We start from the raw sequence: 144,179 nt of genomic DNA on the forward strand, positions 1-144,179 counted from the left end.
TTTCTTTGAAAGAAAGTTTTATTTATTTTTTTAAAGATTTTATTTATTTATTTGACAGACAGTGAGAGCACAAGCCGGGGAAGAGGCAGAGGGAGAAGCAGGCTCCCCCAGAGCAGGGAGCCCAGTGTGGGACTCTATTCCGGGATACTGAGGTCAGGGCCCAAGCCCAAGGCAGTCGCTTAACTAACTGAGCCACCCAGGTGCCCCTTAAAGAAGGTTTTAAAGTAATGTAAGTAAAGGTGGAAAACAAAACAAGAGAAAGAGATATAAATCCACGTACATATCACCTATGATCCTGTTCACTGCTCCGGTAACAAGTTTGTGTATTTTTTTTCTATCTTGTTTTTACATCCATTGATAGAAAATTAAAGGAGAGAGAAAAGAGTCCCCATAATATATTATGACAGCAATTTATCACTTATTTCTTAAAAGAAATAAAAAGGAAAGAGGTAGGGAACCGAGGACCTAGAAGGAATCAATGGCGTCACCTGCTTGCTCATCCCGGTATTTGTGTGCTCTCCAGCTCAGGGCGGGTCTTCTCACGGGATTACCCCAGGGCGTGGGTATTGGGAGGTGTGCGATATTAGACTTAGCTAAGATGTAGTCAGTAATTTTGCCATAAGGAACTCCCTTCTTTCCTTGGTGTTCGTCAAGAAGCTAGAGGTCCGGATTTCAATGCATGCCTGTGATCAGCGAGCTGAGCGCGACAGCAGTACTGTTTCAGGAAGGGCTCGCTTTCCACGTGGCATCATGGGAAGGGGGAGGGGGGCTTTTCTCCAGCCTAGGTCCCCAGGTAAGGACATCAGAAGGTGAGACTGGCTTCATTACTTCTAAAATCTGCTTATCAAAACCAGGACATAGTGATTATGGTCTCAAAAGCTTGTCTTGTTTGGTGAGACAAAGCTTAGTAACACTAAGAACCAAAACATTCTCATATTTGGAACTTGCTGACCACACTGAGCTTATTAGGTTTGCTTTCTTATTCTAGTATATACTGTGCATGGAAAACTTGACATTTGTTCTCTTTATCTCTCAAAGGGAAGTTGTTATGCATATGTATGAAAAACTTTCAAAAAGAATTAATATAGATTTATATCACATTTTAAAAAGTTATTATACCATAAGCCCTTTTCATGTTTTTACTTACACACACTCGTACACATATACGCACACAGAGTCAGATGGTTATATATTATCTTATAATTTATTTATTGTTCTCCACTATATGATCTTTATCTGGCTTCTGGTTTTTCACTATTGTAAATTAAACTCTGTAGGCAAGTAGCTTTGTCCATAGTTTATTTTCTTCACTTTGAGTCCAAGGAAATGAATAAAATGAACCTAAGTAGGTACTGGTTAGGAGCATAGGTCTCAGAGCCAAATAGACCAGACACAATATCTCAACTTCGACATTTACCTATGACACAATTTGTTCTGTTGTTGTTCTTGACATTTTCTTCTGAAATGTTGTGACAATATTACCTAACATACAAATTTGGTTGTAATAAATAAATAAAATAACCTTTATATATGGCAATTTAAACACTGTCTTGAGTACTTAAATGCTTTGTTATTGTCTACATTTTAATTTTACTAGATTACAGAAGTGCTTCTCAAATGTGATTTAACAACACAGAATGGCACTAAAAAGTGTGAGAGCACAACCGGCTTCAGATATCACCCTTTCTGGAAATTCTATAGGATAAAATTTTTTTTAACTGCCTTATTTTTTAGCTTCAGTTTACAAATTTTAAAAATGAAGATACCAGAAGCCTAATTAATCCTTTTATATGGAGCATCTCTATTTGCAGTGGCTACAACAAGTTACATATAAATGTATTAATGACACGAAGACTCTCCATCAGACCATCTCTCTTCAGCTGTAGAGATGAAGACATATTCTCACTTTAGTTTTCATTTAAATATAAATATATTTGTGAGGAATGAAGCAGCATAGAAATACTGACCATCTTTGAACATTGCGGTGTATGTGCCAGAGATTGCACTTGACGTGTTACACATATTATTCCTAATACCACAGCTAGTACTGTTACAGGATTTTTGTCGTTTTAGTGACCAAGGTTCTTGGTCACACCACTTCGAAGAATGAAGAGGTAGACCAGACGAAGAGTGGTGGGCAACAAAGCAAAGCTTACTGAGCAAGAGTACAAAACTCTCAGAGAGGGAGGGGGACCCGAGTGGGTTACCCCTAGAGTTTCTAAGTTTAGGGGTTTTAATGAGCTCTTCTGTGAAACTTTCTTAGGCAATCAGGGTGTGCTGAGTTGTGCCAATCAGGTCTTTGATCACTATTAGGTTAATGTCAACATGCTGATGGTCTTTTTTTGCTGACATCTGGGGGTTTAGGTCTTAACTGCCCCTTGCCCGTGATATTGACAAAAGCTTTTGTGGTTAATTTTCTTATTTTAGGACATTTTGCAGAAGTCATTTCTGCAAAGGTTGCAAAGCAGAATGTCAGTGTGTCCTATCTAAGCTACAGAACAGGATGTCCGTGCTGTTTTATCTTAGCTGTCCCTACTCCATATTTTCTTGTTGGGGACCCTGGCCCTGACTACCTACCTGTCCAACTAACTCCTACCACACCCCCTCTGAAGAAGTGACTCTGCCAGTAGGGAAGGGGGCAATGACAGATCAAGCTGCTTCCTGCTGTCAAAGAATGGCAGTAGGGTTTCATCCCCAGAAGTCTGTCTAAGTGTCCCCGGCAGAACTTAGTAGGGGCTCTCTCCATCTGTGGCTGCATAGACAGGCCTGTCTGTAGCTTGATGAACTCTAAATGAGACCAGACAAATTGGAGAAAGGCATTTAGAACACAAGAACTGAAAAAAAGCAGGAGGAAGATGACTAATAGCAGGGCCATTAATGGCCACAGCCAGAGTAACAGCTGTGTCCTGACGGGCGTCCATCAAGAGGCAAGGTCCTCTATTTGGGCCAGCAGATTATCTGAGGAATCCAAATGAGAGACCATCTGAGCTGTGGTGTTGATAGAGAAGCCTCATTCTTCCTGGGGGGAAGGTGCAGGAGTTGAAGTGGAGCAGATTTTTATTGGCATGACTGGCCCCTCCAGCGGGAGTGCCTGGTATGGCAGAAGGTGGCTATCTGTGAGCCGGTGACTGTGATTAGTTGACAGGAGGATTTGAATATTATGGGGGCTGCATACAGTAAGATCTTGTCCCAGAGTGAGTTTTGTAGCCTCAGGGATCAAGAGAGCAGGGGCGGCCACTGCTCTAAGACATGCTGGCCAGCCATAGGCCACCAAGTTAAGTGTTTTGCTCAGATCCCACTGGGTATTGAGCTGGCCCTCTGACCTGGGTTAGGACACCCAAGGCCATTCCTTTTCTTTCTGTCACGTATAGGCTGTAATCCTTCCCAGTAGGAGGCTTAAAGTGGTGGCATTCAGTAATGCCTTCTTGAGATCCTTAAAGGCTTTTTCTGAGTCTGAGTCCCATATTATTAGGTGAGTATTGGCTGCTTAAGTGTCTCTGATCAACCAATACAGGGGTGTGTTATCTCCCCGTATCCTGGTATCCAGAAGCAGCAACACCCTGGTATGCCCAGGAAACCTCTCAATTGTCTTAGAGTCTTAGGGAGAGGGTAGGAAGCAATAGGCTGGATTCTATCCTATCCTAGTTTCCTCATTCCTTCAGAAAGTATCAGCCCAGCTACTTGACAGAGGTCTTACATAACTGTACCTTGGGCTGAGAGACCTTCTACCTCTTACATCCAGGAAGTTGAGAAGGTTTTGAGTACTAATCTGAATGTTCTGCACATCAGGAGATCATCCACATATTGTAATAGGACACAGTTCTCTGTGGAGAAGTCTGTGAGATCTCAAGATAGGGCTTGTCCAAATAGGTGAGGACTGTCTCAGAGTCCCTGGGGCAAGACTGTCCATGTTAATTGAGTGACTGGGTTAATAGGATCTTCAAATGCAAACAGGGACTGAGAGTCTGGGTGCACTGGATTACAAAAGAAGGCATCCTTTAAGTCTAAGACTGTGAACCAACTGGCATCAGCAGGGATTTGAGCCAGTAGTGTGTAAGGGTTAGGAGCTATGGGATGAAGCTGGACCGCAGAGCTCCTGAACCAATCTCCATTCTCCATTAGGTTTCTGCACCCCCAAGATCAGGGTGCTGCAGGGACTGGTACATTCTTTTAGGAGTCCCTGCTGTCTGAGGTTATTTATGATTTTATTAGGCCCTCCCTTGCTTCTGGTTTTAGAGGATGTTGCTTCCAACAAGGGAAGGTTGTGGGGTCTTTAAGGTGTAGGTGAACGGGCACTGCAGTTAAGGCCTGACCCTTCTCCCTGAGTTACCCAGACTTGGGGATTAACATCGGCATTACCAAGGGAAGGTAGTTGCCAGTCTGTTCAGGGGCTATTAATATAAAGTTCCTAATTTGGCCATGATATCTCTTCCCAAGAGAGGAGTGGGGCTCTTAGGCATTATTAAGAAGGAGTGGGAGAGGGGCGCCTGGGTGGCTCAGTCGTTAAGCGTCTGCCTTCAGCTCAGGGCATGATCTCAGGGTCCTGAGATCGATCCCCGCATCAGGCTCCCTGCCCCCCTGGGAGCCTGCTTCTTCCTCTCCCACTCCCCCCGCTTGTGTTCCCTCTTTCGCTGGCTGTCTCTCTCTGTCAAATAAATAAATAAAATCTTTAAAAAAAAAAAAGAAGTGGGAGAAAATTAGATTTCCCCAAGTGTATCCCAGTGGGCAACAAAAATCTGGTTATGGGCTGTCCAGTGACACACCTAACAATGCTGCAGTTGGACAGTTGGCCTGAGGTGGAGAGTAGAACAGAAAAGGCGGTTCCAGTATCTAAAAGGAAATTGATTGACTCTCCCTCTATTTCCAGAATACCCAAGGCTCTGGATTTTCAATGGCAAGGTGTTTTGGAAGAGCCACTGTAAAGAGCCCCGGGCCCTATCAATCCTTGTTGGGGGTGCTGGTTGTCTGAGGCCTCTCGGATTGAGATCCCTGATGGCATTCTGATTTCCAGTGCCCTCCTCCACATACAGGACAGGGGTTGTGGGGCTTTGACTCTCTCCCGTGAGGGCAATTTTACCTCCAGTGCCCTGGGTGGCCACAGAGGTGGCATCTGGTAAACGAGCCTCTGGTGGCCAGGTGGCCAACAGCTTGTAGGGTGGCAACGAGAGCCTCAGATTTCTTTTTTAGCCTGTTTTCCTGTTGCTTACTCTCCTCTTGGGCCTGGTTGTAAAAGACCTGATTAGCAGCTCCTGAAAGCTCTTCTAAGGTCCCCTCGGGGCCAATGGCTAAATTCTGAAGATTTTTCGAATATATGGGGCCCTTTGGGTGATGAATTTTGTCTTTAAGAATACCCTCGGCCTCAGGGGAACTGGGGGAGATAGCTGTGTATTTAATGACAGCCTCTCGCAACCTTTTTAAGAAAACTGTTGGGTTTTCTTCCCAAGTTTGGGTGACAGTTATTAGTAACTTAGCATCATGTTTATCAACACACCAAAAAATCCTTAAGTTTCTTTGCAATAAGAAGTCAAAAACACAAAACTACGTCCAGTAATTAAGGCTTTAGCATTTTAACCTACTTGGAAAAGACCAAGCTGTCCGATGAATTCAATCCTATTTATCATCCAAGCAAAACTTTAAAGTTTCAGGTCACCTGTGACTTCGAAAGCTATCTTAACCATTACTCATGAAAACTTTGAGATGGACAAGATCATCTTTTTGCTAGCAAATTGCAACAAAAATAGCAATTTGACCTTCAGCAAACATAGAATAAAAGTTTTATATTTAATAATGATAACTTTAAAGACATTTATCTTAATTAAACCAACAAAATTAAAGTAGTTTAAATACCACATTATATTTCACCTGGATTCTCTTTTAGAAGTCAATCAGTTTGTTCTCCATGGTCAATTTTTACCTGAGACTCTGGTGGGGCAACCTGAAGTGAGCAGTGTATGCAGGCGGCACCCAAGGTGGTGCAGAAACAGGAGGAGGGGGAGACAGAAGAGGCAGAGAGCTGCCAGAAGGTAGAGGAGGAAGGTTCCTGGTTCTAAACCTCATCAGCTCTGACAGATGAGCAGATTTTTGTCCATGTGTTTTCACCAAAGTGGAATTAGGCAGTCCATGTCTGGCCAGAGAGGACAGGGAACTTCCCCGAAACGAAGGGAGTTTCGGCAGCTGCTTGGGACTATTCCTTAAAGTCCCCGTCCTGAGGGAGACTAACCAGAGACAGCTGGCTCCAATTCTAGCCACTAAAGCAGGAAATGAAGGAGAGAGAAGTCCCCATGCACAGTAGGGGTTCCAGGATAGGCAGACAAGTAGAGGGAACTGGTCCAAGACCCAGACAAGCAGGTTGAGGCCCTGGAGACGGAGAAAGTAGGGGAGAAGGATTTTTTGTGGACCCCATTTGCCTGTCTACTTTGGTGTGGTATTCCTTTGTTTTTCTCTTTCTGATGGTGGGTCATGAGAGAAAGCAGCCAGGAGGCTGGGATTAATCTTCCACTGCTGGCACAGGCCTTTATTTTCCATAAGGTCCAGAAACATTGTACATAAGGTACTTCCTCCCATCTTCCCTCACTTCTGCAAAACAAGTCTAGCTAGAAATTGTATTATAATTGATAGTTCCCTCCGACGGCCAGGGTTTTCCGATTTGCACTGTGGCCATGCCTTGATACAAAAGAATGTGAGTTGGGGCATCTGGGTGGCTCAGTCTGTTAAGCATCTGCTTTAGGCTCAGGTTATTATTCCAGGGTCCTGGGATCGAGCCCCGTGTCGGGCTCTCTGCAGGGAGTCTCCTTCTCCCTCTTCCATCTGCTCCCCCTGCTTGTGCTCTCTCTCTCTCTCCCTCTTTCTCTCTCTGTCAAATAAATAAATAAATTCTTAAAAAGGAAAAGAAAAATGAATGAGTCATTTTTTTCTTCAAGTAGTGAGGGCCAGATTGGTTCCAGTTGTTCAAGATGCATCCCAGAGGCATATTGCCTTTAGCCAGGCAGTTACAGTTGCCCTTCTATAGAAAGAGAGGAGAAAGGCATCCCTTTGGTCCCTGTCTATAGGCTGCCAGGGAGGCGTGTTCCTGATTATCAGCTTAGCTGCTAAGTGACTGGCAGCCAACATCCAGGTCATTTCTGCTCTTACCCAGGTTTGGCCTTACCTCCAGAAAGCAACCCCTGTTTCCCCAGCCCTTTCCTTGTCTGTCTGCTTGTTTCCCACCCACGGGACTCGAGGGGTACTGATTATGACCAAGCAAGACTCCTCTAGTGGTAGATGGATGCGAAGACTCCTTTTAGCCCATTGAAAGTTAGCATGACGGTCACAGTAAAAATGTTCTGTGTGGCATAATCATAGTAGGAAATTGAAAAAGGCCAGCTGTTGGAGGGATAAGACGGGGCGCCCGGGGAGAGGGATGTAACATGGAAAGACCCTTATCCCTGGGCCTTGTCTTGCAATTCTTTCATAGATATGACACAGCCAATGGGGAGTCCATTGTAATTCCCGTGGCAAGGGGCAATAGGCAAAGTGGAGCAGGATGGCGCCAGTGAGGTGAGGAAGTTGACTTAATGGTACATCACAGAGATCAAAACTAAGGGATGTTGCATTGTACCCTCTGTTTAAGCAGAAACAACAGTTGTGCCTTTTTCTATGTGTGTGCAGACAAGGCAGTGCTGGCACTTTCCTAATATAGGAATCGAAGGGTGGGCTTCCTGAAGTACTGCCTGGGCCAGGACCCTGAGGAGGTCTTGATGGCCTGCCCTTCTGGTTAATATGAAGATTCTTCCATCTGACTGGGTAACCACCACGGTAAGCGAATATGAGTCAAAGATATCACCCTAGGCAGGATAGCAGAGACAGAAGGTTGTTCCTCACTATGACAGGGAACTGTGAGTGTGATGCCTTGAAGGCCACCTGATCCATCCACAGGAGAATGTCCAGGGGGACCATCCCAGGTTTTTCCCACTCATTCTCCTTGGGGAGGAATCAGTGGAGGCAAGAGCAGTGGAGGGTTTCTCTCTGAATGCCCAGGTGGGCTTGTAAGGAGCCAGGTTCCTCTGAGCCTTTGGATGTCCACCAAAGAGTAGCCTTGGTCAGGACCCCTCAACTACTTGGTTTTCCAGGTTCCCCACACCCGGTGATCTGTTGCAAAAGGAATTTTGAGTCCTCACCAAACTGACATTCCCAACTGACATTGGGGGATGAGTCTGAAAGGAGCCAAGAAAACCTGTCACCCAAGACTTGAGAATGGCAACCACGCTAATCGCTCTTACATGGCTGTTGGGTGTCCATTATTTTGACAAGCAGAGGGAGAGAGAGAGGGAAAGAGAGAGAGAGAGGGAGAGAGACTTGCTGTCCACTGACTCATGGTTAGATGTCCTTGATGATGGTGGAGATCCAGGGCGAGTCCCCAGAAAATGCTACAGGATTTTTGTCCCCTTAGTGTCAGGGTTCTTGGTCGCACTGCTTTGAAGAATGAAGAGATAAACCAGATAAAGAGTTGTGGGCAGCAAAGCAAAGTTTATTGAGCAAGAGTATAAAGCTCCCGGACAGGGAGGGGGACCCAAGTGGGGGTTGCCCCAGAGTTTCTAAGTTTGGGGGTTTTTATGAGCTCTTTTGCGGAACTGTCTTAAGCAATCAGAGTGCGCCGAGTCATGCCAATCAGGCCAACTGGTCATGTATCTGTCTACATATTAGGTTAATGTCGACGAGCTGATGGTCTTTTTTTTTTTTTTTTTTTTTTTTGCTGACATCTGGGGTCTTAGGTCTTAACCGCCCCTTGCCCGTGATATTGACAAAAGCTTTTGTGGTTAATTTTCTTATTTTAGGACATTTTGCAGAAGTCATTTCTGCAAAGGCTGCAAAGCAGAATGTCAGTGCAGTCCTGTCTAAGCTGCAGAACAGGATGTCAGTGCTGTTTTATCTTAGCTGTTCCGACTCTGTATTTTCTTGTTGGGGACCCTGGCCCTGACTACCTACCTGTCCAACTAACTCCTAACACTGCTACCTCCTGTCTTACCTCCATTTTTCAGATCCCCATGTTCATTTGCCACGTTCCCACTCTAGGACAGCTGCATGGCAGAATGAGGGACTGGGAGAAGGGACCGGAGAGAATGGAAGGGGTGGAGAAGCTGCCGGTGATAACCTGTCTCCATCAGTTTTGTCCTGCAGTGGTCTGATCCTGAATCCACATAGCTTCTTGGTCTGATTGTGCCCCTTAGGCAAGGTGGACTGCACTGCTTCACCTCTTAGAGACCGTGGGCAGGAAACCTGCCTCTAAGACTACACGGTTTGTCAGTGGAAAAGCTACCGACAGTCCTTTCCACTCAGTCTACAGGAACCCCTTCCTACCATTGAAACAGACCTGTAATGTAAGGTATCTGATTCTGCAGTAAGAAGTTGGCTACTTTCAGTCTGATGAATGTTACAGACAGACTCTGAAGCCCACTTCCTCTGGCTCAAGTATGTTAATGCTGTAACCAAACTAACGTGAGCTCACTTCTGGGTCACAGACAGAGACTACACCAGGTGGAGTTGTCACACAAAGGAAACTTTACTTGCATCAAATAAGGAGATCACCGGGTGTGACTTTCAAAGCCATGACTCCTGGAGCAGGGTGAGTGGGTTCCTTTAATTTAGGATTAGGATAAATATTCAGAAAGGGGAGCTTTAGTCATCACGTAAAAAGGCGGGAATAAGGTTGCAGAGGCACTTGGAAAACAAGCCTCCACCTGAATCCCGTGTTATGTTGATGAGCCTATGCTCCTCCTCCTTGGGCGGAGCCTTTAAGGTTACAAGGAAGCAGAGGGGACTGTCAGACCAGGGGAGCGGGCTCTGGGTGTGCTCCCAGAGAGGGTGTAAACTGCAGGGGGTCCTGGGCTCCTGATCTCCGGTAAGGAAGCAGGGTCTTGCTTACTTTTTTTTTTTTTTTTTTTTTACCACTGATTTGTTGTCTCTGATACAGTGAGGCTGTTTCCTGGCCTGCTAGAGACTGTTTTTGCATTCTCTTTGTTCCCTTAAGATCTTTAACTACTGAGGTTTTTGCATTTCTTTGTAATTCTAACACCTTCTAGGAAGTTCTACCTGAAGTGTGTTTGGGCAAGTAGGACAGGGAGATCAGGAAAAATAGCTGGGGGCTCAAAATGACTTGTCGTCTGTCCTGAAAGCTGGATCCTGTCTCTCTTTGTGCTTGCAATTCCAGAACACAAGCTAATTAATGTTGTGCCAATATTGCTTTGTCTCGCCATAGAAGTGACTGATCTGCCCTGTCACCTGTTTTTTTAAGCGGTACGCCTTTCCCCTTCACAGCCCTGGGGCCAAGTAATCACTGTGGCCAATCCAAAGACCTCCAGCAAGACAGACTGTGGGTGCGGATTTGGATCTACCACTACTATTCAGCGAGTGGCCTGGGCTCCTCCTTTTCTTGACTGGCCCTCACATTCCTCCTTTAAGAAAATGAAGGCATTGGTTTGTTGCTTTCCTTGGTCCTTTTCAGCCTCAGCATTCCACCGGCTTAAGTGTTTAGTAACAGGCCACAGGCAAACATAGGTTTTATGAGGTTCCACCTAGTGGCCGTGCTCCGTATTGCAGCTCTAAGTTCTACCAGGTTTTCCTAGGCCTTCTTTGGGGGGCGCCCTGGACGGGTTTTGGTCTGTGCATCACGGGGTCCATTCATAATTCATAAACAAGGGAGTGTGGTGGAGAGAAGAAGGGGAACAGGACAAATATTTATTCGGAGTCTCACATTTAGTAAAAGCTTCAAATTTAGATCAAATTTAGACTTCGATGTCGTCTCTCATTGAGATAATACAATTAAGTCTGTGACGGTGTGTTTAAACATTAACGAGTTAAAGGTAAACATTTGAAAGATGCGTCAGTTTTTGTAGCCAGGTATCAGCATTTCTTCATTTAAAATAATTACGTTTGGAGCTTTGAATGATGAAAGTAGTTTAGACCATTTTTTCCTTTTGAGAAAGTCCATAGGTAGATGCACGCTTAGTACATGCCAAGCAGTGTTGTGTTGTGGTCGATTCCTTGAGGGCAAAAGGTCTAGGGGAGCTCAGAAGACTGTAAAAATAATTAGCCCTATAAAATCGTGATCATATTTTCACCGTGCACCTCCTTTATGATTATGTTCAACACTGGGGATAGCAAAATGCAGGAGACGTCGTGCCTCTTACCCTCGAGAGACTGATAATTCAGTGGGAGAGCAGATGTTTATAAACATGGTCACAATGCTGTGTGTCAATATAGGAGCTATAATAGAGGTTTTTAAAAGAATAACTAAAGCGGTAATATTACAGATCTGTTTTGTTGGGAGAGTTAAGGAATTCTTGGACTTGAAGACCCAGAATAGAACAGAATAGAAGGAAGCCTTCACAGAATAGAAGCTGGTAGTTAAAGGACAATTTAAAGTTTTCTAACAGGCTGAGGAAGTGCTCTTCAGAGAAACTGAGTAGCACATAAAAGCACATGGTAAGTGGAAAATGAGTCAAACAGTACTGATGTCAAATGTGTGTTGAGAGACTGAGGAAAGTTCATTTATCTTGTTCCTAGTCTATTTTCTCTTTCTCTTGGACAAAATCCCTGCTCCCTTATGGTCCCCACCCCCGAAAGGACTAAAATCAGCATATAGCTATGACTACCATGTATGTTTGGAGCGAGTATGATGTGGTTGTAAAAAATATAGGCTTTTGAGGCGACAGACCTCGTTTTGAGTCCTGGCTCTGTGCTACGTGAATTTGGACAGCTTCTTAGCTCTTTCAGATTCATTACCCCCTATGTAAAAGTGAGAAAATTATAATACCTGCTTCTTAGCGTTGTTATGAAGAGTAAATGTGAGCACAAATAATGCCAGGAATGAAAATGAGGGCATTATTATTAGAGTCTAAAGAAATTAAAATAGAGATAATGAAAAACATTTGCCACCAAATTAGACAATTTTGATAAAACAAGCAAATTGCTTTAAAATGCAATTTATTAAAAACATAGACAAGGTGTATTATAAAAATTGCATGGTCCTTTATCTAGTAAAGAAATGTGACAGAAAATAAAAACCTTCCCACAAAGGAAACTCCAAGCACAGATGAGTTTAGTGGTGAATTATTCCAAACATTAAAGGAAAAAAATAACACCAATCTTATCTAAACTTGATCAGAAAATAGGAAAAGAGGGAACACTTCTAATTTTATTAAGCCAGTATAATCTTGTTAACAAAACCTGATAAGAACACACTAAGAAAGAAATATTACAGGTTAACATCTGTTATAAACATAGATGCGAAAATCCCAAATTATTTTGGCTGATAACGGAATCGAGTGAGATCAGGATGGGTCTATTTCAGATTGTTTCAATATTCAAAATCAATATAATCTGCTACATTAAGAAAATGAAGTAGAAAATCATATGATTATGTCAGTTGTTGCAGAAAAAAGCATTTGATACCACTCAACATGAATTCTCATGATAAAATCCTAGCATACTAGAAAGAAACCTCTTTAATCTTACAAAGAACATCTATAAACCCCTCACCTACTAATGGTAAAATCTTTGAAGTTTGCACCATAAGATCAAGAATGAGAGTAAGAAGCCCACTTACACCTTTTCTATTTAACATTATACTGGAGCTCCTGGTTAGAAAAAAATGGCCTGAGTTTTGGAAAGGAAGAAAAAATAAACTGCCATTATTTGTGGATAACATGATTGTAGATGTGGAAATTCCAAAGAATCTCCAGATAAGCTGTAAGAATTAGCAAGTGAATTTAATAAATTCAGCATACAAATATCAATTTGCCTTTTATATAACAGCAAAAAGTCATCAGAAAAAATTTAAAAACTACATAGCTAATGAATGAGGTGCAAGGTTTCCCTCTACACAGAACACTACAAAATTTTGAGAGATTGGAAACATTCAGTCAGATAGAATCCAGATCAAAAGCAAAAATATTCAGAGATACCCCTTAGTACTAATTGCACCCAAGCCCTAGTAAGAAGGAGACACCCTATTAACTACTCGTCTTAGAACTGCTGTTGGAAAAATTCCATGAAAAGCGTTATTGACTTCAAAGCTTTGGTCACGTGTGGCAGGAAAGGTTGTGGTGGGTCTTGTGAATGTCTGCAACATCAGAGGAGCTAAAGAAGATAATGTTAATAATGATCTTCAAACTACAGATGAGGGAAGGTCAGGAAAATGGACAGGGCTGGTAGAATAAATTAATTTATGTGTATAAAGTTATCATCAGGATCTGAAGACAAAAAGTAGGTCACCTGACTTGATTTTTCAGGTATAACCAAGGCATTATATATCTATTTTTTAAGATCTTATTTATTTGACAGAGAGAGAGGTAGAGAGCACAAGCAGGGGGAGCAGCAGAGGGAGATGAGCATGGCTTGACCCCAGGACCCTGAGATCATGACCTGAGCTGAAGGCAGATGCTTAACCGACTGAGCCACCCAGGCGCCCCCAAGGCATTGTGGTAACAATAGTTTCGGCTTTTTGATTGAACATTAATGTGTACCCAAATCTAGCTTTTTGTATACCAAAAGTCATTTATAGTTACTGCTCTGCCTAATTCGATTTACTGGTGAAACACTAAGGCCATGTGGCCAGAAACACCAGGACAATGTTATTCAAAGCATGGACAAATTTTCTGTGCCTACTGTTAGGCTTGTGAATTTATCGAGTATGTATTATGTACCAAGGGCTATAGAAGAAGTTTTACGTATGTAATATTTGTTAGATATTATTGTCCCTTTCTTAAAGATAAGGGAATGAGATTCAAAAAGCGTACGCAACTTGTTCAAGGTACCCAGGTAGTTAAGAGTCGATTTTGAGCTCAAACCTACCTGACTCTAAAATATTAGCTCTTTTCACTATACCATGATGCCTACAAGCTTGAGGTTTGTGATAAACCTTTTAGCTCAGTATCTGATACATCACAAGTTCTATTATTACTATTTAAATATGACTGAGCCTCAAGGGGAGGTTACTCTTTTTTCAATAATGTAGAGCCTGCATCTCTTATCCAATAAATGATTGTTTCTTGTTCACAACACATATTCTGAAAATCTATAGGAATGAAAATGCGAAACATGGTAGAGAGAAATTTCTTTAGACTTTCCTGTTAAGAAGTGGAAGTTATGGTACTATGCTGATACCTCATGAAGGAAGTTTCAGCTAGGATTTAGCAAATTCTGGATTGCGGCCTGTTTTTCCTCTACTACATTCCCTTCCTAATAAACTTTTAAAAATCCATGACACTTTTCAAAAAGAAGGGTGTTTTGCTCTAAAACAAAGGACAGTTCTGTCTGTACATTGTATTAATCTTTTGATGAAATCTTAATTTATTTAATAGATAGTAATCCTGAAAGCACCGTAAATATACTAGGCACTAAATTAGTTCTTCCATCTTGATTGGGTTATATTCAGGTGGTCAGTAGATTTGCAGTAAAGGGCTCTTTTCTTTCCTTCTGAATAGGTGGCAGATTGGGCAGATCAAAGATAATTTCCTTCTCCTATTGTGTGAACTTTAGAATTACACCTGAGTAGGTATATTCCCAACAGTAGGATGATTGTGGAAAATTCCTGCTTGTCTTAAAATTTTTATATAAGGTAGTGTGCTGAATATGGCTAAATAAAAAATGTTTCACGTCAACTGGACGAGGAACTATGTAAGTTGTTAGTGCAGCACGTCAATGTTGTATATTAGCTTTGCATAAGCAAGATAAATAAAATCTTGAAATTTAATTCTTTATAATTACATTTTCTGGGAGTGCTCCCTTTCCTCACATTGCCACCTATCCCGATCCTGTGTCTCTACATTGCTTAGCTCTGCGTCCTCAGCCCCTATGAAGACTTTTTTTTTTCCGTCACATGAACATTAAGCCCTGTTTTGTGGTAATTTTTACAGTTTCCCTATAAATACCTTTTTTTCCTCTCTGAAATACACAGTCCTTTAAGACAGTTGACTATTTTTAGATGTACTGTTTGTAATCCGCAGGGAGCCTCGTGCGGTGCATTGCATGCGGTCAGTGCTCCACAAATGCTTGGTTGTGGAATCAAGGGCAGAAAGATTACTTTGAGAAAAGTGTAATCTAGATTAGGAATTGAAGCAATTAGAAGGACTCGAACTGTCCGTGGGAAAGGACCGTTTTTCTTTTTGTAATTTTGAAAATGACAGTACAGTGGAAATGGAAGCTGTTTAAGATGCATTCATGATAACATGTAAGAATAAATAAGAAGGCTTCTAATTTACCAATTATTTTCAGGGAAATAGGAAGGCATTTATTGAAATTTAAAAAATACAATTAAAAAATGCTATCCATATGTGAATACACATTGTAGATTGTGACAAATACATCATCTTCAGCAATCATTTCATCCATGACCCTTAGACATTCCAAGTAAGAGAGAATTCTGTCAGTCAGCCACTTTAGGATGGGTAAGCTCCTTTTTAGTTAAGCTTAACAAAACACAGTTACTATTTCATTCCTTCCTGGATTCATTTCATCTCCCACAACCTAACAGCCACGGTTCCCACTTCACACTTCTTTCTTCACAAATCTCATTCACTGTTAGGATCTCAATTAGCACATTATACACGGGGCTATTGTTTCGAAGCTCACATTTACCCCAAGCTCCGGTCCTGTATCTGTAAATGTCATCAGGCGGTGCTGCTTGAATGCCAACTATCTCCTGGGCACTTTCTAGCCAGGCCAATCTCTATCATCTAAGTGCAAAATAAAAATATCTAGAGTTTAAATAATCTTCTCCCCACTGCATACAATGTTGCACCATTATAAGAGCAACTATGTACTGAGCCATTTAACTGTGCTCTACATATTGGGCAAGTTACCCCTTACACTGGACATCTTTTTAATTAAAAATAAATGAATGGATGAATGAATGTAGGTAGGTGGTATTATCTTCATTTTTCCAAAAAAAAAAAAAAAAGATATTTACACTCAGAAAGTTTCATGTGTCCAAGATTTCATATGACAGAGAGAGGATTCAAGTCAAGTTGATTATGATTTCGAAGTTAGAGGTCTTTCCACTTCTCACTGCCTCCAACCTTCATTCTCTTATGAAATACAATATGTAGTTAAGAGCATTTATGAGAGTCAGACTCCTAGAGTCTGAATTCTGATATTACACTTACTGTGCTTATGACCTGAGGTCAAGTTCTTTCCCTATGCTTCTGTGTTCTCATCTATAAAATGGGACTATAAAATACATACCTCACTGGATTGTAAGAATTAAATGAAATATCAAGCTCCTAGTACAGTAACTGGCACATGGTAAATTTCTTAATATATTATCCCTGGGAATCATCTAATAGTTATGCTATGTTACCAACCCATTATTTAAAATTCTCCTTTACCCCGTTCATCTTTTCAGTCCTTTTTTGTTTTTTTTAAAGATCTTATTTATTTATTTTTTGAGACAAAGTGCATGGGAAGGGGTAGAGGGGGGAGGGAGAAAGAATCTCAAGCAGACTCCCTGCTGAGCACAGAGCCCAATGCAGGGCTCATCCCACAATCCCGAGGTCATAACCTGAGCAGATATCAAGAGTCAAACGCTTGGGGCGCCTGTGTGGCACAGCGGTTAAGCGTCTGCCTTCGGCTCAGGGCGTGATCCCGGCGTTATGGGATCAAGCCCCACATCAGGCTCCTCCGCTATGAGCCTGCTTCTTCCTCTCCCACTCCCCCTGCTTGTTTCCCTCTCTCACTGGCTGTCTCTATCTCTGTCCAATAAATAAATAAAATCTTTAAAAAAAAAAAAAAAAAAGAGTCAAACGCTTAACTGACTGCCCGACCCAGGTGCCCCTGCACCCTTTTTTGTGCTGCCCTTCCCTCCACAGACACCTTCTCTGTTCTTTTCTGTCTGATTATATCCTACCTGCCTCTCCAGGCCAAGCTCAAATTTGTGTATAACCAAATTTTTCTCTGACTAATCCAACCAAAAGTCTTAATTTCATCTTCCCACTAAGAAACCAGGAGTTGACCTTGTTTAAATTTGGATAGGGTTTAAATTCCCAACTGGCCTTCACCATTCCTATGGACCTCAAATACACATACCCTACTCTTCTCTCCACACCACAGCCTTGTGATGTAGTCGTGGTCGCCTGTCCACTAAAGGATAGATTTCTGTGATTCTGTGTTCTCATCAGGCTTTAGGAGGAGATCTCTGGATCTCCAAGGAAATCACTCTCTACTTAGTGTTACCACTCACTGATTAATCACAATTGGTTGTGGGTATGATGCATATAATTGCTAACATTGTCAGAAAGAGAGTTAGGCTATGTATTCATCAGTGTAATTAACTCTAGCTGCTGGGGAAAACAAATTGCAATAGATTAAAACAATAAAGGTTTATTTTTTGCTCATGTAACAGTCTACATAGGGGTCAGGTGATTTGCTGGGGATTTTGGGGTAGTACTGCCTTCCAAACAATACTTGGGGATATTGATTTCCCATCTTGCAGCATGATTTCCATCATCTGTGGTCCCAGACCTTTCACTTCGAGGCATAAGGTCAGAGAAAATTAGATAAGGATCTTTGGGGTAGTTAATAGCCAGGGTTTCTGTAAGGAAAGAACAAAGTGGTCAGGTTTCTACATAGTGGAAATCTCCAGTCCCTTTTTACTGGGCACTTACTGCCCAGATTTCAGTCATATGATCCCAACCCAAATACAATGAAAGCTCAGAGATTACTTTTCTGGTGTTTTCCTGAAAGAGGAAATGGAATTGATCTGCATCTGGCTACTCTGTGAAAAGTGCTGACAGAAACAACCGTCTCCTTACAACCAGTACCAATTCACGTACCTACCATGAAGCCTTTTCTTCCTTTGCTACCTGTGAAAAATAGATCAGGTATTAAGACAATTCCAGTCACTCCCAGATAATTAAATATCACTTTAATTCCAGGAAAAAACTCAGTCAAATGATTGACATGTCCAATCTGAAAAAATAAAACTATGAAATCCCTTTGAAACCAAAGGTTCCCTTTCCTTCAACTTGCATGAACACTGTGTCTCGGGAAATCAGTTTTGGAGTAGGAAGCCATGATAAGCTTCTTTTCACTAGATGAGATTCTTGAATTCTCTAGGATTCATGTAAGGAAAGAACAAAGTGGTCAGATTCAGGAAATGCCATGCTTCAACTGTATGCTTGTGATCTGGAGCTAGTGGTCTCTGGGTGTGGTGGATGGTCAGTGATTTTCTTTTCTCCCTGTCCCGAGGCACATTTGTGGCTTCCTTAAAGATTTCTCAGTTGGAAACATCTGATTTTCACCCCCTTGATGTTGTCAGTGTCTTCCTCTTGGCTGTCCACTCATGACTTCTACCCTTTTCTTTATGAATCTAATAAACACATTTACAATGAGGCTGACTCTTAGACAGAGTCTATTTCAAAGCACTCTCCAAAGTGGCTCCCTACTACACAGTCCCCGTTGGGTTCTTGACAAATAGGCATCTTCCGCCTATCATCACTGGAAACTCAGCTGCTTCCCGCCATGGATACCACTTTTCACTCTAGTCACAGCCTACCTGGTTCAGATTTCTTTGGCATTAGTTCCCAAACTCCAAGGGATGTATATCAAGTTGCCTGAGTGGTCTTCTTGCAACCTTTCTCAATAGGCCCAAAACAAGGGGAACACACCTTTTCTTTTGTCTGGGAGCGAGTGGTGGGGAGAAAGTATCTTTACACCCTCAACTGCTTTCCTTCCAAATTTCTGTCATCTTTAACCTCACCTCAGGAGATGGCTCTTTAGTCATGTTCTTTGAAGGATCTGCCTAGATGGTCTAGCATCCCTGCAGAATTTTGGGGGAACAGGTACTGGCTTACACTGTTTGGTTGCAGCTACAAGTTTGCCATCAACCAAGACTGAGAAAATTACCAATTTAGCATGCATTTAGGTTAACAATAAGTAAAATTTTCAAGGAATGACGTACTTTGAAAAATAAGTTAGAATGGATTGGCTAAATGTCATGTCACACGCCTTTGCATTCTGACTGGGAAGAAACAGAAAGAATTAGAACTAAGCGCACTGAGAATTTCTGGGCGTCCTCTTGAGTATGCTTGAGAGATCGCTGTGAGTGTGGGAAGCTCATTGCTCATATGTGTCTCTGCAAAGTGTGTGTTGAGAGGATATGTGGAAGGGACATGAAAGTCACACCCTACTTCATGTCTTCATGGCATGGCCAGCATGCATAACCATGTGGGATATTCAGCATGCAATGCGAAATCTTTCTGACCACTTTAGAAACTGAAGGTACCCTATTATCAAAATATGAGAGAAACTGCCTTGGGAGAAGGAGATGTGTACATTTGTACCTAAAACTAATCAGAAGAACTAGTGTGACAATAGTAATGTCAGACAAAGTAGACTTTAGAAGGTGGAATATTATTACAGAGAGAGAGAGTGACATCATGTAGTAATAAAGAGGACAATTCACCAAGAACATGTAACAATCCTAAATCTTGGGGTTTACACTGAGATATTGGCAAGCCTTTGTCTCTTTGGTGAAAACTGAAAAACTGTGGGGGATCCAACTATGTGCTTCAGAGGTTTCCACATAGCTTTTGGGCCTCCTATTTCATACAACTTCACAATCTGGTAAAATATCTCTATGGAGAGGTTGGCTATGTGCTTGAGGCCAACATTTTCCCACCAGTCTTTATGTTCTCATCACCCTGAGACTAAGGGCGTTTTAACATCCCCTTCTAGAATATTTTGCATAACTCCCAGCCTCAGTGCAGCCCCAGAATTTAGGAACTATTTTATAAGGGCTTTTGTTATATTGTGTTTCATAAGAGATATATATTTGGTCTTTGTCCCAGTTTCAGGCACAAGAGCTCCTAGAATCCTTAAAATTTCCTAAATGTTCAGAGAGATAATGATATCTTTTGTTATGCTATAAAGTGACTTAGAAAGCACCTAAAGATGAGGGTGGGGAAGAGGGGCTGGTTGCCTGTGATTTGAGGGTTGAAACTTTAAGTCCCACCCCAACTTCTGGGTGAGGAGAGAGGGGTTGGAGATTGAGTTAAGTCACCAGTGGCCAATGATTTAGCCTCCATAAAAACCCAAAAGGATGGGGTTTGGAGAGGTTCCATTGGTAGACCTGTGGAGATGTGGAAAGAGTGGTGTAGTTGGAGGGGGCATGGAAGCTGTGTCCTTTCCCCATACCTTGTCCTGTGTATCCATTCTATCTGGCTGTCCTGAGTTACATCCTTTTATAATAAACTAATGATCTGATAAGTAAAATGTTTCTCTGAGTTCTGTGAGCCATCCTAGCAAATTAATTGAACCCACGGAGGGAGTGGTGGGAACCTCTACTGTTTATCTAGCCAGTTGGTCAGAGGCATAGGTGACAACGGGGCTTTCAACTGGTATCTGAAGTAGGGTGGGGAGTCTTGTAGAAACAAACTCTTATTCTGTGGAATCTGATGCTGTCTCCCAGTAGATAGTGTCAGAGTAGAGTTGAACAATAGGACACCCAACTAGTGCTAAAGAATTGGTGGTGGTGTGGAAATCTGCCCCTCCCCCACTGCCAAAACACTGGAGGTTGGGAAGCAGAATCATTGTAGACTTTGAGGTCCCTCAAGTTTTCAACTTGTTTTACACCAGCCTGGCCTGGTGGCTAACAGCTTTCGATTTTTCCTTCCCCAACAGAGGTCCTGGGCCTGAGCCACACCTAATCCTCAGCCTGAGGTCAGAATGGGGAATGACCTTAGTGGGGAACCAAGACTGGAGATCATCAGCTTACTTACCTAGGACATAAGCTTCTCTGAAATTTTAGTATACTCCATGTTCCCACGGCATCTTGATGTCTTCAAAATTAGGATTTGTGTAATTTATCTGACTTTTTCTAGGCCTAATGTTTTAAACCCAGTGGGAGTGTATGTGTGACCCAGCCTACTATATTTGAAAATAGAGATCCTTTGCTCTATTAATTTTTGGAAGTTAAACTACCTTTTATTATATTAAATCTTCCCTAATTTTATGAATAATCTCTTGAATTTGGGAATTTCTTGTATTTAGAGATACAATCACCAAGCATAGTTTATCGAAATAGATCATTTTCATTGAGGAGCAATGTAAAAGATTTCTTTGAAATCTAGTCTCCATCTGGAAACATGAATTAATATTTGCAGAGTTGCGACAATAGTATGTATGAAAAGGCTTTGGATAATGAAAAAGAATATACAAATGTGAAGTTTTTTTATTATAATGTGGAACACTCTGAAAAGTAGGATGATTTCCCTTTATATTATTTATTTTTATAAGAGCTATCAAGATATTATACCCAAAGTTAAAGTTATGGACATTCTTCTAAACAAATCTTCTCAGACATATAAATTCAAAAGAGAATAAGTGCCATTTTTGAGCATATAGTTTTTATTCAGTTATTCTCATGTACATTTTCTCATTGAATTTTTAGGCTCTCAAAGATATTATCTTCTACATTATAAAAATAAGACAATTCAGGTTGCAAAGGGTTAGGAATCTTACATAGAATCACACAAGTAGGAGACTAAAGGGCCAGCATTCAAAGTCTGAAAGTAAGTATAAACCTAGACTCTTTGGACCATACCAAAGATCCCCTTTCTTAATCACAGAGAAATGTGAAATGAGATTATAACTCAAGGATTCTCTGTAGTCTGTTCTGTTACATTGCAGCATAAAATACATAGGAAAGTTAGATAGTGTCTCCTACGATAATTATAGGGTCACCAAAGCTCATTTACCTGGAGGTTGAAGGAAACCATTTTGGAAGTCTCCCTATAGACTGATCTTTTCTCTCAACTACTAACCATGTGTTAATATCTTATGATAATGCTGGTATGTTCAAACAGCCATGGGGAAGACAGGATCCTTAGCAAAAGTCAGTTTCCAGAAGGTGGAGAGACTGTTGAGAGACACTGTTGTGAAATAGAGGACTTTGCGGATGATATAATGGATGAGTTCCTGAGGACACGGTGGAAGGATTTCGAATGCTGAGGCCTAATTAAGAAGGAGGATCACAGTAGGTGATGCAGGGCTGCAAGCAGGAGACAGGAAATGATCTGGGAGTCCTGAACATCAGGAGTTGACTCATGGGACGGAATAAAGACACAATGGAATTAGTTCTGAAGGGCTTCAGGGCTGATGACACAAGTAGGGCTGTGAATGTTGGGTCAAGAGAAGATTGAGTAGTAGGTGAGAACTGGAACTAAGACAAACAGAGTGAGTCTTCCTATGGGGAAGCCATCAGGGTGAGATATGAACCATAGAAGAGTGGGAAGACGCCCCCGTGAGGGCAAGGAACTCATGTTGACTCATGGAAGAAGGTGAATAAGCAAAGCCCTGCTCTTCAGCCATGATCTCTTTTAACTATCACTTGCAAGTCTTTACACTTGCAAATTTTCAGGGTCATAGTTCCAGTTTTTAGAGCTAGAAGAATATCACTGACTGCCATGATTAATAAAACCTAGTATTTCCCAGGTATTACTTCTTAGTAAGATGGTTTTTTTCTTACTAGGTGTCTATTAAAATATATTTATCTCTGTTTCAAAGCAGTCAGTTTAAAGCTTTGCTAAGTAATTCAAGGACACGTAATTAATGAGTCAATGATTGGAAAGTTAGTTTGGCTCCAATCACTAACAGTATGTTTTACACCATCAGTGTCCCTGGTTGTCAGACCTTCAGACTCAGACTGAATTATACAACCAACTTTCCTGGGTCTCCAGCTTGCAGACAGCAGACTGTGGGACTTCTCAGCCTCCATAATCATGTGAGCCAATTCCTATAGTATCTGTCTGTCTATCTATCTATCTATCTATCTATCTATCTATCTATCTATCTATCTATCATCTATCAATCATCTATCTATTTATTTATCTTTCTATCTGTTTGTCTATCATTTCTCTGTGTGTCTCCTACTGGTTCTCTGGAGAACCCTGACTAATACCCCAGATGAAGTATAAAATCTTAATGTCCATAGTTTATATACAAACATTTTAAAATATAATTTTGTCTTCTTTGGTTTCAGGAAGAAATTAAATAAGTTACTATATTCGCTAGGTAAATTCAAATATGGTGTTTAGTCTGAGTAAACATAACATATTACTTTTCTAGGAAGTTTATTCTGTCACAGAATTCAACCATCCCTTACAATTAAATTAAAAAAAAATATGACCCTTGTTTTCACAGGGCATGTACTCTCCTTCTGCCTAGAATGATCTTCATACTCTATATGATTTAAGAAAGTCCTTTTAGCTTTTAAAATTGAATCTAACCATCTCCTCTGTACATACTTCCCTGACCCTCCTCCCTCTACTGCTACCATTCTGAAGTGAATTATTCCATCCTCTGAACAATTTTTGTATATATATATACACATAATTTAATATATAATACATATTTTATATAAAAATAAATATGTAAATTATAATATGTCTTATTTTTACCATACTGCTTTACAGTTTCTATGTCTGTCTCTCAGTGATTATTCATGGGGACATATTACATCATTTTCACTTGTACATCCACAGCACCTAGCATAGTAACTATTCTCAGCACATAATCAATAAATTTTGTTGAACTGCAATATGTGTGGTCATGGACTGGCTTGCCACTTCCTTAATTTTGACCAATTTTGGAATGCATTTACTTAATAAACACATATTGAATAAGATAGAGTGTAGGATAGTGGTGAATCAGGTACGAAAATTTCCTTCGGCATTTAAAGTCTAGGGTAGAACTAAAGGCATAGTGTCTTCATTTGTGGAGGGTTTTTAAAAATTAATTGTCTGAGTTGTGAGGAATTTCTAGGTAGTATATTTCTATCCCATAACCCTCTCCTGGCTTTGTCTCCTTGATTTCATTTCTTCTGGTACTTTTCCTATCCAGCTTGAGAATTTCAGAACTGTAGAGCATGCCCTCTACATGTTTAATTAAGAAAAAGTTTTATATAAGATTGTTTCACAAACTTGAGTAAAATATAGACCTCCTTTAAAATGAAAACATTTCCATGGATTCCTAGTGTTGGTTTAACTTATTTTTATCATGATGTTACTAAAATTTGTGTAAGGATAAGACTGGGTATAAACTCACTAGCTCTTTTTGAACTGGAAAATCAAAGCACACTTATAGATTAGATACATAAATCTAGGACTTATTTAATTAGTGATAGAATATTAATTAAATGTGATAGATGAGGGGCACCTGGGTGGCTCAGTCAGTTAAGCATCCGACTCTTGATTTTGGCTCAGGTCATGATCTCAAGGTCGTGGGATGGAGCCCCACATTGGGCTCTGCGCTTAGCATGCAGTTTGCTTCAGGTTCTTTCTGCCTCTCTCTATCCCTCCCCTCTGCTCCACCCCCCCCCCCCCCCCCCGTTGTGAGCTCTCTCTCTCTCTCTCTAAAAAAAAAATAAAATCTTAAAAAAAAATAATTGTGATAGATGATATCACTGCAATTTAAATACCAGTTTTGAATTTAATAGTACAAACATGCATTGGCTTGTTTTATGCTTTACTTTTGTGTACCTGATTTTGTTCTTTTGGAATGCCCGGACTATTCTTTGGTTAGTTTTCACTATCACTATCACTATCACTATCATTTTAATTTCATTTTTATAGAAACATTTTTGTCACTACCAAAACATTATTTTAGTAGGCCAATGTGATTAATGTGGTGCATTATAAATTACAATATTGAAACATTTAAAAGACCATTTAATAAAAGTTCCTTCACTGTATATTTACCACCATACATACTGCGAGTGAACTTGTACAAGTTGGTGAGTGCGAACAAGTGACCCTCTCAGTGTATTTGCTTGCAGCCTGAACTGACTGTTCTGCCAGCTCAGTAGGAGTTCACCATGACCTGCTAACATGACGTTATGACAACTTTCAGCCATCACATAGCACCCAACTGATAGAAACCCCAAAGTAAACCTGGGCAGTGGAATTAGTGGCAGAATTGGTGTTTAATTTGGTTCTCTAGATGATTCATTTACTCCTATGTTTGCTCTCCCAGATGTCATGGGACTTCACTGCTGCATCTTGAAAGTTCCAAGGAAATTTTCCTCCTTGGGTACTGCATTCATCAGAACATTTTCTCTCTCTTGGTCATTGTTGGACATAATACACCGTATGCTTAAGAATTCATGTTATTTCTTGTCTTGAGAAAAGGAGAGGTGGCATAGTAACATTTTGTACCTAAGTACTTTCCACTCAAAATAGAGATATTGCTGGAACTCCTTGTAAATAGACCAGCTTTTCCTTTGTTGACCAAAAAGTTCTGTCTCCATTCAGTCCTATAGGAGTTTTGATACACAGTCTTCCAATCCTTGGCTGTCTCCGTGGTTGTATTCCTAACTTCCATCCATGTAATCAATTATAATTTAAGGTAGAAAGCTGCAATCACTGTAAGAGATTTTTTTTTTTTTAAGATTTTATTTGTTTACTTAGAGAGAGTGTGAACATGTCAGTGGGGGGAGGGGCAGAAGGAGAGGGAGAGAGAGAATCTTAAGCAGACTGTACTCTGAGCACGGAGCCTGATGTGGGCCTTGATCTCATGACCTTGAGATCATGACCTGAGCTGAAATCAAGTGTCAGATGCTCAATCAGCTGAGCCACCCAGGAGCCCCTGTAAGAGATTTTTTTATAAGATAAAAATGTATAAGATTTCAGATAAATGAGATTGCTTTCATCTAGGATATCAGAAAAGATATATAGAAATAAAGTAAACACATGAGAGCCATACCAACAATCATAACACCATGGTCATTTTCTGGTTCACTTCCCCCTTAGCTAGCACTCAGTTCCCTTCCCTTTTCCTACTAGAGTCTATCTGCCTGACCACCAGGATTGGGGCCCGCACAAGGTTGTATGTCAGCTCTGTGCAATTACAGAAAGGTGCACCTTTCTTCTAGGTGAATGCAGCGAGCATCAGATTGTATAGTTTGGTAAGCAGGGCACATGCTGGGTTTGAGTCCCCATTTTTTTCCCCTTGGTTGGATGCCCCTGTTCAAGGCATCACCTACACAGTTGTCTATGGTGTTGACCATCATTCCCTCAGATGTTGTAGCATATATCAATTTAGACTAATAAGATACAAGGATACATAAATAGAGGCTTTCGGAAGTTAAAGTTCTTTCTTCTGTGGAAGCTACTTAAAAAGACACTCTGTCCCACTGAACATGAATAAGAAAGCAGTCTTAGTTACTGCAAGTTAGTATCATGGGACCAGGTTAGTATCTTGGGACAAGCCCTAATAAGAAGCAATATTGGTTAGGATATGACATACAAGCAGGCAGAAACGGCTCAAATACAATACAGGTTTGTTTATAACTTACATCAAGACTAAGTTTTTTAACTGCTTTCCATACTTTCAGGGATTAGGATCTTTAATATCTTTTTAACAGCTTTACGGAGGAATAATTGACATGCAATCAAATGCGTGTATTTGAAATATACAATTAGATAGGTTTGATATGTAGACACTTGTAAAACTATCACTACAGACAAGAAAATAAACGTATTCATCACCCCTAAAAGATTCACTGGGCTCTTTTGTAATTCTTCTGGGCAGGAAAGCCAGTCTTACTCTCATATTCTCCCCAGGCAACCACTATTCTGCTTTTGGTTACTATGCATTAGTTTGTATTTTCTAGAAATATATATATCATACAATATGTACTCTTAATTTTTCTGGCTTTTTTCACCCAGCATAATAATTTTGAGATTCATCCATGTTATTACATGTATCCATACTTAATTCCTTCTTATTGCTAGGGAATATGCTGTTATAGGGATAAATGCCACAGTTGACCTATTCAATGGTTGATGGACATTTGGGTTGTTTCCAGTTTTGAGCTACTACAAATCTGATATGTACACCTACGTACAGGTCTTTGATGGACATATGCTTTCATTTCTCATGGGCAAAGATCTAGGAGCAGCTGGATCATATGGTTGGTGTACGTTTAACATTTTAAGAAGCTGCTTAACTATTTCCAAAGAAGTTGCTCTATTTTACCTTCCCACTTTTTTCCCCTTCCTCTCTGTGTTTATTTAGGTTAGTTTCTACTGCTATGGCCTCCAATTCACTAATAATTCTCCTGAAATTGGTTGTTAATATCATCTACTGTGGTGTTCATTTCAAAGATTGTGGCTTTCACCTAGAAGCTCTGATCTTTTTATTATCTTCTCCCCCAGTTTTATTGAGATATAATTGACATGTAACACTGTAGTTTAAGGTGTACAACATAATGGTGTGAGATATATATCTCTACCACAATAAGTTAACACCTATCACTTCCTGTAGTTAAAATATCTTTTTCTTGTGGTAAGAACTTTCAACATCCAGTCTTTTAGCTTTCCAAATATACAACATAGTATTGTTAACTATAGTTACCATGCAATAAATTATATGCCCAGAACTTATTTATCTTATAACTGGTTTTATTAATAAATTTAATAAATTTCTGAACATATGGAATGCTGTTAGTACAGTTACTGTTTAATGCCTTTGTCTGTTAATTATTTTATCTGTGTCAGTTTTGGGTTGATTTTCAATTGATTGGTTTTCATCTTCATTGTGGATAGTATTTTCCTGCTTTTTTGCATGCCTAGCAATTTTTGATTGGATGTCAGGCAATGCAGATTTTACCTCATTGGCGGCTGGTTTTTGTATTCCTATAAACATTCTTGAACTTTGTTCTGGAATACTGTTATACTAGTTAGAAACAGTTTTATCCTTTTAGGACTCGCTTTTAATATTTGTTAAGCAGGACTAAAGAAGCATTTAGTCTTAGGCTAATTTTGTCCCGCTACTGAGACAAGACCCTTCTAAAAACTTTCCCCAGTATTGCATAAATTATGAGATTTTCCAGTTTAGCTGATAAGAAGAACTTTCTAGCCCTGTGTGATCTCCAGATACTGTTTCCTCACATTCTTTTTCCAGCCTTAGTTTCCTCACACACATTTGCTGATGAGTATTTTGCTGAACACTAAAGGGGTACCTTCTGCATGTCTCTTATGTTCTCTCTCTCTCTCTCTGGGCAGCTGTTTCCTTTATAGTACTCTATCCTGTGAACTCTGGCTGCCTGGCTCCCCCAGACTCCCATCTCTGACTTCTCAATTCAGACAAGTATGCTGGGTCCTCTCAGGTTTCCCTCTCTCTGAGTGATATCCTGGAAACTCTTGAGGTAGTTGTAGAACTTACCTTGTTTACTGTCTCTCAGGGATCACTACCCTTCATTGCCTGATATCCAATGCCTTGTAAACCATTGTTTTAAATATATTTTCCAGTTTATTGATTATTTCAGGAAGGAAGGTAAGTCTGATCCTTTTACTCCATTATAGTTAGAAGTTGAAGTGCCTGAGCTCCTTTCATCCTGTGGCTCCTCCATTTTCAACATACAGCTTGCAAGATCTCTGTGCTCCTTACCATCAAGCTGTGGAAAGAGAAAGAACATGAAGGATTATGTGTAGGTAATTTTATGAGTCAAGTCTAAAAGTTGTTGCTCATGTCTTTTGACATTACCGTGACCAGACATGGGTCACATGCTTATATCTGACTGAAAGTCCAGTGGGAAATAGTCAAGCTATAATCTCAGGGAAAAACAGGAAATGGTTTTGGTGAATGGCTGGCCAATTTCTGCCACATTGTACCTTTATGAGCACCAAATGCCTGTAGTACTTCCTCCCACATAACAGAAGACAGTTATTCCATGTCATTTTCTATTTTCATTCCTTCCTTTCCAGCTTCCTAATTTCATAAGTTCCTTTCCAGGTAAACATGCTAATGGCTAAATTGTCATTCTCCAAGATTACATTGAAATTCTAATGGACACTTCTTAGCACAAATGCTCCAGATTATATACTCTTTGAACAATCTAATCAATGATATAAATAAAAATATTCTTTATGAGACCCATATGTTCTTCCCTCCTAGACACCTGCATAGATAGTTTCTTTTTCTGACTCTAGAAGTACCTATCGTGGGCGCCTGGGTGGCTCAGTCATTAAGCGTCTGCCTTTGGCCCAGGGTGTGATCCCAGGGTCCTGGGATCAAGCCCTGCATCGGGGTCCCTGCTCCACTGGGAGCCTGCTTCTTCCTCTCCCACTCCCCCTGCTTGTGTTCTGTCTCTCAAAAAAAAAAAAAGTACCTATCGCTGTCCGGTTGGGATGACGGCCATTGCCACTTTCCAGGTGTATCTTCCAGATGTTGCTGAGAAAGAGCAATTAGATATTCAAACTAGTAACCACAGAGGGTGAAAACTATTTTTAAAAAATGACAGGGGAGAAGATTTTGTTTGTTTGTTCATTCATTTCTTTATCTATTACTAGGCAAAGAACTTTATTAACTTTGTTTCAAACTTTATTTCCTTTGGGCACCTGGGTGGCTCAGTTGGCTAAGTATCTGCCTTTGGCTCAGGTCATGATCCCAGAGTCCTGGGATCGAGCCCGGCATTGGGCTCCCTGTTCTGTGGGGAGATTTCTTCTCCCTCTTCCTCTGCATGCTGCTCACTCTGCTCATGTTCTCTCTCTCTGTCAAATAAATAAATAAAATCTCTAAAACAAAACAAAACAAAATAAACCTTTATTCCCAGGCTTCTTCAGCTTAATTAGCTGCAAAGAATTAATTGCATATAAGCCAAAACTGGAAAGAGCTACAGTGTCCAAAGGGCTAGGGCTCAAAAATATTAGAAATCTAGATTTTATCAGATTCATGAACAAAATTTTAAAAAGCAGTCATACTATAAAATAGCAGCTCCCAGTAACTTCTTCAAGTTTTACTTTCTTCAGAAGTTGACTCAATTCAGTTTGCTCCATTCTTGGCAGCTTCGTCAAAATTCTCCACAAGATCTGGAACTTCATCCTCCTCCTTCTCCTCTCTGGTAGCAAGTGGTGCTTTTCCAAACAGCCCACAGATTGTTTGGGCAGAGCTTCAGCCAGTCTTCTTAAACTAGCCAGACTGCCCCAAGTCGGTTGAAGACACTGGGTAGCATTTGTCAGCTGCTCTGTCTCAGCATGGCCCAGAATTGTGAAAGCCTTCCTGCCAGGGATGCCTGAACTTTAGGGTTGTGAAAGTGGATCCTGTTCCTTGGTTTGGGAACATATTCATCCTTTCAATACCAAGAGGTGTTGTTTATCCCTAACTTCTTTAAGAAGAACTGAAATTTTTTATTATCTGCTGTAGCCGGTCTATGAACCAACTTCTTTGGGTGAGTGGTTCCTTTCCGACTATGGCGCACCTGTGTTTGGGGTTTGGCGAGTATCTCCTGGTTCATGATAGCTCCTTTCATCTTGTTGGAGTGGAAATGGGACCTCACAGGGGGACTAGGGTTGGCACTCTGCGAGCTTGGGAGGACCAGCTGGGATTAGGTGCACGCCTGTGGTGATGCAAGATTGGTAGCTCGACAGCCGAAAATATTTTAAATGCAAGACAGAGAAGCATGAGCTTTTTAAAATTTTTAAAGCTATCTATTTATCTAATCGGCTATGCTTGATAAATAGTTACTATTTGAATCTATTTCATTTTAATAGTAATTATAGGTAAAAAATGAGAATAAATGGATTTGTTTGATTCTATTTGCTATAGTATTCATCTTGAAATAGATCCATTATTTTGGTGCTCTAGAAATTGAATCTAACCATATATTACATGTAGCATCATATAAAGGATATTTTTATAGATTTTCTTTGTTGAATATCACGCCAGATTAAATCTTTAATTAAAAAAAAGTTGAGTCTTTATTAAGATGTGTGAAATGCTTTGATGCTCTTAAGATAAGAAGTGTTAAGTGCTAAGTATAATTAGATATAACAAATTTGCGCATGCTAAAAATTATGTTCAAAGACCACATTGATTTTTTTGTGAAATTTGCATTTTGGATGAACTCCCAAAATATATGAAAGATAATTTATATAGCTCAAGAAGACTATTTTTATAACCCCCTATTTCACTTTGGGAAAAAAAAACAAACCCACAGATGTTTTATTATCTTTTGAAAAAGGAAATGATATTTTCTTAACATGCCATTTCCTGTGATATATCAGTTCATACATATGGGGTTAAAAATAGGAAAATCTCATTAATTGTAGTGATGTTATAACTAAAAAGCTCTATTTGGGTTCAAAGCTGATAATTTGCTGAATGTTATCTTAAATATGTTTTAAGGGACAATGGATGATGACTGTTAGGAAAAAATGCTTGAATAATGTTTGAAACAAAGGAAATCCCCATTATGTAAACAATTAGAATTAAGAAATCAAGGTGCCTGTATGATATTGTTATAACTATATTTACATATCTACACATAAATATGTTCCAGAGAAATAAACGTAGAAATAAGTAACAAAATACAATGCAGTAAAATGTTGGCAGTGATGATTAGCTGGTGAGATTATGAATGATTTATCTTTTCTACTTTCTGTATTTTCCACACTTCTTGAAAATGTACTTGTATGAATGTATAATTTAAAAAATGAAAAATAATCCCTATTTGTCTCAGTGTGGTAAATGAAAGAAAGAAAATAAATTATTTCTTTTTAGTGACTACATTTTGCTCCTTCATAGAGTGGACAATAATACATGTATAGTACAGATTGGTGAGAAGAAGTTCGGAAAATTATTGCTATTAAGCAATGATTATATCATTTTTTAAAGATTTATTTATTTGAGAGAGTGTGCATATGGGTAGTGGGAGGGACAGAGGGAGAAGGAGGGAGAGAATTCTCAAGCAGACTCCCTGCTGAGTTCAGAGCCCCAGTGGGGCTCAACACTGGGCTGGGAGTGGAGCTGGTCATGGGGCTCCACTCAGGGCTTGATGTGGGGCCGGATGCGGGGCCCCACCTGGGACTGGATCCCAGGACCTTGAGATTGTGACCAGAGCCGAAATCAAGAGTCAGAGGCTTAACCGACTGAGCCACCCAGGTGCCCCAAGCAATGATCATCTTTTTTAAGCACTTAACATTTATATGCATTATCTCCATACTCAGAACGACCTGACAAAGTCACACTACTTTTATCTCCATTTCACAGGAGAAGAAACTGAGGCACAGAGAGATTAAGTATCCTGCTGTTGGTCACAGAGCAGATAAATGGCAGAACCAGAATGAACCCAGGCAGTTTGGCTCCCGGGCCGACACTCTTAACCAGCATATTATGCCTGCACTTAGCAAATATCTATTATGTGCTCTGAAATTTTGATTATGCACCATTGCTTCATGGTAAGCATGAATATGTCAGACCTGGACAGTTTAAATCCCAATTCAAGTATTCACATGTAGTGTGGCTTTGGAGAAGGAACTTAGCCTGTCAGCCTGAGTTCCTTCATAAATAAAAGGGATAATGGTATGATTCAGCCATAAAAAAGAATGGGCTTGCATTACATAGTGGATACAGACATGAAAACTCCAAGACCCATGGCTAAGTGATTTCCCCAAGATCATACAGATAGTGAGTGGAAGAGCTGCATTTCGAACTCAGGTCTGCTCGAAGCAAAAGCAGCATGTGTCACAGACTTTTAGAGGGGCTAGAGAATCACTCTGATTGGCCAAGTTCAGTGATGCTTTCTTAGAGGCGGTTGAATTCTTTTGGTCTTTTAGTTTTATAGCCTGGGCAATGAAGTTCTTTTAGCCCTATCATAAAGGTCTTAGAGTAGAGTATTAGTATTTAGTCTTACAGCAGAGTTCCTTTGGTTTTATAGTGTGGGCAACAGGAATACTGAGAAATCATAACTCACCTTTGTATAGTAATCTCTTTAATTTCCTAAATAATTGCTCAGTCATTTATCCAATTTGATTTTTACAGCGAGGGAGGGCAGATAATATTCATCATGTTTTACTGCTAAAGAATCTGAGGCTCAGAGAGATCCAAGGACTGCCCAAGGTCACACTGCAAGTGAGTTGTAGAGCTGAGATTAGACCAAATAATTTGTCTTTTTAAGTGGAATCTGGAGAGCCACGAATGCAGAGTTAAGATTTCCCATTGGCCTTCCTGCTTGTGTGCCCCAGGGATTCACTACATATATGTTTCCTTCTCTCAGCTAAGATGGCTGTCACTTCACCTGGGACCCATAATTACAGGCTTTTCAGTAATGCCTCTCAGTCCAGTGTCCCACATCTTGTTTTCCCTAGTTCTGCTAACTTCGCTGCATCATAAATGCCAGGCAGCACTCGCTAATTAGCAAACAGCAGACAATGCACATTGATACATAACTTGCTCTTCCAAGGCCCCTATTTACTGCCAGTGACTTGTGACCTCACCGTGAACCCTGGTGGCAATAAAGCTACCACTGTGATTAGGGTTAGAATACATGTAATCTTCTTAGCCTTAGTTGAAACTGTGAAAATCCCTTTCATCTTCAATTATTATTTATTTGGCCCTTTTCTCTGGAGGGCAAGGGGCTGTCTAATCCCCCAGGCTGAGCCTCAGGAGTCTGTATCAGTAGGAAAGAATGCCAACCTTGCATACCAGGAGCTGGAAGACCAACGGGCCATGGATTGGAGAGGCCGTGACCCTGATGGGGGTGGAGACGGGCAGCATCGGGAGCTTGCTTGCTCATGGTTATTCTCCAAGCGGACGGCTTTCAAAAGGGCCCAAGGCAAGTTCCTCACCATGTAAAGTTTTCCTAAGTGGAAGAGAATTAACAAACTGTAAAACCTTTTATTAAAACAAAACAACAATATGTAACCTTGAGTAAACGGAGGTACTATGGAGTGACTCAGCAGTAATTCAGCTGATTGAACTGTTGCCTTCCAGAAGGCTCTCATGTCAGCACAGCCAAGAGGTGCTCATTGGAGATGCACAGATTTTATTCCAGAACAGCTGAGAGTGTTGGAAGATGCGACATCAAGCTCAGATGCCTGGATTGGATTACCTTGGAGTACCTTAACTTCAGTGAGCCAGTAGTACAGGCTTGGTTAAAGAATTAGTTCATTGAAAGAAGGAAGCAGCAGCAAAAACCACTCAGCAGTGGCTGTCACCAGGAGCTCTGAACTCAGTGGAGGAGGCGCTCTTCCCTCTCTATAGCTGTTGTAGACACTAGTCCCCTGGGTCCTGGAGTTGTGAGTACCTGTAGTCTGGATCTTCCTGAGCCTTCTGGTACCCAACAACCTAGGAAGCTGATGCTTTTTTTTTTTCTTTTTCTTTTTTAAAACTTATCATGAAATTACCAGCCTCACGAAACCCAACAGACACATCTGGGAGGCGTCTGGTCCTCCTTGAAGCTCTATTCCCTGTAATATAGGCCAGTCTGTGTAACAGTAGGCCTTACCTGGGGGAGGTGATCCCAGCTGTCTAGCTAAGTATCTCTTCTCCAGGGGAACTGGCTGAGAGAAGCCGGCTTCTGACCCAGGTACCCAGCTGCTGACAAATCTGGGATCCAAACCCTTATCAACAGAAAGCTATTTCCAAACCCTATTAAAATGGGTAGACTGGAGTCTAAACAGACCAGAGCCAAGAGGGTTTTTTTTAAGAACAACAACAAAAACACACTCCCATCCTTCCTCTTTGCCCATGTTTTCTCTTTCCTTTGAGTTCTTCCTAACCCAAGCTTCTGAACTAAAGAGGGCCATTAGATAACTGCGGAGAAAGCAGCAAAAACTAGTCGTTTTCCCTACCCCCTAGCTTGCCCTGAAGTGAGTTTAGTTCACTGAAAGGGTCCTCCAGTATTGATCAAGGCAATTTAAGAATTCCTGCTCCCCAGTGGTCATCTTTTACCTCTTTCACAAAACTCCTAGGTATTGCTGAGGCTGGGGATTGTCAGAGCTTGCAAATCTATAGGCATCATACAATTACAGTGCTAAAGACTTTCAAGTGCAGTGGGGTCGGGGTGGGGAGAGCTGGTGAAGTTTCTAATAATGTTTAGGAAGCTGCTATGAAATTGTTTGCAAAAATCAATGAAGAATACTTATCGATCAAGGTATATATTTATGTTTTTGGAAGCTGTCACATTTTTAAAAAGTTGTGGCTAACAAAGAAACTTTCAGTGGAACACTTGGAAAAGCAAGTCAAGCAAGTCTTCCAGAAAGTAAGATAAAGAAACAAAAAGAATGAAACACTAAAAAAAAAAAAAAAAAGTCTTAATAATGACAGTTTAGAATTAGATTTAAAAAAATTCAAAGTACTGCAAATAGATAAAAAAGATCAAGTTATCAAAGAAATAATGCAAGAACACTGCTGCCAAAAAAAAAAAAAAAAGGCATGGGATTACTTAGTTACTTCAACAAAGGTGTATTACTGTAAAATTTCAAAATACCAAGAGTAAATAAAAATAAATAGTATTTCGGTAAGGTTCCTGACAGCTATACGTATAATCATGCACATATGTTTGCAAGGTTGGGATGATGTTGGGGGAACGTCACTGGCCACTCAGAGCCCCCACCCCCCACCCCAGCCTGAGAATATGGGTTCTGCTTGCCTCTCCTGCTTTCAGAGGCTGCTCCAGAGGCATAGCCTTGAGATAGTTATTATATAGCGTTGAGGATAACTGCACAGTATACCTGACCGAGCCCAGTTACGACCTCTTCATAAACTCCTAAGATTTGGAGGGCAGGTGTGGGGATTCATTCATCCTGCTGCCACGCAAGACCAGCCTTCTATATAAGTTCCCTTTGCTTATTAGAACAGCCACCTACCAGCCTGGAGTGGCCTGCCTCTATTCCTCTCTTCCTGCCCTCCAAGGATGGGGGCTGGCTTCAGATTACACCTGGGAAGCTCCCAGGAGGGTTGTGAACAGACAGATGATAACATAGATGTGTTTCATGTGAAATTTCAAAGTTTGCTTTTTTCCAAATAATATCCTAAACATTACATGGCACTAAGTATTTTTTTTCTTACAAATGTGATATTTAATAGCGATCAACTATTAAATTTTCTGGATATGACATTGTCTTTTTAATCAATTTTCTATTGATCGGTACTCGGGTGGCTACTAAAACTATTGTGCACAAATCTTTGAAAGACTGATTACTTTTTAGGCTGGATTCTTAAAAGAGGAAGAGCTGGTTAAAGGCATCTACTGTTTGTTGCATAATTACGCCTATTTTCAAGACTCTTCATGTATATGGCCCGATTGTCTTTGAGATGGTCTTACCTGTTTAGAGAAGGTATTCAAAAGGGGTCTGATAGTGTGGGGTGAAGCGACCAGGCCGACCTGGGAGTTAGTGGCAGAGTCAAAAATGGAACACAGCCCTTAAAACTTCTAGTCTAGCAGTCATGGGACTGCCCCCCCCCCCTTCCCTTTGCTCTCTGTGGATCCCAGCAGCAATGCTCAAGTTCCTTGTAGAAAAAAGCAAGCAGCTTATTGCATCCAGGGCTCAAAGTGGTTGGCAGTAAGACATGGCCTCACATAGTTCGTATTTTCCATTGTCATTCAAACCTTTACTGTCTGCCCAAGCCAGGACAGTAAATGCAGCCGGGTCTGAAAGAAGACAGACCTCGTCTAGAGCCCGTGGGTGTGACACGGCAGGGACTGTGCCAGGTGCTGGTAAGATATATGATCAATAGGATGGATTGGGAGGAAATCTCCAAAAGTAGTTCTGGCAGGATGCAGAGCCGGAACGGTGTACATAAACGCTGCTGTGATGTAGGTGTGCCGGAAGGAGAGGACCTTGTTGGACGTCAAGAGGTTTATCCTTTAGGATTTGGTTTGGTTGCATAGAACAGAAAACCACTCAGGAAGGGTTAAATAAGACCAAATTTGTTACTCTCAAACATAAAATCAGTTCAGAGGTTGTGAGTAGAGACGTGCCCTACTGGAAAAAATTATTTCTGAAGAAGATTGATCTCAGAGTGGTAACAGACAGGTCTAAGAAGGGGAAAGAGACCCAAGGGAGATTTCCTGAGGAAGCAGCCACTTGATGAGATGTCAAGAGGGACCGAAATGGAAAGCACAGGGTGAGTGGGAGGTATATCGGAAGGAAGAATCAGCAAATTGGTGTCCGAGTGGAAAAGCAGGACATGAGCAGGAAGGAGACGAGGAGGATACGAAGGTTTGGGAGAGGGCCATCTCTTTAGGGGAAAGACGATACCTCCTTTCAGGCAGCTGAGCCTGGGCTGCTGGGGCAGGAGCTCCAGGACAGCATGGGGAACCGTCTGACATTCTGGAGCGTGGGCCTCATTATGCCACCCATGAAATGGTGCCATGGTTCCCCTGGGAGGGCAAACATCTCAGCACTGATAAGATCAGTGGAATCAGGAGAAAGGTTGGCTGGAAAAAGACTGAAACCTAAAGCACCAATTCTGAGCACCTGGAGGAGAGGCCTAGAAAACACTGTTACACAATGATGGCTGAAGCCTGGAATGGGGCTGCTGGCCAACCTGCTCCAAGATCCGTTTGCTGTCCATTCATTTAAAAAAAATTTTTTTTCTTACTTTGAAATCAATAATGTTCCCTGTAAAAAAATATATAGAAAAGTAAAAAAAAAAAAAAAAAAAAAAAGTAATACAGCAAAGCAGTAACCTCATCATCCAGAGACAATCTCTGATAACAAATAGATTTTCCATACCTTTTTTTGGTGGGTATTTATGTATATATGTAAAATGGAAACTAGATAGATATGCCAAATCGGGTATTATATTTTATTTTTTTTCCAATTTTAAAATATTGTGAAAAATATGATGAACACCTTTCCAAGTCATTTGGTATTTTTCTTTTACCTCATTTTTATAAAGCTTGTATAATGTGCCATTGCGTATTTATGTCATTATGATATTTAACCTGATGCACATTTAGGAAGTTCCCATTCTGTTCTATGACAAGTAACACTGTAATATGCATTCGTGAAGTTAAATATGTACAAACCTCTAATGAATTTGTTACCATAAATTCATATCAATGGCATCATTCGGTCAAAGGACACATAACATTTTTAAGGTTCCTGATACATATAACCACATTTCCCTCCAATGGCTTTTTCTCAAATTATAGACCCACCACGATCATATGATCATATCCATTTCTTTGCAACTTTGTCAGTAATGGGCATTTTTAGTATTAAAATATATTTGCTTGAAAAGTGGAGGATGGTATCTCATTGTTTAATTTTCCTACTTCTTTTTTTTTTTTTTTTTTTAAAGATTTTATTTATTTATTTAACAGAGAGACAGCCAGCGAGAGAGGGAACACAGCAGGGGGAGTGGGAGAGGAAGAAGCAGGCTCATAGCGGAGGAGCCCGATGTGGGACTCGATCCCGGTATGCCGGGATCACGCCCTGAGCCGAAGGCAGACGCTTTAACGACTGCGCTACCCAGGCGCCCCTAATTTTCCTACTTCTATTATTCCTGGCTTTTCATTTTTCTTGTGTGGTGGTTTATTTATATTCCTGTCCGTTTATCTATTTGGATGTTTTAAAATAATTTACAAGAGCTTTTTATATATAAACTCTATTCCCTTTTTGTCTGTCTTAAAAGTTGCAAATTTTTCCTCAGTTTGCATTTACCATTTGTCTTGCCTCTGGTAATTTTTAATATATATACATTTAAAATGTTTTTCCTTTATGAATTCGGCCTTTTGCATAATGCTTAAAAATCCTTCGCCCTCAATAATATTGAATAGATGTTCACCTCTGTGTTCTAACAGAGTGGAGTAGAAGAAATGCACTTAGGAATTTGTCCAAGATAGAATCAGAGGACTCAGATGAGGGGAGGTGTGGGTAATTCAGAGGGAGGAGTCGAGTGTGACTGAGTTTTCAGGCTTGGTAGACTTTGGTGAGGGTGGAACCACGGACCAAAACCGGGAATACAGGAAAAGGAACAAGTCTGTTAGGGTAGATAATGTGCTCAGTTTTGCATAAGCTGGACTTGACACATCTGCCAGAGAGCCTGGCAGAAGTGCCCCAAAGGCCGTATGGGATGCAGGAGAGGGTTGGAGTCTCAAACACAGATCTAGAAATCATCAGCAGACATTTGATAGTTTAGCAACATTTGCTTTTCAGTACATATCCTGGGCCAAACACAAGGTGAGGTACTTCACTGCCTAATTTCATGCAGGTGTCCTAAAAACTGCAGGAGGTGGAAATGATTATCCTCATTTTACACCTGAAGAGACAGTTTTACAGAAGCTACATTTCTTTATGGAAGTCCTACAGCTGGTTGGTGGTGAAGTTCAAATGGGAAACCAAGGTAAGTGGGCCTGATTCCAGAGTTGAATCCATAGTCTTGTTTGCTCCATTGCCACAGAAGTGGATGAGCTCAGGCAGGGAAAGGCAGAGCCCCACAGATGGAGACTAGCACACTTGAGTGGTGGGCAGCAGAGAAAGGAAGGAGCCAGTGAAGGGATCTGGGAAGGGGGCAGAAGGGGAGGTAGAGGCTATGTGTGTACTTGCTGACCAATGCTCTAACCAGAGTGCAAACATGTCGATGGTTGGGACTTTTTTTTTTTTTTCATTCAATTAGCCAACATATAGTACATCATTAGTTCCAGATGTAGAGTTCAATAATTCATAAGTTGCATATAACACCCAGTACGCATCACATCACAGGCCCTCTTTAATGCCCGTCACCCAGTAACCCCATCCTCCACACCTCCCCTCCAGCAACCCTCAGTTTCTTTCCCATAGTTAAGAGTCTCTCATGGTTTGTCTCCCTCTCTGATTTCTCCCCTTTCCGTTTTCCCTCCCTTCCCCTATGATCCTCTGTGCTATATTCTTATATTCCTCATATGAGTGAAACTATAATTGTCTTTCTTTTATTGACTTATTTTGCTCAGCATAACACCCTCCAGTTCCATCTACCTCAGTGTAAATGGTAAGATTTCATGGTAGGGACATTCTTGTGGATAAATCTGAGACCCCACTCCTGACCCTGACCCTCAAAAAAATTCTGTCATGGTGCTTTGCAGATAAATATTCTTGGATCAACACTCTGTCAGTAATTTTCTCTAGTTATCCTCTGAGCGAGATTATACCAGTCCCCTTGTCCCCACTTGTTCTGGGCTGGGGGCTCACTCCCAGGAGATCCTGACTATTATTAAACCGCTGCCTTCTCTGAGAGCATCAGAAGTAGACTCCTTGTCTTATGTGCTCTATGTTTGCTGACTCAGATCACTCCCACAAATGGATAGCATGCCATCCAAGTGGAGTGCTGCCTTTTTGCCTGTGTTGTTGAGGGAGGGTGCCATGTACCCTTTCATGTTTGAATCATGCATCTTTCTTTTTCTCCTTTATTGGATGTTTCCCTCCATACTTAGGACTTTGTAAAACAGAAATAGAATCACCCCCCCCCCTTTTTACAGCCATGCTATCTGGGATAATAGCAGAAACAAAGCTGGAGAAGTCTGGATCTTGATTTTACCGCATGGCCACAGGAGTGTATAGAGTAGGAAAAGCAGGGATTTAGGAATCATGAGTTACAATTTTCATTCTGTCACTTTGGACAAATTATTTAAATTCTCCGATCCCCATTTCCCTCGTTACAAAGTGGGGATACCTACCAACAGTCTGGTTGGAAGGTTAAATAAGTGCATGGTAGGTACTCAATACAAGGAAGTTGAAACTCTGAGTCATATCGAGTCATTTTGCTCCGTGTTCTCAGATGCTTGTCTTTTGGCCATTCCATAGCCTATTTGTACTCGTCCATATTGGGTGGGTTAGGAGGAAAATAAATCCCAGCTCAGCCCCATCTGTTGAAAGCAAGTCAAATGTGTGCAGCTTTAGCATATAAGTTTAGCTGGTAATAAATCTGCTGAAAATGGTTTAGGGCATAATCTGCTTTTCTTGGTCCAAACTAAATGGTGGGTTCAAAAACTCACCTGCAATCAATTTCTGATGATAACCACTAAATATTCCATTATAGTTTTTCTTTCTGGGTAAAAAGTCCAACATCAAAATTCTCATAGACCAAAGTGTATTCATTTCAAGCACTTTCCATATAGAATCCATCTTGGCCTCTCTCCAAATAGTGTGAAAAGAGTTGCCTACTTCCAGATACCTGCTCAGTCCGGAGTCGATACTGGATATAACTCTCATTGCAAGTCAGTACAGGCTTCTGACAAGCTAGCAGATAAAAGGGGGACACTTTGAAGAGAACAAGAAATTCGTTCAGCCTTAACTTGGCAGAACTATTTATTAAAATGATGATTTAAGAGATTTTTTCAAATGTCACTCTTGGTTGTGGATCTCACTTGAGAGCTCTAGCCCTCTGCTTCAGGAATAAACATTCTTTTGGACAGCCCTGGCTTGTTTCTGTGGTTTGGTGTGATTATTAATAGGTCTCCCTTTCACTCTCAAGAGTCCCTGTTTGGATGATAAATTCTATGGTAATCTCTTAGAGGCCTTTTTCAGAAGATATATTGCTTGCATTAATCTATGAAATATTACCTTACCTTTCCTCCAACAGAGTCTTTGGTACCCTATCTTGAAGTCATTTAAGTAATTCTTCAGAGCAATCGTGAAGAGCCATATGAACTAATGAATAACTCCCTACTGCTCTGTTATTGGTGAAGGCAAATAAAGTAACTTTGTAGGGACTCACTTAGTGCAACAGCCCTGGGAGGGAAACATGCGGGCCTTACGTTTATGTTCGTAAAGCAATTTCCAATCTTTTAAATTAGTTTTACCACTGAATACATGCAAGAATACGCACCCACGTTGGATAGCAAGGGAATGGAGACCTAGAGAAATCTAACTCGGTGCTTTCTGGAATGGCCTTCCATGCTTGAATTCTGATCACTTTGTGGTCTCATACAGCTTTTACAGCCTTGAGTCATCTCCCTTCCTGTTATTCAGGAGAGGGCATGCTGTGGTGTAGCAATTTGAGGGTAGTAAGATTATCAAAGCATCACCAGAGATGCTGTAAGGGTTTTTGTGGGAAACAGGTCTCCATGGTGCAGTGTGGCTGCTGGGAGGAGCCACATGGCACAACCCCAGCTATTCTCTCTGGAGGGAAGGAGAGCCGGCTTGTCAGGATAAAGCCAGGCATTCTCCCGAATAGTCCCAAGGTATCTGAGGTAGATGGATTCTCAGGTTGGGACCGATAGGTTCTTATGGCATCCCATAATCTGGGGGTAGAGGGAGGATAGGAGGCAAGGATGGTCGACCTATTGGCTAATGTCCTTTTCATTTAGAACTACTCTAGCCTGAATCTAGTGGATATTCTGTCCTCAACTTCCTGGCTCCCTGCTTGCAGCCTAGTTCTGAGGGAAGAAAAGTTCAAAGAGAAGGAAGGGGACACAGAAAGATATGCCATGCAAAAAATGTGCTTGGAGAGCCCTTATCTCTGGGGCAAATGTGGAGCAGCTGAGGAGAGAACGGAGCCATGAAACCGGAAGAGAACTGTGGCATGATGTTTGTTTTGAAATGGCCCTTCCACAGCCTTCTCCCAAATGTCCTAATTGGGTGGGGGGAGCAGATGGAATGCAGGATAGACAACGCCACAGCTCGGGCGGAAGGTGTCTAAAAGGCCCAGAGCTCTGACATGTGAGTCAGCAGTAAGCTCCAGAGATCTTGCAACCCAATTCCCGCATTTTACTTGGGGTCTTTCCTGATTTCACTAGCTGCTAGCCTGGCAAGCTCACCGAGCCGCTTTAGTCTAAAAGATTTAAAAAATATCAACCAAGAGTAATTTCTTCCCACTGTGAAGAATTGTCATGAGACCTAAATGAATGACTCTGGAAACAAATTGCAATACTTCCTGTCTAGCCAGGGAGCTCGCTGTCTCTGGTTACCCACTGCCCCCGACAGAGGGATAGCCTTCCCCCTGGAGATGCAGGGAGGCTAAAGCTTCAGGACCTGTTCCTTAATTTCTTCTTTTTGTTTGTTTGTTTTTTTTTTGCTTAAAGACCACTCCCCCCACCCACCCAATTTTATAAGCTTCCGGTTTTGGAAAACCTGGGTCTGGGTCTGTCTGTCCGTCACAATGAATCTCACTGCCTGGTGCTCCAACATGCTCCTGATCAGCACAGGAGACCAGGTGAGGGTGGGGATGACTCAGCTGGGACGAGGCTGGGAAAACAGGCTGGGGCCTGTGAAGCAGTTGGGTCAGGCATAATAGTGAGGGCTGGCTCATGTAATGTCTCAAACTTCAACCCCCTCCTTGTTTCCACCACTGGCTCCTTGCCCAGATCAAACTTGTCTTCAGATCTACAGAGTCAGATTTTAGGTCTGGCGAGGGTCTTTGCCATTAAAGCTCATTTTTCAAGCTCTAAGAAGGGCCTAGGGCCCCTCAGGTTTGTGAACTCCCCTCCCTGCAAAATGAAGCCACAGTGTTGGCCAATACCTTACGCAGGTAGAATACTTGGTTCACTCCTTAGATATAATCTGCCTGGTGTGTCCTTGCGTGGGCAGAAACCAAAGAAGGATGTCTACCAATCTAAGTATTGACTAAGACACAAACCAGAGCAATTCCGCACACCTTCACTTCATGCCCATTATGAGCAAAGCTTCTGAGTTACCCCCGAGGGGCTAGAAAGCTGACAAGACATGATGCTGGTCCCCAGTATTTATATCAGAGAACATGGTGTGAAAAGCTCGTCCCTCATTTGCTATTCCTAGCTGCCATTCAGCACCTACGACAGGCTGGGCACTTTGTTACATAGCCTCTACTTCTACCACCAACCCTAGAAGGTAGATGTCCTTACTCTCTTTTGTGGATGTGGAAACTGAGGTTATGGGACTTATCCGGGTCAGGCAGCTGGGGTATCCGTCTGCTTGTGAGGCCTGTGGAGGCTGAGGGACAGCATGTGCAGCGTCGGATGAAAACAGAAAGACAGTGGGCTGCCAAACGTTCTCTTCTCTGTTTCACACAAGCCTGTATTGGAATCTCGGTTTTATCACAGTGTGGGCTTGAGAAAGCTGCTCTCTGTCTTGCTTTTCTCATCTGTAAACTGGACAAAATACTTCCTGATACAGTTGGAAAGTTGAAATGAGATGGTGGGGACGTTGCTCAGTTCCTGGCACATTCGGGTACAAAATGACTCACTTTGGTACAGGGTGCTCATCCGCTCATTGCTTAGATCTGCAAGCCACTTCCTCAGAAATGGATGTTCCTACTGAATTGTTCCCTTCTCGGTGAGGCCTTCCCTGGCCACCCTATCTAGAAGGCCAACCCCAGTCCAACTCTTAATACCTGTTCCCCTACCTTATTTTATCACTGACTAATATGTTACAAATCGTACGCATTTATTTTTGTTTGTCTTGTCTGCCCCCATCCACAAGAAGGTAAAGTTCTTGAGACCAGGAATCTTGTGTTATTTCTGTATCATCCCAAGCACAAATATATATATTGGTTAAAAGAATACATTAAAAAACAAACAAAAAAACCCTCTTTGGCTCAGAAAATTGGCTTCTAATTTGGCTTTTTCCTAATTAGTGGTTGACACTGGGTGCATTACTTAAAATATCTAGGCCTCAGTTTCCTCCTTTGTAAAATGGGAAGAATAATGGTATCAATTTTAAGACTGCTCAGGTAATAAAGTGATATGTATATAAAAACTGGCATATAGCAAGTGGTGGATAAATATTTGCTATTGTTATCACTTAAAATAATCTGACTAGTTATTGAAATTGTCTTTCAATGTTGCCCAGAGCTTTTAGGATAGGAGAGGAGGAGGCTAAAAGCCAAGGATGCCCCCTGCATTTTCAGCCCCCTGGTTGCCCTTGTTAGGCTGCTGACAGTTGAATAGGTGTGAAAGTGCTGGATGTTCTCCCTGCAAGGCAGGTGACAGGTCTGGGTTACCATTATCACGTCACCGAGGAAGAAAGGTCAAATGACTTGCCCAGGGCCACTCACTTCAAAAAACCAGGGCAGAAGGAACCCAAACCTGGATCTTGTCTCCTGAAATTGTATTGTCAGCTGCCTCTCTTCCAAGCTCTCTCTACAGTGCGGGCTGGGGGCGGGGCTGTGAGCTCAGGTGCTCTGGGTTCGCCAGGCTTGTCACTTTCATCTGCGGCAATGCACTGAACTTTTCCACACGCAGTTTTCCCGCACGGAAAACATGGAAAATAAAGCCCACACCTCAAAGCTTTGTCTTCGGGATCACAGGCAAGGAGGGGTCTTTGGAAACTGTAAAGTGCTGCACAAATAACCTTTGCAACAGGCATTAAGACTGGAGCCCCCTACGTGCCTTTTCCTGGAGACGCTCCACCCCCCTCCAAGGCGGCGCGGGGAAGGAAGGAGGATTAACCCCCTGGGCGCCTGTCTGGGCGTTTCTCCAGGCGGCCGGGGAGGAGTTCCGCCCCTCGCCCCCGCCCCGCCGCTCCTCTCCCTGGCGCCCGCACTCGTGCTCCCGGAGTCCGTCTCCCGCCCAGGCCCCGGCTGCGCTCCCCAGTCCGGCACGGCACGCGGGCGGCCCGCCAGGATGCAGGCCCCGCACAAGGAGCACCTGTACAAGCTGCTGGTGATCGGCGACCTGGGCGTGGGCAAGACCAGCATCATCAAGCGCTATGTGCACCAGAACTTTTCCTCGCACTACCGGGCCACCATAGGCGTGGACTTCGCGCTCAAGGTGCTCCACTGGGACCCGGAGACGGTGGTGCGCCTGCAGCTCTGGGACATCGCAGGTGAGCACCCCTCCTCGAGGGCAGGAGGGCCTCGCAGCGGGTCTGCAGTGCCCGGGCAGGGGGGCTGCGGTCCAGTCCCGGGTGCCGCACCGCACAAGACTTTTCCTGGTGGGTTGGAGACTTGGTTTCAAAGAAAACAAAAGTTTCTCTCTTGCTAAACTTCAAGTGCATTCCCTGGCGCGTTGGGGCTGTTGCTTGAACTCCCTCGCACACCCTCCCCTGGGATCTCTCTACCCAGTGCGGGCCTCCCCAGGGACGCAGAGAGAGAGAGAGAGAGAGAGAGAGAGAGAGACTGTTGGGAGTTCTCCGTCTCCAGCTCTTTTTCCGGGCGTGGGCGACGCTGCTGGTGACGCGGCCCTTAGTGTCATGCCCGCCACCAAGGGGGAAGCCCTTAGATTGGTTAACAGCGGGAACCAGGAGCGTTCCAGGCAGAGGGGCTTTCTTTACCCATTGCTCTTTTTAATCTCTTAGTTTATTCCAACTCTTGCCCCCCTCTCAGTCAAGCGAGTTTGAGGTTCTCAGCTTTGAGGAACCCAAGGATCTTTGTGTGTATGTATTGGGGGTATTGTGTGTATGTATTATTTCTGTGTTTCTCTCTGGCCTCTGTAATCTATGAAAAGGAGCCTGTGGGGGCGCCTGGGTGGCTCAGTTGGTGGAGTGTCTGCCTTTGACTCAGGTCATGATCCCGGGACCCTGGGATGGAGCCTGGCATGGGGCTCCCTGCTCAGTGGGGAGCCTGCTTCTCCCTCTCCCTCTGCCTGCCACTCCCCCTGCATGTGCTCCCTCTCTCTCTGTGTCAAATAAATAAATAAATAAAATCTTAAAAAAAAAAAAAAAAGGAGCCTGTGTACCTACCTTAGGGGCACTTTTGTCAGAGTTTGACATTAGCCATAAGATTTCTTGATTTGCCTTTAAAATTTTCACTGAGAGATCTGGGAAGTGAGAAGCTTCATTACAATGTTTGAAACCAGAATTTGCTTCTGAGGGTTTGTCCCCCCCCTTCCCCCCCACCGCCCACTTGGGCGGGGGGAGTCAGGCAAATGTGCGTCTACTCCAGGAGTGAGTCCTTGGACTGGAGCTGTTTGCAACCTGGGCATGTCCAACCCTTCATTACAGATCCTGGCTCTGCCGCTCAGGAACCTGCTCCGTGGCTTCAGACAAGTCCCTTCGGCTCACTTGCATCCCTGTTAAGTTGAAAGGGGTTGGACATGGCAGCTCAGAAATCTTCCTGCTCCGAAGTTTTCAGGTCCTTTGGGATTCTCTGTGAACAGTGCCACTTCACCTTGGACTGTTTCATGGCTTGTGGTACCAGGAACCTTTATAAGTGCTGGACCCAAACTGGCCACTTCTCTTTCAGAAAATAGGTTCCTTTTTAGCTGGTGTATTTGACTGGAAACACTTTATCATGGCTCGAAGCAAGAACAAATGTGGAAAATTTCTGAAAGGGCATTTCTGTTTCTGGGGACTTCAGTGCCTCTTTAATCATGAGCTGCCTAGTCTTATGATAAAACTTTTGGCATTTGAACAGATTCCTACATCTGGAGTCATCTTCAGCAGCTCCAGTGGCATAAGGGTTATCAGAGACTGGACGATGTCATCAGCCACTATCCGATTTGGCTTTTCATCTAGAAAAGCCACTGTGAGTCTCTGCACTTTGGTTGTTGAATGTTTTAGCGTCTGAAAACTCTTCTGGTGCACTGATGTATCCAGAACTCAAGTTTAGAAGGAGCTTACCGTTTCAAAGGGGATGTAGCTATCATTCAGACTTTTGTGTCAAATGCAAGTAAGGATGTGACCTCAGGCATGTTAGAGAATGTCCATGAGTCTCAGTGTCCTCACCTAACAGAGAAGATAGAAAAGAATGGTAATTAAGAGCCTAAATTCCAGAGTCGAACCACTTTTGACTGTATCCCTGTTTTACCCCACATGTCTTGGATGATTTTAGGCAAGTTCCTTAACCTCCTGATCTCAGTTGCTTTATCCATAAATTAGGCAGAATGCTTTCTCCCAATAAGTGAGAAACGAGCAACCAACAAATGCCAGCTAAAGGTGATAATGCCTACTGTCTAGGAGAACTGCAAGGATTATTATCACACTAACATGTATAAATGCTAGGCAAGACGGACATGATATGAACGTGCTGACCAAGTTGTAATAAATGATGAGTCCTATATTATACCTGTGATATGTTCCAAAATACCCATTTTACAGCTTTATCCATAGTACAACATGCTGTCATGAGCAGTTTAAGTCCCAAGTTTAGAAATCCCTCCTGAGGCGCACCCAGGTATCTTAGTTGGTTAAGCATCTGCCTTCAGCTCAGGTCATGATCCTGGGGTCCTGGGATGGAGCCCTGCATTAGGCTCCCTGCTCAGCGGGGAGTCTGCTTCTCCCTTTCACTCTGTGCTTTCTCTCTCTCTAAAGTAAATAAATAAAATCTTAAAGAAACCCTACAACAACAACAAAAGAAATGCCTCCCAAGCCATGGTTCTGGACTGAAGTTGCTGTGGAGGCTATAGCGATGGAAGTCTGTGGAAGTAAGATATCCAACGAGCTTTGGGAAGTCAGTTGGATGGATACAGTGGCACCTCCGTAGGGGAACTTCTTTTTCCCAGAGCTCTGATGTTCAGTGGTAACCTGTCTTTGGCAGCCTCCAGCCCAAAGACCCTGGGAGCTGATTTAGAAGCTGGGATCAGGCACCGCTCGTTGTGGGGAATTTGGGCCCTTGTGGGAAGGATGATTGGAGCATCATGGTGACATGTTTCAAGCTACAGAGGTAGCCCTGTGAGGAGTGAATTCATATGAAATCCAACCTCAAGTGCCCACTCAGACTCTAGTCAGTTAAGTGTACCTTACAGCACCTTCAGATCAGCCTGTCTGTGCAGACATAGGAATGCTTCTCTCCCTTCTTTGGGCTCAACTCTGCTGTGTGTATGGAAAGAACAGGTGAGACTAAAAGGTGAACAGATGAACCTCACTTTGACATGGTTGGGAGTATGGATGAGATAGAGGGGACAGGCCCTGTCTTGATAGAATATCAGATCCATCTGCCATGGAGGGAATTTTGCTCATTAGATTTTTGATATTCATTCGATTCAATGCCAACTCAGGGCCTATTTGTCCAACTAAATTCCATAATATATCTCCTGTAGCCACTTTGGCCAGTCTGTTCCTGAAAGACTCCAAAAAATACCTCTCAGGGGGCGGCTGGCTGCCTCAGCCTGTAGAGCATGCGACTCTTGATCTCCTGGTCATGAGTTCCAGCCCCACATTGGGTTTAGAGATTACTTAATAAAAACAAAACAAAACAAAACAAAACACTTTTTTTTTTTCCTTTTTTTAGATACCTGTCAGGGCTTGTGAAGTAGGCCTGAAAACCAAAATGGTAAATACCACAAACCTCACTAGGAATGGCAATTGTCCTGAATCCCAAAGATTCCATCATAGAAGAGCAGCTGGGTCAGCTCTGGGTTCCCATGCTCTTGATAGCGTCAAGAGAAATTAAGTCACTCCACCCAAGGCCACCTACCTATTAAGTGGAAGAGCCAGATTAATATAGTTCTGTGTGACTTGGAATCATGCCATAGCTCTTCAAGACCACAGGCCTGTGAGTGCCTGGGGCACAGTTGGCCCACTGGGCTTATACCCTCCTCCCCTTTAAAGGTGTTGCTTCTTTAGATTTACTTACGGTTATCCTTGCCTTCTTCCTATTTCTAACATGTTTTTGGTTATTAATCAGAATGACTGTGCAGGTAGTGGGAGGAAATAGAATGAAAATCTATTTCTGAAAATTTGATTCTTGGCTATAGGGTTTTTAAAATAGATTTATCAGGAAAAAAGTAAATAAAAGGTTCACATTTGAGACTCTCCTATTCCTCTTCAAATCTGATACTATAATTACTCCATTAACATTTTCAAAGAGAACTCTACAATTTTGTCTAGAACTCTCAGTGTGCTTTGGGACCCCAGCTGCAGGAATTGGGGCAGTCACAGTAATAGTAGCTAATATTTCTTAAGCATTTATTCTTACAGTTGTCCACACATACTTAATTTTGAATTCCCCAGTAACATAGCTGGGTAAGTGGTAGTGCTGGAATTTAAAATTTGGCCATGGAATCCAGTACCCAGTTTCCTAACAGCTTTGCTCATTCCCACAATTTAAAAATAAAATACTTTTGGGGTGCATGGGGGGCTCTCTCAATTAAGCATCTGACTCTTGATTTTGCCTCAGGTCATGATCTCAGGATTGCGAGACTGAGCCCTGCATCAGGTTCCATGCTGGGCATGAAGCCTGCTTAAGATTCTCTCTCTCCCTCCCCCACTCTTGCTCTCTCTCACTCTCTCTCTCAAATAAATAAATATTTAAAAAATTTTTAAAAATTTTAAAAATACTTTATTTTTTAAAGATTTTAATTTATTTATTTGAGAGAGAGAGCAGGAATGGGGTGAAGGGCAGAGGAAGAAGCAGACTCGCTGAGCAGCCACCGCAGAGAGCCCAATGTGAGGCTAGATCCGGGGACTCCGGGATCAGGACCCAAGCTGAAAGGCAGACACTTAACTGACTGAGCCACCTAGGTGCCCTGAAAATAAAATACTTTAGATATATTCTTTTTTTTAAAAAGATATATTTATTTATTTGAGAGAGAGAGTGCGTGAGAGCAGGGGGGAGGGGCAGCGAGGGGGGGCGTAGAGAATCTCAAGCGGACTCCCTGCTGAGCTCAAGCCAGGCATGGAGCTCAATCTCAGGACGCTGAGATCAGGACCTGAACTGAAATCAAGAGTCGGATGCTTAACTGACTGAGCCATCCAGGCGCCCCTAGACATATTCTAAATATATCTTAAAAATATACTACTTGATGTTGGACAAGCCGTGGGAGATTGCTAGACCTCAGTTGCCTCATCTATAAAAAGGCTCTTGTGTCATTCTCCTGTGATAGCACATATTTGTATTATGTAATCTCTTGCAGTTTCTGGCAGTTCTAATATATTTGCAGTGTGCCCAGGTAGTATGGGGCAGCTTATTCCAACTTCTTCCCTTGTCAGCTTTGGGTCTGGTGGGAGTCACGTAAACGTCTGTGCCTTGTTTTCCTGTCTGTAAACTTGGGACAGTCGCAGAACATGCTGCTTAGAATTGTTAAAAGAATGAAATGAGGTAATTCATTTGAAGTTGGGCCTGCCTGACACAGAAAACATGCTGAATAAATGTTAGCTATTACTCTTGTTCTTAATTGTTATTACAAACTACCTGCACATTCATTTTCCTGCTAGGTCTGCCCAGCATCGCTAAGGATACAGACAGATCAGGTAGTATTGCATCTATTTTATATTAGAGAAGAACAAGAATCAGAGAGGTAAGGGACTTGCCCATTGTTGCAAGAGTTAGCAAGTGGCAGAGGAGCAAAGTGGCCGAGGAAAAATACTGTCCTCAGGGCACATCGATGCTAACTTTCCCTGCCTAAACTGTGCGACAAAGAAACATTGGAGGACATTATCCAATGGGCAGAGCGATGGGAAGGAAGCCTGGGCCTAGAGTCAGGAGCCCCGGGACACTGAGTCCCCATGCCAGTGACCATGAGATTCATCTGGATCACAGTGCTGTGTTGTTTCAAGGTTTATAAAATGCTTCCGCATTGTGAAATTCAACGGGGGGGAGTGGGGGGAGGTTTTGGACTTGACTATCTCTGCAGTGTCTATTTCTAAAAGACTGTAATTCTCCAAGGATTTTTAGAAGAAGGGTTTTAAATGTCAACATAATAGATCTAGAAATGTAGAAAGAGCTAAATTTGGCAACCGCATGTCAAGCAAAAAAAAAAAAAAAAAATGCATGTCAAGTTTGGGCCACTCTCTGGTGGGCAGTTTATTGCCTTATTTCTAGCCTGGCTAATTATAGATTTTCTAAATACCATGTGGACTAACATGGTTTGTGCTCAGGGGTAAGCAGTATGTACACGGAGCAAGATGGGGAACTTTCTAAGTAGGGTGAATGATGTGTGGGCAAAGCACCTCAGGGCTTTTTGCAGGGCAATCAGTAGTATCCCTGTCACAGACACAAGAGCATTAGGCCTGTGGGACATATCCACTCATCTAGGTTTTAGAGGACTAGTTCTGACAGGAGGGCACAAGCAGTCTGACCAAGGAGAGCTAAGTCATTTGAGAGAAGGATGGGATGGGGAGGAACAGCTCTAAGGGGCGTGGCTGGTTTCTTCAGCGCAGATGTATATGAAGTGGCCAGTGTGTGTTAGAGACTGTTCTAGGTGAGGAGAAGACAAGGAAGGATAAAGAATTGAACAAGAGCTGGTTCCTGACCTCAAGAAGTTCACGGTTCAGTGGGCATGGTGGCATCAAAGCAAATCACTGTAACAGCGAATGAACTGTATCAATAGGCCACTCCAAAATATTCTGGTGGCGCAGAGGGGGTTCTGCCTGCCTGAGCTTAAAACTGAGGAGGTGGGATAAAACCTCTAGCTCATGGGATATTTCTAGTGCTCTTACCCAGTACCGCTTACTCCCTGTGAGTGATTTCAGGGCTGTGCAGCTCGAGGCAGAAGTTCCTCCTCTGGCTCTCTTTAATTCTGTCTCCTCTTGAGGACCTTACATGTTCCCATGGTTTTAAACTTTATGCAGGTGACTCCAAAAATGTGCATCTAACCTTGACTTCTCATGACCCTCAGACCTACAGTTTGGTCTCCCTGCTGACCATCTCCATGATGATCTCTCACATATATTGCAATATCAAAATGTCATAGCAAAGTGGCATAAAAAAACAAAGATTGTTGTTTTTTCTCTATTAGTGAAGTAATATATGCTCAATATAGCAAGATTGGAAAGTAGAAGAGAAAACAACAGTAACAACAACAAAGGAATACAGAGAACATCCACATTCATCCCTATTAATGATAAGTAGTAAAGGATGCTATTTGTAGGTCTAAACTAGGCATCTTTCCCCACTCACTGGGCTTGGTATATACCTTTCCTGTAGTCACTTGGACTTTAAACCTCTGCCATCTTTTCTTCTTTGACTCCCCCAGTCAGATAGTGATTATACTTCACCTGCCACTGCTCTAGACCAAGGACAGCACTATTATTACTTCCCTGTTCTTCTGTAATAGCCACTTGGCTCGTTCTAGTCTCTTCTTCCTTCAGTTGTTATGTGTACCAAGGTCAAGTTCATCTTTCCAGAACATCACCTTGGTGGCTCCCCATTGCCTATAGATTATGTATGTCATGAAAAGAGGAATTAAAACACTAGAGATGGAGTGATAGGAGGGCTGATGGCTAGAAAAAGGACAGATTTCAAATCATAGAGCCATTGAGGGAGGAGTTAGTGGGGTCCTAGCAAGTAGGAAGTGACTGCTGGAGTCCTTGAGGTCTGACCAGGTCAAAAGGAAACCCAGGATCCATTTCACTTTGGCTTGTCATGAGGACAGCTATTGTCATTAAGGGTTGAAGCGGTACTTAAATACTTGTTTTTGTTTTATTTTACTGAATTTTATTTAAAAAGTCATTTTAAAATTTGAGCATTTGAGAAGTGTAAGATTTTACCTAGGAAAATTTATTCATTCACTTGATAAGCAGAAGGACTTAGGGATAAACAAAATGTATCAATTTTCGCACTTACGGAATCTGATAGTCTGGTGGGACATAAAAATATTTAAAACAGAGAGATAATTATTTAATCACTGTTTTAATGAGTGTTCTGAAGGGGAGTATCAGGTGCTAAAGGAAAGTCAAAACAGGACACCTACCCTAGCTGTGGTGTGGAGGTGAGGAGACACGGTGCGGCCCACGGTAATCTGGCATAGTTAAAGGTTACAACATGGGAGGAGGGGTTGGTGAGGGAGCAGCAGACAAACCATGAAAGGACCTATATGCTAAGCTAAAGGTTAAAAGTGATCTCTTAGTTGATCAATTTGCCAGGGCAATTTTTGCAATTTAAACACCACAGTGATTGTGACAAATAGGTCTTCTTATTTCCAATTTTGGAGGTGAAAAACCTGGGCTAAGCCCAGGTAGAACATGGTGCCTGGTACATAGTGGCTGCTCAGTGAAAGTGGTTTGATACTGGCGTCATCACTCACCTGAAAAGTTTTTGAGAGTAGTTGTTTTGTAGAAAGGCTTAGAGCCCTTTCTCTCCCTCTTCTGATGATTCACTCTGGGGAATCCTGCAAAGCTTTCAAGTCCTTAAGAACCGCCCTGCCCCCCACTCCCCTTTTTTTCTTTCTTTCTCTTGATTCTGAGATGGAAACTCCCAGAGGGATATGCTGGCCCTGCTACTCCTGGGGTGGAAATCCTCTTTATTCCATCCAGGCAAGATCCTCATGTTCTAGGTTAGTGTACTAGTGTCAGACTTGGCAAGGTCAAGACTGTAACTGTAGCCTGGGTTTCACATTACTGAGTTCCACTTTTTTTTTTTTTCCAGCTGTTTGAAAATTTAATTAAGAAACGATATGATCTTAACTTACTCTTTGAAAAAAAACTCAGGTTTTAACTTCCACCATTCCCCACTCCTTTTAGTTTTTAACTCCCAGGTAGTAATCAAATTCTATCTCTTCTGTCTTGAAAACTAACTCTGTCTTATTCCTCTATGAGTGGCCTTGTCTTCACGACTCATCGGGACTACTGTAGCAGCTTCCGAATACCCGTCCCTTCCTCAAGCTTTTCCCCACATTGGTTTATAACACATTCCAGTCTCATCTCTCAGACCTGATCTTGACCATTCCAGGCTCATATGATTGTCACTGGCTAAATACACTTTCCTCTTTTTCACTTAGATGACTCCTATGGATTCTTGGTCACTCAACCCATCTCACATCCCTTAAGAAATGTCTATTGAGCCCATGTGCCCATGGGAGGCACTGTTTCTCTGCGCCCATAATAGCCATGCTCATCCTGGAATAGAAGCCTTCTACTACCTCACTGGAATGTCTTCTCCCAGTCTGTAACCCTAGATCCTGCGTAGTTCTTGAGAGTTAGCAGGTCCTCAGTGAGTGTTGTTCATTCAAAGTTTCCTAGTCAACTATTTCGTCATTGCTTTAATTCCAAGATATATCATTGACCTAAAAATTTCTCCAGTAAAACAAAGCAAAACAAAAACCCTTTAATTTGTTGATGCCTGAAGTTTTCATAATTTTATGAATATTAATGTATTAAAAATATATACACTGTAAAATTAATAAATACAGTAGTCACTTTTCTGAAGGTGGCATTCTTTTTCAGTTTTTCATCATAAAAACTGGGGAGTGACCTTAAAGACCATTCTTAAAAGCTGCACTTCATCATTTAACCAAGTCCTCATAATTTAGAATGAAGTGTTATTCATTTGGAGGTCAAATGGCAAAGCTGTCTTTATGATATTTTGATATATTAGATGAAGTAATAATTTCGAAGGGTAATTTTCACAGTTAAGATCTCGAGGGCTCATCAAACCAAACTGTTCCTTTTACAGAAGAGAAAGCTATGCTCTGAAAAGGGGTTTGCATTAGTTTCTCAGGCTTTTAGAGCTAGTCAATGGTAGGCCTGGAACCAGAATGCAGGCATCTCTGGTTTATTAATAATGAGATTTGAAGAATTAAAAGCTGATTTTTTCACACTAGATATTTTGGTGTAGTCTTAAGCACTAAGGCACAAAAGTGATTGAATTTAGTGGGCACCCAGCCCTCTGAAAATTCATGCAATGAAGAAGAGAGGGTGATGGGACTGGGAGCGCCCAGAGACATACACAGTCTGGCTCAAATAACATCCCTAATATTGGGACACCTGGGTGGCTCAGTCAGTTAAGCGTCTGCCTTCAGCTCAGGTCATGATCCCAGGGTCCTGGGATCGAGTCCCACGTCGGGCTCCCTGCTCAGTGGGGAGTCTGCTTCTCCCTCTCCCTCTGCCTTCCACTCCTCCTGCTTGTGCTCTCTCTCTCTCTTTCTCTCTGACAAATAAATAAATAAAATCTTAAAAAAAAATCCCTAATATTATTTTCCTCTGCTCTCCATTATGAGGCTGAAAATTTGGCTATTGAACTCTTGCTTTCTTGTTCACACCCCATGTTCATTGCCTCTGCGCCTTTGCTCCTGCTTTTCTTGCTGGTTCACATACCCTTCCCTTTATTTCCACATATCCAAATCCTATGATGTGTAAGATCCATCTAGAAGGGCAACTCCTCTACAGGCTTCCCTAATTCTCTCATTCTTCTTCCCTTGAATCTCATGCAACTTTTGTTTTTCTCCCTGTAACACTTCTTCCTTTAGCCTTGTATTAAGAGTTACTTCCAACCTTTCCAGATATCTCTGGTGTGGTTTAGCAGACCTTGCCACAGGTTGTGACATAATTTAATGAAATGACTGTGGAGTCAGCAAAGAGGTAGAGAAGGAGAAAGCACGATATAAGGGGAGAACCAAGCAAGGGCAGGTTTTTTTGGAAGCAAAGGAGAAAGAATTTTAGGAGAGGTTAGTCAATAGTTTCAAACGTTTGAGAGAAATCAGAATTATTTCTTTTTGCTCTGAGTCCCTACTTTTTGCAGTCTCTTTGAGCCCGATACATTATCTAACCTTTCTTCCTCATCAGCCTTGCACAGAACTGCTCTCTCAAGAAAAGTGATGAAAAACTTAGCTTTTTATGTAGTTCCTCAGCCTAATGTGGACAAAGAAATATCCGTAGTGGGAGGGATCCACACAATTTGCAATCTAATTTATAGGGCAAAATTTAAAGGAAATTGACAAATTATTTGTTGGGAAGACTATCTTTCCCTACAATGTAATGTGTTATTAATCGCTGACATTGATGGAGCGTCAGGCATGGTACTATGTGTTTTTATGTATCATTTCATTTATTGCTCACAATGAGTGGCTCTGGTAGGTCCTGTTACTATCCCCATCACAGAGCCAAGGGAACTATGCTTAGACAAGCTAGAAAACACATAGTCAAGGAAATAAAACCACATAAAACTTTTCAAAAGTCATACAGGTCATGAGGGATAGTGCTGGGTAGGAACTGAGATTTATTTGCTGTTTTCTAACTACTTCGTTCTACTGTTTCCTGAGTGATACAGCAGTGCAGTCGTTTTCACATTCCAGAGATTAAGTTGCATTTAGAAGATGCACATTATTTATTTTAAAGAAATAATGTACTTATTTTTGTATCCTTATACTTTTGGATAAAGCTAAGAATTAAATGAGCTTGAGCTGATTTCTTTGCACACATCACCTCTGGGACCGTGGGGTTGGCTTGGCTTAATAACAATGATCTTTCTTTCTTTTTTTTAATAAAGATTTTGTGTATTTATTTGAGAGAGAGAGAGAGCATGAGCCGGGGCGGGGGTGGTGGCAGGAAGGAAAAAGAGAGGGAGAAGCAGACTCCCTGCTTAGCAGGGAGCCCAACACAGGGCTTGATCCCAGGACCCTGAGAGCATGACCTGAGCCGAAGGCAGACACTTAACCAACTGAGCCACCCAGGCGCCCCCCCAAGTTCTCTTTATTAAGTAGCTAGCACCAAACAGTTCAATAAGTATTATGTTCTAACAACTTAGTAGGTATTTGAAAAAAAATTGGAACACAAATTTAAAAAAATTTAAATTTTGTTTTTAATAACTATAATTATTTATTATTGGAAGACGTGTGCCTTTGGGCCATGGAACAACATCTCAAAATTTTGAGTCAGAGTAGACATGACCACTCTCATTTCCTGTTTCACGTTGATTTTCACATGATTCTAGCTTTTTATCATACAAACTGTGAAAACCTCAGTTTCAAAAGGATAGGATCGCATCAGAAGGAATGTAGCTTGGTCTAATGTTAAAATTGTGAACTATCTCAAGCGAGTCGTCCCTGAGGTGTTTGATTGGCTTGAGTACCACTGTGTTTGCCTTGAAATTTTAAAATATCCTATTTATCCTATTGCACCCGTGTGAGTTCACTGACACACCCCAGAGCACCTTTGTACATGTTTTGGGAATTACAGCTCTAGGAGAATCTGGAAATTCTTTTAAGAGTGAAACCCTTAGAGTCTAGTTCTGAGTCCTGGACTTCGGAGCTATTTGTAAAAGTGTTATACCTTGTGAGTTTTTTACTGTCTTGTGAGTTTTTTATGAAAACATCTTTGAAGGTTAGTTAGAGGTGATGTCTCACATGCTAAGTAATTCAAACATAACTTTTTCTTAATACATTTGAGCTTATAGTTCAGTGGAGATATTTTTAGGTTGTTTGTTAGGTATTTGTTTAAGTTGAAATTAGTTTAAGTAACAATATGGGATGCTGATTGTTTTACCTTGATTCATGCTGACCTCTCTTCTGTGACTTGGTTTCATTCCTTCCCACTCTCCAATATTGGACATTACATTATTCTCTATTCAAGTGAATTATTTCATCTAAGCTGAGGAGTGTCGGACCTCAGTCAAAATAAATTCTGACAGAAAAATCTGGGATACTGGGGTATTAACTGTCTCTTACTGTCTCTGTCTCTGTTTCTCTCCCTCACACATACAGCCTGAAATTTAAATATAAATATAGAATTTAATTAGATATTTTGAAATTTATTTTAAAAATAGGTCAATTCAATTAATCCATCTGTCTTTTCTATAATGTTATTGTTTATGGACACCTGAAGAACCAATTGTTACTTTTTATGTCGTCTTACTCTTGCACGCTTCAGCTTAATTCAGTGCAGTGCCTCCAGATTTACCGTCTTGTTGAATAGAGGTAAGATTGGCCTATAGGAGATGACAATCAGTAGTAAGGTGAAATGGGGGAACAAAAGAAGTTGCAGAAAGAGCTTGAGTGGTTCTGAATTGGGGACAGATGTTTTTTCCAAAGTGAATCTTAAGAATGAGCAGTAGTTTAGTATGCAGAGAAAATAAATGAGTTGGATCAAGATCTTACTTTATTCAGTTCTCTCCTCTCCCTGCTGGGGTTCCCCCTCACCAATAAGAAATCAATGTCAGTTGTTGTTTCATTACATAATGAGTACTTGTATTATAGTTCCCTTCTATTGTGCAGGTTTGTTGTGAGCGTACCCTACGAGCCTGCGAGTGTGTGTGCTATGGAGACGTAAGGGAACGGCACTTGAGTAATTCAATAGTGGGCTCAAGGAGGCTCAGTGCAATCAGGGACATAGGCTACAGAGATCTGCAGCACATAAAAAAGCAGTACAAGGCAGGGATGGCCTGCATAAGTCGGGGGACAAGTGATATAGTCAGTGCTAGGTGAGTATAATGGAGGAAGAGGTGACTGTGGGGCCAAGTTAATCAGAAAGCTCCAAGAAGGTAGGGCTTGGTACAGCCTTGAAGAATAGTTAGGATTTAGTTAGGTAAACAGTAAGGAAATGGGTCTGTTCCGTTGGGAGTGGAGGGTGCCATGGAATGAATGTGAATGAAAGCAAGAAGCAGGATTTAGAGGAGCGCCAGGCAAGGCATAGTTTTGGGCTGAACCTTGACCTCAGTCTGAGGATTATTCGCCTTTAACTTGTAGATCAAGGTGTACAACTTTGAAAATCCCATAGGACCCCAGAGGGTAAAGTAAATGAACTCTTTTCTCTACCTGGGGACTTGATCCCAGGATCCTGGGATCATGACCTGAGCCCAAGGCAAACACTTAATCAACTGAGCCACCCAGGTGCCCCATCTGACTCTTAATTTTGGTTCAGGTCATGATCTCAGGGTCATGAAGCCCCATGTCAGTCTCTGCACTGAGTGTGGAGCCTACTTAAGATTATCTCTCTCCCTCTCCCCCAACCCCTGCTCATGCCCTCTCTCTCTCTCTCAAAAAACCAAAAACAAAACAAATATATATATATATATATATATATATATATATATATATATAGTCAACTTGTTCTTCAGGATTTTACAGTGCTATGGTGGAGACTGAAGCATAGCTATATAGCATGATAAATGTGAATAGGGTAAGATAAAGAAAATGCTGTGGGGTGGTGAAAAGGAGTCATTAGTTTCAGCTGGGAGGCCAGGGGAGGTTGACCCAATATAATGACATTTCAGGGCACAGTTGTAGCATGCACGGCATTTCACTGGACAGAGTGGGAGGAAAGATGGGGAAGGAATTCTGGCTTTGGGAGCAGTTGTATAAAAAAGCAAGAAAATCCAGGGAGTAATGGAGGATGTGTTTTAGAAAGAGTAGTACTCCAGTGTGGTTTGGCCATGGAGCATGTTGAAGGAAGTGATAGGAGGAGTTTGGAAAGATGGTTGGAGCCAAAGTCTCCTTGTGTGTTAATATTGAAGGTGTCTCTTTCGAGCATGTAAGAGTCATTGAAGGGCTAAAGCAGTGGAGCATTCTGGTAATGTTTACATTTTGAAAGTGGATTCTGAGAGAAGTAGAGTTTTAAGACTTCTCCTAGGGAGTGCTTAAAAACAGATTCCTGGGCCCCACACAAAACTAGCAGGGTAAGAATCTCTGAAGAGCAGGGCCCAGGGAATGGGTATTCTATAAATACCTAAGAGGAATTTTCTTTCCAGCTTTATTGAGATATAATTGGCATATAACATTGTGTAAATTTAAGCTGTACAACGTGATGGTTTGATATATTTATATATTTCAAAATGATTACCACGATAGGATGAACACCTCCATCACCTCACATGATTACCATTTTTTTGGTATGTGGTGAGAATATTTAAGAGCTACTCTCTTAGCAACTTCCAAGTATATAATACAGTATTATTAACTATAATCACCATACTGTACATTAGATCTCCAGAACTTATTTATCTTATAACTGGAAGTTTATACCCTTTGGCCAACATCTCCCTATATCTCCTACTCCCAGTCCTGGCAACTACCTTTCTACTCTCTGTTTCTACAAGTTTGGCTTTTTTTTTTTTTTTTTTTTGAGAGAGACAGAGAGACAGAGAGAGCACATGAATGGTGGGGGGTAGACGAGGAAGGGCAGAAGGAGAGGGAAAGAGGGAATCCCAAGTAGGCTCCACACTGGGGTTCCAATGCGGGACTCGATCTCATGTCCTGAACTGAAATCGAGAGACAGACGCTTACACGACTGAGCCACCCAGGTGCCCCTACAAGTTTGCCTTTTTGGATTCCATATGTAAGTGAGATCATACAGTATTTTTTTTTCTCTGACTTATTTCACCTAGTATAATGTTCTCATTGCTTTTGCCCATGTTGTTGCAAAAGGCAGGATTTCCTTCCTTTCCATGGCTGATAATATTCCACTGTATGTATATACCGCATTTTCTTTATTCAGTCCTTTACTGATGGACACTTAAGAAGTTTCCACATCTCACTCCTTATGAACAATGCTGCAGTGAACATGGGGGTTCAGATAGCTCTTGAAGATAGTGATTTCATTTCCTTCCAATGTGTGTCCCTCTGGTGGTCTCTTATGCTGCCAGAATGTCTGAAAACCTGTGATTACATTTATTTTAAGGGAAAGCAGGAGCAACAAGAGCGGAGATGCTGAGAGCCTCAGCTGGGGAGCTGTCAGGGCTCCAGGTGAGGGCCCGAATGGGAGCAGTAGCAGTGCTGATGGAGGGGCGGGGCAATCAGGACCTGCTTCTGAAGAAAAAGCATTGGTAGAATGTTGGAAACCCTTTAGGCAGAGGTGAGGAAAGAGTCAGAAGATGACTTGAAGGTACCGCTCTGAGGGGCAGTGTTACTATTGATGCCAAGAACTGGAGGGAACACCGGGGCGTAGCAGGTGGAGAGCCAGACGCCTGCATCCGAGGAGGTTGATGAGAGGGGTTCCCAGAGGCAATAATGAATTTAGTTTTAGGTATCCAAACCACTTTCTCTGTTTTACCAATGAGGAAAACTGAGACTCAGAATGGTAGAGTGACTGCTCTGAGCTCACAGAGCTAGTAGGTTAGTGGCAGAGTGGTAAAAGAATGGGCCCAGTTTAACAGAACACCCAATTCACTGCCTCCTGTTGTTTCTATGCTTATGTAGAGGATTCCCAGCTTGGTTATGCCCACTGAGAACATCTCTAAAGTACTAATTACCAAGTGAAAATACCATTAAATACACATTAGGACTATATTACCTGTGTATATTTTTAGCTGAGTCTGTGATACCAAATGGACCCATTAAGGCTGTTGGGACAGAGGCCAAGCATTAATTTACTAGGAATATTTTAACTCTAGAAGCAGGAAAGCAGGAAGGGACTTTAGAGGTCAGCCAGAACAAATTCATTTTACAGGTGAGAGAACCGACTCTCAAAAAGAGAAATGGCATTTGTCTAAGTCTGCACTGGTAACCAGCAATTAAGACTAAGACCCATGTCTTCTGGCTATTCAGTTTATTGCCTTCTGCAGTAAGATTGTCCAAATGATTGCTGCAGCCATTGTATTAACTTTTGTGATTCAGTTCATTGCTTTGTCATTTAACTTTCCTGAAAGCTGGACACTGAATCATGAGTCATATCGACATGGCCATGGATGTGTGTGCAGAGTCTAAGAGAAATGGGAGCCTACATGGAGAATTGGATCATTTTCAGCGCAGGCATCTAGCATGACACGTCTTAGTTTAGAAGTTCCTCAAGGTCAAAAAACTATGTATTTGCAGCACAAAACACAGAGCCTGAGCCATATTAGCTATTCAGTAAATGTGTGTTGAATGAGTGATCTAATCCCACTGGAAATTTTTGAACTATGTTTTTTGTTGTTGTTGTTTGTTTGTCTTAAGTAAATTACCTATAATAAATTCATCAGGTCTCTACATTGCCCATATGTAAGCACTCATGAAAAGTCACATGGTTCTCATTCTTTTAATAAGAAACAGCAGGGAAAGCTATCAACTGACAAAGGAGAGATAAAATGTGAGCTCTGGAAATGCCCTTGTCTGAACGTGACCTCTTGCTGGAGCACCGGAAATACAAACTTTTCAAGTCTCCGGGCCCAGTGACCTCAATATACAAAGATCACTTTTTTCTCCTTGTTTCTGATCTGGCACACTTACCCTCACAAACTCAAACACGCACAGACACATACACACAAACACACAGATGGTCCTTTTTGAATTCCTACAAAGGTGTTAAGCCTATACATTGCTTTTTTGCATAGTCTTAAAAACGACGCTTTGCCATATATTTGAACTGTAAAAATATTTCTTCTTGAGGACCTCCTTACTCTACTATGAAAACCTCTGGACAAGCAGATTACTGAATAACCCATGACTTTGCCTTTCATCTGATTAGTTCCCTGCAAGGGATCATAAGACAACTGCACAAAGCCCAGAGGCCGTCAGAGTCCTGCATGATCACAGAGGGCTTTTTTCCCCCTATCTTCCTGAAATGTCATGGCCATCCTGAGCAGCATCAAAGGGGATCACTGTTTGTATTAGGAACTAAAAAAGGAAAGGAAATAAAAGAAATTTAAAATTCATTTGGGAGAAATGAAAGTTCATCTGCGGGTTGTGTGTCATATGAAGAGTATTATACTACTTTCTTTCATTGGCTAGATGATTGTGGGGGGACAAAGAAAAGCTTCTGTGGTAAAACCCTGTAAGAAATGTTTTAGGATCGTCATGTGCTGGCCCTTACAGAATGCTCTTCTGTCCAGTGACACCCACTAGGACGACTAGGGCAGAACCCTGACCTGCATCCATTTTCACCAAGTGCTCATGGATCATGACCTCAGAATCTCCAGTGCTCATGCCCATGTGACTATAACAACCTGCAAAAGAGTTGTTTTTTGTTTTTTGTTTTTTTTTTTTTTTTTAGGATTTACTTCTTTATTTGACAGAGAGAGAGAGCACAAGCAGGGGGAGTTGCAGAGGGAAAGGGAGAAGCAGACTCCCGGTTGAGCAGGGAGCCCAATGAGAGGCTCTATCCCAGGACCCTTGGATCATGAACAGATCAGAAGGCAGATGTTTAACCGACTGAACCACTCAGGTGCCCACAAACGAGTTCGTTAACATGAATAAAAACTCAGCATCACAACACCTTGTGCTCAAAGTTAAGTGTGAGGTGTCCTCAGAGATGATGATCTGGATGTTCTTCGGTACCTGCCAGTTTTGGCACTTTATTCTTTTTGCAACAAGTTGGCTTATTAAATGTGCACTTTGCTTTGCTTTAATTTATATAACTTTAAAAGACTCTTACCATAAATAAATGACCAAATCAGACTAAAAGGCCTTTGTTTGGTCCTACACTTCTGGAGTTTTGGGTTCAAAAAATACAAACCGAGGCTTTATTAGCTCCTGTCTTCAGCTACTACCAGTGGCTTGAGTTACAGACAATAGGATTCATTTCATTTTGTTAATCGGCGGAAATCCCAGTAATTTTTTGCCATAAACTCTGCTCTGAAACACTACCTACATCATATTGTCTTTCATAATTTTTAACATGCTGGAGAAAGGCAGGGAAATCTCAAGGGCTAATTAGTTCTAAGGTCCCGTGCTGGGTGCTTTCTGTATGTTCATTCATTTCATCCACACGACAGCCCTGTGAGGTACACATTATCGCTGCCATTTCGCAGAGGAAGGCTAACCTATTGTGTTAACAAACTGGCCAACATTCACTTAAAAAATTAAGAATCAGAGCAAAAGTGATTCTAGGTGATTGGTCTAAATAAGACCAATGCCTGCCTCTCCCTCGCTCTTTCTTTCTCTGTCCAAGGGGTTTTCTTATCCAGTAGACTGTAGAGCACTTAAGGCCATCTAGTTTACTGTTGTATTCCAAGCATGTAGTCTGGAGACTGGCATTGATATAAATACCTGTTATCTGTTTAGTTGAGTTGAGTGGGACACTCTTGGTACATAAGCCTGGAAGAGAGATAGTCTAAGACTAATGGTTTAGTAGTTGAGAGTATTCAATGTCGGCAAATGACTATGGGCTTGGATTCAAAAAGATCTGAATCTCAATTCAGATTTGAATTCCAACTTCAAAGCTCACCAGCTGTATGATTTTGAACAAGTTACTTAGCTTCTTGAGGGCTCAACATTCTCACTGTAAAATGGGGGTAATAATTGTACCTTCATGATTATTTGTGTAAACTGCATTTTGATGGTTAGTAAATATAAATAAATGCTAGCTACTACTACGCTTAATTGGAATTGACTGGGGGTGCCTTTTAACATATTACATAATTTAGTTATCTTTATTACGTTTATAATATATAATCTGTCACCCCACTAAAATGTAAGCTCCATGATGGCAGGGATTTTCATGTTTTAATGGTCGTATCCCAAGTGCTTAGAGCAGTGTTGTCCAGGAGAGCATTCAGGGATAATGGACATGTTCTATATCGGAGTCGTCTACTCCTGTAGCCACTGGCCAGACGTTATACCACACACTTGAAATGTAGGTAGCTAGAGTGACTGAGGAACTGAATTGGAAACTGTTTTTAATTTTAATTAATTTAAACCTGAGTAGCCATGTGTGGCTAGTGGCATTCTGTACCAGCACAGTTCTAGAACATTACATGGTATACAGGAGTTTCAGTAAATACATACTTGTTAAATGAATGAATCCATTCTGGATTCAAAGATCCAAAACAAAGGGGCATGATTATGTAGTCCGCTAACTCTGTAAAGATGAGCACTGAAGCACTTTCCTGAGCGATCTGCTCATACTGGAGGCCTCATGAGGTTCCAATATGTGATTCCGTTTACAATCGTAATAAGGTTTTGATTTCTATTTCTTTTTGGTGATAGGTCAAGAAAGATTTGGAAACATGACAAGGGTCTATTACCGAGAAGCTATGGGTGCATTTATTGTCTTCGATGTCACCAGGCCAGCTACATTTGAAGCAGTGACAAAGTGGAAAAATGATTTGGACTCAAAGTTAAGTCTCCCTAATGGCAAGCCAGTTTCAGTGGTTTTGTTGGCCAACAAATGTGACCAGGGGAAGGATGTGCTCATGAACAATGGCCTCAAGATGGACCAGTTCTGCAAGGAGCATGGTTTCGTAGGATGGTTTGAAACATCAGCAAAGGTAATGTGACCTTAAAGGAGAAACTTACTAGGCAAGATGCACAAAGAAAACAATCCTATAATCATTGTCATCATCATCATGATAGTAATACGTGTTTGTGCAATGATTTGTAGTTCCCAAATTGCTTGAGGCTCTTTCTCATCTCAAGGGGATGAGTGGACAGGGCAGAAATTACTATCCGCAATTTAGGATGATTTTGCTTAAGAGAGCAAAAAGCGACTTGTACATGGTCTCAGTGATAATAGCTAATAACTGTGTTTGTTTATTGAATACTTATTATATGTCAGGCATGTTTTATATGCATTTTCTCAATTAGTCCTCATACAACCCTATTAGATAAGTGAGATTTTAGAGTAAGTGAAAGAAATGGGCCTCTCATTCAGTGTCACTGCCTTATCCATGTATTAATTTACTCCATCAATATTTAATATATTCTTCTGTATGCCGGGAATGGTGCTTTGCCCTAGAAATGAAAAAATAGCAAGAATGTGGAGCTATCACATTGGGAATAGTGGAGTAGTGGAGTGAGAGCGTAGACAGCAAGTATAATTGCAAAGAACATTGTGTTGTTCCACACTGCTCACGCTTCTGGGGGCAGAGGGTAGCAGGGTGTGGGGCACAGTCAGGGCTGGAAGACGAAGAGCCCGATGTGTAATGATAAGGAATTTATTTTTCCCATTATGCCCCATGCTGCTATCTCATTTGTCCGAGGCATGGTTTTTGCTCTACTTCCTTTTGTTTTTGCTTATATTTTTGTATCTCAGTATCAGAGAGAGAGAAAAAAGCTTTTATGGTAAATTTTGAAAGTTAAAAAAAAGCATAAATTAAAGAATAAATGTTTCACTGTATTTTTCTTCTATTTCCTGTGTGCATGTATTTTACATTAGTATATTTTAATGTACATATATATTAAATAAAATATAAATATAAAATATATGAAATAATTTATGTTTTATATTTATAAATGAATTGTATACTGAAATATATTATATATTCATATAATATGTATCTATTTTACATATAAATGTATAAATATATTTTACATTATTAGTATTGCATTCTGCATAGTTTTATATCATAATTTTCCCATTTTTATTTATTTGTGGAAAACATAGTAAAAACTTATGGAGCATGGGCCCTGTGCTAGTTGCTTGAGATTCAGCTGTGAATAAGATAGGCATTGTCTCGGTACTTACAGGTAGCACTCAGGCCTTATTGTAAACATTTATGCAATCATTAGAGAATGGTTTGAAAATATAACATGAATGGACGTCATTCAGATAGACTGAGGAGGAGTCTGTGACCCATTTTATGCTAGAGAGCCATACCCCAGGTACTAGGGGAAGATAGACAGGAGGCATGTCAACCTGGAGACAGAGTAACGTGGTAGTCATTGCATTCCTATGGGAAAATGGCAAGGCTTTGAATGAGGTAAATGCTGTAAGGATTGGAAGGAAAAACCTAATTTGAGACTCTCACTGCAGTTTATTTTTTTAAAAGATAATTATTTATTTAGAGAGAGAGAGAGCACAAACAGGGGGAGGGGCAGAGGGAGAGGAAGAAGCAGGCTCCCCGCCGAGTGTATAGCCCAACATGGGGCTCGATCCCAGGACCCTGGGATTAGGATCTGAGCAGAAGGCAGACACTCAACCAACAGAGAAACCCAGGCACCCCTTGTTGAAGTTTAAACATCAGTGGATATTAAGCAACTGCATGGGTTGGGGGATGATGGAGATGGAGAAGACAGTGGTGGTGCCACTTTCTCAGTCATCATTAGGATGCTCTTTTGTTCCGGCCACGTGACCTGGATGGTCTCAGTGTCTGCCTCCTCTCTCAGTGGTGTCTTTGAGCTGGCCTGTGTCTAGAAGTTGCTACTTTCAGAAGTTCCTGGGTTTTTTGCCTTCCTTCTTGGCGCCACGGCACACTAGTATACTTTTCTCCTTCTCTCTTCCAAAACCCTTTGTTTCCCCTATTTCTTAGGATTTTTCCTTTGATTCATGACACAGTATCCATCATTTGCTTTTGTCTTTCTGCTTTTCTTGTCAATGAACACTTTTGGTTTATTCGTTTGAGGGATGATTCCTGTAAAGAGAGAAATTGAGAGCAAAACTCACAGGTCTGATGAGGTTACAGAAATTTGAGAAATATGACTTTGTTTTTTGAATGCAGGGCTTGAACTCGTGACTCTGAGGTCAAGACCTGAGCAGGGATCAAGAGTCAGATGCTCAATGGACTGAGCCACCCAGACACCCCAGGAATATGACATTTTTTATAGTTTGATTTTTGGACGTTAGTCTGGCTTTTTTCATTTTTAGTGGCAAAATGCGTGTGAATTCACCTGCTCTCCTTATTCCTTAGCTCCGCACTGTTTCATTCTATGGTTTCTGCATATCCCTTCAAATTCCTTTCTTTCCAAAAAATTTCTCTCTTGCCTGGGAGCTCCAAGTACAGGGGTACAAGAGTAGGATTTTAGAGAACTCCTTCTCTCAATAGGTTACTTTATGTCTGAAGGGCAAACTGGAATGAATGACTCATATCTATATGGGTGAGGGAGTCTTCCATCACTCACTCACTCATTCATTCATTCATTCATTCATTCAACAAATGTTATTGAACAGCTGTTCTGTACCAAGCTCTGGGAATACAGAAATGTATAAAACAGAATCCTGACTTCGTGGGTAATGATAACAAACAATAAAGTATAAGTAAAATATATAGGGTGTTAGATAGGGGAAAAGTGTTAGCAAAAAAAAAAAAAAGGAAAAAAGAAAAAAAAAAAGAAGAGAGAGAGAGAGAAGAAAAGAAAGGAAAAGACCTATGAATTTGTAGGGAGGACTAAACTTGCTTGTGGACCAAAGAACCTCTTGGCCATTTTCTTTCACCTCACTCAGACATTTCTTGCTCAACGCAACAGTGAAACTCTGCTTAAGAACATGAGGTTCATTAACTTAAGGCCTGACTGACCCACTGTACTTAGATACGGGATTTTTAATCCTCCAAATCCCTGCCAGTGTAAATTTTGAAGAGAAGCTTTGTGCAGAGAGGGTGGAGGGATTTCACAAGCCTGAAGTGCGTTGAAATGCTAAAGAGGGTACAAGGCCTCACTGTACTGCATTCAACGTCTTCTTCCCTCCAAATGTACTGCTATTCAAATTGTCCTGAATGTCTTAATAATGAGCATGTTTTCCCGGTGCCAGGTTAGTATTCAAAGTTAACATCTAGAATCTCAGGAACAATACTGCAGCGTTGATGCTGGAGTGTCAAACTGCTCCGAAAGTCTTTTTAAAAGATCTCTGATAAAAACTCTACTTCACTTCTGAGGTTAGTATCACAGCATTTACAAAATAGAGGCCCAGATCAGACTGTCTACATGAAGACAAGATGGCAGCATTTGGAGACTGCGATCCACTCCTCCTTTGATTACAAGGTTTGGGATCAGGGAACATTTCCCATAGAGATCTTTCTCTTAGAAAGTGAATCTACTGGGGCGCCTGGGTGGCGCAGCAGTCATTAAGCATCTGCCTTCGGCTCAGGGCGTGATCCCGGCGTTCTGGGATCGAGCCCCACATCAGGCTCCTCCACTAGGAGCCTGCTTCTTCCTCTCCCACTCCCCCTGCTTGTGTTCCCTCTCTCGCTGGCTGTCTCTCTCTATCAAATAAATAAATAAAATCTTAAAAAAAAAAAAAAGAAAGTGAATCTACTAATAAATAAAGTCCTTTTGTGTGATGTCGTAATCATTCAGTCTGGTGATAAACATCTGATTTCCTTTTTTTTACATCTCTAAAACTTCAGATGTGCCAAAGAGACCCCATAGCCACGTCTTGCGGCAGTCCTGTGGCTTGGCCATTTCTATTTTATGTATTCCTGTGCCCAAGGCCAGTCTTGACAGTACATTTTGGTAGATTTGTCTCTTTAGGATGAGAAGCTTGGTCTATTCTTGTTGGACCATCCCTGGTGTTGGGAGCCCTATTTTCTGGGGCTTTCTCAGTGGCCGACGGGGCCCTGCTACCTGCTGACCCATTTCCCTGATGTATTGTTGATGCCCATGGCCTGAATCTCTACCAGTTGCTTCTTTAAGATTCACTTTTATGGCCACACCCACCCACCTTCTAGGGTTGTCGAGAGCATTAAGTGACGTAATGTATGTTATGCCTGATTACACATATACACCATACCTACCCCCCCAACATAACATTCCTGTCATCTGTTGCCACAGCCCGTCCACTGGTCTGGATGTCGCCATCCGTACTTCGCTCTGATGCACACAGCAGCCACACTTGGTGGAAGGGTCTGTTTCTATACCTTAGCCCTTTCCAGGCTGTTCCATCCTGCTTTTATGGTGCATTGGTTCATGTGTGACTGTGTTTAGAAACAAGACACCAGGGAAATGCCTGGGTAGATGGGAAATAGTGGAAAAGTAATATCTATCCAATGGTGGTGACCGGAACCAAGGTCACAGAAAGAGCTGCAGTGCCCCTGGCTCATGCTCCCCTCCACCTTGTGTGCTACTCCTGGCAGATTTCTGTTCTATGTATAGTGACTTTTTAGGTCTGCCCTCTTTCTCAGAATGTTCTAAAATCAATGGATACCCCAGGAAGAAACTTTCTTATATTAAACTCCAACCAATTTTAGTGTCTTCCCTGCAGTTAAAAATAAAAATGTTGATGTGTGTCCTTCTGGGGGAAGGAGTATACTCAGCAGTAGCTCTCTATAAGAAGTTATTCATTTTTTACAAGGAGGAGTTGGTGGTCCTCCGTGTAGTGGATATTTTTCACGTGTTTTGGATTTCTAGCGATTATTACACGTTTGCTATTTTGGGGAACTTCTAGCTATAGCAGGCTTACCTCCCCAGGAAGAACCCATAAAACTTTCTTTTTTTGCTCTCTGCAGCCAGAACACAGGCATATGACCTAGATTCCACCAGTCATACTGATTGAGCAGCTAGACGAAGAAGGTGCAATATAAAATCCACTTTTTAGTGGGGGTGGGAGCTAGGTGGAGGCAGAACAGACCTCCATCCTTGGGAGACAGCAAAGTTTGCAGGGTCCTGTGCTTGACCCAGAAAGAGAATCACTACTGGCCCTGGGGACAGTTGCATTTAAGTTGAGCTTCTTGAAGCTTTGTGGATTTATAGGACCCAGTGCTCAATGGTGGCTGGCAGCTGTGTCCTCAGCAGGCCTGTTTTATGTGGGGTTTTAGTTTCTGGAAGCTTAGGCTTGAGCCTGTTTCTTTAGACTGCTGAATTGTCCTGCAAGCTACACAATATCTCTTAAGTAAGCTATTTCATATTTAACCAGCTTCAGATTCTGTATCTTGCAACCGAGAACCTGGATTAATATACATGGTCAAATACATTTGAGAAAACCAACCTGAACAACAGCTTCCCTTGCTGGGGGACTTCTTGGGACTTTGATATTCTAATGTGCATTCTGAACCTCCAGTAAGAACCATAGCTGTATTTCTTGCTGTTTGCTATGTGGGAGCTTCATGCGAAGATTTTTATGCATATGAACTCATTCAATCCTTAGCATGAGCCTATGGAGTAGGCATTATTTACCATTTGAAAGGAAAAAGTTGAGAGGTAGGTGACTTCTCTAAAGCTGTATAACTACTACCTTATTTTTTTTATTCTAACATACTGTTTATTCTTTCGTATGTTAACATTTCAAAATCAAAATATGCCCTAGAGCCAGTATAGATTTCTAAAATGATGGTGTGTCATACAAATAATGGCTTTTTCTAGTATCTTCTCCAAGAGGGGACTAGACCATGCAGAAGTTCCTAAATACATTTGATCATGTACAATACTTAACAAAATATGGGACATGCTTAGGAAATGCTGGTCTAGAATTCTCATTTAAAGTGAAAGTTTTCCGCATTTCATCGTTTACTGAGCTCTTTATTGTTATTATTGTTATTATTATTACTACTACTACTGCTGCTTTGCGGGCTGAAATATGCAACAGTTAAGAAGTGGCTAGTTTTTCTGGAAGCTGCTTGAAGAGTAGTATCACACATCATTTATTTTCTAGGCTTCTAGAAAATAGGCACTTAGAAGCATAATGTCCTTATACAAATTGGAAATGCATAGATAATTGCACCTGAGTATGCGTAGAGAGTTATTCTAATTCATTTTTTAATGGGCTAAGTATAGTACACCATTTTTTAAAAAAAAAACCCTTTTGTTTTTAAATTGGGCAGTAGACCATCCCTGATTATTCCCATTTTTCAAATATCAAACCATGAAAAAATTCTTGACAGTCACTGGTGCATTCACTGATTCAACACAATTTGTATTGAGTGACTGTCCAGATCTGTGCTGTGAATGATGTATGTTAAGGCCTTTCTGAGTTCAGAGCATGCTATGATGTGCCAGTTCTTATTCTTAAAATGTCAGAATTTCCTATAGGAAATAGATATTCCAGGTTTTAGGCATCCGTCTCCAAAGAATTTAGATGAGGTTGTAGGATGTGCCTCTACTAACTTACTTGCTCCCAGCACATTTAACCTTGGATTTTTAGCTGATTTGATGAGAGCTGTCTGTACTTAAGGACATAAAAGGAAGGGCCCAATCTGAAATCTAAAATCAGAGCAAAGCTGTAAGACATCATTTAAAGGAAATGATGGCGGGGTGCCTGGATGGCTCAGTTGGTTAAGGGCTGACTCTTGGTTTCAGCTCAGGTCATAATTTCAGGGTCCTGGGATTGAGCCCTGTGTTAGACTCTGCGCTCAGCGTGGACTCTGCTTGAGATTCTTCCTCCCTCTCTCTCTGCCTCTCCCCCTGCTCTTTCTCTCTCTAAAATAAATAAATAAATAAATAAATAAATAAATAAATAAAATCTTTAAAATTATAAAAATAAAGGAAATGATGGCCGTGTTTAATGGTCACAAACATTGCATATGATGAACTCCAGTCTGTAGTACAACCATTTGAATCATTGCTTCTTACAGATACTTAATGCCCTACAATGAAAGGTGGAAATTGTTTCTTAAGTTGAGAGTAGCATAAGTGCAAGAGCCTCAAACTCAAGCTACTTATCTACTTAGGAATCAGTCTAAATTAATAATAATATTTTAATTTTTATCTTTAACTAAATTGGTTCTCCAGAGGTTTTCTAGGTCTATGCTTATAATTTCGTAGATAGTCTGAGATCCAACTGTGACTAAAACACTATAGGAAAGTAGATATGGATGCTCAGAGAATATCATCCTAGCTTGGTGTGCAGGAGGCAAGGTGTGATGTATGTCCTTCTTTCCTGTGTGGTTCCCATTGTCATTACTTAAAGCTTAGGTCTTTCTTGTCTTGCACTTGGACAATTTTAATAGTCTATCTCCAGACTTTGCCCATGGTAGTCTGTACTGTATGGTGCTAAAACTCAAACTACCCAAGATAATTCGAGATCTTCTCTAGGCTCAACTTCTTGATTCAAATTTAGACACCTTAGAACAGGGGTCAGTGAACTATAGCCTGCAGCCCAGGTATAGCCTGCCCCCTATCTTGTAAATGAAGTATTATGAGAACACAGCCATGCTCATTAATTCACGTTTCTCAAGTCAGCTTTCCTGCTGGATCTTGATCTCCAACCAAGACTTCCTTCCCAAACTTCAGACTTCATATCCTTCTGGATCTCTACCTGGATAGCGCCCAGACAACTCTTCAAACCCAATACATTTGGAACTAAATTCATCATCTGATGTGGAGATCTAATGGCCACCTGGACATCTAAGCCATGGTCCCTTAGAACCAGGTTACTCACCCTTCAGAAATACCCCATTCCTGAGCATAGAAAACCCGACAGTGAGGTTCTTTCTTGCCCCTCCAGGCCTGTCTCTGGCTACCTTGTCCCTCCGTTTGTCCCCTAGAGATACTAAACTGCATCACATCCCCTGTTCGCATTTAGCTATTCCCCCTGTCTGGGACATGCTTCCTATAGTTATGCACCTGTCTCGATTCTTCCCTCAGGACTCGGCTCAAGCACTCTCTGTTACTGGCTCTTAGGTAGTTTCCCTCATCTCTTACCACAGTTATGTTAAGGTTCTTTTTCTGGGTGCCTGGCCCCTGCACTGCACTGGGAAACCCTTCCAGTCATCCACCAGCTCAGTGGCTTGTACATGCAGTGGTCACGTTGTCAGTGGTTATTGGACGGAACAGAACTGTTTGCTGCACTTCTTTTCAAGGACTCTTTCAGGAGATTCTCTTACTGTATTATTCTTTTCCCTATCCTTTGCGGGGTATTTCTGTCCTTAGAGAGCTGTGCAGAAGCAGAAAAATTAATTTACTGCTGTATTTCCCAGGAGGACTCCACATTATATAACTCCTTTCATCCAGAAAGCTCTATAGACACTTTGCACAGCAGGGAGGTTGTAGTGCCCTGCAGTGTGCAGGAGGAGCAGGGAAGGAAAATGAAGATGAGGGAAATGACCCCCCTTCATGCCTTGGGCCCTAGACAGGAACTGCAGGATTGTTTGCTTGGCCATGCCACATAGCAGCCCGCAAGAATCTCCCATTAGCCTGTGGATCTTATTATCCAGCATATTCCTCCTTCACACCCCAGGACCACAATTTAGCAATGTTCTCCTCATTGAAATTCCCATCATTTTGTTTACAGGCATCTCTCATTTTCCTCAGTTACTGTCATTTGAGCTATCAATGGCTATCATATTGATTTTCTTCTAACTACTAGTAAAATGGAGTTCCAGAGAGGCTTTTCGATGATTTTCATTGGAGAAACCAGGCCGAGACTTCAGATCCAGTTCAGAACTCAATCCAGTTATTTTTTTTTTTTAAAGATTCATTTATTTATTGTGGAGAGAGATTGAGAGAGCACAAGTCGGGGGGGGGGGGGAGGGAGAGAATCTCAAGCAGACTTCCTGCTGAGCATGGAGCCCAGTGTGGGCTCAATCTTACCACCCTTAGGTCATGAACTGAGCCAAAATCAAGAGTTGGACGCTTAATTGACTGAACCACCCAGGCACCCCCAGTGACAATGATTCTTGAAGAGCTGTACATCAGGAACTCCTGAGGAGCTTGCTAAGATTGCACACGGCTCAGCCCTGCTCTGAGGTGTCTGGAGGGGCACAAAATGTATGTTTTCAGAAAATAGTCCTTTGGTGATTTTGATATGCACCCTAGTTAAATGCCTCGTGTTATACTTTGTTCATTCATTCACCCATTTATTCATTCATTCATTCCTGAAGTATTCCTTGAATAGCTACTATGTATTCAGGTAGGCACTTTGCCAAGCAGTGGGGCACTGATGCCAAAGGGCACAGATTCTTCCCATTGAGAAGTTCCCAGTCTCCTGGAAGGAAACTCACATAAACAAATACTTATAATACAGTATCAATTTCTATAAAAACTGGCGACTCTTTGCAAGCTGTGGGAACACTTGAAGGAAAGGCTGTTACCTCTGCCCAAGAGCGAGACAGCTTCCTTGTCACCAAGGATGAGAGAGTCCCCAAAGGAAGACCCAAGGGGGACTAGTGAGAGGAGCTCCTTTTTAAGGGATGCTATGCAGAGGGGCATTAGAAGCCACTGTTGGGATATTCTTAAAAGTGAAAACAAGCTTTTCATCTTTATTCTAATATCTTTTTTTTTTTTTAAGATTTTATTTATTTGAGAGAGAGAAAAAAAAGCCATGAGTTGGGGGTGGGGCAAAGGGAGAGGGATCAGCAGACTCCCCAGTGAGCAGGGAGCCCGCCCTGGGACCTGATCCCAAGACCCTGAGATCATGACCTGAGCTGAAGGTGGATGCTCAACCAGCTCAGCCACCCAAGCAAGCGCCCCTCTGAGGTATCTTAGGTAAGAACATGCTGCTGCTGCAGAATTAATAGCTTTATCACTCAACAGAAAATTGTCAATACAGGACCACAAAGAATCTTCCTATGAAGGATAATAGTTAAGCTTTATATTTATGAAACACACTCTTAACTGTTCGTACCAGAACTTGTCCTAAGTGCTTTATTTGTTTCATTTACTTTTCACAAACCCTTATGACTGAGATGCTGTTATTACGCCAGTTTTACAAATTAAGGAGCTGAGGCTTAGAGACATTGAATGATTTACCCATGATCATATAGGTAGCAAGTGGCAGAGTCGGAATTAGGATACAGATCCCTCTATTCAAAGCCCTTGTTCTTGAAAATCCACTACATTATTCATTATGTTCAGGTTTCTAAAACTGTGTCGAAATCTCTTGAATGCTGCTGCGCATTTTCTCATTCTTTTGATTCTTGAGATTCTAATTGAAATATTGTGTTTGTTTGGCATCGTTTTTTCCGTGTTTTGGTAAGGAAAGGGAGTACATATATTCCCTCAGTCTGCGTGTTTACCTGGAAGGTACCCGTGCTCATTGGCCTTTTGTTGATTGTCTACTTCATTTCTGACTCAATCTTAGTCATTATATAATTTAACTCACTAGTTTCTTTTAAAATTAGGGTTATTTTATCCTCATTTTGTAATGTGGAAACTGAAGCACAGCAGAATTTAAGTAACTTACCCAAAGTCACACAACTAGTGCGTCTCAGAGCGAGGGTTTACACTCAGGTCTGATTGATTCTGGATGTGCCTGGTGTTTTCCATACCAGCGTTCTACCTTGAAAAGAAAAACAACAAGCACAAGCTCTGTCTCCTTTGTTGGAACCATTGTCAGAACTTCTGGGAAGGGTTGCTTCCCGTGTCAGTATGGGTTTTGTTACTAAGACATATTTGCCTTCCCCCTCCCTGTGTTACTTTATTTTTCTTTCAGTATTGATTTTGTTTGTCCCTGTTTTGTGGTCCTTTACCTTCTTTGATGTGTCTTGTTTGCCATCTTTGAAACAAGTGGCCTTAGATTTGTGGGCAGTAGCCCTGCTCTCCCAAGGCCTCCTGTTTCATCTCTGTCTGCTTCACTGACTAGTGAGGTATTGATTTCTTGGGCTAGCCTGCTGGGATTGGAGGAAAAACCAATATCCCATTAGATATAGATGAGAAGCAGCAGCAGCTTCTCAGCAGCCTGTTCATTGACCTAACATGCTAGACACTATTCAAAGACTAGGTTAGCCTGACGTGTCCAGGGATATCTTGAAGTGATTAGATTGTCCTAGGTATAAGGTAGAAAAGCCAATGAGAAAAATCAAGCATTGTAAATCTGTTTCCTTGAACTAAATGAGGTAGAATCATCTTTCGAGAATCATTTGCCTGTCAAAGTTTGCTCCAGGGGAAGGAGATTCTCTATGGAGAACTTTTCTAATTCTTGATCCCTTTGAATTTTCTAGGGTAGGCACAATCTTTGTGAACCATAAGGCAAGTCTTCTGGTTTTCATCTTTCCCAGGGTTCCCAAGATAAAAGACAGGGTGTCAGCAATGGGGTGCCTAGCATTACCTATAAAATATGTTTCTGAAACATTGTGTGTAAATCCCATTTTTAAAAAACATCCCAAGAAGCTCATTATGACCGCTCTCCCTGGGTGAGTCCCTTTGGAAAGGAAGAGTGCCTTGGAAAGAGAATTATCACCCTCTTGTTCATCTGGTTATAAGTTTAGTTCTTATGTTTCAGATTTTGTAAAGGACAGACATGAGAAGTAATGTCAAATGATCAAGGTCTAAAGAGATCTACTGTTACCACAGTAAGAGAAGCCCATACTTAACCCCCAAATTATCATGTCCTTATACCTTTCTCTACCATTGAACAGAAACATAGGGAAAGTAGATCTGGAGAGTACTTCAAAATTATCTTGTGGTAGAACTACTTATTTTAGAGTTTCATTCATTCATTCTTCAAATAGTCATTGAGCACCTCTTTTCTATGTGACAGGCACTGTTTTAGGCACCAGAGTTATACCAGGGAACACGACAGATAAAATCCCTGCCTTCTTGGGGCTTGCATTGTAATGGTGGAGACAGGTAGTAAAAAGATGAGTAAGTGCAATGTATAGTTTGTCAGTGGAGCTAAGTGCTGAGGAGAAAATTCAAGCAGAGAAGGAGTATAGAGCTGGTATGGTCATATGCATGGGATACAGGAAAGAGTTCAAAGAAAAGAAGGCACTTTTAGGCAGATGACCAGGGAAGGTTTCACTTGAAGGGGTTTTGTTTTGTTTTGTTTTGTTGTTTTGTTTTGTTTTGTTTTGTTTTGTCAGAGAGGTGACTAGGGTCATGCTGAGTCTTTGGAGCATTGTAACAACTTTGGGTTTGCTTTGACTGAGATGGGAAGACACTGCATTTGATGAGAGATGTGATATGATTTGATTTAAACAATCATTTGGGCAGTTAAGTTGAGCCTGGATGGTAGTGGGAAAAACTGCAAGCAGGACGTTAGTTAGGGCTCTATTGCAGCATCTACTGAAGAGAAAATTGTGGGAAGTAGTGAAACTTGACATGTAGTTTTGAACAGGTAGCAGATAGGATTTCCTGACAATTTGAATGGAGGTTATGCAAGAAAGAGAGAATTTGGGGAGGGATCCACAGTTTTGGGCCTGAACTGCTAGAAGAGAGCTGCCATTTTCTAAGGTAGGAATCCTGAGATGTGGAGGGGTCAGTGCAGAGATATTGAGACTTAGGGTTTTTTTTTTTTAATTGTATTTATTTATTTGTCAGAGAAAGAGAGAGAGATACAGCACAAGCAGGGGGAACAGCAGGCAGAGGGAGAAGCAGGCTCCCCACTGAGTAAGGAACCCAAAATGGAACTTGATCCTGGGATCATGACCTGAACCAAAGGCAGCTGCTTAACCGACTGAGCCACTCAGGCATCCTGAGACTTAGTTTTATATATGTTAAAATCTAAAGACATCTAAGAGCCGGTGTCCAGTAGATGGTTGTGCATGATTCTGGAGTTGAGGAGAAAAGTGCAAGAGGCAGGTCAGAGGACCAAGTACTGATCTCTGGGTACTCCCACATTCAGATGAGAAAATGAGACCTATTTTCAGAAGTAGTAGAGGGCACGGGTATTTTTTGAAAAAGCTAAGATTGGATCTCAGTGAACTTTTCTCAGTGTTGAAACCTAATAAGATCACATGTAAGTAGCCTGAAATTTCCTCTTCTTTTCCTGTGCTATTCTCAGTAATAAGGTGGGAAAATGATAGACAAGAGAAAAGATTACATGGCATAGGCTTTCTCCTGAAGGCATCAGACTTGGGTTTACTCGCTTTGTTTCCGCTAGTTGGTGGGTCTAAAAAGCAAAGTAGGAAAGTGATGAAATGGTTTTGTGCCTCAATGCTATCAACAGTGCACTTTCTTCCAAGTTACTGGGCAGTCTAACCTAAGCCATGGTGTCCAGGGTATGATTGGAGTGTGGCTTTCACTTGGTTTTAGAGAGGTGGGAGATATTCAAATGGACCTCTGAGAGCAATGATGCAAACTTAGGTTTCATTTACAAACTTTGTAAATTAAGTTCATCATGTAGACTGCAAGCCAGCTTTTATTTGCCACGAATGTTCAAAATGATGATATTTAACATTTGAATAGTACTTGCAAATTTAGGAAGTTTCTAACATTTGCTTTCTAAATTGGCTTTCACAAATCCTCTGAATTTTCACTCTTTTGTGAAACTCTTTTCTAAGAACTCCTGCTTGTTTTCATATGAAATGGCTTTAAGAACCCTTTTCATTCTGATTCCCTACCTGGATGCTTTGTAATTGGTCCATCTGCCTTTTTTTAGTGTAGTTGCCAGGGCTGTTGATAACATACCAGACAGACTGGACAGAGCATGGTATAATGAAGCTTTAACCTACCTTGCTTGCGTCACATTTTAAATTTTACATAGTATTATATTGCATTAATTTATTTTAACAGCTGTAGCAAGCTGTTGACACATGCTATACTCGTGGTCATTGAAAAGCCTCCTTATTTTTGCAAATAGTGTGCTGTCAAATAAGATATTAGGCTACTGATTTAAGCTGCTGATCATTTAAGCCCAAGTGTCGAATTTTATACTAATACCTATTAAATTTTCTTCTCAGGCTTTAATCTATGATTCCAGTTTCATTTTTAATCTATTATTTTTGCTAGAAGTAAAGTGTCAATTTCAGTTAAGGTTATGTCCATACTCGTTTGGAAAAGACCCTATAAACAATGACAGATGGCTATTGACTGGGGGTTGCTCTCAGATTGTAGAGGGTGACGTCAGTTTCTAGCCACGTGGCCTTTCACAAGATGGCAGTTTACCTCTCCAAGGTCAGAAGGAGAATCTCTCCCCAGTCATCTACAGTGGAGTCTAATGTAAGGTAACCTAATTAAGGGAGCGAGTATCCTATCATATTCATAGTTCCTAGCTCTACTCAATGGTCATGGACCCCAGGAGGTGGGAATCTTGGGGATAGCTTAACTTCTGCCTGTTATACTGGTTTCTAGACAGGAACAAGTCTTCTGGATAAGTTAAGGGCAAAAGACATGTAAACAATTGAGTTTGCCCACCCCACCTCCTCTTTTTTAAAATTCGGGAAACAATAGTTCTACCAGAAGTTTACCAAGTAGACCTCTGTGTATATTTTAGTCATAATTACCCTTAGCACAAAGAAGCCAGGGAAATCAAGTTTTTTGCTACCTACCTGTAATCAGGGTTCTGTTAGAAAGGAAGAGGAAATACCGTATAATATGTAGATAGCCGGGGCATGAGTGGAAATGCCAAAGTTGAGAAAGTAAATCTTACCTAGTTTAGGAAAAATGGGACTTAATGATGAAAAACAAAATCACACAGAAGCTCCCTCCCAGGATTGATCACTGTTAGTATCGTTTCCTAATTGCATCATGTTATATGCAACTTTAAAATTTATCATGATCATTTTCCATGGCAAACTCTTTGTAAATGTAATTTTTAGTAGCTGAATAATATTGCATCATAAGGATGTGCCATAACATCCCCTCTAATTGACCCTCCTTTTCTTATTCTGCATTTAGGCAGTTTTCAGTTTTCACTGTTATAAATAATGTCCTATGAGCATCTTTATTCATAAATTATTTTATGTATTTAAATTTTTTAATTGGGTTTTATTCTTAATAGATTACTAGATCAAAGGGAATAAATGTTTGTATGGTTCTGATTATATACTTTCATATAGATTTTCAAAAATGATGAGCTAATTTATATCTCTATAAGAATACTCTAAAATCCACATTTCATCAGATCACTTCTGTCTCTTACCTGTGGGTCTAACAAAAATTTGCTCATTATGCCTTTTATGACTTCAACCAAACTTCTGATGAAAATGAGGCTAGCTCCCAATAGGGGTTTGAGCTCGGTGCCACTACCTACTCACTTTACTTCGGAGCCAGTCCATAGCCACCTTGTTCACAGGATGTGATGAGGGGCATTATAATAAACATAACATTTGAAAGGCAGGCTCCAGATTGCTCAATCTGAAATCATTATTATTAGAAGAGAAGGAAGTGAGTTGGTTATGTTAGGTCTGCCTTCTCTGTGTCATCTGTTAACCTTGCATCACGTTATTTAAGCATTAGGCTTTCCCTTCATGGTCAGTGCTTTTGCTCTGAATAAACCCCAATGCTGTCTTCTTCTGCTCTTATCTTTTTCTCCAGGCATGTCCTTAGACGTGGTTTGTGCATCCTGACCCTATTTGAGTGAGTTCAGACCCCCCTTGAATCTGTTCTGAGTTTACTTCCCTTCTACCTGTTTTACATGTTATTTTTAAGCCTAATCTTAGCTGAGATGTTCCTGTAGTCAAACTGGTTTCTTTTCAATCTCCTTCCTCTTTCTTTTTCACTGGATTACTCATGACTGTAGAGTTAGAATGAATGTTTCTGAGCTTCTCGTCCTTATTTTTCTCCAGACTCAATCTTATGGATTGCTTTTCATCTGTGAGAAAAACCTATGTAAGTTTCCATTCATTTGCCATAATTTTATTTTCCAGTTCATGAAATATTTATAGATGTGCTATTTCCTTCCTGTTGTGTCTGGGCTTTGAGAGTAAAGTAAAGATATTGGGACCTACACTATTCATGGTTCAAGATCAATCACTCCTCTGTTCCACACCTTTGAACGTGAACACTAACATGGTATGTACACCTTATAAATAACTTATAAAGTAACCAGAATTATAAAATAGATGAATAAAATTATCTATAATCAAACGGCCAACTGATTTCACTGTTAACATTTTAATCTGTTCCTATTAGTTAGAAATGGGGTCTATTAAAAAGAACTCCATCCTGGGGCGCCTGGGTAGCGCAGTCGTTAAGCTTCTGCCTTCGGCTCAGGGCGTGATCCCGGCGTTCCGTGATCAAGTCCCACATCGGGCTCCTCCGCTGGGAGCCCGCTTCTTCCTCTCCCACTCTCCTGCTGTGTTCCCTCTTTCGCTGGCTGTCTCTCTGTCACATAAATAAAATCTTAAAAAAAAAAAAAAAAAAGAACTCCATTCTGTCTCTTTTAGGCTATACTTACTCTTAGATTGTCAACACATAGAATTGGCTTATTAGCTGTAGACCTAAAGCGGCATATACACAATATCAGCAGAAGAAGGAAGAGAGAAAAAGTAAAAGGAACCCAAGGTCCGTAAGAAAAGCTAAGTTGTCTTCTGAATCATATTTTATAATGCAAGAAAGCATGTAATACACCTCAAATGGTTCTCAGGAACACAGTTAAGATTTTTAAAGTTTGCATTTGAAACAGAAATGTTCTTTACCTGGCAAAGTTAGTGTCCTTTTGAATTGACTTAATTCAGTGGAAATCTTTAAAAATAACCAGAAAATCAGAACTAAGGTTAAGTCTTCAGTTCCAAGAGCCTCTTTTATTCCTTTAAAAAAAAAAAAATTATTAAGCAGCTACTTCATCCCTTTCTGAAGAGGTACTTCTTTTCAGATCATGTGTTTTAACTCTACTTACCTCTTTGTGCATGTCAGTTGTGCACTTATTCTGCATATGTAACACTTATCAGATGCCACTAGATATGTATCTGCTTAATGCGTAACGTTATGGAAAAAGTATTTTTCTGTTTCTTTTTAAAATCATACCTTGCTTATATCCATCTACAATGTGAATACATACATTAGCGTAAGGGATTATAAATGTCCATAAAGCTGTATAATAAATATAACAGAGAGTTTCCTGATTTTGCAGTGATTCCTCCATGGCCAGTTTTGGGGTTTCTACTCCCAAACATCCCCTTTCAGGTCCTCCCACAGGTCATCCAAATGGAAGTTACCATTTCCTGCAGACTCTCTCTCTCTCAAGCCACTGTAATTGGCCAATAGTGTCCACATGACCTAAGTGAGGCCCCTCCTGGGGCCGTTCTCTCCTGGACTCGGAATTGCTTTAGTCTCAAAATCTTGAGTGTGAACAGGTGACTGAAGCCAGGCTCATCCGGGTTCCTCCCCAGCACTCCTCCAACTGAGTTTGGGGTTAAGAGGCCCTTTCCTTTGGGGGGCAAAGCTGTGAGGATGTAAGCCCAGAAGCTGCTGGAAGCTCCACTTTCTATTCAAAAAGCTGCTGGGCAGATGGAGAAAAATGAAGCTGACCTGATGGTGTTTGAAAGCCTAATTTTATTTCCGAAGCTTCTTGGATTTGCCTGGATCTTTCAGCAATTCTGTCCCTCTTGGGAGCTACCCTTCAGATGACCTAGGCAATTTGATGGGTTTTTGATTTTTTGCAACCAAAAATTTATGGCTAATCATGTTGATAGAGTGCACTTGCTCTAGTAAGTGATTGCTTAAATAAACGTCTTGTTCTTAAACTCTCAATTTGAGAAATCTTTCCCATTAAGGGAACATTATTCTTAGACTCCCACCAGTTTAACTGCATTAGTCAAGGGCTGGAGATAGTCTCGAGTCACCTTCAATCCTGTTTGGAAGAAAGGCAGAATATAAATTCTGTCCTTTCACAGCTGATGAGACTGATGCCAAAGAGAAGACTCGACCTGTTCATAGTGAGTAAGCTAGTTTGTCGTGACATCAGGGCTAGGACCCAGCTCCCTTAATTAATTATCTGTCTAATGCTGTCCTGAGTTTAAAGAAAGTTCAGTATAATTGACTTCAACATAAAAGATATCACAATATTTTCTTGTGATTTTAATTGGTATTAGTCCATTTCTCTTTCCCTTTCACAGCTCAGTTCATTCATAAATTACTTGGTGAGCACGTAGTGCCAATAGGCTCTATATAAACTGCTGCTTACATTCCAAGTTTATAAAAGTGCCACTTCTGCTCTCAGGAAGTTTAATATCTAGTGAGAAGGTAAGCTGCTAGATGTCATTGCAACATGCATGATTAAAGCTACCGTACAGGCTGCTATAGAAGCACCTAAGAGACCTATCCAACATCGGCCAGGGAAGGCTCCTCAGAGGGGATCATGTCAGGACCTTATCATCACCAATCAGGCCCTTTGTCTCTAACTTTATTATAAGCATTATCTCTCTCTACTCTCTTAGTCATATTTTTAAATACACAAACTTCATTTGGGGCTAAGCTCAGAAAAAGGGAAAAAGGGAAAAATACCTAGCACTACCTAGGTAAAGGTAGAAAACCACAAGTATAACACAGAGTCAGTTACTAAATGTGTCTGTCCACTCCACCCCTTGGCCATCCGCAAATGCTTCTAGCTATGCCACCACTACTCCCCATCAGTAATTGCCAAATTGTGCATGGGACAACACTAGCTCTGTAAGACAGAACATGAGATAAGACTTCTGTGATCAGATGAGTTGATGCAATATTGCATACTTGTTCTCTACTTGGAGGTGGAAGAGGAAAGGGGAACTGCTTGTTTCTCTCCAACCTTCCCATTCCAACCTGAATCCACCTCTCCTAGATTCACATTATTGTTGCAGACTTTTACCCTCTGCTCCTGTCTGCTGTGTTGCTTTGGTTCCCCTCTTGTCCTCCCATCCAAGATGCCAAAACTCTTCTCCATTTAATGCAAGAAGTTCAATCACATGCCACATTCTGTGAGCTTCTAGGACTCTGAGGAATCCAGTGATAATGAAACATTTTTGAATTATTTTCAACTTGACTTTTCATAAAATTATTTAACCATAGATGCCTTTTTTTTCCTGTACCATGTTATGAAACTTCAGAACCCACTTTGACATACCTTACTCTAATAAAGAAGTATGTTATGTTTGTCCTTCCAAACATTCTCATATATGACTTAATATTTAAGCAATGTTGTGTTATTCCTCAAGTGTTCCCGCCACCCTCCTCCTCTGCCCCAGAGCTTTTATTTGCTGACACAATTGCTGAGTTCTTTCACATAGCTCACCTGGTTTTATTAACATCTTCAGCAACCTTGTGAAATTGACATTATTTTTATCACAATTATAGGTAAAGAAACTGAGGCACCAATCATGCATGATTGCATGCGTGGTGATTTTTGGTGACTTCCCTGCAGTTACATAGCTAGCAATTGGCAGAGGTAGTTAGTTCTGAGTCCTCTTACTGTATCTTTCCTCTTAAATAAATAAATACACAAATAATAAAAATTCAAGGTACTAAGAACTTAGATTCTGAAACTGGGAAATGTACCCAAATTTCACTTAAAAGTTTGAAGCAGAGTAAAATGAAATCCTTGTGAATCAGCTAGACATCAGTAGTTACTTATTTCCAAATAAGCTATGTTCACTCTGTAGGCAGAGGGCTTACAGATAGAGGAGTAAGAATAATCCAAGCAAAATCACATTGAGAGAATGGCTTGTGGCTTAGTTCAGTTGAAGCCCAGCTAATGTAAGGGGCGCTGGTGGAGATGAGCCAAGAGAATTAAGTTGGAGTGCTGTTCGTTGGCTCTCAGTTTAGTGGTTTGGACTGATTCTGATTAGGCAATGTGAGCCAACAAAGTTTTTTGAGCTGCGAATCAGGGTGAGGTATGACTGTCACTACTCTTTAGTTAGACTAGTTGGGAGACAGTCTGGAAGGAACATGGAAAACAATTGCCATAGGAAGAAAAGTGGAGGCATGAGACCATAGAAGAGACTACGTCGGTCCTGGCTTAGAGCACAGTGTGCCCTAGTGACTTGTGAGATGGAGCGCTTCACCATCATTGTTTCTAAGCAGAGGCAGCAGAGGCCTGGACTAATAAAATAATCACATGATGACTGGTGCCATAGTGTATTAATGTGAAGATTGTAGAGACTCTGATGAATAGTGCCTTGTCCATGAAAAGGGATCAATGATTATTTGCTGAATAATTATTTCATTTAGTCATATGATATTTCAATATTATATGATAAGAACCAAGAAATGAAATATCTCCTCCTCCTTTGCTACTACAAGTTTATAGAATGAAGGAAAGGGTAGTGTTTTTCTACATCAGAAAAAAGAAAATTATATAGCACATGCTAAGTGCTACTACAGGGAGATTGCTGAGTCTAAGAATGACTTGTTATCTGAGTGTGAAATTTCGGAGTTAGACACCAGAGAGATGTAGGGAAGTGTAGACTTAGGTCCTTGGGTTGAGGACAGAGTTCTGATAGTTCACTAGTAGCATGACATTCAAACATTAAAAAGGTGCTAAAAGATGGATTTGTTTACTTTTATCAACACATCACCTTTTACACATAGTCTTTTGCTATATGTTTTCACCCAAGCTAATGTTATTCTAACAATGGTGGTAGAAAGAGTTTCATTTATGCTATCTTGAAAAGCAAAGGTTTCAAACCCTACTAGAGAGTTAGTTGAGGGCTGGGCAAAAGGGCTGTATTAAAAAAAAAAAAAAAGATAAAGGACAGGCCTGAGAAGTAATTGTGAAGCTCGAATTGACCATTCATTCAGTTTCATAAAAGTTCTTAAGAAAAGATGACATTAAAATATTCACATATAATATATAGTCATAAATATATATGATTTTGCCCAATTTCTACTCCTGCCCCATATATAATTATTTCTAATCCTCATAATTCTGTCAGGTGGGTGCTATTATCTTTATGTTATAGATGACACCCGAGAAAAGTTAATATTTTGCCCAAGTTCGTCATCTAGTTATTAAATAGTGGAATCCACTTGAAATAGCTTTTCAAACATCAGGGTATAAAGACTTATTTTTCAAAGAGCAAAATCAGCATCCAATGTAGGTCTGTTCAACTGCAAAGCCTTTAGTGGTTCAGCTTGATTTTTATAAAATGGTTCAGTCAGTCTTCCTTCCATTTCACCCAAAAAGAATGGTGTCAAATCATAACTGGAAAACAAGATAAGAACGGGCAGTTAGACTTGAGAAATAAATCCTGTGGTGAATATGTTTTCCTTTTCACTCCCTGCAAAAATTGCCCACATCTAAAATTGTTTTCAGGTTGAAACCTGGACTTGTTACTCTTTGGAGGGCCCTTGTTAACTTGTTCATTCATTCACTTGTTAGAATTAAGACATTTACCCAATATCTTTACCAATATCTTCCAAAGATATCTACTCCCAGAAAATTACCCAGTATCTTTCAGGTGCCGACAGTCTGTGAGCCACTGTGCTACACACTGAGGTGTAGCCATGAAGCCCACAGGAGCCCCCAGTGCCAGGGAGGATACAAACTAACAAGCCATTACATACTGACTGGTGGCAGGTGCCAGAGTAGAGGGGTGCTTGTCCCCAGCCCAGGGGAGTCAGAGGCAACCTCTAGTGAGAGGTGATCACTGAAGAATGACCTGAAGGGAGAAGATGAAAAGAAGCAGACACTTTGGGGGGGCTTGTATTTATCTGAGGACATATACGTAATGTCTAAATGCTTCCCCTGTGTGTATCATTTAATTCTTCAATTCTAACAAGACCCCTATGATGTGTAGTTATCATTAGCCTCATTTTACAGATGAAGCAGGAGAGACTCAGGATTTGAATCTGCCCTTGGTCCCCCAATCAGTGACAATACCAGATTTTAAAGCTTGACTCCAAAGCTCATTCTCTTTCCATTATATCCTGCTGCTTCCTGGGACAACAATATTCCACTCTCCATCCTCAGACTTGGTACATGGAGGTGCCAGAATGAAAGCATTTAATTATGCCAAAAATGAATTATTAAATTGATAATTTCTGCTCATAGTTAGCACTCGATAAATGTTACTTTAACTTGGAATTGAATAAGTCCAGCAAATCCTGTGGACACACAGCTTATCCTATATGTGTCCTGGTCTTCTAATCTGTAAAAGAGATTAGAAATATATCCACCTTCCAGCATGTATTCAGGGTGAAAAGAGGTTATTCATGAAGGAAACATACCATAGTACCCGAGGAAGTGTTCAATACACGTTAGCAAGTACTACTATTAATATTTTGTGTCTGGTGGGCCATTTATCTTCTCAAACTGATGTATGAGAAAGTATTGTAACTGAAGGCTGCTTATGTCTTCATTAACAGAGTTTATAAAGTCTGGCCAAATGATAGTTTTTATGCTTATGTTTATTCTTTGTTTTCTTTTCAAGACTCATTATTGGGTACTCTGCCACTGTTTCAGTATGGGACTCACAGCGAGGGAAATTTAAAAAAGAAACAAAAAACACTGTATTAAAGCCAAATGTTAATAGCGGCCAAATCTAGGAATGCTTTGATTCTTTATAGCCATTAGCGGTAAGTTATACATTACATATTGAATTTGGCGATGTATCCTGGGAATGGTAAACTCTAAGAAAGATCTTGGGAACTGTGCCTGCCCAACAACTAGTGTTGTCAGTCTGATGTGGGAGAAGAGACGGGGATGGTGAACTCACATTCCTAAAGGAGCCAGGAAGTTAAGGAAATGAGTAACGTAGGGGGCAAACTGGAAAGTGTGCATATGTGTAGATGAAAGACATTTACAATTATAAATAAATAAATAAATACCTGTAGGCCAAACGTACCACGTTGCAACTGCTCATTCATAATTTTTGAAATTTAGAAAGAAAGCACTGGCTATCCAGAGAGGAGACTTGCATCTTCATTCTTTCCACAGACATTTACAGAGAGGAGTGTGGCGCAGTGGGTTAAGAGTAAGGGCTCTAGGTTCTGTTCAGGCTTTCCTGTTTAATAGCGTTGACCTTTCAGGGGTCACAGGAGAAGGGTCTGAGCATGGCCTGGGGAACCAGATGCCAAAAGTTTGACTTGCTGGCCGTGTAACCATGGGAAAAATTTTAAACTCTCCATCCCTCTGTTTCCTCACCTGAGTTTTTGTGAGGATTAACTTAGTTCATTAAGGGGAAGTATGTAATGGTCACTAAGTTTCCACAGGTGTCAGCTAACTTTGGTAATTTTGTTTAGAGACTTTATGCACCAAACATGGTGCTGAGAGCCAGGAACACAAACATAATAAGATAAAATCCATTTTTAAGGACACAGATGATAGGCACTGGTAAGTGCCAGGTGGGTAGAAAGTGCCAAGGAGCCCTGACAATACATTTCATAGTGCTGAGAGAAGGTACTTGGAAGAGATAATGTTTCTAGAGACAAGGAAGTGTGCAAACAGCAAGAGCTAAGAGGTAGTCTGTGTGATGCCAGGCAAGTCACTTTCCTTCTCTGTTGCCTTGATTTCTGGATGTGTGAAAGAGGGCAAGTTGAATTAGTAATAGCTGATTTCCCTGGTAATTGGAAAGCCTGGGGGTATTTCATGGCTGAAGTGGGGTTCCTGAGGCTGCTAGAGGGATGACAGAGAGATCAGGGAAGAGATATGTAAAGTACGAGGTCCCAGGACTACAGAGGAGGGGAGAAATGAGGTAGGAAATGAACTTGGACATCTAGTGCCTGGAGGACAGGGGCTGAGGCAGGGCTATGGTGGGGCGGGGGAGCTTGTCGGAGGGATACAGTCTTTGGAACTGCTTTTATCTGTGAACTTTTCTCTTCTTCACCAGTATCTACATGCTGATATTTTGACTCTGTCCTGTCATTGGAATCAGTGACAATTTGACTCGATCTGCCCTTCCCAGTCTACCTAGTTAGGTAGACTAAAAGTAACTTTCAGACAACAGGACATCACGAGGACCTGGTTTATCCAAAGCACACTGTCCAGTGTAAAACCATGGGGTTGGGATTCAGGCAGACTTTGCTTGGGCACTAACCAACTGTTGGTCATAGGCTCTAAGAAGTCAGCAGGGAGAAGGAAAGAAAATACAGAGCCTCCAAGGATTGGAGCTGGAAGCCAGGTTCTGTCCCTTCCTGTCCCCGACACTTTGTGTGTGTCATTTAGCCTCTGTGCACCTCTCTTACGTCATCCGTAAAAGAAGGGCAATGCCTCCCACCTCAGCTTTATTGTGAAAATTAAATGAAATGCCAACTTCTGAGAACCACATCTGAGATAGAGGGCTCAGTTTAGAGGAGCCCCAGTAGAAGCTCACGATTGGGGGGAAGCAGTTACAGGAAGGATGGGGGGAATGATATTAGGGGTGAGGAAGGAAAGAGGCACAAAGCAAAGACACATCTGTCTGCCGTGCCCTCCCCATATTAGATATGAACTAAAGCAAATGAAAGCAGGCAAACTGTTTTAGCACTTATGTGTTCTATAAACAAGTACTGAATCTTAGAGAAAGGATTTGAAAACCCCTGTTCTGCATGAGACTTCTTTCAGTGGTGGTGTTATCCTGGGGGCCATCTGTTCTAATTAAAATTTCACGGGGATGAGGAATTTAGTGCCCTCACCTCAGAGCCTCTGGTACACTTGGTGTTTTGTTTGAGGTTGATGCATTTGGAAAGATTAGAGGAGGATGAATTCTTTGCCAGTTTCTAACTAGGTAGATGTGAAGGGTTTCTGCTAGGATATTTTTGCTCTCTGGCACTGGGGGTCAGAGATTAAATAATTTGCCACCAGACAGATGTTCTGAAGAGCTAATTAAAACACTGACAAGTCCCCAAAACCTCAGATAGTTAGATTTATATGCCATCATCTACAGGAAGTTCACAATCACGGCAGCCTAAAATCACTATTAAATGATACTTCCAGAAAGTTCACTTCTGAAATAAAAAGAAGTGCCGTTAAAGACATTCTTAATTATACGAGTGTGTCTCAGATCTGGATGCACATTTTAAAGAAATGGAGCATCTTTTTAAAAAATATCCATGCTGGGCCCCATCCCAGACCAATTATCTCGATGTCCAGGAGGAGGGCCCCAGCAATAGATTTTTTTTTTACTCTTCAAATGATTTGAATATGCAGCCAGGATTGAGAACTAGTGATTTAGAAATAAAACTATTTTAATATCTGTCATAATCCTGGAGATACTGCAATGTAATGTATGGGAACAGGATAGGAAGTGGAGTTAGGCCAATCTTGGCTGGCAAAAGATAGATTGACCAAGGTCATGTACTGCTCTGGGTAAGTTACCTAACCTTGTTAAAGCTTGAAGTTTTTTACCTTTAAAATCTGGCTGTTAACTTTTTAATAGATTTTTATGAGGATTGGATGTGAGCATTATTTCATAACTAAAGCACCTACTATATGCCCAGCATAGAGTCGATGCTCAATAACCGTAATAGTTACTACCATTGGTTTTTACTAAAATGCTTTGTTAGGAATCTTAAACCTTTTTCTCAGGCGTGTTTACTGACGTGAATGAAAATGTTCTGAGCAGAGGCACAAAGACGGGCACACATAAACCTAACACAGTCTGCACAATAGACCATCTTGTCACACTGCAATTTGTAAATAAATCAGTCAGATTCAGTCTAAGTGTACATATCTTGAGGGTCATGGACTATATAAATTTCCTCCTGGAGATGTTACTACTCTCTAGAATAAATGCAAATAAAATCCCCAGGTCATATTTTGCGATTAAGCCAGCAGCTTTGTTTCTTCACAACACCTAGAAAATGTGGACTTGGCTGTGTCCGCTTGAATGCCAAGGAGCTCAATCAATTATATTGCAATGTAATTGCCCAAAGGGTCTGAGCTTGTAGTTCTACCAGGCAGGCTTTAGCGATCCATGCTAGCCCTGGACAGAAGGAGAGAGGAAGTTTGCTCTGTCTTGCCATTCCTTCTCCATGTTTAGGACCTTGGCTGTGACTTCAATGGTGTATAGAGAGACAGTAGGACCAACAATACTGGTCAGCTTTACTGGAGGCCCTGACTGAATGCTCTTACTTTTTTATGCTGGAAAATTGTGCTCAGACCATACTGTTCCTTATTTATTTGGGGAACTATTTTGGAGGAGCTAAGATGAGGGTCTGGCTCCAAGCCTGTGCTCTCAGCATTTTATACCTTGCTTTTTGTAGTAAGCATATGGTAACTGTTGTGGTAGGTATTCCTGTTGACTCTTCTCCCTGGACTCACACCTGGCCCCATATTTAACTAGCATGTGTCTTGAGGTCAGCCAAGTACCTGGTCTCCTCAGGTGCAAAATGAAGAAATAGAATACACACAGTCCTGTGTTCTCCTGATGATTAGATGAGAATATTGTGATAACATTTATTGAATGTGTATGCTATGCCCTTGTCTGAGTACTTGTCTGACTAGTTCACATGTTCTAAATTAACTTACAATCACCTGTAAAGTAGATATCTTAGTTCTCTGTTGACAGATGAGGACGCTGAGGCATGGAGTAGTTAAAGTAATTTTTCCAAGGTCAAGTTTGACATCATGCCTGTGCTCAAAACACTACATACCAGGCCTTTTTGTAGAATGCATGTGGTAAATAATAGTGTTTGCCCCTCTTCTAAGTTCCCTCTTTCAATTTCTAATCTGAATTAGGTATGCCGTGGCAACAGCGCCATGGTTCATCCGATAGGTACTTATTAAATACTTACTGATAGATTAATAGATCAAGCCAGGTGCTGAGCGTCTGCACAGTCCTGTGTAGTAATGGATGCGCATCATATTGTGTATATTGACACTTCATCTGCAGAAAACCCTCAGTGCCTCTACCTGGCCCTCTTAGCATTCAAGTCTCCACTGTGATCTAGCGCCAGATGCCCTTTCCAACCTTATTGTGTACCTCTGCTGTTTACACAAACCTTGCTAGTGTTTACACTCAATTAAGGATGAGACTTATTTTATCGTCTTTTTCTTTGTGTGTCTACTACTTAGTGGGAATCTGAACAATAGCAGTTGAATGGGCGAAAGAATGTCGCTCAGCCATCATGAGCGGCCATGTAGTCCATGTTGTTCATCTATACGCCACCTGCAAGCAGGCACTAACACTCCGTGGCTCTGATGGTTTCCTTTGTCGACAGCCCCATCCCCCATGGACCCATGTCTTAGTCCTGACACCAACTAGCCTCCACTAGGTGTGTTAAACTTCACAAACAACTTCAGCAGCATCATCTTATCTTTTACTAAAATGATCCTGCTGGGCTGCCAGTAATTGGGCTTAGGTTTTTGTTGTCTTTCTGACAATACTGATGAATTTTCGTAAATTTATCCACACTTGCATTTCACTCACCTCATTAGATTTTGTCAATTTGCACATTAATGAAAGAAAACTGTACTTAAATGGCATGTTAATATATGAGTGGAAGTTTAAAGAATACAACAGATTAGTTTAACTTAACATTGTATGTGAAGGGGGGCCCTTTTTAATGCTTAAAACTTGTTTTTCCTTCCACACAACCATGTTTTTCTTCTAATGTATGAAAGAGAAAAGAACTAAGATTGATTTAGCATCTACTGGGCCTAACACTGTGGTAAGAACTTTTACTTGTTATTACACTTGATCTTCAAAACAATCTTGGAAAGGAGTATAGCATGGTAAGAGCCATGCTTTGATGTCAGAAAGACTTAGGCGTGAGTTCTGGCCCCAAGCCACCCACTGTGTGATCTTGGGGAAGTTTCTTAATGATGCTGGCAAGAGAGTGCTTCAGGACCAGCCCAGAGGGTCTTTGGCTGTGCATAGGATGGATATCAAATGTGAGCCAATAGGAGGTGTGAGCAGAGTTTGTTAAAGATACAGAGAGAGCAGATACAGATGGAGTGTCTGGGACACTCGGAAAGGAAAGGAGCATGAGTCTTGAGGTCAGTGCTCTGGCGTATGTGCCCTCTCAGGCATCCAGGAACCAGTTAGAACAAAGATGAGGGCCCAGGTGTCATTCCTTGGAGCCAGGGGTCCTTGGTGTCAAGATGTCTGGAATATGCATGTGATAGCTTTGACTGGTCATCCTCACCTGGTCCTGTCCTTAGATGTGATCTATTCTAGAGAAATCATTAACTCCTTGTCCCTTACAAGGAGGACATACACTGTATTCATCTTGAGGCATGTGTAAAGTGAGGTGGGGGTGCAGGTGTTATCAAGAATAGAAGCAGGAAAAGAAGCACAAAGCAGATTTTTATGAAGCCCTTTAGTTTCCCAGTCTCATTAATCTACCTAAACTTAAGATTTCTTATCTGTAAACATATATAACGACATCTTATGTTTGGTATTTGAGGTGAAATTTTGTTGTCTCCTTCCCTACACGCAAGCAATAGCCAAATGGGAACCCAAGTGTTGGTTTATTAATGGCTGGGCAACCACTCAAATGTAGGGCTTCTTCAGTGTGATATGCTGGCCCGTGAGGCCAAGGCCTGGAAGGCTGAGTGAGGCTACCCATTCACATTTTCCTAGAATTAGAGGCAGTAGAGGACCTGGAACAGGCTTCTAATTGGTCACATAAACAAGTGACTGGGCTTAAGAACAGACGTTGAGCTGGGTCTCTGCCAAAGAGCCAGGCCTCGTCCAGGTCAGATTACTGCCTGAGAGAAGATAGTCCAAGTGTGACCCCTGAGCATGACACCAGGCAGGGGAAGAGTGACAGAAGGCATGCCAAGCATGGGCAATGACTTAAAGGCACAGTAACCCACCCAGTATGAAGCAGCAGAAGGTGGCTGATCTCTGTGGACTGGCTTCCATGGAATGAGGCACATATTTGATCTAAAGGTAGCAAGACCATCCCCAGGCCCACCCTAACAATAACAACAAAATCAGTAAGAAAAAAACAAACTCATACCATATGGGGCTTTAAATGGGATTAAGTAAGATTATGTGTCTAAAGTACCCAGCATGTACACATTGTACAAGCACCAATGACCACTATCCCTTGTAAGAAGAAGCAATTTTTCATTAAGTAAGTATTGTCATCAAGGCCATTGCATAGATGAGGGATGGAAGGCTCAGAGACATGAATTCTGGTCTGGTATAAAAACCACCACCAACAAGGACATGACAAACAAGCAAAAAAAGCAACTAGAATTTTACCTTGTTTTAAATTTAGAAAAAACATTTTCTCTAAGGCTCTATTAATGAGAGAAAATAATCAGTCTATTTCCTGGAACTCCAAAAATTACCTTAAGCTTTTGTAGCAGGTGAACTCAGGACTGGACTTGAAGGATGAGGAACATGCTAGTGACAATCTACATCTAATGCCATTAGCCATAGATAACATTTGGAAGCATCACTACCTCTTACATTTTCCATGTAGTATGACTTCATGCAGTGATCTCAAAATATATCAACAACTGTGACATACATACAAAATTCAGAGATAAAGTAGTTATACTTTAGATTGGACAAGGTCTTGTAGTAAAACAATTTGATAAAGTCCTTATCTCTTTACATTGACTATGAGGAAGCACTCAGAGAAGTTCTACAAATTTGACTTTACTGGAGATTGGGGTTTTTTGTTTAGTATGCCAGTAGTAAACATTCTGTATTGCTCAGTTTTTTGATTAGCAGAGGTAAAGAAGCAAGTTAATCTAGAGTAGCTGAATAAACAATGTATTTTATTTTATTTTTTTAAAAGATCATTTATTTATTTATTTGAGAGAGAGAGAGAGCACAAGCAGGAGGGACAGAGGGAGAGAGAATCTCAAGCAGACTCCATGCTGAGCACAGAGCCTAACGCGGGCTTGATCTCCCCATCCTGGGATCATGACCTGAGCTGAAACCAAGAGTTGGATGCTTAACTGACTATGCCATTCAGGTGCCTCAATAAACAATGTATTTTAGATTTAAATGTTTGCTCCATATTTTCTCCAAATTGAAGCTTATTTTATTCTTGAACATATATTCAAATTTCTATTCATATTTTCCTTTGAAGAGTTATATCCATCTGGATTGTCTAGGTAATATCCAGTGATGACTCTAAATCTCAGGGGCTTGAAACAAGGTCATAATTTTCGCTCATGCTACATACATCATCATGGGATACTTGGCTCCTCTTGATCCTCATTCACAGACCCGGGCCAAGAGAATTTCCATCTCTGTGCTTCCATGATTGCAGAAGCAGGGAGGAAAGAACATGGCAAAGTAAGCATTACCCTTTATTACTTCTATTCAAAAGTGAGACATGTCATTTTTCCTCACATTTCATTGTCTGATGAAAGTCACATGTCCATGACTGACTTCAAAGAGGTCAAAGCAGTGCACTCCTACCATTTGATCAACAGGCGGCGAGCCAGAAAATACTTGTGAAATCACTGCTGACCACTAGAAGAGGTGTCTTATTATTCCTATTTCCTATCAAGGTCACAAAAGTAGTGTGTGGCAGAGGGCAATTATGAACCAAAGTCAGCATGAAGACTTATGTGACTTACATAATATTTTGCTATAGTGTAAGAGTATGTAAAAATAAGAAAATCGCCCTCTAACTTACATTCAACCTACTAAAAGTAAGTGAGACCACCAAACGCTATTTCGCATGAGGGACAAAACAAGTATGTTTGCTTTTGTGAAGGACTAAAAAGTAAGGTCTTGGAAGGAATGAGAGTGAGGGGAATAGAAAGAGGATACATGGAGAGGGTATAGAAGAGGTATTTAAGTGAACTGCCAAAAAATATCGCCCTTTGCCACATATAGGTCTCTGCTCTAGCATTATGTTAGAATATTGATAAGAAAAGTTGTTTATTTGTTTTTTTCCCCACTGTAGGAGAATATCAATATTGATGAAGCCTCCAGATGCCTGGTGAAACATATACTTGCAAATGAGTGCGACCTAATGGAGTCCATTGAGCCGGACATCGTGAAGCCCCATCTCACGTCGCCCAAGATTGTCAGCTGCTCCAGCTGTGCCAAATCCTAGGAGGCTTCTTTGCTGGCCTCTGACAGAAATAATCCCATTATCTCATGTCTCAATTCTTACCAATTTGAGTAAATGTCGGGATAGGGATACACATGCGGCAAGCCAAAGTTCTATGCCGGTACCTTTCCTAGAAGAGAGAAAAATAGCAAAATTTCTTTTTTATGTTTTTCCCAGCATCAGCACAGTGTTTACAGGCTTGTTAAATATTTAGTCTGTTACAGAATTCTGTCTTGTAGCCAACCACGATTCTGCAGGGCCAGCATCGGCCCTGTTACTTGCTTCTTGGAATCAGCCAAGGCCTCAGGTCTTAAAGAGAAAGGGGAGAGGAGCAGACTAGCTGTCAAGTTAAGCGCTGGCTTTCACTTTGCCCCTAGTGCCTTTGTCCAGATTTCAATACATCCTCTGCTGGGCTGACAGGCCTATTAAGTAGAAACAGTTTTTTTCTCCAGAGTTGACCTCCATTTTCAACAGACCGAAGAGTCGTCTCCAATTTAGCCCGTCAGAGTCACGTACGCTGGTTTCCTCTGCTTTTGTGGCTTTTATTGTCAGTCGCCATGCCCTAAATGTTGGTTTAACTGAAAACTGTATGAAAATACCTGCTTCCATATGTGCCTTTCTTTTAGCTTTCTCTGACTCAAGCTGTGGGGCTCTTCTGTTCATGTAATATATATTATATATATTTTCACAAGTGGAAAATAAAACATTAAAAGATGCTGTTTCCCTATTTCTGAAAAGGCTGTAAGTGTCTTAGTGTTGTGATTTTTTTCTTTGTGTATCCATGGTTCTCAAGACCCATTTCTAAAATGTTGTTTCAGAAAGGGGATGAGAAACACACACTTAAAGGAACTTATGAGCACTATTATACTGACATGAGTCTTTGTATTGTTCATATCAGCATTTAGGCCAAGCAGTATATCTATATTTTCTTGGTTAAGCAGAGGAATATATTCTCTTATCTTCTGATCAAGAAAGGTTCCACACCCATCGACATGGAAAGAAATAACTAAAATATGCATGGTAACATTTTGGTTTATACAATGGCTATGGTGCTGATATGCTGTGGGTAGCTACTACTTTGTAATGGCATTGAATGGCAGCATTGAGGGGCATCTGGGTGGCTCAGTGGGATAAGTGTCTGACTCTTGATTTCAGCTCAGGTCATGATCGTAGGGTCATGAGATAGAGCCCTGCATTGGGCTCCTCGCTGAGTGTGGAGTCTGCTTGGGATTCTCTCTTTCCCTCTGCCCCTCCTCACTCATGTGCTCTCTCTCTCTTTTTTCCCTTGTCTTTCTCAAAAAAAAAAAAAAAAAAAAAGAATGGCAGCACTGATATTCATAATATATTACAGGAGCTTATCTTTTGTAATATGTTTTTAAATGTCCTGTCCATATATTATCTTGGCATTCACTGTTTCTAAAAGCACCAACCACTCGGCTTCTTGTTATAAGTGTTTGTGATCCAGTGCCTGAGGCATTCTCTGGCCTCTGGAGTACTTGACACATGAGGCAGGCAGGTGAGAAATTCCAGGAGTTAATGTCTCCAGGAGCAGCTCTCAACCAATGATAGCAGGATTGGGGGATGAGTACCCTAGGTTCCTTGTCCCTCCGGAACAACATTCTGAGGCATGGTTTATGAAGTCTCACAGAAGTCCTCAGTGGGTTTAAGCCCCTGGTCTCACAGGGGAAATCTTCCAGCTGACTCATCCTGTACAGCCTTCCTTTTCTTTTTTCCTCACTTCCTCTACTGGTCCTTCCTAGGTTCACTTCCCAAACTACTTTCACTCAAGTCCTTGTTTCAAGGTCTTATGGGAGAACCCAAACCCAGCCTAAGTTAGCTGGGACAAAGATGGCCTAAGAAGCAGATTCTCAACACCAGCTTCTCGAACCAAATCATTCAGCACCCAAGTGGTAGCAAGGACCCCATTGCTGGTAAACAATGAGGTGGAGCTAATCCCCAGCAAACTGCAGCGCCATAATTACTAAGACGTCATCAGGTGGATTAGGATAGAATATAGATGGAAAGAAAGTCTGTTGCTCTTGTGTTCGAAAGACATGAGATTGTAGAGTCAGTTAACTTCCAGAAACTCTGCAGGAGGAAACCTTATAGGCTTGAGTCAGCCAATACTCATCTCAGGATTTGGTGTAAAAGCGTGAAGATCTCCAAACAACAATCAAAATGATCTTCATTTCCTTCAGCTACAGAATAGAGAGGATGGATGCTGAAAATCAGGCCTAAGAGTTGATTCTAGGAGAGGCAGACTTTTAAAGGAGACTGACTTCACAAAGCTAGCAAGTCTCCTCCACTAAAATCAGAATTCTTGTAGGAAAGGAGTCAGACACTGAAATATAGAAGGGGATATTTGGACAGATGCTTTTAAGAGTCTTGACCCCAAAGATTCTTCTGAAACTGTGGTCCAGGAAGAAAAGGCCCTTACCCTTTCCTAGAGGAGAACAGCTTTTTGCCACATCAATGTTCCACCTGAGTAGGATGTTTTATAAGGTGATGCTTTTCCTTCTCAAATTCTGCTCCCATCTGCCCTCATTGCTTCTAGACAAACAGCTAAGATCAAGTCTCAGTATAAACTGAGTAGAAAAGTAGCAAAGTTCTATGTTGCAGGATGAAATGGATTATTAATCAAATGAACTACAGAGCCTGGCTAATAAGTACTGGTAGGAATCTGGAGAATGTTCCTGATTTGGTCTTGAGATGCAATCAAGGAGGACAGAATGTAGCACCAGATGATAGATAATCTATTTCTTTGAGAGCACTCTCTAATGAGTTAATTTTTAATATTCTGGCAAGTGAACTTGGAGCTGATATCAACACGCTACTAGAATAGCTCTTTGAAGCTGAAAAACAATGTTGGCCTGAAATAAATGATGTGGAGATGCCAGAACTACCTTGGCAAATTATCCGGGGAGAGTTCCACGGTCTCAAAGAGGACGGCATATTATAATGTATTTATTTTGTGATGTCAGAGAAACTACCAGCTGATTATGTTCTCAGGAAAGCCCAAACACACTCCCTTCACTAAAACAGTAAGAAGCATCCCCACAAGAGGGATACCAGCATCAATGAGAAGCTCTGTGGTGACTCTACAGATTTGATGTTGTAAGTATGTTGCTGAGTTTCACTGGGAATGACACGGACATGGTTAAGATTCACTATGTGAGGCTCGATCTCACATCCCTGAGATCATGATCTGAGCCTAAATCCAGTTGGTGGCTTAACTGATGGAGCACACTGGCACCCCAAGAGATTTTCATTTTTGATTGAGCTTCAACCACTAATAGTTCTTAAAACATCAAATCATCCAGGCAATACTTTTCATTACTGTTTAATCTCTTTTTTCTTTCTAAACATCCACTGAAATGTGATGTCTAATATGCATGATGAGATTAGAACTGCCTTCTAGCCCTAATCCACCACAGAAAATTGTGATTTACACAGTCTTCAAAATGAGTATCCATTGATTTATTGATTCCCTTACTCCCCCAACAATTATTTATTGAACGATGACTTTATTCCCAGCACTCGGCTAGACACTTTTCTGGAGATACAAATGACTAAGTTGTGGTCTCAGATCTTTTTATTTTTATTTTTTTTGCAAGAAGATCCTATAATCTTTAAAATATGGAATGCTTCATGATTTTGCATGTCATTCGTGCACAGTGCCATGCTAATCTTCTCCGTATTGTTCCAATTTTAGGATATGTGCTGCCAAGTTTAGCCCCGTGTCTCAGATCTTAAGGTAGGAACTCAAATATGCAAACAATTTACCATGTATCAGGAGAGAAGTCAAATGTCCAAACCAAGATTATATCTTCTAAAAACATAAGTTGTTTTTAAATGCAGGGACTGCAGCTCCAATTGTGTTTAGGGAAATAGAATGTATGTGCCTCCCATTCTCTTCCTAAAACACCGGGATTGTAGCCACACAGACTGTTTCGTTCAGCTAGTGCTTCCTGCTGTTTACAATATTCTTTGCCTTTTTTTGGCCCGGAAATCCTACCCATTCTTCAAGGATTGGCATAATGGCACAGCCTTGTAGCCTTGTAGGTCTCTATAAGTAATTCAAATCTATTTCCACACTTGCTTAGCTCTTGATTATCATCACTCACATGCTACATTATAGTGATATATTAACTGTTATTTATAGAATACATACTATGGGACAGTCACTGATATGTACACTTTCCTTTATTATGTCATTTAATCCCCACGACAACCCTACATGGAATTACACATCTCCTCATTTTATATATGTAGAAATTGAAGAACATAGATACTGAGCAACTTGCCAAAACTCACACAGCTACAGACTGATAAGTCAAGGAGTCCAACCCTGGGAGCCTAATCACAATGTTCCTGCTCTTAACTGTGACGCTAAACTGTCTCCTCTTAGATTTCTGGACAGGGCTATGTTGTGAATGCAGAGCACAATAGTCAGCCCAGGAAATGCTAATAGAGCTTACCATATGCCAGACACTGCTAAGCACCTCTCTTACCTACTGGGAGAGGTGGTGTCCTTTTGTGATAATACATGAAAAACACTTAGCATAGTGCCTAAACCATAGTAAGTAATTGATACATGTGGTTATTATGATACTATTCTGTCTGTTTAGTTATTTATTAAATCCAATTAGTGGGAATAAAGCTCTCAGATAAAAATGGCAGATATTTTTGGAGGTATCAAAATTAGGACAATAATAAATCTATAGAGATAGAAAGAAGATTAATGGTTGCCCAGGCCTAAGGAGATTAGGCGTGACTGCTAAAGGGTATAGGTTTTCTTTTGGTGTGATGGTAATGATCTAAAATTGATAGTGGTGATGCTCACACAACATTGTGAATTTATTAAAATCCATTGAATGGTATACTTTAAATGGGTGAAATGTATCATATGCAAATAAGTAACAAAGTCGTGATAAGAAAAAAACTAGGACCATAGGAGAAAGCGGTATGTGGTTATCGTTTCCCCCAGTGCATGATCTTGACACTCCATGGAGAATTGTCCTGCTGTTCGTCCCCCGGGAGGAATCTCACGAGGTGCCCTTTACCACTGCTGGCATCTGCCCAGGTAGTCATCACATCTGAATTCGTGACTTGGTCTCAGATATTGGAACTAAGGTTATACCTGGATTTGGATTCGGCTACATCTGAGCTGTTGGGGTCTGAAAATATCCTTTGTTTTCTGGGCTCCCTGGGCACAGAAAATTCCCCAACATTAGAAAGGAGTGTAAGAAATCCCAGCAAAAAGGTCAGAGGTGTTGATGGACTAAGCTTAAGTAACTCTCAAAGATGAGGGCAAAATAGGTCTGGGAAGTAGATACACACCATCTCACTTGATGACTCTGAAAATTTCCATTTCAACAAACCAACTTATTTCGTTCAATTGTGTTGATTTTCAGAATATTAATCCCCAGGCCCAGGACTTAGTATATTTCTAAGTGCAATATACTCCTTGAAACTGTAATTAATGGTAGACATAAGACTCTGGAATTCAAATTTCCAACTGGCCCAGATTATGTTAAATGTTCTATTAAAACAAAATGTTCTTACAAAAGGGCTTAAAGAAAGCATATGAAAGTATTTTTCCCAAATATGAAATATTGAAGCATTGTATTGCTTGTAATACAATACACTGTTTTCTGTTTTTTCTTGGACTGCACTTTTAAGAAGTTACTTTATACCAGATGTATTACATCCTCCAATTTGTATTCCCTGAACTCTTTAATCAAACAGCTATCAAGTGACTGCTCTGAACAAGTTGCTGCATTTGATGTGTTTAAGTAGATCCCATGTCAAGGTCTCTACTAAAATGCATAGTGCTTATTATATGTTAGTTTCTTTCCTTCCTCTGTGATAGTTGTTGTCATGGAAACATGAAGACTAAAAGTCATGGGTCCATGCTCTTTAAGTTTTGCTATTTCCTTGGGGAGATGGGGATGGGTTAACAAGACAGGCAAAAGATATGGTTACAGATAAAAAAAAAAAAAAAAAAGAAAGAAAGGTCGTTTTTGTCCACTACCTGACATTCTTCATTTTTATTTTATTATTAGAATAAATGTTAATAGTTATTTATTGCTCAGGTCTTATATCTTTTCGAAACAAAATGCCATTTCATCATCGTGATCTCCCTAGGGGGGCGAAGGGTGATTTCATGATTTATGGATAAGAAAACAGGATGATAGAGAACAATGGTCATATATCATATGATTCTGGATGGGACTTTTAGTCAGTGTATCTGCCCTTTTGGCCACAGTGGGCTAATCAGAGTACCTCATTCTTCCTGGCTAAAGTAACAGATCTAGGGGTATGCTCGTGATTCAGCTAAACCACTCAAAGTTCTCTCTTGTGCCTTCCCCTCCAAAGCTTTAAGAAAGGGTCCATAGGAAATGGTCATAATTTTCTCACACCATAGAACATGTGACAGTTAGGTGAGCACATGACAATATGGATAAAGAGTCAAGAATGAGAGAAAGGAGGGCAGGAAGAAATGAAAACCTGATCTGTCCCTTAGCCCAGCTGTGCCTGAATCCTGACTTAACCTTTAACTAGCATGATGCAATAAATTCCTCTTTGGTTTCTTTGTTCCTCTGTTCAGGGTAGGTTAAGTTGATATTCTGCCACTTGTAACTCAGATGCCCCCAACTAATATGGCCACATGGTCATTAAAAGTGGAGCTAGTGATGTTGAGCATCTTTTATGTATCTGTTGGTCATCTGTTTGTCTTCTTTAAAAAAATGTCAATTCAGGTCCTCTGCAATTTTTAAATTTGAATTATTTGTGTTTTTTGTGTGTTCAGGTGTATAAGTTCTTTATATATTTTGGATATTAACCCCTTATTGAATATATCATTTGCAAATATCTTTTCCCATTCAGTAGGCTGCCTTTTTGTTTTGTTGATGGCTTCCTTCACTGTGCAAAACTTTTTATTTTGATGTAATCCCAATAATTTAATTTTGCTTTTGTTTCCCTTAAGAAACAAATCTAGAAAAATGTTTCTATGGCTGATGACAAAGAAATTACTGCCTATGTGCCTTCTAGGATTTGTATAGTTTTAGGTCTCACATTTAGGTCTTTAATTTATTTTGAGTTTATTTTTGTGTATGGTGTAAGAAGATGGTCCAGTTTCATTTTTTTTGCATGTAGCTGTCCAGTTTTCCCAACATAATTTGTTGAAGAGACTTTTTTCCATTGTATGTTTTTGCTTCCTTTGTTCTAGAATAATTGACTGTATAATCATGAGTTTATTTCTGGACTCTCTATTCTATTTTTGATCTAAGCGTCTATTCTTGTGCCAGTACTGTATTGTTTCAATTACTAAAGCTTTGTAGTATGTCTTGGAATCTGGGATTGTGATACCTCCAGCTTTGTTTTTCTTTCTTAAGATTGGTTAGGCTATTCATCACTAATTATCAGGGAAATGTAAATTAAAACCACAACAAGATACCACTTTACACCTCTCAGAATGGCTAAAATCAAAAACACAAGAAAAAACAAGTGTTGACAAGGTTGTAGAGAACAAGGAATCCTCATGCACTATTGGTAGGAATGCAAACTGACATAGCCACTGTGGAAAACAGCGTGGAGTTTCCTCAAAAAAATTAAAAAAAGAATTACCAATTGATTCCAGTAATTCCACTACTGGGTATTTACCCAAAGAAAATGAAAACACTAATTTAAAAAGATATGTGCACCTCTATGTTTATTGCAGAATTACTTGCAATAGCCAAATTATGGAAGCAACCCAACTGTCTATCGGTAGATGAATGGGTAAAGAAGATGAGTTATATATATATATATATATATATATATACACACACATATATATATATATATATATATATATATATATATATATATATAATGGAATATATTCAGCCACAAAAAAAGAGTGAAATCTTGACATTTGCAATGACAGGGATGGAATTAGAGAGTATAATGCCAAGCGAAAGAAGTCAGTCAGAGAAAGACAAATACCATATGATCTCATTCATATGTGGATTTAATAAAATAAATGAACAAAGAAAGGAAAAGAGAAGACAAACAAACAAACTAGACTCTTAAATCCAGGGAACAAAGTAGTGGTTGTCAGAGTGGAGGTGGGTGGGGGAATGGGTGCAAGAGAACATTAAGAGTGTACTTATCATGATGAGCACTGAGAAATGTACAGAATTGTTAAATCACACTGTATATCTGAAACTAATATAACACTATATGTTAATTATATTTGAATTAAAAAAGGGGAGTTAAGACTTGTACCCAGTGTTTCTGTGTACATGGTCCTCCTAGTCCATGTTCTTGACCATAATGTTTATTTACAATAACAACTCCCACTTAAATGGAAGACTCTGGTATTGGAAGCTTTACTCCAAGTATTCTTCTAGTAGGGAAATATGTAAAGACATAGTTGTTGGAAGAACAGGTGTTATATGCTAATAATAACTAAGCAGTCAGTTTCCCCAAAATAAATAGATAAATAGTGACAAGTGGTTTACAGAATAAAAATAAAACACATAATTACTTTCGGGGACTAGGTGACATTGTGAAATTACAGTTGAGGAAGTTCTAACAGACACATCATACCACATGTTGTATTTAAATTAACATTTAAAAATTAATATAAAAATACTTTAACCAGATGGTGTTTGCCTATAAAAATCAGGAGGTAGTTGTTCTTAAAAGTCCATAAAGTATGATCTGGGAATCTCTCTTTCAGAGAGAGAGAGAGAATATTGAGTGGGATCAAAAAAGGATGGAAAATAAAAGACTCTTAAAAACGTAATGTGGGGTCATAAAATCTCCCAAAAGAAGCGTAAGAAGGAATTTGAGAAATGCTTTAAATACTGATTAATTTGAACGGAAGTGATATTCAACTATAATCTTTGGCAAAAGAATCAAAGGGAGAGAACAAAACTTAAGCTACATTTAGAAATGCTTTATTTAGACATAAGTACACGAAGATCTACAGTGAGGCTATGGGGGACACAGCCACTTGAATATGACAAGAGAAGGAAATAATGCTCAATCACAGGTACTGAAAAATCCTCATAGTGGATTATTTAAAATACCATTTATTTGGTACCTATTTTTTTGCCAAAGATGTACATATGCTACTTAATCTCCATAGCAACAGAGATATTTAGAGAGTCCTAATCAGAGAGATATTTAGAGACTCTCCAAAGGTCACACAGCCAGCAAGTGGCAGAGCAAGTCCTCAAACTCCAGACTAGCTTACTCAAAAAACTTTATTTTCAATATGCTTCTATCTGACCATATTTTATATGACTATAGGTTTAGATGGCACTGATTTTCAAGTTGTATATTTCGTGTATGTATCAGTTAAGGTTCGGTAGAGAAACAGACATTATACAGTAAATTGAGCAGTGAATATTTAACATAAGGAATTATTAACTAGCAAAAGCAAATTAATTATGAAGAGAGTTAGAAAGAATCCTACAGGAATAGCAGGTATAGGGAAAAGCCACTACTGTGGCTGAAGGAGAGCATCGAAAGAAGGAAAACGCTTGGCAGAGCCTGCCCACTTCCAACCTCTTGCCTGAGACCTACATCCAGACTTCGTTACAGAAGGTATTGCTGATGCTCACTGGATGGTGGAGGAGTTCACTTGGGTGCCTCATACCTTGGCTGATGAGCAGAAGACCACTTGCTGGGAAGTTGCTTAGTGGTGTGCTGCTGAAACTCACTGGAGGGTGTGCACGAGTAGGTCTCTGTCATCGCCAGTGCCTCTGGCAAGAAACCTGTCTTCTGGTAGGAAGGTGACATCTGGCAGCACTGGTTCCAGGAAAACAATCCCCTCCTTCCTATAGTATTTTTCTAGCACCCTGCACTGGCAAAGCCATTACACTGTGCCTGCTGGCAAAGGAGAAATGTTTATTGTGTCCAGCTGTAGAATCAATATGCCAGGAAAAGAGAGTGGATTTGGAACACAGAGGCAATAAGCTGATAACTGGTCAAGTGTATTAATTAGGATAAGTCATGATAATTGTGGAAATAACTACAAACCATTAATGACAACATAATGAAGGATCACTTCTATTTAAATTAAGTCATGATCTGGTCCCAGGTGACTCTGCAATGCTACCCTTCTACAAGCAGAAATTCAACTATTTTGGCTTCTTTCCTTGTGTGGCTCCACCACTTTGGAGTCCTCTGTTTCTAGATGTGCAATAGGGGAGAGAGAGAACATAAAAGATTGAGGAGCACACTCTAAAGCCAATCCTATAATTTGCCCAGGGTGAACTGACCAGAGCTTAGAACCTTCCACAGAGTTGTAAGAGTGGCTGGGAAATGTACTGCAGGAAAATGAAATGAATACTGTTCATTAACAGTAGGCTTGTCTCTCCTGGTATAGGGAAAAGCCCTATACCACTAGATTTCAAATGTTTGGCCTGTTATTGCTGTTTAAGTGAGTTGTTGTACCTCTGAGTCTTAAATAACTCAACTTTAATATAAAAATAATAAATTTGCCTCAAAGTAATGCTGTGGGATTTAAAAATTTTTTATATAAAGCACAAACAAAAGGACATACATAGGCATTCAGTAAATATGAAATACCTTAAATCAATAATTTTCAAGAGTGAAAGGGAATGGGATATGTATGAAAATCTCAAAGCGGTGGTGACAACAGGGAAAATATTCAGTTTTATGGTTTTATATTTGGAAAACTAAAATACCTAACATTTTTGTGATACAAATCTCAGATGATTTAAAAATCTTCTGTGGATGGGATATGTAGAAGTTAATTTCACAGGATGGATTTGCAATGGAGGGGCATGGCTGATGGGAGTAAAATGTAGAAGGTAGAAAGGTGCTAGGTGAAATGACATAACAGAATCTGCTGTGTGTTTGTGAGAGTAAAAGTGGGTGGGAAGAGAAGAGAGTGATGATTTAGTACTTATTAAAAGGTTGGCGTGCCTGGGTGGCTCACTCGGTTAAGCATCTGACTCTTGATCTCAGCTCCAGGTCTTGATCTCAAGGTCATGAGTTCAAGTCCCACGTTGGGCTCCATTCTGGGCATGTAGCCTACTTAAGAAAAAGGCAGCAGAGCATGGATTAAGGGAGGCTGAGATCCGCTGCTATAAATGCTTGTTATGTATCTACAGTAGTCCCTGCCTTGTTGGCAGTTTCAGCTACTCCCAGTATGCCCTGGTTTGGAAGCAGATGATCCTCCTTCTAACAGTGGGATCAAGAGTAGCCTAACCCTGTTCCTTCCCATATGCCTATGTCACTCGCTTCACTTCATGCCATCACACGGGCATTTTATCATCTCATGTCATCACAAGAAGGGCGTGTCCTGTACAATAAGAAACTTTGGGTGAAAGTGCATTCACATAACTTTATTACAGTACATTATTATAATTGTTTTATTTTATTGTTAGTTGTTGTTAATCTCTTATTTAATTTATGAATTAAACTTTATCATTGGAATATATATATATATATATATATATATATATATATATATATGAAAAGATATAGTATATATGGGTTTCTCATTTTAGGTATTCACTGTGGGTTTTGGAACCTATTCTGGAAGATAAGGGGAAACTACTCTAATCTATTTGAAGTATTTAGAAGAATCCCTAGAATCTTGAACTGAGAAAATGCTGTATTATTCTGGTATGAATTAAAATTCAAATTATCCCAAGGCAAGACAATTATCACATATCCCTATGTGCCAAGGGTTTTTCTGCAGCAACCATACATTTAGATTTAGACAGATTAAACCCGACACTCTTGTCCTAAAAGAATGTCAAGCAGTGTAAGTGTTGGAGGATGCTCATGTGGCATATTTTAACATATGCTCTCATTCATTAAGCTCCCTTGAAAGGGAGCCCACTCTGTGTGTATGTATGTATAGGTATGCACATGCACCCTCATATTTTGTTTTAATTTGACTATGCTCATACTTTGGATTTGTTTACTCTCTTCAGGAGATTCTAATTGATAGCAATGAAATGTTAATATAATTTAAGCAGAATTCCCACCTATGTCCGTTTTAAGTTCTCTTTCTCCCTCCCTCCCTTTGTTTTTGGAAAGGCACAAAGACTGAGAGACTCAAGAAGAGGTAATAGATTTTGTGAAAATCGAAAAACAAAAGAATATGACAAGGAAAGGGATTTCTTTGAGCTCTGGAGTGTAAACATCACTGAATATTTAATAACAAACCAGGCTTGATTTTAATCAGAGTCTATTTTTCAATTTTTTATTTCATTAAAAATATATTACATATAATCAGTTTGCATAAGAGAAAATTGCATAGACAAATTTCTTATTCTATTGAGATTGTGTTTGATATTTTTGTATCAGTTATAATTCTATTTGTATTTTAATAATTAGTAAAACAAATAGAAATTGTTAAAAGAGCTTTATTTGAAATAAAACAAACACATAGAAAAGCATTTCCATTTTCATCAGTCCATTGTGTGCTCAATTTAGAATAAAAATGATTTAAGATAGAATTAGCTTCTAATTCTATCTTAACAGACACGTAGACCAATGGAACAGAATAGAGAACCCAGAAATGGACCCTCGGCTCTTTGGGCAACTAATCTTTGATAAAGCAGGAAAAAACATCCGGTGGAAAAAAGACAGTCTCTTCAATAAATGGTGCTGGGAAAATTGGACAGCTACATGCAAAAGAATGAAACCTGACCACTCTCTCACACCATACACAAAGATAAACTCCAAATGGATGAAAGACCTCGATGTGAGACAGGAATCCATCAAAATCCTAGAGGAGAACATAGGCAGCAACCTCTATGACATCAGCCACAGCAAACTTTTTCATGACACATCTCCAAAGGCAAGAGAAACAAAAGAGAAAATGAACTTGTGGGACTTCATCAAGATAAAAAGCTTCTGCACAGCCACCAAAACAGTCAAAAAAACTAAGAGGCAGCCCACGGAATGGGAGAATATATTTGCAAATGACACTACAGATAAAAGACTGGTATCCAAGATCTACAAAGAACTTCTCAAACTCAATACACGAGAAACAAATAAACAAATCAAAAAAATGGGCAGAAGATATGAACAGATACTTCTCCAATGAAGACATACAAATGGCTAACAGACACATGAAAAAATGTTCAAAATCATTAGCCATCAGGGAAATTCAAATCAAAACCACACGAAGATACCACCTTACGCCAGTTAGAAAGGCAAAAATCGACAAGGCGAGAAACAACAATTGTTGGAGAGGATGTGGAGAAAGGGGATCCCTCCTACGTAGTTGGTGGGAATACAAGTTGGTACAGCCACTCAGGAAAACAGTGTGGAGGTCCCTTAAAAAGTTAAAAATTGAGCTACCCTATGACCCAGCCATTGCACTACTGGGTATTTATCCCAAAGATACAGACGTAGTGAAGAGAAGGGCCATTTGCACCCCAATATTCATAGCAGCATTGTCCACAATAGCCAAAGCGTGGAAGGAACTGAGATGCCCTTCAACAGATGACTGAATTAAGAAGTTGTGGTCCATATATACAATGGAATATTACTCAGCTATCAGAAAGAACGAGTTCTCAACATTTGCTGCAACATGGATGGCACTGGAGGAGATAATACGAAGTGAAATAAGTCAAGCAGGGAAAGACAATTATCATATGGTTTCTCCCATCTATGGAACATAAGAACTAGGAAGATCGGTAGGGGAAGAAAAGGATAAAGAAAGGGGGGGTAATCAGAAGGGGGAATGAAACATGAGAGACTATGGACTATGAGAAACAAACTGAGGGCCTAGGGGACGGGGAATGGGAGAGACCAGTGATGGGTAGTAAGGAGGGCACATATTGCATGGTGCACTGGGTGTTATACGCAACTAATGAATCATCGAACTTTACATCGGAAACCAGGGATGTACTGTATGGTGACTAACATAATATAATAAAAAAACATTAAAAAAAAAGAATTAGCTTCTCTAAAAAGAAGTTTTTTAAAGGTTTAATTAGTTAACGCAGTGATATATTAGTTTCAGGTGTACAATATAGTGAGTCAACACTTCCATACATCAGCCTGTGCTCGTCATAGCAAGTGCACTCCTTAATCCCCATCACCTATTTAACCCATCCCCTCCTCCCCTCTGGTAACCATCAGTTTGTTTTCCATAGTTCAGAGTCTGTTTCTTGGTTTGTCTCGCTCTCTTTTTCCTTTGCTCATTTGTTTTGTTTCTTAAACTCCACATATGAGTGAAATCACATGGTAGTTGTCTTTCTCTGACTGACTTATTTTACTTAGCTTAGTACTTTCTAGCTCCATCCATGTTGCTACAAATGGTAAGATTTAGTTCTTTTTTATGGCTGATAATATTCATTGTATATATACACCACACCTTCTTTATTTATTCATCAGTTGGTGGACACTTGGGCTTTTTTCATAATTTGGTGATTGTACATAGTGCTGCTATAAACATTGGGGTGCATATATCCCTTTGAATTAGTATTTTTGTACTCTTTGGATAAGTCCCTGGCAGTGTGATGGTTGGATCATTAGGTAGTTCTATTTTTAACTTTTTAAGGAGCCTCGGTACTATTTTTCACAGTGGCTGAAGCAGTTTGCTTTCCCACCAACAGTGCAAGAGGGTTCCCCTTTCACCACATCCTTGCCACAGCTGTCGTTTCTTGTGTTGTTGATTTTAGCCATAAAAGAATTGTTTTCTTAAAGATTTGTTTTAGTATTATGTATTAAGAAGACACAATATATAGGTGGACTATTTTAAAATATTTTGGCTCCTATATTTGGTTCTATGATCCATTTTTATTTAATTTTTGAGTATTATGTGAGGAAGTGCTCCAACTTCATTCTTTTTCATGTGGATATCCAGTTGTCCAAGCAACAGTTGTTGAAAAGACTATGCCAGCACCTGATTTTGCCTGAGAGACGAAGCCTCAACTGAGGCCTGACTTTCAGAGCTGGGACCCATTGTGTAGCCAGCCTCCATATTTTCAGAGGCCACTTCCCTCTCGTGGCCTAAGGGGATGCTGCTGCTCCAGGGAAATATTGGAAGATTTGAAAATAGGGGTGGTAAAACAGAAAATGGGGCACATTCAGGGTAACCCTCTCTATACTTCTTCCTCCTTCTGGATTGGGGGTGGGTGCAGAAGGCACTAGCCCAGAAGATAGATGAATATGGGAGAAAATGGACACCATAATGACCATCTACCACTTGGATACATTAGTGGAGCTTGAGCAAACCCAAACTCCTGTGATTCTCTATCCTTTCAGAGATGGAGAAGTTTCCTCTAAGTAGGAGAAGATAGTCTTCAGCACAGGGGGTAAAAAAGACTTTCTGGATGAGGTCCTTGCTGTAACTGGGTTCCTATTCCCTGCTCCACTTTCCTGCCCTGATTTGGCCCAATTTTTTCTTAAAAAAATTATTTATTGAGGTGCCTGGGTGGCTCAATAGTTTGAGCACCTGTCTTTGGCTCAGGTCATAATCCTGAGGTCCTAGGATTGAGTCCCACGTTGGGCTCTCTGCTCAGTGGGGAGCCTGCTTCTCCCTCTCCCTCTGCCTGTATCTCCCCCTGCTTGTGCTCTCTTTCTCTCTCTGTCAGATGAATAAATAAAATCTTAAAAAAAATAAAGATTTTATTTGAGAGAGAGAGACCGTGTGTGTGCATGAGCGGGAGAGGGGCAGAGTGAGAGGGAGAGAGAGAATCTCAAGCAGACTCTGTGCTTGAGGGCTCAATCTCACCACCCTGAGATCATGACCTGAGCTAAAACCAAAAGTCAGGTACATAACAGGCTAAGCCACCCAGGCGCCCTGGCCCATTTTTTAATTGTGTTGCTTGTATTCTGACTTTGGAGTTGTAAGAATTCTTTAGATATTCTGAACAGAAGTCCTTTAACACTTTTCTAGATTGCAAGTATTTTCTCCTAATATGTGGCTTGCATTTTCACATTATTTTTAGTGTTTTTAGAAAAGCAAAAGTTTTAAATTTAGTTGAAGAGTAATTTATTACTTTTTTCTTTTGTTTCATGTATTTTGTGTTCTTAGAAATATTTGCATAACCCAAACTCATAAAGATTTTCTTATATATCTACTCAATCTTAGCTTTTATTTTTAAATCTATGATCTATTTCAGAATAATTTTCAGGTAAGAGGCAAGAGTGGAGAGAAAAGAGTGAATTTGTGACCAAAAAAACCCCAACAACAACAACCAAACAAACCTTTTGTGGGCACCTGGGTGGCTCAGTCAGTTAACCATCTGCTTTCAGCTCAGGAGATGATCCCAGGGTCCTGGGATTGAGCTCCACATTGGGCTCCCCATTCAGCAGGGAGTCTGTTTCTCCCTCTGACCCTCACCCTGTTTATGCTCTTGCACACGCTCTCTCTCTCTCTAATGAATAAATAAAAAAATCTTAAAAAAAAACTTTGCTACAATAGACAATTAAAACACTCTACAACATATAGTGCTGTACATAGGTGATGGAAATCCTGCTGATGCTGTGTGAGGAGTTGGAAGGGGTCTCACCAGACTGGGTCACCTGGCGGGGAAGGAGTGCAGTGGAATTCCTTTACCAGTGTCCTTACATACATGAATCTTCATAGCAGTCTTATTTATAATAGCCAGAACCTGAAATCAACCTGGATGTTCTTTGGTTGAGTGTTTAACCAATCTGTGGTATAGCCATACCATGAAATACTATTTAGCAATGAGAACAAACCATTGAAACACACAACAACTTGGATGAATCTTCACGGAATATGCTGAGTGAAAAAATCAATCACAAAAGGTTACATACTATATGATTTCAATTATATAACTTTCTTAAATGATGAAATTTTGAAAAGTGATTGCCAGGAGTTAAGGGGAAGTAGAGATGGGGAATGTAGGAATGGTTTCAGGCTGAGACCCCTGGCAAGTAAAATACAAAAACTGCAGTTTTAAGGGGGCAACAGTAGTGATATTTGTGGTATTGGAAATTTTCAGTATCTTAACTGGGATGATGAATACACAAACCTATATGGCAGATGAAATTGTATTGAATTTAACACACACACATATACAAATAAAATGGAAAATCTGAATGAGCTTAACGGACCATATCTATGTTATAGTGCTGGTTGTGATATATTCTATAGTTTTGCAAGCTGTTACCATTGTTATAAACTGAGCAAATTTTACAAGGGATTACTACGTATTATATCTAACAACTGTGTATGGATCTGTGATTATCTCAGTAAATATGTCAATTAAAAAGTAAGAAAATCGAGCCAAGGATTTTAACATGCTTTTATTTAACCAAAAATACACATATGTCATATAAAAATCCATGCAAAGATACTTAACATCATTAGTTATTAGGAAAAGCTAATTAAAAGCCATGAATAGTTATTAGGAAAAGCTAATTAAAAGCCAACAGAGAGGATATGGAGCAACTGGAGCTCTCATTTATTGCTGGCTGAAATGCAAAATGGTACAGCTACTTTGGTAAACAATTCAGTAGATTTTTAAAATAAAAGTTGAACATAGAGCTGTCATATGAACCAGATATCTTACTGTTAAGTATTTACTGAAAATGAATGAAAACTTGTCAAGACAAAAAATTGTACATAAATGTTCATAACCTAGTAGCTCCAAATGGAAAATAACCCAATTATCTATCTACTGATGAACTGATAAACAAAACATGTTATATGTATATAGGATGGAATACTATTCAGCAATATACAAAATGAATGAATTTTATTGATAAATGCATTAGCTTGGATTGAAAAATCATTATGTTAAATGAAAAAAAGCCAGACACAAAAAACTGTAACAATTCTATTTATAGACATTTTAGAAAATACAAAACTATATTGACTTAGATCAGATTCGACCTTACCAAAATTATGGAAAGAGCCCAAATAAACATTAACTCATGAATGGATAAAGAAGTTGTGGTGTGTGTGTGTGTGTATACATATACATACATAAAATATACATACATACAATAGAATATTGCTCAGCCATCAAAAAGAATGAAATCTAGCCATTTGTAGCAATGTGGATGGAGCTAGAGTGTATTATGCTAAGCAAAATAAGCTAGTTACAGAAAGACAAATACCATATGATTTCACTCATATGTAGAATTTAAGAAATAAAACAGGAGAACATAAGGGAAGGAGGAAAAAAGAGGGAGGCAAACCCTGAGACTCTTAACTATAGAGAACAAACTGAGTGTTGCTGGAGGGGAGGTGGGTGGGGGGATGGGCTACATGGGTGATGGGCATTAAGGAGGCACTTGTGATGAGCACTGAGTGTTATATGTAAATGATGAATCACTAAATTCTACTTCTGAAACCAATATTACACTATATATTAACTAACTAGAATGTAAATAAAAACCTGAAACAGACAAAAATGCTAACTCATTCCAAGAAAAAAAAAACAATGTAATAATGCACTATTAGAATAAAATAATGATATATTTTAACATTATCATATTGATAAGGACTAAGAAAGCAGTAGGGAAAAGATAAAATCCTGGTGAGATGAACTTGTAGGAATGATTTGCTGCTTTACAGGATTGCGTATGTATACCTGTGTGCATGCATATATAAAAGGATGCTGAATGGCTACCTATCTGACAGGTATAAAATGAATATGATTTTAAGTTGAAAAATAAAGTATCAGGCAAAGGAGATGCACGCTAAAACAGAAAAAAAAAAAAAGATTAGTGGTTACCAGAGGCTAGGATTTACTAAAAAGAGACATGGGGACGTTGGGGCCATTAGAGATATTCTATATCTTGATTATGTAGTGGTTACATAACCATATGTGTATTTGTCAAGAAGTATTGGGCTGCATATCTAAAATGAGTGACATATATTTGATGTAAATTACACCTCAACAGAGCTGTTTTAAAACATCTTTAGGAAAACCATGAGATTTTCCTATAATTAAATTGGGGACTTCTGACCTATGTCTTACTGTCTCAGTTTGCTTTAAATCTCAGAACTGGAAGGAATCTTAAACATAGATATCTGGGTCACCCTCTTATTTTCAACAGGATGAAACTGAGGTTTAGAGAAAAAGTGTTTCCCAAGGCTTGGTTAATAAGAAGCTTGGACTAGAGGCCACTCTTGAATTCCTAATGTTTGTTCTGAGGTTCTTCATTATACAGTAGTCTCGTCTGAGGATACTGACCATGCTTTATCAGTCTTTTCTCTTGAATTCTCAGCTGCCCTTTCTACCTACAGTCACCCAGCTTGGGCCTTCTGTATATGGCACTCAGTGCTGTGTATATTGTTGATTTAATTTCAGAGCCTGACAGAGAAGCTAGGAGAAGGGACCTTACAAGGGAAAAAGGATAGAGCATCATCATTCATTATGCATCTAGTACCTCAATTTTACTGCATACAGATGAAAAAATAAAGGATATCTTATCTGTTCTATTTTTAAAATTTCAATATAATGCAATCAATTAATTTCAGATGTTTTAGATATTAGATATTTTAATTCTACAATTTTCATTTGATGTTCTTTTATAAGATCAATTTTTAGCTAACTTTTTAATCTTTTTGTCATCCCCCCACCTTAGTCCTATTTATCATAAAGTCCACATTACCTAACTCCAGCAGCTGAATGACTTGTGGGCCTGTTTTTGCTTTCTGTTTTAATTTTCTATTTTGCTTTTTTGGTTATGCAGTCTCTACTTTGTTGGTCTTACTAATTTTTTTAAAAGTTTGATTGTCTATTAAAAAATAGACTTCAGGGCACCTGGATGACTTAGTCGGTTAAGCATCCGCCTTCAGCTCAGGTCATGATCTTGGGGTCCTGGAATCAAGTCCCGTTGGGTTCCCTGCTCAGTGCTACTCAACGGAGAGTCTGCTTCTTTCTCTCCCTCTGCCCCTTTCCCCTGCTCTTGCTTTCTCTCGTGTGCTCTCTCTCAAATAAATAAATAAAATCTTTAAAAAAAATAGACTTCAGATGATATCTTTCACCCTTTTCTTTGTAGGTAGGGAGAGTGGGGGCCTGAATCAAATCATGGGCAGTTCTGAGTCAAGGCTGAGATGCAGCCCTATCAGGGGTGAGCTTATCTTGGTTCTGCTTATCCCCCTTTCGACAGGGAGCCCAGTATATTCCTTACTTCTCCTCGTGGGTACAGAAATATCCCCGTCAATTCCCAAGACCCCCAAACCTTCTCAGCCCTTGAGAGACTTTTCACTTGAGTTTAGCCACCTGCCCCATGTAGCCTAAGTATTCAGCACAAGTCCTAAGGGGAAAGCTGGAAGTAGCTTTGAAGCCCTCTCAAGTTTCCTCCAAATACTCTGCCAGGTTTTCTGTACCCACCACAGATTCAAAGCCCAAATTGTCAGACTCCTGTCCAAGTGTGAACCGACAAATGCCCCTAGGGTAAAGGAAGTGGAGAAGGTCAGGCCCCGTGATGAGGCTCCTCTCTTCTGGAATTTCAATTGTTTAGTTCTGACTGCATCTAATGTATTTTCTAAATTTTATAGGTATTTTTTCTAAGTTTCTCTTGTAAGGAGCACTGACCCACCATTAGCTAGTCTCCTGTACCTGAAATGCAAATCTAACTCAATGGAGTAAATGTCAGTAGGTAAAATGTCAACAATTTAAGTACTTTAAATAAATTGTCAGAAAACTAAACCTGGAGATGCAGGATTTAGAAGATACATCTAGTGACTTTTCGTTTTGTCAAAAATTAATATTTTGTTTTCATATATTAACAATAATATTACCATTTTTGTTGACATTTATTATACGCCAAGTAGTGCTCTTAGAACTTTATTTATATACACCATCTCTTTTAATCCTTGCATCAATACTGAAATGTGGGCCAACTATTCCCACTTTAAAAATGAGGTTGTTGAGACACAGGGAGGTCACAGAGCTACTGAGAGGGAAAACAGAGATTTGAGACTGAATTTTCTTTCTCTCAACCACTAAACCAAATTAGCTCACATGGGAACCACTTTTACAATGAACTGTCTGTTGCATGATTCACAGTTTACTCTCCAACGATGGAGTAAACTTCCTAAGACTCGTTCACATGCTGTAATATAAATTCAGCTCTTGAACTGGAAGAAAGGGAAAGAATTCCAGAGGTTTTAGTCCTCAGGGTCTTTGCATTAATAGGTCACATTGACTAAAACCTCCATTATGAAATTCAACACATATGCCTCTAGTGAGGAGCTGTTGATCACATTTTCCTGGAATTTATTCATGAAGAAGCGTTCCGCACGTTGATTGCCCAGTGGAGGATTTTAGTTCACAGGGCCCTATGTTTCCATTAGAAGGTACTGTGTGTGAATTTTTAGGTTTTCCTGAACGTCTTGTGGTAGGAGATCACTAGAGCAGAAACAGATGTGGAACAGCTTCTCAGAACTGAACAAGGCCAACTGTTTTAGCACTGTGGCCGGGAATGATGTGTCTTGAACAGACTGACCATCAGATATGGGAATAAAACATATATTGAATTACCTTACACACACGCACACACACACACACACACACACACACACACACAATGGTAGCATTAGATAAACCCAGAGGGATGGGGTGACAAATGCTGATTTTACCGAAAAGACTCTGAAGACTGAGAAATTAGGATTCTGTTAAAAGATGGATTAAGATTTGGTAGAGAAAATCTGTTCAATATAGAAAAATAAAAGTTAGTTTTTTTGAGACCTGAATTTACAGCCTATGAAAATTATATTGCTAAGCTGCTATCTACATAGTAGTTTGTTTGTTTATTATTTTAAAAGATTTATTTATTTACTTGTCAGAGAGAGAGAGTGCACCAGCAGGGGGAGCAGCAGGCAGAGGGAGAAGAAGGCTCCCTGTGTAGTACGAGCCCAATGTGGGACTTGATCCCAGGACTCTGGGATCATTACCAAAGTTGAGGGCAGATGCTCAACTGACTGAGTGACCAAGATGTCCTTAGATAGTAGTTTAAATAGACTTAAGTATAGGGTCCTTTTAGGATGTAAGAAAAGCTGCTCTGATGGGCAGCTTAAGCAAGGTTATGAAAGAGAGAGAGCCAGTCCTGTGAATAAGAACAGAGAGGATATTCCAGGGAAATAGATGGGTATTTAATCCTACAAAAGTCTATAAGTATAGTCCCATTTTGTGAGAAACTAAAGTCTCAAAAAAATTAGGCAATTTGCCCAAGGTCTCAGAGCTATTAACTGTTTGAACTATTAATTCTGGGTAATTGTAAATTTAAAGATACTGCCTTTCTATGACAACCTACTGCTTCTCTCTCCATGAATGCAAGTGGGTAGATCTCACTAAGCTGCAGCTATGGAACAGAACATCAGTAAATGTCTTGTTTTATAAGATTATTATTAGATGCTCTTTTTCTGTAAAGCTTTAAAGCTTTTGTAGGTGATACTCCCCTCTCCCAACCATAACTGTGAAAATCTCTCCAGGGAGGAGATAACTATGTCCAGGTCTTATAGCACTCCATGTTGGTATCTAAAGCCTCTCCTCCTCGTGACATAAGCACTATCCTAATTGCTGGCTCAAGGGATGGCCTCTTTCAAGTTGTAACATGAGGTCTCTGTTAATCAGCATAACATAACTATTCTTTTCCCCAAAGTGACCCTTGAGAAAATCCAATCAGAAAATTGTATCAGCCCCATAATCTATTTTGAACAAATTTCATTAATACTGCTTCCACCAAAATCAATTCACTTCGATTGGAAACCAGCTCTACCACTGAAAAGATTGTCTCTTCTCCTTGTGATATCCACAAACGTGGTTAAGGATCACTTTTTTTCCCCCAAGATTTTATTTTTATTCCAATTAGTTAACATAGAGTATTATTTTAGTTTCGGGTATATGCTACAGTGGTTCAACAATTCTATATATCATCCTATGTTCATCATGACAAGTGCACCCCTTAATCCCCATCACCTATTTCACCCATCCCCCACCACCTCCCCTCTGGTAACCATCTGTTCTCTATAGTTAAGAATCTGTTTCCTGGTTGTCTTTCTCTCTTTTTTCCCTCTCCCTTTGATTGTTTTATTTCTTAAATTCCACATATGAGTGAAATTATATGATATTTGTCTTTCTCCGAGTGACTTACTTCACTTAGGATTATACCCTCTAGCTCTGTCCATGTCTTTGCAAATGGTAATATTTCATTGTTTCTTATGGCTGAATAATATTCCATTACAGATATACCAAATCTTTATCCATTCACAAATCAATTGACGCTTGGGCTGCTTTGATATCTCGGCTATTGTAAATAATGGCTATACATATATGGGTGCATGTATCCATTTGAATTAATATTTGCTATATTCTTTGGGTAAATACCCAGTAGTGAAGTTGCTGGATCATAGGGTAGTTCTATTTTTAACTTTTTGAGGAACCTCTGTACTGTCTTCCACAGTGGCTGCACTAGTTTGCATTCCCACCAGCAGTGCAAGAGGGTTCTCCTTTCTCCACATCCTTGCCAATACCTGTTGTTTCTTGTGTTGTTGATTTTAGCCATTCTGATGTGTGTGTGGTGCTACCACATTGTAGTTTTGATTTTCATTTCCCTGATGATAGGCAATGATGAGCATCTTTTCATATATCTGTTGGCCATCTAGATGTCTTCTTTGGAGAAATGTTTGTTCATTTCTCTCCCCATTTTTAAACTGGATTATTTGCTTTTTGCGTTGAGTTGTATTAAGTTCTTTATATATTTTGGGTACTAACCCTTTATTGGATATGTCATTTGCAAATATCTTCTCTCATTTCATATGAGAGGTTGCCTTTTAGTTTTGTTGATTGATTCCTGTGCTGTGCAGAAGCTTTTTATTTTAAGGAGGTCCCAGTAATTTATTTTTCTTTCCCCTAACTCAGGAGACCTATCCAGAAAAAAAGTCGCTACAGCTGCTGTCAGAGAAGTTACTGCCTGTATATCTTCTAGGTCTCACATTGAGGTCTTTAATCCGTTTGAATTTATTTTTGTGTATGGTATAAGAAAGTGGTCTGTTTCATTCTTTTGCTTGTTGCTTTCCAGTTTTTCAAACACCATTTGTTGAAGAGACAGTCTTTCTTCCATTCTATATTCATTCCTCCTTTGGGAAGATTAATCAACCATATAATTATGGGTTTATTCCTGGGTTTTCTGTTCTATTGATCTATGCGTCTATTTTTGTGCTAGTACCATACTGTTTTGATTACCACAGCTTGTAATATAACTGGAAGTCTGGAATTGTGATGTTTCCAGCTTTGCTTTTCTTTTTCAAGATTGCTTTGGCTATTTGGGGTCTTTTGTGGTTCCATACAAATTTTAGAATTATCTATTCTAGTTCTGTGAAAAATGCTGTTAATATTTAATAAGGATTGTGTTAATGTGCAGATTGCTTTAGGTAGCATAAACATTTTAACAGTATTTGTTCTCTCAATCCATGAGCATGTAATGTATTTCCACCTCTTTGTGTTGTCTTCAGTTTTGTTCATCAGTGTTTTATAGTTGTCAGAGTACAGGTCTTTTATCCCTTTGGTTAGGTTTGTTCCTTGGTATCTTATGATTTTTGGTGCAGTTGTAAATGGGATCGAATCCTTGATTTCTCTTTCTGTTGCTTCATTATTGCTATATAGAAATGCAACAGATTTCTGTACATTGATTTTGTATCCTACAAAACTACTGAATTTGTTAATCCGTTCTACCAGTTTTTTGGTGGAGACCTTATGGTTTTCTATATAGAGTATCATGTTGTCTGCAAATAATGAAAGTTTTACTTTTTCCTTACCAATTTGGATGCCTTTTATTTCTTATTGTTTTCTGATTGCCGTGGCTAGGACTTCCAGTACCATGTTGAATAAAAGTGGTGAGAGTGGACATTCTTGTCTTGTTCCTGATCTTAGGAAAATATCTCTCAGTTTATCTGCATTACAGATGATGTTAGCTATGGGTTTTTCATATACAACCTTTATTATATTGAGTTATGTTCCCTCTAAGCCTACTTTGTTGAGGGTTTTTATCATGAATGGATGTTGTACTTTTTCAAATGCCTTTTCTGCATCTACTGAAATGATCATATGATTCTTATTCTTTCTCTTATTGATGCGATATATCACATCGATTTGTTAATATTGAACCACACTTGTAACTTGGGAATAAATCCCACTTGATCATGGTGGATGACTTTTTAAATGTATTGTTGGACTTGGTTTGCCCAGTATTTTGTTGAGGATTTTTACATCAATATTCATCAGAGATATTGGCCTGTAGTTCTCTTTTCTTTGTGATGTCTTTATCTGCTTTTGGAATCAGGGTGATGCTGGCCTCATAGGATGAATTTGGGGGGTGCCTGAGTGGCTCAGTTGGTTAAGCAGCCAACTCTTGGTCACACATGATCTCAGGGTCCTGGGATTGAAACCTGCATTGGTCTCTGTGCTCAGTGAAGTGTCTGCTTGAGGATTCTCTCTCTCCCTCTCCTTCCGCCCTTCTCCCCAGTCACTCTCTCTCTCTAAAATAATAAATGAATCTTTAAAAAAAAAAGAATGAATTTGGAAATTTTCCTTCCTTTTCTGTTTTTTGAAATAGTTTGAGAAGAATAGATGTTAACTCTTCTTCAAATGTTTGGTAGAATTTGCCTGTGAAGCCATCTGCTCCTGGACTTTTATTTGGTGGGAGTTTTTTGATTATAGATTCAATTTCTTTGGTGGTAATTGGTATGTTCAAATTTTCTATTTCTTCCTGTTTCAGTTTTTGTAGGTCATATGTTTCTAGAAATTTATCCATTTCTTCTAGGTTGTCCAATATGTTACCATATAGTTTTTCATAAAATTCTCTTACAATTGTTTGCAGTTCTATGGTATTGGTTGTTATTTTTTCTTGCTCATTTGTGATTTTATTTATTTGGGTTCTTCCTCTTTTCTTTTTGATAAGTCTGGTGAGGCGTTTATCAATTGTATTGAATGTTTTCAAAGAATCAGGTCCTGGTTTCATAGATCTGTTCTATTGTTTTTTTAGTTTCTATATCATTTATTTCTGCTCCAATCATTATTATTTCTTTCCTTCTGCTATTTTTAGGTTTTGTTTGTTGTTCCTTTTCTGGCTTCTTTAGGTGTAAGTTTAGGTTGTTTATTTGAAATTTTTCTTGCTTTTTGAGGTAGGCCTGCATTGCTTTAACCTTGCCTCTTAGAAGACATTTTGCTGTATCCCAGAGGTTTTGGACAGTTGTGTTTTCATTTGTTTCTACGTAATTTTTGATTTTTGATTTCTCTTTGATTTTTTGGTTGACCCATTTATTTTTTTTAGTAGAATGTTATTTAACCTGCAATCATTTGTGGTCTTTCCAGAGTTTTTCTTGTGGTTGACTTCTAGTTGCATAGTTTTGTGGTAAAAAAAAATGCATTGTATGATTTCGATCTTAAGCTTGTTGAGGCTTGTTTTGCGGGCTAATATGTGCTCTCTTCTGGAGAATGTACTATGTGCACTTGAAAAGAATGTGTATTTTGCTGTTTTAGGATAGAAAGTTCTAAACTTATCTGTTAAATTCATCTGGTCCAGTGTGTCATTTAAAGCCATTGTTTCTTTGTTGATTTCTGTTTAGATGATCTGTTCATTGATGTAAGTGAGGTGTTAAGGTCCCCTTCTATTATTGCATTATTATTGATTAGTTCCTTTATGTTTGTTATTAATTGTTTTATGTATTGGGTGCTTCCTTGTTGGATGTATAAATATTTACAATTGCTAAATCTTCTTGTTGGATCAACCTCTTTATTATTATATTGTGTCCCTCTTTGTCTCTTGTTACAGTCTTTGTTTTAAAATCTATTTTGTCTGTTATAAGAATTGGTACTCCGGGGGCACCTGGGTGGCTCTGTCAGTTAAGTGTCTGCCTTCGGCTCAGGTCATGATCTCGGGGTCCTGGGATGGAGCCCTGCATCAGGCTCCCTGCTCAGTGGGGAGTCTGCTTCTCCCTCTCCCTCTGCCCTGCCCCCCTGCTCATGTGCTCTTTCTCTCAAATAAATAAAATCTTAAAAGAAATAAGAATTGCTACTCTGGCTTTCTTTTGATAGCCACTTGCATGATAAATGTTTCCACATTCTCTTATTTTCAATCTGTAATTGTTCAGGTTTAAAATGAATCTTTTGTAATCAGCAGAGATGGGTCTTATTATTTTATGCATTCTGTCACTTTATGTCTTTTGATTGGAGCATTTAGTCCATCTGCATTCAATGTAATTATTGATAGATATGTATTTATTGCCATTTTATTACTTGTTTTGTAATGGTTTCTGAAGATTTTCTCCGATTTTTTTTTTTTTTGTCTTTCTCTCTTTCCTGGTTTGCTTGTTTTCTTTAGCAATGTCTTTAGATTCCTTTCTCTTTATTATTTGCATATTTATTAGTGGTTTTTGATTTGTGGTCTGTGTATAACTTCTGCATATAGCAGTCTATATTAATTTGGTGGTCATTCGAATTTGAACCCATTCTTTACTCCTCTCTTCCCCATGTTTTAGGTATACATGGTGTAATTTTTTACCTCCTTTTATTTTGTGAGTTCTTTCAATCAAGAAATCCCCTTAAATATTTCTTGCAGGGCTGATTTAGTGATCATGCACTCCTTTAATTTTTGTTTTTCTGGGAAACTCTTTATCTCTCCTTCTATTCTGAATGACAGCCTTGCTGGATAGAGTATTCTTGGCTGCAGATTATTGCCATTTAGTACTTTGAATAGATCATACCACTCCCTTCTGGCTTGGAAAGTTTCTGCTGAAAAAATCCCTGGATGGCCTTTTGGGGTTTCCCTTGTATGTAACTGTCTTCTTTTGTGTTGCTTCTTTGAAATTTTTTCTTTATCACCTATTTTGCCATTTTAATTATATGTCTTGGTGTGAATTTGCCATTGCTGATTTTGTTGGGGGCTTTCTGTGCTTCCTGGATCTGACATCTTTGCCTTCCCCAGATTAGGGAAGTGTTCAGTTATTATCTCTTTAAATACATGTTCTGTCCCCCTTTCTCTCTCTTTTACTCCTGGGACTTCTATAATATAAAAGTTATTATGTTTGATGGAGTCATTGCATTCCCTAAGTCTATTCTCCTTTTGTATAATTCTTTTTTTCCCTCTTTTGTTCAGTTTGATTACTTTCCATTACTCTCTCTTCTAGGTAACTAATTTATTCCTCTGCTTGTTCTTGAGGGTAATGGCCTTATGAAGAAGAGATCCTATAGTGCACTGCAGTATAGTGTCCCCTATTCTCTAGAGCCTGGTACTTTAGTGTGTGTCTCCAATGTGTGCTGTGTGTGCTCTGCTGTTCTGTCCTGGCCACTTTATCCTTTAGGCCAGCCATCTGCAGAGGTTCTCTTTGCCTGTTGTAGGCAGTGTTTGGTCTCTGGCCTAATGTGGTGCGTTTTGACTAGCTGTGCCCTGATCTGCTTGTGAAATGATTCCTGTTGCCACCAGGACGAGTACCAAGGCTCCACAAAACTCCTGGGTCAGGAGATGTGATGTAAGCAGGGAATTTGAGCCAGTCTTCTGAGGTAGGGGGCCCACCACACTGGGACTGAGGCAAGAATGACTGGGAAGGGCAGTTCCATTGGAGTGCAGGGGCAGGGCTTGGTGTAAATAAGCTAAGTGGTGAGTGTCAGAACTGTGCTGGTCCTTGCAGGTGGATCTGTGTTTATGCTGAGGGGCAGGTCTGGGAAATGGTGCCTGCCAGTTCCTTTTTTCCTGGAGGGGTCTTTCTGTGAATGTTGCCTCTCAGGGACACGCTCTGAGATGAGCAGATAACCTTCCCACTGTGTGCCCCAGATGCTCTTCAGATCACTTTTTCTAGGCTGGGTATCTGTGGGTTGTTTGCCTGCTTTCTCTCCAAGAGCAGCCACAATATCCTCCAGGCTCTCCCTGAGCCAAGCCTGCTGACCTTTAGAACTTTAGGCTTTAAACCCTGCTAGTTGCAAGAACTCATGAAATTCAGACCCTCTCACTTTACAAGCCAACTGCTGTGGGGATTCATTTTTCCTACATGCTTCCCCATGTGTTAGTCTCTCTCTCCCACCTCTCTGTGGCAGCACTTCCCACCCCACCCCAGTGACCACAATCTCCCAAACTGTGTCTCTGTACTTCCTACCTTTTTTGATAGGGCCTCTTCTCAACCTTTAGTTGTGGAGATTGTTCTGCATGTCTTCAGGTCAATTTCTGGGGTATTTAGGGTGATTTGATAACTATCTAGTTATATTCATGGAATGAGGTGGGCCTAGGGTCCTCCTATATCATGGCCATCTTCCAGACTCTCCAATTAGGTCTCACTTTGATGGTGGATGTAAAATGTACAACATCGTCCATCCCATATTTCCTGAAAGGTCCAAATAGAATCTCTTGTAAGTATTTTCCTAGAGGAAATGAAAATAAATTATGTGAAGGTCCTTTGGAAAATAAGAGTAATTTTGGGGAAAATTATCCTTAGGCAAAGTTCATATTTCTTAAAAACCTTCCAAATCCAAAGTGGATTTCTGTTCTGACAATACAGATTTTTAAAATTATTATTACTGGTTATTTTTCAAGATAGCTCAAGAGTAAAAAAAAAAAAAGTGAGTCTTGGGGACATATGCCTCTTCCTTCTAAAGATATAACATGGAATTAAACTAAGTTAGGACTGAGGACCAAAGTCAGAAATACAGAAATCAAGATCGGGGCGCCTGGGTGGCACAGCGGTTAAGTGTCTGCCTTCGGCTCAGGGCGTGATCCCGGCATTATGGGATCGAGCCCCACATCAGGCTCCTCCGCTGGGAGCCTGCTTCTTCCTCTCCCACTCCCCCTGCTTGTGTTCCCTCTCTCACTGGCTGTCTCTGTCTCTGTCAAATGAATAAATAAAATCTTAAAAAAAAATCAAGATCAATAGAAAGTAAAAGCACTCGTAGCAATCAAGATCATGTTATCAGGCACAAGTCTAAAACAGAGAAGCTAGCGACAGGTGTGGGAATTCATGAAGTAAAGATAAGCATAAATGACCTAGCTGGGGATGGCATATTACCAAAACAGAAAGAAGTAGCTGTGCTCTTTATCCTTGAACCCTGGTATAACCTGGGTTTAAACATTAAACCCCGATTATCTAATCTTTACTGTTATGGTCCACAGGAATAGAGTTAGAGACAAAGATAGGGGAAGGTGGGAAGGTGGGTGTTGCCAAACACACGAGGGAAGTTGAGCACATATGATCATCTCACACTTCAAGGAAAATACAGTACGTGATAGAGAGAAGCCTGTTATAGTCTGAATGCCTGCAATATCCAGAGCCCACGGAACCAAGCAGGTTTTTTTTGGTGTTATTGTTTTTTGTTTGTTTGTTTGTTTTTTAGCTATAGGTGGAACTGATGTGCCCAATATAAATTCACTCCTCTGGTTATTGTAGATTGGATCTGAGGTAGGCAGCTCACCCAAAGGTGGTCAGTCAGTTTAGGCTAGCCAAAAGTCTGTGAGGTTGCCTAATGAGTACACTGTGGCCATAGGGGCACCTGGGGACCCAACCAACCATCTCAATAAATCAATCAAATTTTCTTTGAAGAAGTCTAAACTCAAAAAATATAGGGAAAAACCTGGTTAATTGGTGGTGCTGGAAACAAAGGAAACAATTTTTTTTTTTTTGTCAGCCACAAAATGGAATCCTAAAGTAGGGATCAACACATCCTTTGTATCTCGTGTGATCTCTCAATTGTAGAACCCTTCCAATCTTCATGAGGTCTGGCTGTGTGAAAGAAAGTCCTATCTTCTTTTGTGATCTTATGAACTCTTGTGCCTTTAGGTATCTTTTCTCAAACTTTATTCATTTGTATACTACCTTTGAAATACAGGCTTCTGAATAGAGGCTGTCAGATGTTAATCATTCACCTTGAAGAGTGTATTCTTGGTTAGGGATTAATTCTTTTTTTTTTTTTAAGATTTTATTTATTTATTTGACAGAGACAGCCAGCGAGAGAGGGAACACAAGCAGGGGGAGTGAGAGAGGAAGAAGCAGGCTCCCAGCAGAGGAGCCTGATGTGGGACTCTATCCCAGAACACCGGGATCACGCCCTGAGCCGAAGGCAGACGCTTAACAACTGCGCCACCCAGGCGCCCCAGGGATTAATTCTTACATTAATTTATCCTACCTATGGTGAAGACTAGAATTAACTAGCATCTACATACATAAAATATTCTTTAGGATAAAGTACTTGAAGTAAATGAAATAATATAGTAAATAGCAAAGCCTGGTCTTTTCCCTGGGAAACCCTTGTTCTGGGCCTTGTGGCAGGTGAGAACTTCATCCAGAGTTCAACACTTGGGCACATGACCTCAGAAAAGAGGCTTTGAGAATTAGGTATTACATTCTAGGCATATTTGATCAATAGGGCACATGATGCCTTTCAGAGGAAAGGCAAAATTGACAAATATTCTTCTTCCCTCCTCTCTGTCCCCCTCACCCCCTTAGCTGTATTAAAAGTTATATCATGAGACTTCTTTTTATGGACATCTCTCCTTCCCTCCCATTGTTCCCATAGCATTGTTTAGCCCACTTTTTAATTTTCATTTTTTCTATAAAAATACTAGATATCATGTATTGAATGCTTACTAGGTTTTGGGGGCTGGAACTGTGATAAGCGCTTTACTTCTGTTTCAGAAGTCTGAGTTCCTTAGAAACAAGAAAGTGCCCTGCTTTGGGGTTTGGGTTTGGGACATAAATACAGGTACTCCTAGAAAAGACAGTGGAAAAGCCAAAAGAAACCCTCTATTTATCTAACTATTTATCTGTATTTTTCTGTTTGGCCATCTAATTGACACCAAATTCCTGTGCTATTTACTAAGGTGTTAAGGAAGTTCAGCCACAGGATTGGTCATTTGATTGATTGATCCAAAAACTCTGTGACTTGGAATCTTACTCAGGCTTATATCCCAGCCCTAACACCCAGCTCTTGAAAAACTTAAGGCCTAGTAATTGGAATAGCATATGCCAGGTCCTCACCAAGACTCAACAGAATTAGGAAATCTTAATATCTTAAACCTTAACACGTAGGTGTTGAGGCAGAGGACCATTTACTTTGTGCATGGGCACAGGAGGAAGTGACAGCATCAACCCCCATTTTCACATATCCTCCTTGGACAATGATTGTTTTACTTCCTCACTGAAAGTTTGACTTGTGATGGATGATACAGCATTAGTGATTCTTCCTGGACCATTCACATAGCAGCTGATGGGCTTCTGTGGGAAAATTTGGGAAGCTGTGTATGGAAGAAAGGAAGTTGACAAGGAAAATGTACACCAGACAGCCCAAGTCCCTGACTAAGGCTTTACACATAATAGTATTTTTGTTTCCCCCTCACCTTCTAGGCCACCATACTTCTCTTTGGTTAACTCACTCATGAGATTGCTATGGTAAAGCATGATTTATTTCTTTATTTACTCATCTGCTAATTCTTGGTATAACAAAAGAAAATACCATCGAAATTTAGTATGTTTTTGTAGTTTTGTTAAGTGAGACATTAAAACTTTCTTTCTTAAAATAATATTTGCAATACTTTATGATTCTTAACTATTCTATTTATTTATCTCCTAAGGCAGCAGAATCACAATCATGATTTAGGACTTCCTAAAATGCATTTATCATTTAGCTTTCACAATAACCTTACAAAATAAGTATTAATACTAAGTCACATTTTCCAAATGAAGAAATGGAAGCTTAGAAAGATTAAGTAGCTTACTCAAGATTGTACAGTTAGTAGGCTATGAAGCTAGAATTCAAATCAGCCTGCTGACTCTAGTTGTTACAATGCTACATCAACTTGCCTTCTTAGAGGTTAATGACTGCCTCTGGACATTTACCCCTGAGTTTACCAAGAAAGGGAGGTTCAGGCATAAGAATAGCCTCAACTCAGGTCCTTCTGTAAAGCAGGGCTGTCAAACTTTTTCTGTAAAGAATCAGATAGAAAATACCCTAGGCCTCGCATGCTTTATAGTCTCTGTCCTAACTACTTAACTCTGCAGCTATAGTACAAAAGCAGCCGTAGAAAATATATAAGCAAAAGGAAATAAGCTGTGTTCCAATAAAACTTTATTTATAAAAATAAGTGACAGGTGAATTTGGACTGTGGGCTATAGTTTGCTGACTACTAGTATAAAGATATCTTCCAATGCTGGTGATGGGTAGTAAGGAGGGCATGTATTGCATGGTGCACTGGGTGTTATACGCAACTAATGAATCATCGAACTTTACATCAGAAACCAGGGATGTACTGTATGGTGACTAACATAATATAATAAAAAAAACATAAAAAAAAAGATATCTTCCAATGATCATTGCCCAATGATCTCTCTCCTTCTTTTTTAGAACAAGAAATCACTACTTATTTCTTACAACCATGTGGATTGCTAAAACTATTTTCCTCAAAGACATAACTTAAAGTTAGTGAAGTTTTCTCAGCCTTCATAATAATGTTTAACTTCTTTATAGCATTTGGCACCAGGTGGTGACATAATTTAATGGAAATATAATTAGGTTTGGAGCCAGAATATCTGAGTTTGAGTACTGCATTTGTCATTTATGAGCTATGTGACTTGAAAGTCACTTCGTTTCTTGTAGCATTTTCCCTTTGCTCCTTCAGATACATCCTCTACTCTTTACCCTGCTCCTTGCCCTTGGAGGCCTACCTCTAAGAACTGCATCCATGAGTTTCCATGCCTTCTGGCTTTCCACTGGATTTTGCCAATGGGGAGAATCAAGAAGAGATAAAAGTAAGAGAGACGAATGAGGTTGGTTATCTCCTTGTAGGATCATCAAGGGCTGGCTGATTGCTTTGCCAGGATGTCATTGCTTCTGTAAAGGCAGTCCCTTTAAAAGTCTTTTTCTCCAGATTCTAGTAACCATTATGCACTGGGTGTATATCCTATCCATTGTGATTCCTTACACCTGTCCATTCTTTTAAAATAGTCCTATTACTAAACTCTTATCAAATTATCCATTTTGAGTATGTTATCTATTTCCCACCAGGCCCAGAAGGATACGTTTCTTTGCATCTTAATTAATTGGGACCAAAATATGCAATCTGTCCACCTCACAGCCTTGCCTATTTTTCTAATACTTTATTAAACAAACACTCATTCAGTGAAATTATGTTGCAGGTCCTAGTAGGCACTGGTGCTATCATTATGGCCAAAATGTGGCACTCTCAAAAATTCCCAAAGAGCTGGAAAGAACCACACAAAATAACAGATTGCTATACAGACAATTCTACTATCAAAGAGTGAAGAAAGCAACACAACAGGAAAGGGAAATGTTGTGTGAGGGAAGCAGAGGGGCTCAGAGAAGGATCCAGGTTATGCACCCTGGTCCTGAGGTGCAAAATAGGCCCTCAGTCAAAATAGATACAATGATACAGGGATCTTTCAGATGGAAGTATGACCTCACTGACTAAGTAATCTTGTCTCATTTCATTCTGCTCCTTCCTTTCTGATCAATCTCTAAATCTTCACCAGGTCATTTTCCTTTTTTTTCATTATAACAGTTATTCTTCGGTATGATTTAACTTTCTCCCTTTTTTCTTTTTTTTTTTTTTATGGTAGCCCACTTGGAGCTCCCATTCACTACATTTCATCTCCTTTCTGAGCAGTTGGGGTCAGTCCTCCAGCTTTTACTTTTTGTCTGAACTCTAGCCCCAGATTCCCAATGCAGCATAACACAAAATTCCTTACACTTTCAACCACTTCATCCACAGAGAAGCTTCTCCTCCCAACTTCCCTATTACCGGTAACTGATTGTATATTCAGGTACCCGGGCTCCAGCACTTACATTAACTATCACTACACATAGCCCTACTTTCAACATATAATCTTTTGCCAGATGCTTCTTTGGTACACTTGTCTGCAATAGCCATTCATTCATTTAATATTAAAATTCAGTGTTCATTGGATAAGTATTTACTTAACACTTACTATTAGCCAGAGACAATTCTAGGAGGTAGGGATATAGTACTAAGCAAGAGAAACCATTCTCAGAATTTATATTCAAATGAAAATAAATAGATAATAAATGTTGCCATATTTAATTGAATCTGAGAAGCCAATAACTATCAAATACATCATTATGTATCACAACAAAAAATGCTACTAATTAAAATAAGACACGATCAATTGTGAGACATTTTGATTTCATAGATGTTAAAATGTGCTAAAATATGAATTTTTGCATCTTTAGATCAATGAAATTTGACAATGTAAATGCATGTAATATCTTGGATATTGGAAAGTGCTAAGGAGAAAAATTAAGTAGAGAAAAGGGATAAGGAGAGTGTGGATGAGGGGTATAATTTTAAATAGGGTCTTCAAAAAGGTCCCATTGCAGAGATGATATTTTCAAGGGAAGTTAGCCTTGCAGATATCTGAGGGAAGAGAATATCAACAAAGAGAATAATAAATACAAAAGGCCTGAGGCAGGAGTGTATCTATTCATGCTAAAGGTACAGTGAAGTGGCCAGTATGACTGGAGGGTGAAAAAGAGTAGTAGGAGACGAAGTCAGGAAGAATAGAAGGCCAGACTATGTAAGATCCTGTAAGCTATTGTAGAACCTTTGTTTTTACTAGTGTGACACAAAATGGTTTGAGGTTTTGCACAGAGAAATTAAATTATCTGATTTATGTTTTAAAAGAATGACTTTGGCTAATGAATGGAGTAAAGATTGGAGAGGATGATGCTAGAAGCCAGTTAGGGAGCAATGGAAAAATTTAGGAATGTGGTGCTGGTGGCTTGGACCTGGATGCCTTCAATGAAGTTAGTTAAGAAATGAGAGACTTTGAGCAACATTAAGAAAAAAGAAAAATCTCAAAATAAAGAGTGCTTTGGGATTTGCTGATGACTGAAATGTGAGATTGAGATTAAAGAGTCAATGATGACAACTCTGTTTTTTGATCAGGGACCCTGGAAAAGTGGAGTTGCTGTTTCCTGAGATGAGGTAGTTTATGAGTGAAGCGTGTTTGATGGGGAGGATTAAGAGTTTAGATTCAGCTATCTTAGATTTGAAATTCCTATCAGGTATCCCCACGGTTAGGTTTTCTGACATCATTTACTCCCCACTGCCTCTGCCAGACTGACACTTTTCCTGCTCAGATTCTTAAAACCGGTCTCCTTCTTTGCATGTCCTGATTCATTCAACAAATTATTTTTTTCTTTTTAAGATTAAGGTTATTAATATGTTTATTATTTTTTAATTTTAATTCCAGTATAATTAGCATACACTGTTACATTAGTTTCAGGTGTACAATACATTGATTCAACAATTTCATACATCACTCAGTGTACTCCTTAATCTCCTTCACCTATCACTGATTTCCCCCACCCACCTCCCCTCTGGTAACCATAGCTCTCTATAGTTAAGAGTGTGTTTTTTTGTTTGTCTCTTTTTTTTTCCTTTGCTCATTTGTTTCTTAAATTCCACATATGAGTGAAATCATATGGTATTTGTCTTCCTCTGACTGACTTCCTCTGAGTCTCCAGGAGGAATCAACTCTATTAACAACACCTTGATTTTAGCCTCCTGGCATCTACAACCATGAGGGAATAAATTTCTGTCATTTTCAGCTGTCAAGTTTGGGATAATTTCTAGTCATAATAGTCTCTTATGATCCTTTGTATTTGTGTGATATCAGTTGTAATGTCTCTTGTTTATAATTTAATTTAGTCACTATTTTTTCTGAGTAAGTCTCAGTAAATGTTTTTGAATTTTGTTTACCTTTACAAAGAACTGGCTAATTTTTATTGATTTTTTTCATTATGTTTGTAGTCTCTATTTCATTTATTTCTGCTCTGTTCTTTGTTATTTCCTTCCCTTTACTAACTTTGACCTTAGTTTGTTCTTCTTTTCCCAGTTCCTTAAAGTGTAAAATTAAACTCTTTATTTTGAGATTTTTCTTTTTTCTTAATGTAGCTGTTTATTGCTCTCAAATTTCCCCTTAGGACTGTTTTTTCTGCGTCCCATAGGTTTTGGCATGTTGCCCTTGCATTTTCATTTGTATCAAGAGATTTTTTTTTTATTTCTCTTTTGATTCTTCTTTGACTCATTGGTGTCTCAGGAACATGTTGTTTAATCTCTATGTATTTGTAGAGTTTGAAGTTTCCTTATACTTGATTTCTATTTTTATGCCATTGTGGTGAGAAAACATGCTTCACGTGATTTCAATCTTCTTAAATATATTAAGATGCTAGGTGCATTAAACTGTGCATCCTATTAATAATAGGTATGGTACCAGGCACTGTGTCACTGGGGTAGGACCTGTATTTTAATACTGTTCCCAATGTTTCATTTTACTAGCAAGAACTCTTTTATTTCACTTTATCCTTTGTAATTCTAAACACTAGCATATGTAGTTGAGTCACTTTATAGTATCAGACAATACCAGCCTTTTAATTTGGGTGTTTAGAGCATTTACATATAACAAAATTATTGATACATTTGCAGTTAAGTAAAACACCTTGCTAATTTTTTTTCTGTTTGTTCCACCTATTATTTTTTATCTTACTCTCCTGTTCTTCTTGAGTAATGGAATGTTTTTATGATTTCGTTTTATCTCTAATATTAGCTTAGTAGTTATACCTCTGTGCTTTAAACTTTTAGTGCTTAGTCCAGCATTTACAATACACATCTCTAACTTAACTATCCGCTTACAGATTATATTTCACCACTTCATGTATCATTTCAGAAACTTACAACGGAATGCTCCACAATCATTAACCCTATTCTTTTTGCCATTGGGAGAGTACATCCTACTGTACATGTATATATGCCTTCCATAATATGTTGTTGCTCTGTTTGCTTTAGAAAGTCAATTTCCTTAGTTTTTGATGTAATGTTCCATGATTCATTACATCAAAACTAAGGATATACTGTATGGTGACTAACATAACGTAACAAAAAAATATTATTAAAAAAATCTTTTATAAAAAAAGTCAATTTCCTTTATAACAAAAAAGAATATCTTTCATATTTATCCTAATTTTCACTGTATCTGGCACCTTTGATTTATTTGTATAAATCTAAATTTCTACCTATTGTTGTGTTCCTTCTTCCTGAAGAAATTATTTTTACATTTCTTAGGAGTACTGATCTTCAAGCAATGAATTTACTCTCTTTTTGTCTAAAACATTTTTTATTTTTATCTTTAAATTATATTTTTACTTATAGAATTCTGAGATGACAGTTCTTTTTCTTTTCTTTCAGTACTCTAAAGATATTCTTTTATTGTTTTCTTGCTTGATAATTTCTGAAGTTGACTTTAATTTTTTTATGTTTAATTTAATTTTATTGTGTTAAGAATACTTAACATGAGATTTGTTTCATCTTATGTAATGTTTCTTTTCTTCCTGTGGCTTTAAGATTTTCTTTTTATTTTTGTCAAAAGTTTGAATATGGTAGATCTAGGTATGTTTAATGGATTATTATTATTTTAAATTAAATCTGCTTAGGATTCCAAGAGGTTCATTTTGTAATTAATTTTGGAAATTCTTAGCCATTAGATCTTAAATAGTTATTTTTTTATTTTAAGATTTTTATAACTCTTATTTATTTATTTTAGAAAGAGAGAGACAGCACACAAAGTGGGAGGGGCAGAGGAAGGTGGAGAGAGAATATGAAACAGACTCTGCACTGAGCCAGAGCCCCACTCTAGGCTTGATATCAGGATCCTGAGATCCTGACCTGAGCCAAAGCCAAGAGTTGGTTGCTTAACCGACTGAGCCACCCAAATGCTCCTTAAATTGTTATTTTTAAAGATTTTATTTATTTATTTGACAGAGATAGAGACAGCCAGCGAGAGAGGGAACACAAGCAGGGGGAGTGGGAGAGGAAGAAGCAGGCTCATAGTGGAGGAGCCTGGCGTGCGGCTCAATCCCATAACGCCGGGATCACGCCCTGAGCCGAAGGCAGACGCTTAACCGCTGTGCCACCCAGGCGCCCCTAAATTGTTATTTTTAATACTCAATTTCTCTATCTTCTCCTTCTGGCAATTCAGTTACATGTATGTAAGACCAATGCTACTGTCTCATAGTTCAGTGATGATCAGGAGGGACTGAGTGTTTGTGTGTGTGTGTGGAGTTCCCCTGCCCCTTCCTCCCAATGGGTTAAAGCTTTTTGCCTTCTGTGTGTTCTGGGAGGCAGGAAATGTTTTGTGCTTGTCTCCCAGTGGCAGAGATCATGACTTGAATTCTTGCAGCACCTAGCAGGGCTGTTTCCACTTGCCTGCCCTAACTCCATCTTTAATTTGAGCATCTAGTTAAGCCCCACAAAAACTAGCTTTCGAGTGTCTACTTGCAAACTCCTCCTGAGTCTTTTGGGCTCCCAGTTCTTTTAAACTTTCATGCTAGCCCATAGGTGGCCTTTAGAAATCCATTAAAATCTTACCTGAAGTTTTCTTACCAACATTATGGCAGCTGCTTCTTCCTCCCATGTTCTATAAATAGTGACACAGTTCATGTGTCCTGTCTCTCCCTGAAGGAGCTTATCACTCTTTGAAATTCAGTCCAGGTCTTACTGTCTTGCAACCTCTGCTCTCTGATGAGCTCAAGAGAAGTTATAATTTTATAGATTGCTTGTTTTTTCTTATTGTTTGCGTGGAAGCACCATTTTCTGTCTGCTTTCTCCATCCAGAATGAAAGTGACGTTTTTGTCCATTGTACTGATCTTGGTATCCTGATGTCTGGTAATCAGATAATAGTATGTCATTCTTGACCTCAATCCTCAGGGTATTTCTCTCTCTCTCTCTCTCTGTCTCTTTCTGGTATTAAAACTTAGGAAAACATTACTGGGAGGACATCCATATTTTTAATTTCTGGGAAAATTCTTAAAATAGGTCAGGCCCATGTTGCCTTCTAATGCCCTGCTTAAGATAACTGGGTGTGAACTGAGAAAATTGCCTCAATGTATTTATTTTCATCAGGTTAAAATGGGTTGATGCTGGGGTTGAACACCTTTTGACTTCAGTTGGTTTCCCAAACTTCTTGACTTTGTAATTCCTTGTTATAGACAGCAGTACTTTGTTTAATACAGTCTGATTGAAAAGATTTACTTGGGACGTATAAGCTTGAATATAAAATGCTGATTTGGATCAATATATTTCTTTAATAGCTTTATAAAAATCTTTCAATATGAAAGTGTCACAATGTTTTGTTTTGATTAAATATCAATTGAATAAATAGGAAAACACTTATGACTTATGCAGTGATCTTTTACGGTGTTTAAAAGTCCCAAATTCTCTGTTTCATTCTCCAGCTTGCATCCTAGCCTTGAAATTTACTGTTTTAAAATGCCTTTCTTTTAAGATTATACAAGTTGTTGAGTTATTGATTGCTTTATTTTTAGATCTCAAGATCAGACACCACCTTCATATATAAAAGAAATAACAGAATTTTAGTATATGTGCTGCCAAAGTGAGCACTACAGAATTTTAAAAATAGCCACCAAAGGGGCACCTAAGTGCCTCAGTCAGGTAAGCGTCTGCCTTTGGTTCAGGTCATGATCCCAGGGTCCTGGGATCAAGCCCCACATCCGGCTCCCTGCTCAGTGGGGAGTTTGCTTCTCCCTCTCCCTCTGTGCCTCCCCTGTGCTTGTGTGTGCTCTTTCTCTCTCTCTCAAATAAATAAATGAAAACTAAAAAAAAAAAAAAAGCTACAGAAAACTCAGTATAGATGATATATCACCCAAAGGAACTATGATTCAATTAGCAACATCTAGATATTTTATGCAAATCTACCCATGATTTAAAATGTGTGTATACAGTGAGTAAGGGTGTACCTGCCTAGACCTGACATCATACCATATTTTCCAAATTTAGTCTTCAATCACCTTCTTTAACCTCAAATGTATATATTGAGATTTCAGTTGGCCCTTTTGTGGAATGTTTTGGGATATCGAAGTATTTGTGGCCTGATTTAACCCAAGCATTTTTTTTTTTGACAGACGCTGGGAAGATATTGTTACTTGAAGTTAGACTAAAATTTTAATTCTGACTCCTCAAATACACAGTGTGTGCATGTGCTGGTAGAGAGGTATGGGGGAGATGGAATAACCTCTCTGAGGATTAAATGAGATAATGTGTGAGAAGCACCAAGCTGAAGACATTGCCATTTTATGACTCAGTGCTATTTTTCTTTCCTCTTATGTGTCTTTCAGTACAGGGATCTCTGTGGTCTATTAGAATGAGTGTATCTCTAGAGCTGGACAGAGGCTTCACTCTCAGCCTTATTACTGACCAGTGCTTTGTGCTATTCAGAAGCTACGTAACTTGCCTGAACCACTGTTTTCCCATTTGTTAATGGGGGAGAGGTTGATACCTCTTAGAGTATCGTGGAGATTAAATGACATAAACTCTTGGCACTGGCATCTGAAAGAATTCAATGACTGTTAAGAAATATCCTGATTTTACATATTCTTCTAAACTTTCTTTTTCCCTTTTCTTAAATTTTTTTTTAAACAACCCATCCCCTATCAGTTTGGACTTTTTCCCTCTAGTGTCTGCTCTGCATAGTTATCCCAATGGTGACTGTGTGTGGAACTATTAATTGTCATAATTGGTACAACATACTGAATACTCACTAGATACCCAGAAATATTTTAAACACTTTATATTATTTTGTTTCAAACTTAGTCTTCTTTAAAGGAAAAGCTAACTTGTAATAAAAGAAATCAGAACAGTGGTTGCCTGTGAAGTGGGGCAGTCAGGGCGTGACTGGGAAAGAAACTAAAGGAAATTTCTGAGGTAATAAAAATGGGCTCTGTCTTGATAGAAGTCCAAAGCCATTTGAAAATCTCATCAACTATCCAAATAAACTATGGGTATTTCATAAAAAGGCAAATTATACTTCAATGAAAAATTGAGAGAAAAAAAATTAATGTCTTTGAAAACATCCTACAGCATAGAAAAAAAATTAAAACTATTTTCAGATGAGAAAACCCAGGACCTGAATGTTCAGGTAATTTATTCAAGTTCACATTTACTGGCGGCAATCCAAAATCAAATCCAGGCATGTTCAAGCCCACGCCTAGGCACCTCACCACCATGCTGTGCAGCTTCTGGTGAGGCAGGTGCGTCCTGACCAGTGGTTTGTGATTTCACTTATTTGATCCTTTGTATCTGTATCATACAGATTGAAGCAGAGAAACACAATTTCAAATTCCCTGACTTCTGACTGGGGATAGGAATTCTAAATTTTGGATAAAACTCTAGAAAGAAAACCTATCTATTCCAAAATATTTAGCTAAGATGATGTCACCCAGGATCCATCTAGTGGACTCAGTTCCTCTTCCTTGGCAGCATGTGTTTCCAAGAACTTTGGGAGGTTTTGAGAGCACTGTTTCAGTGACGGTAACCTCAGGCAGCATATTCACATTATAGCTCCCTAAGTTCTGTGGTATAAAAACTGCTGCCCCACGTCTGCTGTGCAGTGAACCTACAAGGAATCAATGCTATCTCTCAGACGGAGTTTTAGCAATCAAGTAAACCTGTTATCTCACCCTCTGTTACAAACCTTATGTTTAAATTTCCAAATAAAAAATGTCAGCAAAGGTCCCTTGCTATTTTGGTGATTACAAAACACAGCCGTCTGCAGTGACTTTGGAGAGTTTGGGTCACTTCAGGGTTATTTCTTCCTTAAATGAGGCAGCAGCTTTTAAATTTACAATAATAACCTTGCATGATATTTCTCCTCCCAACTTCCCAACATAATGGCCATAAATATACAGAAAACTGAATCTGCAATGTAAATGTAGCAGAAGGACAATTGATTGAATCAAAGGGACATTCTCCCTCTGTGTCATGATGAATATAAACTGAGAAATGCCTTTTTGTGCTGTAACCTATGTGGTTCACCCTCTGAAATCCAATATTAATACAAAGCACTTTATATGCTCATTTAATCCTCACAGCAACCCTATGAGAAATCCGCTATTAATATGCCCATTCATAAATTAAAATGTGTTAGCTAGGTTAATTGATTTGCCCAAGGACACACATCATACAACTATAGAGGGGAGAGCCAAGATTCAAGCCTCTTTAGCTGCCCTCCATTCCTGACTACCAAATATTCTCTCCCTTCCCCCACCAAATTAGAAAAACATGTTGATCTAGTTTCCTGTCTCTACTGGTATATTTCTGGGAATGCACTGGCCCTGGTCAATTAGTTAGAGCTAGTCATTTTTTCCTGTCCCTTTGAGCACCCCCTCATCCCCAAGCATCCCTTTAAACTCAGAGTCTCAAGGCATTGCAGACAGAAGCAAGGGCATTAAAATCTGGGTCTAAGGCAGGAAGAATATTAGCAATATTAGATTCCAGTTCATGTGATCTACCTTGTACTAGATTGATCAGAAAATTAAGCAAAACCTTAGTTTCAATCAAAATTATAAAACCCACTATCATGGGCATTGAGTAGAGGAGATTTTGTATTCGTAAAGCAAGCGTACACCTGAGCATCACACAGGGACCTGGGAAATACACACAGAATTTGCCCTTTGTATCTGGATCTGAGAGAGAAATTCTGTAAGCCTGCTAAATGCTGGCCTTGACAGAACTCTGCCCATTTAAAGGTCACTAAAGAAATTGTAGGAAAGACAAGGCAAGAGTCACAGGGCCCAGGAACAGATTCAACAGCACAGGGTAAGAAACCGTATCCCAGAGATTTCAACAAATCCTTGAAAATGTTTATCTACAAGAACCAGAAGATTTCTCTACTAAACTGTAAGCACAATGTGAGCAGGAACATCTGTTTTTTCTTAGGAATCCCCAGCACCAACAACAGTGTTTGACAAATAGAAGGAACTCAGAAAATGCTTGTTGATGTCTGTTGAACAAAACGTTGAGAAAAAAAAGCAAAGGCTTGTGACCAAAGAATTTCCCAAATGTCTCGTTCAAAGATAATCACAAGCACACAGTATCTCAAATTATATGGCATTCCTATATTATTCTGAGGAAAGCCACTTAAAGAGATATGCTTCTATCCAGGAGTGACCTTAAGATAATTCATGCTGGCTGCTTCGATAAATACTCCCTAAATCTCAGTGGCTTAGCAGAATGTCTATTTCTCATATATGTTATAGGCTGATGTGGGCAGAAGGATCTTCTATGTTGTTCTTTTCCAACTGGTAACTCAGGGATGCAAGCTCCTTCCATCTCAGAGTCTTATATATCACTTCCAGTAGAATGGGTGAGAGAGAGAGAAAACATAAAGTAGTTCTCATAGGTCATAGCAGGACCAGTCCTAGAAATAGAATTTATCACTTTCTCCCACATACCATTGGCCAGAAGCCAGTCCCATGGTTCCAACCTAACTAGAAGAGGGGCTGAGAATATACTATCTGCCCGTTAGGAAGAAGGGAAAATTTTAGACATTAATCCACTCTGTGCTACATTTGATTGTTGAGCACCAAATACTCATTAAGCTTTTTCTCATATACATAGAATATACTCAGCATATACATAAGACAATATCCCAAAGTCTCATCTGGTCACAGAGCTGCATCTATCTCAAAGTTTAGAATATCCATTAATGAATTCCTTCTCTGAGTCCCTGCTGTGGCTCTTTACAGTTTTCTGGCTCCCAGTATATCCATTTGCAATGGTGGGACAGTCCAGGATAACCAAAATAAACAGCTCCATTTCCAAAGGGACACAGCAGTCACGAGTCCATATCAACTGTGAAATCTCACTGCACACATGTTGGGAAACCCCCTACCCTAAAGTTAGGGGGACATCCTTTATTAGGCTTTGATTTTGCTCTCTGGCAGGAGTTTTCTTGCTCTCTTGCCCATTCTCTGAGGCCTCACCTAAAGACAAGATCCTCTGCACATTTTTCTCCTTGGCTGTTCTCAAGTGGATATAAGGGTGTGTGTTCTTCTTGAGAACTAGAAAGACTTCAAAATCTGCCTTCTGCTTGTGGAAAATTGAGAATTTAAAGGTAATGACAAAGGTTAAACAATGTTGTGGGGATTTTTTTGGGGGGGAGGAGTAGACTTAAGGGAAGAGATGCTTTCTTTGGCAGTACAATTACCTAAAAAACTTAGTAAGGTTTGACATATTGGGTTCCAAGATGTTCCATTTGCTTCTAACTATAACGAAAGTTCTATTATAGATATAGTTCTAAAATATGCTTTATTATTTTTCTTTCATCCCAGCATAACTTTCTCTTGACATAAGAGGGGCTAACTTTAGACAAGGTATAAATAGATCTATTTTTTTAAAGATTTTTATTTATCTATTTGAGAGGGAGATAGAGATAGTGAGAGAGAGAGAGAGAGAGAGGGAGAGAACACACGAGCTGGGAAGAGAGGGAGAAGCAGGCTCCCTGCAGGGTAGGGAGAACAATGTGGGTCTTGATTCCAGGACACTGGCATCATGACCAGAGCCAAAGGCAGATGCTTAACTGTCCGAGCCACCCAGGTACACCAGATCAATTCTTTAAGATACTTTATTCAACTAAGAAATTTTACTGGACACTTTCACCAATGTCTTACAAATTATTATGGAAAATTTCTAACATAGAAAAGTAAAGTGCATAATGAACCATTCTAATTCTATTATCCAGGCTCAGCAATCTTTAACACATGGCCAATCTTGTTTTTCTATACCCTTACCCACTAGCTCCCACAATCCACACATTATGGTTTCAAAGCAAAGCTTAGATAGCAGATCGTTTGTACATAAATATTTCAATATGCATCATAAAAATATAATTAGTCTTTAAGAAATATAGCCGAGAGTGTTCATACTTTAAAAAAGCAATAACTTCCTAATACCAAATATCTGGTAAATTGGGTATTTTTTTCTTATTTGTTTGACTTAAGTTCAAAATGAGGTTCGTTCATTGCAATTGATTAATATGACTTGAGGTTCAGCTTATTACTTTTTTTTCTCCTCATAATTTAATTGGTGAAGAAAGAGATCATTGATTCTGTAAAGTTTTTTATAGTTTGGTTTTACTGTTTGGAACTCTGTTGATGTTTAATATGTTCCTTTGCTATTTGTTCATCTGTAAATTGGTAATTAGATCTAGAGGCTTGATCAGAGTTCAGTTCATTCTTTTGGAAGGAATATATGATGGACAGGCTCCAGGGTGATCCCAAATAACGGTCACCTTATGCCTTTGTGTAATTTCCTCCCCTTGAGTGTGGAAAGGACTTGTGACTTACTTCTAACCAAAGAGTGTGGTAAAGGTGATGAGATGTCACTCCTGTGATTAGGCGACATTAATTAAGATTCTCTCATAGCCGGCTAGAAGTGAGAGATTCTCCTGCTTTAATGATGTAAGCAGCCACGTTGAGAGAGCTTGTGTGGCAAGAAACTGGATGTGGCTTCCAGTAGCTGTAGGTCCCTGTTAGGACCTAAGAGCAGTTTCTAGTAAACTACTAGTAAGAGCCACTCATTCATACCTCCACAGGGAAATAAATTCTGTCAGTGACCTGAATGATCTTAGAAGTAGGCTTTTCCTCAGTTGAGCCTCCAGATAAAAACCCAGCCTAGCCAACACCTAGATTGCAGCCTTGTGAGGAATCTTAAGTGTTGGGTTCAGCTAATCCATACCTAAAGCCCAATCCACAGAACCTGTGAGATAGTACAGTGTGGGTTAAGATGCTGTGTTTATAGAATTTTGTTATACTGTATAGACAACAAATCCAGAATATTTCACAAGTAATGTTGGGGTACGAACTATCTGGTGGTCTCTCTATGACATTAGTATCAAAACAGTTTTCAGGACTTTACAAAAACATTTTAAAAACATCATTTAATATAATGTATTTCTTCAGTTTGATGTGATATTTCTAAAGCTGTAATTCCCAGAACATGTTAATGAGTCACTTTTCCTATTAAAAATGTTTTGTCAGATGTCAAATAAGTTGGGAAAGCAGTGTACCCTATAGCTTTCTTGTGGAAAACTAATGTAAACGAATAAATAAAACTCTTAGAAGTACTGCAGTAAAGGAATGTACATAATGCTTAACTACAGTTTCTCCAACTATTCAAACACAGAATTTTCTTCCTCAGGCAACATCTTACATGTGGCCTGAGGAAGAAAATCCCATAGACATATGCTCTACATGTTGAACAAACATAGTATTTTGAATATATTTGATTACCACCAATGGACCAATCTTTTCAGTGGGTCCTCCCTAAGACTACATTTCAGGCTTTTTTTTTCTCTTTCTGGCACAACAATTTACAATTCCATTATTTGTTTTTGTTCTGTATCTCTTCAATGTTTTCAACATGAGGTCAAATATCTTATCTTTTGGGTCACCTGGGTGGCTCATTTGGTTGATCTCCGTTCAGGTTGTGATCTCATGGATTGTGGGATCGAACCCCGGGTCAGGCTCTGCACTCAATGGGGAGTCTGTTTGAAAAGTCTTTCCCTCTACCCCTTCCCCCATTCATATGTGTGCTCTCTTTCTCTCTCAAATAAATAAATAAATAAATCTTTTAAAAAAAAAAATCTTGTCTTTCCTGTTCATCATTGTGACTCAGTGCCTAGAACAATGCTAAACATGTGGTAAAATGTAGTGTTTAATAAATGTATGCTTAATGATTTTGTTGCTGAATCCAAATATCTGAAAGCAAAAATGTATTTAGGGTCCTCTTCATGAAATTCTTGTCTGATAGAAAAAAGCTCCTGGAGTGCCAATAGTGAGTAACACTCACACATTTGTTCAGAATAATGTACCATGGAAATGGTAATTCCTCCTTTCTGCTTTTGCACTGGAAATCATCTTTCCTCATGTGATCCTGTGTTTAGGGAAGAGGGAAAATGTGAAAAAGAGATAGGGGTCAAGACTGCAATGTATATTTAAAGCTTTTCAATAGGACTATCACTGCTACTGCTGCTACTGGCTGACAGTCTTTAAGTCATATAGCAACCTTGTGAGTTAGGTACTGTTATTCTCCTCATGTAACAGCTGAGCAAACTGAAGTTAAATAAGTTAAAATAAAGTCTAACAGCTAGGATTTGACCAAGCTCTGTGACTCCATGGT

The 144,179-nt window shown here is 40.0% G+C and overlaps 1 protein-coding gene, 1 non-coding gene and 1 pseudogene across 2 annotated transcripts; 1 reads left to right on the forward strand and 2 right to left on the reverse strand.

Moving 5' to 3' along the window:
* Positions 1 to 29,673: 29,673 nt before the first annotated feature.
* Positions 29,674 to 30,283, reverse strand: LOC123002062 (transcription factor BTF3-like; annotated as a pseudogene).
* Positions 30,284 to 44,884: 14,601 nt separating this feature from the next.
* On the forward strand, positions 44,885 to 96,945 carry RAB38 (RAB38, member RAS oncogene family). Its single transcript, XM_026518292.3, has 3 exons — positions 44,885 to 45,482; positions 65,087 to 65,367; positions 96,059 to 96,945. Exons 1-3 carry the CDS (start codon positions 45,281 to 45,283, stop codon positions 96,209 to 96,211), a joined length of 636 nt encoding a protein of 211 aa, XP_026374077.1. The 5' UTR covers positions 44,885 to 45,280; the 3' UTR covers positions 96,212 to 96,945.
* A 2,893-nt stretch (positions 96,946 to 99,838) lies between these two features.
* Positions 99,839 to 99,944, reverse strand: LOC113269541 (U6 spliceosomal RNA). Its single transcript, XR_003321472.1, has one exon. It is a non-coding gene; the product is annotated as a U6 spliceosomal RNA (small nuclear RNA).
* Positions 99,945 to 144,179: the final 44,235 nt, after the last annotated feature.

The sequence above is a fragment of the Ursus arctos genome, unplaced genomic scaffold (genome assembly GCF_023065955.2).
Source record: "Ursus arctos isolate Adak ecotype North America unplaced genomic scaffold, UrsArc2.0 scaffold_22, whole genome shotgun sequence".
Classification (NCBI taxonomy): domain Eukaryota; kingdom Metazoa; phylum Chordata; class Mammalia; order Carnivora; family Ursidae; genus Ursus; species Ursus arctos.

Bases quoted from the DNA above. Each gene is read 5' to 3' on its own strand.
- RAB38 (XM_026518292.3), top strand. From the start codon at position 45,281: ATGCAGGCCCCGCACAAGGAGCACCTGTACAAGCTGCTGGTGATCGGC. The intron at 45,483-65,086 runs GTGAGCACCCCT...TTTTGGTGATAG, and splicing joins GCAGCTCTGGGACATCGCAG to GTCAAGAAAGATTTGGAAAC. The intron at 65,368-96,058 runs GTAATGTGACCT...TCCCCACTGTAG, and splicing joins GGTTTGAAACATCAGCAAAG to GAGAATATCAATATTGATGA.